We start from the raw sequence: 130921 nt of genomic DNA, 5'->3' as shown, positions 1-130921 counted from the left end.
GCGCACTTGCATGAGAGACGCACTTGATGCGACCTGCACGCGATACCCCGGTCCAAGGCGCTAAAGATGAGACGCAGAATTTTTTTCGGTTCGTCTCCGCGCACCGTCGGCAAGGACCAGAATACCCCCAATTTTCTACCCATAGCTGACGGCGCGATTGTACGTGGCGGTATAGGGAGTCCCGGTTCTCCTCTAATTCTGTGGGTTTTATCCAAAGATGTTTTACTTTATGTTTTACTTTAGTAAAACCTAGATAAGCTGATGCCTATACTGATGCACGGCAGTGAACGTAACCATTCCGGCTGAAATCCAGAAATGACGTCATTTCTTCTGGTGCTGCCACTTCCGGGTTATTAATATTTTCCTATGCATATTGGACTAACACGTCAGCTGCATGGTATTTCACGATATAACAGTAATAAAAAGAAAACTGCAAACGTTCGTTCGTCGGATTTTGACGAAGTGACCAGCTCTAATGACGTCATGATGTAAACAACGTCTGGGTCGTTAATAATTAATTACGTAAACCCAAATATGGAAACCTCCAAACCTATGCAAATTAGGTGTTCGACGAATCAAAATACGATCAGGCCACCTCCAAACCTATGCAAATGAGTTCAGGCGGTTACGTGAACATGTATTAAGAGTCCTAAAGATGACCTGTCGGGTCTATCATGTGATGACCTGTCGGGTCTATCAAATGCAAATTTTCCTTTTCAAATGCAAATTTCCGTTTGGAAATTTTACCCCCCCCGGGGGCTCATAATTATTGCACAGCCCCTAACGAGTCCTAAAGATGACCTGTCGGGTCTATCATGTGATGACCTGTCGGGTCTATCAAATGCAAATTTTCCTGCTCGCTGCGCTCGCAACAGGTATATAGACCATTTAAGGTTTGTAAATTGGGATCCCAAAAATTTGGCATGCGCAAGGGGGGGGGGGGCAAAGAATATTTGACGGGCCGTGGCAGGCCGAGAGGGGGGCAAGCGATTTTTGGCGAGCCGTTTGGAAATTTTACCCCCCCGGGGGGGCTCATAATTATTGCACAGCCCCTAAACTAATGCGACTCTTGTGTATACCGACCTCTGTGGTTTTATCCAAACATGTCTTTTTAAAAGACAGTTCTTGTCCATTCTCAATGTCAGCCTTATGTTCATTTGTAGTGATTCAGGTTGTCAACCCTGAGGCATTTTAAGCTTATTGAAAGTCATGGAGAAGTTTTTGGGCGAATGTAAGTGTCAGTTAAATATTCAATGAAATAGTCTTGAGATAATACTAAATTCCTTTATACACCACACACATGATACAGTCACGCTAATCAGGGCTGTCAACTTTTTGGAATTGCTTGGCGTGAGACAGAGACGTACCGGGATTTGCCGACTCCGTCTCCAATGTTCATTTTGTACCATGATTATTTGAGCCACGGCGCTCGAATGTGAAAAGGGGGGGGGTAGGAGCAACAAATTATTCATGACGATCGTGAAATTTTACTCATTTTCCAGCTTTGTGCGTGAGCTTTACTACCTTGGCGTGAGATTATACTACCTTGGCGTGAGACCGTGAGAAAGTGACCCAATGCGTGAGACTCACGGCCAATGCGTGAGAGTTGACAGCCCTGCGCTAATTATGTTTACACAACATGAACTCGCGACTCGCGTGTTTCAACTTCAAGCAAATTCGCCGATAATAGGTGATCAAAAGCAATCGGAATGTTACAAAAGTACAAATCGCATTCAGCTTACTTCATAGGGTATATTGCTGATCCATTAATTATCCTTTTCTGGTGCATTGTGGGATTGAAAAGGGGGCAAATCGATCGCTAATTTGCTCCCTTTTCTATCCCACAATGCACCAGAAAAGGATAATTAATGGATCAGCAATATACCCTATTATGAGATGATCTTTGGAAAAATACAGCATAATTTGTCACGGTGCTTGCGGAATGCCATGCAGTAAAAAAATACTAAAACGTTAAGTTGCAGCAAGCCATGATTGACAACTAAAAATCGGTGTGTCGTCCTATCCTCAGCTGTCAGTTTCTTATCCACTCACTATGTCCTCACAAAAGCTTTCATGTTGATTACGTAATGTGTTATGGCAAATTGCAATTGGTACAATGAAATAATGAGTAGGGCGGGTTCCGAGGTTATGAGAAAAAAAACCCGGTTTCTCTACATATGCTATGGATGGCGCTCTAGCTGAAATACAGCAAGATAATGTAAGATTTTAAAGATAGTACCGGGTAAATGTAAATCTGTATTTTAGCTAGAGTATCTCGAGCTATTAAATGATGGGTAGCATATCTAAAATGCACATGGTGGTCAGAAGTGCATAATTTGAGATGGGTTTTGGAGGCTTAAACATTCTTTAATTTCTTACCATCCTGCACATTTTGTCTTCAAAAATAGTTACATTTTATGAGTATGTAAGTTTGCTTGTCTGAATCAATCCAAATTCGGATATAATTGCATTTCAAGACCTGATGCACAGACAGGGTTCAAATTCGTTAAAAAATTTTGCATAGCAGTTTTTGGCCAATTCATCATAAATCAGGATACATATACTAAAGAGTGCTATACAAATGCAAAATTGGGTAGCAGTTACTTCAAAATAAGGAGCAAACTGCTATGCGATACAGCCAAATTCGAACCCTGCGCACAGAATAGACTGAATAGTGTCACTTCAACCTGTTGTAGTTCTCATCTCATTAATTTTTTCTTTAAAAAAAGATGATCCTTTGATAAAGGAAGGTCTTCTCTATTTACTGACCAATCAGGAAAGAGTTTGGTTAATGTTTTCTGGTGGAATCAGGAATTTCTTGAAACAACCTATTTTAGGTCTAAATCGGGCAAATGCAAGTACCGTACTGCATGTGACATACATACATGCATACATACATACATACAACAAGGCTTTTATAACCCGCCATTTCATAAAGACCACAGCGGGTGTGATGATACAGCAAAACAATATAAAATCAACAAGCATAAAAAATAATGACAGAGCAAACAAATATATGCTACATCATAACATGTACAATTACAAACTCATTTTGGAAAGAGATATGATTTTAAATTTTTCTTGAAGATATTAAGCGATATGGCAGTGCGCAGAGCAATTGGGATTTTGTTCCATAATCTTGGTGCATAGTAATAAAAAGATCTATCAGCAGCAGATTGGAGATTCCGTGGATGAATTTTGTGTTCCATAAGCCGGGTAGTATCTGTAGACGAGTGCAAGCCACTACTAGATGATGCGTAAGCAGTCAAGTTTGAAGCAAGATATGGCGGAGCAATGATATATAGGCCCTACACTTAAAAACAAGAACCAGAATTTTAAATTGGATACGTTCCTGTACAGGCAACCAATGTAACTGTCTCAGGTGTGGTGTGGCATGATCACGTTTGTTGGCACAGTGAATGAGTTTAACAGCCCAGTTTTGTAAACGTTGAAGTTTGGCAAGGTCCACCTGGTTTGATCCCAAAATGAGTGCATTTCCGTAATCTAAACGAGAGAGTACAGGAGCACTAATGATGTGATGACAAGAATCTGTGTCTAGAAACCGACGTATGCGTGAGATGTTGCGGAGTTGAAAAGTGATTGATTTGCAGAGTCCGTAAATATGAGGAGACATAGACATGTGAGTGTCAAACAAGATGCCCAGATTGCGAACAGTATCTGAAGGGTGGACACTTTCAGAACCAAGTTGGAGATGAACTGGCAGCATCTTGCGTTTGTTAATTATTATGTGACACTGCTACAAAGAACTCAGTCTTGACGGATTGAAGTCAAGATAGAGTTGAATATCATCTGCATACATGTGGTAAGAGATGTGATGTTTTCTGATGATGCGACCGATAGGAATAGTGTAAATCTTGAATGACGCAGGTCCAACAATTGAGCCCTGTGGGAGACCGTAATCCATGTGGCGAGGTTCTGAAAAAGCACTATTGATAACAACTTTGGTTTTCCTTCCAGTAAAATAAGACTTAATTATACCACATAAGTGCAGTTCCTGACAGACCGATCTCATTTGCTATTCTGCTCACAAGTATAGTATGCTCAACCGTGTCAAACGCGGCAGAAAGGTCCAACAGGGCCAGGAACACACCTTGTTGGTTATGGATGTAATTCATTATGTCAGATTTTACTTGGAGGAGAGCCGTTTCAGTACTATGAGCTGACCGATAGGCGGACTGCAGCTCCTCACCTAACCTGTGCTCTTCCATATGGACCTTTATGCAATTAAAAACATGTTTTTCAATCAGTTTAGACAAGAAAGGTATATTAGCAACTGGCCGGTAGTTTTTCAGATTATTTGGATCAAGAGACTGGTTTTTGATGATTGGATTTATTATGGCTTGTTTGAGAATGTCAGGAAAAATACAGGTGGATAATGACATATTCATCATATGTGTTAGGGGCTGTGCAATAATTATCAGCCCCCGAAAAATTTCGAACGGCTCGCCAAAAATCGCTGCCCCCCTCTCGGCCCGCCAAAATTCTTTGCCCCCCTTGGACATGCCAAATTTTGGGATCCCAAATTCAAACTTTATATGGTCTAGATGTATGTTGCGAGGGCAGCGAGCAGGAAAATTTGCATATTTAAGCGTTTCCGTACTTTTTAAGCGTTTTCCCTAAGCCTTTTAAAGCATTTTATTAAAAGGTGCCCGTGAATCGTGCCAAAATCGCTTCCCCCCTCTCGGCTTGCCAAAAATTGCTTCCCCCCCCCCCTTTTGGCTCACCAAAAATTTCTTGCCCCCCCCCAATTTTACCCTCCCCCAGGGCTCATAATTATTGCACAGCCCTTATAACAGGAGCAAAAATAGAAATGTTTTCTTTCAAGTACCATGTGGGTACAGGGTCAAGCCAACAACTTTTGGCATTAGAATTATTTACAAGATCAACAACATCTTTTTCACTCAGAACATTGAATTCAGAGAGTTTACATACATGTAACAGATTCTTCTTCTTAGCGTGTCCAAGCGCAGGGTCAAATGCACCCGAGCCAATAGCTGACGCAGTGACGAGCAGAATCGATGAATTCAGCTAGGTCCTCATGTGTACAGTGTTGCCCCATCTGTGGACACACCAACAGGTGTTCCATAGTCTGTGGAACCGTTCCACACTCACAGGTAGTGTTTTGCCCTTCTGGTAGGTAGCCCCATTTCTGCAAAACGACCTTGCACCTTCCGACCCCTGATCTTAGTCTGTTGAGACACCGCCACTCAGGCCATGTGGAATCAGCTCCAGGTGGTAGCTGCTCACTGGGTTGCAGTCCCATAGCTGGTGAATTGGGAAATCTCTATTTCCACTGGGTGAGTCTTTCCACTTCCTTGGAGACTGTCCCAAGAGGATGAACTTTGCTTAGGAAGCTTCCCCTGGATGTAACAGATTGATCATATGAGACACTGCATACCTCTTCTACTTCTACTTCGTTGATTCTCGTCAGAGCCTGTTCAGCATCTGGACGAGGGTGCTGCAGACGACCGATGGTGTGGTGCAAGTGTAAACTATGTACATGTTCTTGTGCTGGTGACTATGTACATGGAGATGCTGGACTGCTTTAGAGCGTTGCGATGGCATCCTTGAACTGCTCCACTGAGGGCAGCTCAATGATATTTTGAGGAAGACCATCCCATTCCTTCAACGTTCTGGGGAAGAAGCTATGTTTGTAGGAGTCACTGCTTGTGCTTAGTCTGGTGAAACGGTGCTGTTGTTGACTTCTGGTAGTGCGAGCCCTGGGTTGAATGTAATCCGGCAGGGGGATGGCCACATGTCCATGAATGATCTTATGCATCATGACCCATCTACTGTGTTGTCTTCTTTTTTGAAGAGGTGGTAGACCAAGCTCCTCTCTCATGGCTGTGACACTATCTTCACGATTGTAGTTGCCAGAGATGAATCTCACTGCTCTTCGTTGTACTCTTTCAAGCTGATCTACCTGATTCTGTCTGTAGGGGTCCCATATGGCTCCAGCATATTCAAGTTGGGATCTCACGAGGGTGGTGTTTAGCTGTTTTGTTGCTGTTGAACACTGCGCAAGATTCCTTCTGATAAATCCCAGGGATTGCGATGCTTTAGATGTTACATTTGCGATGTGTGGTTTCCAACTCAGCTTCCCATGAATCTCAACACCCAAATACGCTTGACTGGATATTGCTGACAGCCTATCTCCCTTCATGTTGTAGCTATGGATGATAGGGTTCTTCTTTCTATGGATCCGCATGGTGTAGCACTTTTTCGAGTTGAAACCTGGGTTTTTTCTGAGAACAATACGAACACATAATCTTTTCATGACTTTAGTGAAGCGACCTCGATGGCTATCATTTCTATACACCATCCATGTCCAGTGAAGTAAGAGAGAATTGAATAGATGCGTGTTCGTCACAATAGAAAAACACAATAGAAATTAGCATCTCATGAATGCCCAACCGATATTTAGAAATAAGAAAACCCACTTTTGGACAGGATTGGCTTTTGTCTGGTCTTCCATGATCATGAATGATGATAGTCGCATGGTCGTCATTTTAGACATTTATGATCTAATTGGTCTTTACTTATAATTATATGACCATGAGTATGACTTGACTTAACATTTTGTACATCATGATATTTGATGGGTCTGCACACCCCTACCCAAACCAAACTTGATTTATTATAAAGTTCTTGATCTGCATCTTTATCATTGCAAATCAGGAGAAAATTACAAATTGAGTGGATTTTCAAGATTCTCGCGCAAGCACAGCCTATAAACTTAAAAGCCGAGAATACCCACAGTTTTGTTTAAAAGACAACGTACAGTAAATGCAGTAAATGGCCTCAGAGCACATCCAGAAACCAACCACCTACATTGCACTCCTCGGGTAATGGTTGTTTTCATGCTGAAATGCATGATTGGATGACGCACTGTGCGGGTCACACAGAGTTGGTTGTGAAAGATGGTACGACCATAGTCGGGTGTGGTCACTTGGTAAAAACATGCACGTCTGACCGGGGTCTAACAAATGCCAGTCCTGCGTGCCTTCTTGTAAATGTGATTGAGCTTTGCATGTTTTTGCATACATTGTAGACCATAAAAATATGTGGGTACTGGGTATTTTTCATCCCTCTCACTTCTGGAATGATTGGCCCTCATTAAGGGCTCTGGTATGAGCGTTTGGACAGTATTTTTTGTGGACAATGAGATGTCCTTCTGATATCAAATAATGTTGATTATTTGAAATTTGCGATATAATACAAATTTTATGACAAATTACTAAAATTTGATATTTTAAAAACTTTTGATATAACCTTGATTCCTTGAAGTAAACTTAAGGTGTATGGAATATGTAGCTGGGATAAAAGCCGATGATCAGTTGAAAATTTTGACCTTTCATATTATTGAAGATATACATTTTTGGTGTTTTTGGGAAAAAAATCCATCTTCAATGTTAGACCGAATATTCAGTCGATTATACATACTACAATGTGAAAGGTCAAAATTTTCAATTGATTGTCGGCTTTTCATCCCAGCTACATACACTTTAAGTACATATAATTAGATTTATAAAGTTTACTTTGAGGATTGTTAAATATCAAAAATATTGATTTTGAATAATTTGCCATAAAATGTGTATTATATTGCGAATTTAAAAAAAAAAAAAATTATTTGATATCATCAGGACATTCTTCATATTTAGAATGCAATTCGATATGTCTGATGTGCTCTCATGTCCCACAAAAAATATTGTCCAAACGCTCATACCCCACCCATTAAAGGAGCTTATGGGTGATGCTTGGACTTTATACCTGTGGGGGTTGGTCTGTATATTTAACTCCAATTTGACCTTCTTAGAAACTAATGTCAACCATACTGTACATATTTGGTTCCATTGATAACATTAAACGCCCATGACATGCCCCTATATAAAGCGTCCACCCAGTTGACAACAAGCAAACTGATAATATTAACTGTCCATGCAAATCTGGATCATGGTTTGAAACATATGGCATGCACACTCACTGATGATGATGGATGAATATCACTGTCATGTCCAGGATCTTTTCCTGCGGGAGGCTCAAAGGGGCTTTCAGAGTTATGCGGGGGGGCTTAATGGCTAAAATCACCAAAAAACGGCTGATTTTACACGGTTTTTAACAAAGTGCTGGGGGCTTGCACCCAAAGCCCCCCCAGGACACGCCACTGAATATTTTGGATTATTTTTTAAGTATGCAATTATGTAAACAATGTAAAAAATAAGTGCCCACCCAAAATGACTTTGTTAAGCGCACTGGGCGGTTATTGGAACAAATACAGTATTTGTTTTTAAAGAAATAATAAACAGTGATGTGATCCTTAAATTTTTGATACCAGGAACTATTTGTATTGAACTTTGAACATGTACTTTTTAAACTTTGTATACCCGGTATGTAGAATTGACATTACCACATCATGGGGTCAGCAGCAGATTGGAATTGCATCCGAGAGAAGGTGATTGCCAGAGTAGACAGCAGTGCAGAAGATCTAAACAAGATTAGCCAGGAAATATGGTCCAACCCAGAACTCAAATTTGAAGAACACCATGCACATAAAGTATGTTTGCTACAGCCCTATGTGGAAAGTTCTAAAGGTTTGCCAAGTCAAAATTCAGGTTAACTATGTAAATCTATGTTGATTATGAATTAAGGTTTGCTATAACCCACACTGCCAGATCAAGTTGAATCCGCCGCGAGGCATACTGTTTTTGAAATGTTGATATGAGATGCGTTATCATAGGTCTGTTTCCAATGCTCAAGGAATTGGCATTCAACAAAGCTATACTGACTTTTTCTTACGTCTTCTGACGAGATGTTAAGCATTAGTGAGAGATAGTGTTTTATTTCTTAAGATCACGCCAAAGATTAGAGTGTTGCAGCTATGATGAATAAATATTCATATGAGATCACTAAAATTACATTGTGACTTGACTTGCATGTCTTTGTGTCTTATTTCCTCCCATATTTACTCAGATGAACCCACTTTGTGTTAAGCCTTTTATAAGGAACATTTGTGTTGTTATTGTTTAAGGATCATAAGGGATGGCTGTGACATCAAAACAGACAATCCTTACAAAAGCTTTAAAAATCTGGGGTTTCATTTAGCTTGCTACACTCGCAAAGTGGACTTTTTGGCCTTTGGTAATTTTGGGGCGGGGTGAAAGTGTCTTACCTACACCCCTGATCTTATCTTGTTTACTGTAAATCTGTAACTAAATACACATAGTTTTTTTTTTATTTCAGATTATGTTTGAGAGACCCTGGTTTATGGGCTTTTTGACCTGTTTGAGGTTTCCATTTTGCACCACATGTCGGTTTTTATGTATTTTGTGCAACAGCTATTAACTAAACTAATTTGCATATTGTTACATCAACATGGTAACTTTTTTGGCCCCCACACATATGTGGGGCTTATGTTATCATCCAGATGGTTGTTTGCTTCTCTGTTTGTTTGTATCTTTGTTTGTTTGGCTGTCCGGGCGGAAGCAAATTCATTAATCCACTCTGCAGCTCCAACGCAGTAACCAGTCAACTTCAAACTTGGTATGAGGATAGGATGTGGTAGCCTGATGTGCTGTATCGTTTTGTGTCATGTTATTTGCATATTTATGAATATTAATGAGCTTATTTGCATATTTTGCCTAAATTTTCATTAATCCACTCTGCAGCTTAAACGCAGTAACCGATCAACTTCAAACTTGGTTTGGTGATTGGATATGGTGGCCTGGTGTGCTAGTATAGGTTTGTGTCATGTTATTTATATATTTATGAATATTAATGAGTTTATTTGCATATATTGCCTACATTTTCATTAATCCACTCTGCAGCTTAAATGCAATAATAGATCAACTTCTAACTTGGTATTATGATAGTATATAGAGACCCAATATATTGTATAGTTTTGTGGCATGTTATTTGCATATTTATGAATATTAATATTAGCTTATTTGCATATTATTTTTATTAACAAACCTTTATTATTTACACACCTTTGTGTGTGTGTGGGGGGGGCACCTTAATTACGAACTGCGTAATTCTAGTTTTCAAAATTTGTATTTAAAAGTATTTAAAAATATCAATTTTACAAAAATGCATGTCAGTGTGGAGGCATTCTGGTCAATGCCTGCGTCAAGAACCATGCAAGACCTGGACCACAAAATTCTAGTTATTTTATCACTCTCGATGTTGTTGCTTCCACAGCATGAAACTATTCTAAATCATGATTTCACAAGCCACACCTATAATTAGAAACACCAAAACTTTTGTCCTCAATACAGTGTATTTAGTGCTGATCTGTTCATGCATGTAGTTTAGAAAGAATTTTCTCTTTCTGCAACGTCCATGTCCCATGAAATCACCATGTCAACGCTTGAATACAATATAGACAATTTATGCATTTATTGCCTTCAAGCAATGAATTTTGTTACATGATATCCTCATAAGAAGATCTAGATAGTAACAGAAATTGTACCTTATGCATCAAATAAATGAAAGACAACTATTTCAAGGGTTAGTTTCTTCAAAGGAAAACCAAAAAAATGGGTAGATTTCCACTAGCAAAGATCATTGAATTTTTGAAAAGTCATTGTTACAGTTAAAATTAAACATTTCTTAAAAATAATGTCTCATTTTTGTATATATGTAAACCATCTACGCTTTTTTCATGCATTTCAGATTTTGACAGAGTATTTGGTAAAAGAAGGCTTCAAAGTTGAGGGAAACTTCATCTTAGATACAGGGTTCCGTGCAACATGCGGATCAGATGGTGGTGTGAATGTGTGTGTGATCTGTGAGTATGACGCCCTCCCTAATATCGGTCATGCATGTGGACACAATCTCATTGCAGAGTGTGGAATAGGTGCAGGGATTGCAATTAAGACTGGGCTTGAAATTCTAGGAGAAAAAGCAGGAAAGGTGAGAATGTACTTGAGTCACTGGCGATGTAGTGTAGAATTTTGACCAAACAAAATAATAATAATGTTACTCTCTGGGCTACAATGATGCATTAAGTTGGTCACTTTACTTGACCCTTACACTTGTTTTGAGATGAAGGCCCCCCCCCCCCCTCCAAAAATGACCAAAATAGATCTTGAGACAGTATTGATACTGAGACCTGGTCAGGTTTTAAGATCTACACCAGGAAGGATTTTCAGAAGTAGACTCTGAAGTAACTGATTCAGATTGAGAATTTGAGATCATTGTGCTTAAGGGGTACACAGGGTCACTAGAAGTGGAACATATTGTTTTGTATTGTATTTTTAAAGAAATGATGACTTGATACAATTTCGGGAAGGAAATGATGCAAGGAATTCTTCAATTAGCGCAGTAGATTTATGACAAAATGAGCAGTTTTTGAGAAAGTGCCAAATTTGATTTTCTATGCCAATGTTGTTTTCGTCCACCATAACTACTTACCTTAAATTTCCAAATCAAATGTTCTAAAGATACAAAACTAGTTACTATTATCTCATATTTTTCATACTACTTTTATACCATAAAATATGTTTTTGTCAAAATTGAAGAGGTCACATTTTTATCCCTTTTTCACCTTTATTTGTTTAAAACTTCACCAAAGGAAGATGAAATATCTTAACAAACATACTTTTGTGTGTTTTATGACCTAGGTCACAGTACTGGGCACCCCCGCAGAGGAGGGTGGTTGTGGGAAAAAGATGATGATTGATGGCAAAGCTTTTGAGGGAGTTGATGTGGCCATGATGGCACACGGATGTTCATTTTATGTCCCTCGGCCAAAGTATTTGGCTCTTCAGCAGTGAGTGATTCCAAATTAAATAATTTTGCTTCATTCTCATCACAAGTACCTATATTTTATTATTTTCATTTCTGTTGCATGATCAGCGAGTGGGCTATATTATGCCAGAGTCAAGCAAGATGTAAACTATGTACTGACTGAACACAGTTTCACTGATTATTCACTTTTTTTCCACTGTTTTATTTTTATTTTTTTCAAATACACCACACAAAAATCTCACGTTTGACATTACCAGACGTCAAAATAGCTGCTATTGTAAATCTCAATAAAATTCTTCAAACCTCTTGAGAGATGAAAAGGTGGTAATATTCTTGTCAGAAAGCTCATCCCACAGATAAAAATAATAGTACATCTAATAGTTTTATACACTAAGCCAAAAAAGAAACTTATAATTTTTCACAAGGTCATATCTTAAAATCCTGTCTATCAAAATTAACTAAAATTACACACAGGATTGCCTCAGTACTCTACTCAAAACACATGTCAGCAACCAATCAGTTGGCCAACTGACACAACTGCAAAATGCACTGATATGGAACAACTTCCTGGACCACATTCACAGCCCTATTGGCACCCAGCAAAAGAAATCTGTGAGAATGATCTTGAATCACAGGTCACAGCCAACAATTTTAACAACATTAAGTTAAAAACATTAAGGGATCCAAAATGAAGCGTTTATTATGCGTTTACAGTATTTTTTGTGGGACATGAGAGCACCTCAGACCTATCGAATTGCATTCTGAATCTGAAGCATGTCTTTCTGATATCAAATAATTTTCATTTTTTAAAATCACAATATAATACAAATTTTATGACAAATTATAAAAATTAGATATTTTTCAAATTTTTGATATATAACAGTCCTCGAGTAAATTATATAAATCTAATGATATATTCTTAAAGTGTATGTAGCAGGAGGAAAAGCCGACGGTCAATTGAAAATTTTGACCTTTCATATTGAAGATATGGATTTTTTCCCAAAAGACCTAATTTTTTTGGTGTTTTGGGAAAAAAATCCATATCTTCAATACTGAAAGGTCAAAATTTTCAATTGATCGTCGACTTTTCATCCCACCTACATACACTTTAAGTATAAATCATCAGATTTATAAAGTTTACTTCAAGTACTGTTAAATATCAAAAATATCAATTTTAATGATTTGCCATAAAATGTGTATTAAATTGCAATTTCAAAAATCAGAATCAGAATTTGATATCAGAATGACATTCTTCATATTCAGAATGTAATTCGATATGTCTGATGTGCTCTAATGTCCCAAAATAAATACTGTCCAAACGTTCATACCCCAGCCCTTAAAGAGAGTCAAAACAAACTTACCAGGATCATCATGTCACATGTCCAAAGAAATAATGAAGTCCTTTAGTAACGGGAAGCATGGGGCAATCTTCCCCAGGATATCATCAGGAACTTGGTTGGAAGCATGAGAAGCAGGTGCACAGCATGCGTGCAAGCGCATGGTGGACATACCCGTTACTAAAGGACTTCATTATTTGCTTGGACATGTGACATGATGATCCTGGTAAGTTTGTGACCTGTGATTCAAAATGCCGTTCTCACAGATTTCGTTTGCTGAGTGCCAATAGGGCTGTGAATGTGGTCCAGGAAGCTGTTCCATATCACTGCATTTTGCTATTGTGTCAGTTGGACAACTGCTTGGTTATTGACATGTGTTTAGAGTGGAGTATTGAGGCAATCATGTGTGTCATTTTGGTTAATTTTGATGGACAGGATTTTAAGATACGACCTTGTGAAAAATTATAAGTTTCTTTTTGGCTTAGTGTAGTTATAGGAAAAATCATAAAATGTGGGTCCCTATTTTCAGGGTTACCTATATCTCCAATGCAATAAAATATACGTCACTTATACGTTGAACACGGATCGATTGGCGCAAGGTACATATTGGTGCGTATGCACCAAATAAGTAACTTGTAAACATTGGATTTACCATCATTAAATAGGTGGATATTGGGACTACAGTACCGTATTCATTCTAATAAGCGCCCAGGGCGCTTAACAATGTCATTTTGGGTGGGCGCTTATTTTTTACCTGTTTTACCTAATTTTTATTAGAGACAAATTTATGTATGTTATAAATGGGTCCTGAGACGTTCTAGTAGCTTTTCTGATACGTAGAAAATGTATTGGAAGTTTACACAGGACTTCTATACATTGTAGTCCTCCAGCTATTTCACTGTATGTGTATTGACGTCTATCCGTCACTTCAACATTGATGATACCCTTTAGCAAATTGAAAATACCCTGGGTGGGTGCTTATTGGGGCATGGGCGCTTATTGGAATGAATACGGTACTTTATATCTAAAACTAATCAGGGCTCCCCCAAGATTATTGCAGATTATAAAGGAATTGAAAGGATGCTCACCATATACATAAATTGCATGGTAGCCTTACTAGATTTAGTACAATATGTCTCTTGGTAGAAGCATATGAGTGAATTAAAAATTACGAGCCCAAGCTGGTAGGGTGTTAAAAGAGAGTTCAATGCCAATGTTAGCTTAATGATTTAGAATAAGATTTTGTGTGTTCAAACAAGTATTGGGGGTAATGGCATTGTATAAACTTTCAATTGCCATGATGTGCAAGAAGTAAAAAAACCAAAACCAGTTCATAGACTCACTCAGCATGCTTTAAAAAAAACTAATTAGTTATTCACATGATACATAATGGTTACTAATTATTTGTCCTCTCATTCTTTCAGAATAGAAATAAAGTTTATAGGTAAACCAGCTCATGCAGCGGCATTCCCATGGGAAGGAAGGAATGCATTGGATGCAGCAGTGATGTGTTATCAGGCCATTAGTGTCCTCAGACAACAGATGAAACCAGATTGGAGAGTCCATGGTAGGTATTGCAAAGTGTTAAAAGGGGAGAAATTGTTGAACAAATTCATTAGCTGGTCAAGACCTGCACCAAGGTTTAATACATGTTGCAAAAAGTATATTTTCCTGCACAATTCAGTAATCTAAAAGTGACAATTCAGTTATCATTAGGACACTGCATTTGTCACAGGACACCTGAATATACTACCCAAATGACATGTGAGAAAAGTGAAACAGCAAAGTACTATGCACACAGCAAGAAAACGGACACAAGACACAAACTATTATTTAATCACAACATTTAAATTATTATTTCAGTCTGTAATCTTCTCTCTTCTTTTACAAAGACATTAATATTTTACTCCTTACAAAACAGTTTTATACATCATTTATTTAGATCAAGTCATTTTATGACTATATAAATATTTCCAAAGTTCAATTCCAATTGATCTGAAAGTTATGATTTCTGCTCAAAGTATGACTCAAATATCATTAAATGATTATACTTTCAAATATCCACACAATAAATAATATTGCAATTTTGTGAATACAAAATGTACGAGCATTAAGTGTACCTATCCAACTACACATTTTGTAATTGCACACCAATAATGTATTCTGTCGGTCGGACATCCGGGCTATCTCTAGTCTCGGGCCCAAACTGCATGTGGCTCACGGTTTGTTATGAACAACAAAAACCGGCTGTGAAGGAGGCTACATAGCGATGTTGCTGGAGTGGCATTCAATTTCGGAAAAAACAACACTCGACCATGGAATTTAATTTTAAATTTGTCAGTATATAAACGGTAAATCAAGTAAGTTTCTTCCACTCTGAAGACTTAGAAACGGTTGTGTGATTCCACTGACTATTTGCGGTCGAAATTTACATAACACCAATGATAGAAATCATCAACAAAAATCGAATCACGGACTTGTTTTCACTTGAACATCATCAACCGGAAGTGACGTGACACGGACCGACAGAATAGGGATAAAATTGAAGAATTTAGATTCAATCCTAAAAAACTCTGGGAGCAACTGAAAACCCTGGGTTACAGTAATAAAAGCAAGGATCAATCTCGTGTTACTCTTAAAATTGATGGTGACCTTTGTTTTGATCCTAACACAGTTGCCAATCATATCAACCAGTTCTATACTACTGTTGCAAGCACATTAGTCAACAAATTGCCTGCCTCTCTCGGAAAGTTCAGCGTGAACTCCACAATTTTTTCGAGCCATTACGAAAAACTGGGCGTGTCAGCTAATGCCTTTATAGTGCTCAGCACTATGTCGAGTCGTGCGATTTCGGTGTTAAAAGCAAACTTTCACTTGATTTTGTCTCTTGTGGGGGTAAATAATGGGAAAAAAGATGTTTCCATTTTTTATTTTTGTGGAAGTGGTAAAATCCAAGATGGCCGCCAAAATCCTATAAAACTGACTGACACATGCAAAAAAAAAGCTATATATCACTCTTAAAATATGCCAAAATGTAAATTTCAAATACTGGAACTATGTAGCCTTGTGTCAGATACTCAAAGAAAGATTTAATATTTCGGAGTAACTGGTAAAATCCAAGATGGCCGCCAAAATCCTATAAAACTGACTGACACATGCTAAAAAGCTACATATCGCTCTCAAAATATGCTAAAATGTAAATTTCAAACACTGGAACTATGTAGCCTTGTGTCAGACACTCAAAGAAACATGTAATATTTCATGGTAAGTGGTATAAAATCCAAGATGGCCGCCAAAATCTTGTAAAACTGGCTGACACATGCAAAAAAGCCACATATCTCTCTGAAAGTATGCTCAAAATCTAAATTTCAAACACTGGAACTAGCATTGTGTCAGGCACTTGAAGATATATTTAATATTCTAGCCGTCCCGGTTTCCTCTTCCCATGTGGTGGAATATAAAGGGCATATTCTTTCACAGGCTCGTCATCTTCAAGACGCAGTATATGGCCGAGACATTTGAGTTGATGAATCTTGACTCTGGCAACCAGTGGAGTGGTGTTGGTCAGATTGTAGATGGTTTCATTTGGGATCCGATCCACACGCTTGATGTTTAACATGACTCTGTAGCAAGATGTTGCAAAGGCATTGATCTTGTTTTCCATGTCCTTGGTGATTACCCATGACTCGCACCCGTACAGAAGGATAGTGACACAAGTTGTCTCAAACAGCTTGATTTTTGTTCCGATTGGCAGGGATGGGCTTCTCCAAAGGCGTTCCCAGTTTCCAGAAAGCGGCCCAGGCTAGTGCTTTTCTTCTTTTTAGGTCTCCAACACGAGAGCCCATCTTGGAACCCATGTACTTGAAGTCTGTGACATGGTTGATGGTACTACCATAGACTTCAAGTGCTGGCTGGCGCGTTACAGTTTGCAGTCATATATTCTGTCTTAGGTGCGCTGATGACAAGGCCTAGATCTGCTGCTGCTGTTGCAGTCCTACTGGGCCCGGGCTATAGAAGATTCCAACAGGGCAATATTGTCAGCAAAATCCAGGTCATTCAGCATCTTAGCAGGATACCTGCTTGGGTAGGTAACAATTCCAGCATCAATTCCAGAAGTTGATTTTTTCAGGAGGTAGTCTACCAGGATAATGAACAGGAATGGTGCCAACACATCACCCTGAAGCACTCCAGTTGTTACTTGGAAAGGCTCTGAGATACTTCCATCTATCATAACGGCACTATTGGAGTCCTTGTAGAGCACCTGGATGGCATTGACCACAACCTTTGGTATTCCATAATGCCGCAGCACTGAGAACATGACGGACCTGTTGATGGAGTCAAAGGCTTTTTTGAAGTCCACAAAAGTGACTGTCAAGGGAAGTTGGTACTCCTTGAAGCCTTCCACGATCCTCCTCAAAATGTGTATTTGCTGAGCACAGCTTCGACCTGATCTAAAGCCAGACTGGTTGCTTCTCAGTAAAGGATCAATGTGAGGCTGCTTATATACTGCTTAAATGTATATGAGTTTGTTTTTATGATCATGTTTCCAAGTGTATAATTATGTCTTTGAACCAAAAGCACAATGTTTTACATAACCAGACCCCTTGCCAGGTCCAAGATGGACGGCATATCAGATACAGTACCTACTCATGGCACTAGTACATGGTTATACACCACTAATAGGCCTGGGCGATGCATGGAAATGATGAACTATTTGTTTGCGTGGCATCTGAAAAGACTGTTTAAAATCACTGTAATTGACCAAGTGATATAGCCAAAAAAGTACATTTTGGGTTTTGATGCTTCGAAATGGTATATTTTTCTCATTATATGACACTTTTTAGCATTATATTAGCCCTATCTAATTAATTGTAACTTTCAGCTTCAAGGGCACAATGCCAATTTGTTTGCGAAAAGTCTCATTTCAACCTATGTTGAGTTTTTGATCATTTGGGATCTAAATCATCTAGTTTCACCTGAAATTGGTGGCGTTTAACTTTATTTAACTGTGAGAGTTCTGAATTTGAGAACATTCCACCCGAAATCAGCCATTTTCCCATTGACAACAATGTAATGGGTTTAGGGGTTTAGACAGCGTTATCCTAGATTCACGTCCCTTATCTGGGGTTAGGGCGCCTTATCTGGGGTTTAGACTGCATTATCCTAGATTCAGGTCCCTTATCTGGGGTTAGAGCGCATCATCTTGGTTTAGATGCCTTATCCAGGATTTAGACTACCTTTATATCGGGTGATTCGGATAAGAATGGACCACCTATATCATAAAGTATGTTTAAATGAATAAAACACAATATATTTACATGAATTATGGTAAAACTGTACTTTTATATAAAGTTAATGAACTGAAGAACTGAATGTTTACAAACTTTCCCTTCCCTGGTTCTCTATCACTTTGCGGCAGCGGCGATTCTTCCACCCGTGATATCCCTCGAGAAGATTAGGAAGAATCGTATGGCCTCCCAATTTCACATAATCCCATGCATCCTTGATTATTTTGACCAGCATGTTCTTGTTTGTGGCAAATGGGGGAGAGTAAACTTTCTCTTCCATTATAGACCACACATTTTCAACTGGATTGAGATCAGGGCTGTTTCTTGGCCAAAAATCTCGTCCCAGTATGAGGGAAATATATGACTATTTTGCCTTTAAATCAAAGATGCAACCAGAAGTTATTTGTTCACCCTACATAAAATGGTCTGAAAATGAAAAATATTGCCCCAATTTCATGGAGAAAGTTTCTAAATGGAGGCTGATATGTTGTCTTGAAAATTCATTGACACCCAGATGTTTAGTGCTAACGATAACTACCTGAGGGCAGCATAACTGATCATCTGCCTAGTCCATACTTGTCCGAATCAACCATAGGGTTTGTGTTCCTTATCTAGGGTTTAAGGTGCCTTAGTGGGGTTTTTTAACTGCCTTATCGGGGTTTATGTCTCTTATCTGGGGTTAAGGCGCCTATCTGGGGTTTAGATGCCTTATCTGGGGTTTACGACCCTTATCTGGGGTTAACGATCCTTATCTGAAGTTAAGGCGCCTTATCTGGGATTAAGATGCCTTATCTGTTGTTTACGTTCCTTATCTGGTGTTAAGGCGCCTTATCTGGGGTTTAAACTGCCTTATCTGGGGTTTATGTCTCTTATCTGGGGTTAAGGTGCCCTATCTGGGGTTTAGATGCCTTATCTAGGGTTTACGACCCTTATCTGGGGTTAACGATCCTTATCTAGAGTTAAGGCACCTTACGTGGGGTTTAGATGCCTTATCTGTGGTTTATATATATGTTCCTTATTTAGGGTTAAGGCACCTTATTTGGGGTTTGGACTGCTTTATCTGGAGTCTACGTCTTTTTGCACCCGAGATATAGCCAAATTAATTTTCACTGGCGGCCATTTTGAAATTTTGGCAGCCATCTTGGAATGATAGGCTCTAGGCTGTTGTAAATTACTCTATTGGATTCCTTGACCCTGAAAACATGGGTATAGACATCAGAATCGTGCTGCTGGGTGCTTCTCTGACCAAGTTATGGTGATTTTAAGGGATTTTAAGGCCATCTTGAAAAAACGCCTCTACCAAGAATTCCCACACTTTTCGATGGTGCAGACTTCTCTCATTTTATTCAGCGTCCTCAAATCTATAAAGAGACACCTTCAAAACGTCTTGTACTCAACCCGAGAAGGGGACTTCCATTCTGTACCCTACTAAAGCGCAATTTATGAGTAAAATATGGCAAATTTTCAATCACGGCGGCCATCTTGGATTTTAGGGACTAAACGGTCTTTAAAAAAAAGGAAACATGTTTTATTTCAATCTTTGCCTTCCAATGCAATGAAATCAATTGAGAAATTGCTTTTAACAAAGAAAGCGCACGACTTCTCCTTTGTTCAACATAGTGCTGGGCACTATTAAATTATGCCCTGTGTCAAGTGATTTTATCTTGAAAGAGCTTCGCTCTCTTAATCCCAACAAAAGCACAGGCCTTGATGGAGTTCCTGCCAAATTTCTGAGAGATGGGGCAGCATTATTAAAAATCAGTTGACCCATATAATTAATGTGTCAATAGCTACTAGCACTGTACCAACTGAATTTAAGCTTGCTCGTGTAAAACCCTTGTACAAAAAAAATAGTCGCTCTGAGGTTGGAAACTACAGGCCAGTGAGCATTTTATGTGTTACATCAAAATTATTGGAAAAAGCTGTGTATTCTCAGTTAGAGACCTATTTGAGAGAAAATAATATTTTGTATGGGTACCAATCGGGATTTCGGAGTTCATTTTCTACTGATACCTGCTTAATTCATCTCAACGACTATATCAGGAGTCAAATGTCCGTGAGGTAATTACACGGTTTAGTCTTAATTGATCTACAGAAGGCATTCGACACTGTTGACCATGTCATTCTCTGCCAAAAACTTAGAGCCATGGGTGTATCTTCTGTTGACTGGTTTTCATCATACCTTAGTGACAGGAAGCAGATTGTCAATGTAAACGATGTTGACTCTAATCCCCTTGGTGTCTCGTGCGGTGTGCCGCAAGGCAGCATTCTTGGGCCCCTTTTGTTTCTTTGCTACGTGAATGACATGGCCAGCAGTGTCGACTGCAAGCTTCTGCTCTACGCTGATGACAGCGCTCTTTTAGTGTCTGACAAAAATCCAGGGCACATTGCAGAGAGACTTGGTAAAGAGCTTGACTCATGTAGACAGTGGCTTATAGACAATAAACTTTCTTTACACCTTGGAAAGACGGAGTGCATGCTATTTGGTACAAAAAAAAGACTTGGGAAAGTTAATTCATTTCTGTTTCTTGTGGTGGTCAGAAAATAACATCCTCCAAGGTTGCAAAATATTTGGGGTGACCCTTGATGAAACACTGAATGGGGAGTCAATTGCTCAAGATATTATTAAAAAGGCTAGCGCACGGTTGAGGTTCTTGTATAGACAAGCTGGTAATTTAAATTTAACCACACGCAAGATAATTTGCAATGCCCTTATTATGTGTTATTATGATTATACATGCTCTTCATGGTATTCCTCTCTCTCACAACATTTTAAGAACAGGCTGCAAACCATGCAAAATAAAGTTGTGCGGTTCATTTTGGACTTGGGTCCTCGTGCACACATTGGTCAAGCAGAGCGGAACAAAATTGGTTTGTTGTCTGTTCATGATAGGGTGATTCAGTTGAAACTGAATCAAGCTTTTAAAATCTTCCATGAAAAAGCCCCAGTCTATCTAAGTGCCAATTTTACCCGTACAAAATCTTTGCATAACTACGGTACCAGGGATAGCCCATACAATTTTGTTGTTCCAAGAAACCACGGTAATGTTAGTCACACCTTTTTTTATAGTGGCATCAAACATTGGAACTCTTTACCAAATTCCATCAAACAGATCACCAATTTGACCCAATTTAAAAAAACCGTCAAAAAACATCTGATGGATCAAGCCATAAGAACTGAGCAGAGATCTTTCATCAGGTATTGATGGGGTTTGATCTTTTTCCTTTTGGTCGTATTTATGTGCAATATATGGGGTTTGGGTGTTATTTAGTTATTTTATGTGCAATATTTTGGGTTTGGGAGTTATTTATTTATTGGGAGTTATTTATTTATTTATTTATTTGGTTCTGTTGCCTGATCTGCTTGTTTCCCCCATTTCTTTTTTCTTTAAGGACCCCAATGGAAATAAGCCTCAATTTTTATTGAGGCTTTTTGGGCTATCCTTGGTACTCGCCTGGTGTTTACTCCATAATCCATACATTTCGTTGTTATATCTGGTTTTTCATGCAATTGACCACATCTTGTATGTATTTATAATGTATCTTTTTATCATATGTGCTGTAATATTTTTTATGTGAGTACTGAATAAATATGAATGAATGAATGAATGAATGATGCTTACAAATGCAATAATATGTAATTACTTATCCAAGTACAATTAGATCAATAGGATCAATCAAATTCCAAAAAGTTATATTTCTACATTTTAGCTATATGTCAAGCACAAGCAATGATCAAGATTTAACTCATGATGATCTTTCCATAAAGAAGTCCTTTTCAGAAGGCTATCAGTGATCATCAAACAAAACTTTGAATCACCAATCAAAAACTTTACTCAAAACAAAGAATCACAACCTCTGCTGTGTTTTAGTTGCCACAAGAATGTATGTCAGAATGTGTTTCACAATGCTTGGCACAATTGACTTTTTAACAAAAGCTGCACTAATTTGAATCTTATTTAATAAAGTTAATGTTCACATTAGATGACAAACATAATACATATCTATCAAGGCATCCACAACATTTTTAAGTGTTTCAATCAATTCATGAAACAGTTTAATAATTTAATATCAAGTATTTTTAAATTGAATATCAACAAATCAACAAATGTAGCATATCAACTTGTGTTCATCCAAAAATACAAGTTGCGTCTTTCATGTCTTTCCAACAATAATTAAAGTCACATGAAAGTTCTGTTTAATAATCTAAACTTCCAAAATATATTAGATTATTACAATTGAATTTGTTGATATAAAAAAAAATATACAAATTCAAATAATTTACAAATACTTTGCAATCCAGTTCAATACTGACAGTATATCTTTTTATGTAATTGCCCCAATGGGTTGGAGGAGTCACACCTTTTGGTGACAGTGTCTCGATGCTTCTGACTCTTCCTGGCTAGCCCATTGGGTCTATTTTTACTTTTGTTTCCTTTTGTATGTATTGCGTAATTTTACTTTGCTTTTTGATGTATTTTTAGCCGAATTTGTAAAATAAAATAAATAAAAGACAATTTTCAGTCTTCCTAAAGTGGCAGAGCTGGCCAAGTACCCTGGAGTTTCAGATGTTACAAATGCGGTCACTTCACCAACATTACAGCTGTTAACAAATCATCAACCTCACACAGATTGGTATTCATAATGAAGCGGCTAGCATGCATCATAATGGTACAGCTTGAATACTCATGGTTACGTTAAAACTCGGACCATTTCTGATGACACTTTTAAAGTTTGGTCATGTCGGTCGAAAACTGGAAAATGATTCAAGATAAAAACCCAAACAAAAATAACATGCTGGAAAATTATGAACAAAACCAAGCTATTCCCCTTTAATTTGGTTTAACTTCTTTTGAACACTCATCACATAAAATAATCCAGTTTCTCAAAACATTTCATATAAACACATTTTAACTCATGACCATTTTTGCCATTAATACAATCTTTAAATATTGCACATTAAATTCAATAAATGAAAAACATATAAAAATATGAAGTTAATCCATGCAAGATTTCATCAGTTTCTAAAAAATGCATCACATCTCTATTTACCAAATTTCATTATCTTCTTGCAATGGCAGAGACAACAATAAGCAATATTAAACATCCATTATTTTACCAATGTCCATAACATAATAGAGAATGGTATACTCACTTCATTCCTTCAAAGAGTTGACTTCCAACCAATGGACTGCAATTGATGTTCAACACAAGTGGAAGGTGCGACGACTGAAATACATCTATTATTTCAGCTCCCATTTTAAAAAACAAACTCTTTTGGTTATCACTACTGTCCTCCGCGGTGTAGATATTTCAATGCCTCTAAAATTTCAGGTCTTACACCAGAACTAACTGTCCTCACAGGTGTAGATATTTCAATCTACAATGCCTCTAAAATTTGTAGGTCTTACACCAGTACCAAAAAGTTATTTTGATGATGCGATCATCTTTACTAGCAACTACAGACCCATGTCTGCTCTCAAACCATAGCTATGTGGAAGTGCCTTGATTTAAAAAAAATTCCACTGAAGAGATGTTGTACTTGAATCTCTTTGTTGAACTCACAAATATTTAATAGCGTTCTATTGTTATCCTCCCAAAACACAATACACACACAAAACAATCAATATAGGCCTTCCCTGCTAAAAACTGCAAGTGTTGCCAGTTGGCAAAATTACAATTCCCAAGAATGAACTTCATAAAAATCCAGGATGAAAATTTAATTTTCACTATCTGTCCTGACAGCATTATCTTGCTAACCTCTTATAGTAATAATGAATTATAATAAACAAGTTTTGCATATCATGGTTAAGTTGATTTCATCAACTAAAAACTGGCACCCCTATAGTCCATATATCTACCTTGAGTCACCGGCACTAGCTTTGAAGTTCAGCATGTGCTGCGTTGGCTTACTGTGGTTTCTTGCGTGTACATATGTGACATGTTGATCACGCGCATAAAAGTATGTACACACACCAAGTAACGCTAAGCTAATGCAGAACACGCTGAACTTCAAAGCTAGTGCCGGTGACTCGAGGTACATGGACTATAGGTGTCTCACATAGTTCAACTGCTGTTTATTGTGTACATCCATGACCCCCAAGCCATCATTTTGAGATGATTGAATGTCAGTTATATGCAGATGATCTATTCATCCTGAAAACACACAGGAGAGTGGAATAATGTAGAATGCTTGCTCAACTAGGATATAAAGTCACCAGCAAAGAGCCTGAGACAGTGGTGCATGATTGAAAAAAAGACGGTTTTAACAGCCTCCCCACTTTTAGGGAAGTCAACATTAAGCAAGATGCATGTTATAAACAACATATGGCATGATATTCAACTTACTATACTGCATATGAGTTAGACTTGATAGGCCACTCTCTGGACATGATACCACCATTATAGTTTTGCTTATGCCCCAGCTTATAGACCACTTGAGACAAATTGTTTTATGCAGTTTTAAAAACTTGAATTTCTTCTGTCAGGAGTACCAGGACAATTTTATCATAGAAAAGGTCAAATCATCTTAAAACTTTGCATATAACGCAGTAAGTTTATCATTTTCCTTCCATTTTTATATGTATTTAAATAGGTATATTTACTAATGGAGGTGTAAAACCCAGCATCATCCCAGAAGAGGCTGAACTATTTTACTACATGAGAGCACCCACCAAGGTTGAGTTAGATGTTTTGATACAGAGGGTGTTAGGATGCATTGATGGAGCAGCCAAGGTGACAGGTTGTGAGGTAAGTTGGTGAAAGAGTCATCAGATTTAATGCATAGGGTGTTAGGATGCATTGATGGAGCAGCTAATGTGATGGCTGATGGGTTGCGAGCTATTCACCCATTGCATGATTCCGCCATATGCAAGGAATGCATTGATGCCTGCCAGTCATATAACATTGTGTAAAGTTACATAATATATACTTTCATGTCTATTGGCAGTTTCAGGCTCTCCTTGCACATAGTGGAACCGTGCATGCAATGGCCGGATTTGGTACAAAATGTCCTTTGGTTTGATACAGAGGGTGTTAGGGTGTATTTTGTTTTTGTTTTCTGATGAATTTGTAATTAATGCAGCTCTAGATTTTGCCAACAGGTTAAAAGAAAAAGGCATTAATTGCTTCTTAAATTCAGAAACCATCAAAAGCTGCATTTTCTTCAAAAATACCACGAAGTTCTTGCATTCCACCAATCAATTGCAGACTATCACATTTCATCATATTACTTCTTTTTCCACAGGCAAATTACAAGTTGGGACTTAACGATCTTGATGTTGTCACCAACAAAGGGCTCATCTCAATATATGAAAAGCATGCACAAAACATGGGGGTAACATTTGAAACCAATCCAAGCATAAGAGATGCTGCTGTTGGATCTACTGATATGGGCAATGTATCTTATGTGGTACCCAGCATTCATCCTCTGTTTGATATCAACACAGATGCACCCATCCACTCACGAGAGTTTACTGCTTATGCTGGTATGTGTGATATGAATTCTGTTTTGGACTGGTTAGCTAAAGTCATTGCTTTGTTAAAACAGAACACTCTAAATTTATCATATTCAGATTTTTAAACTTCGTTGAACATATTTTTGATCTCTCAAAATCAAATGTGGCATAGTCTTGTGTGTTCAGCATTTATCAGCATTCGTTAAGCGAATATGATTACACTCTAGTGGTTATACATTTTATCATTGTTTATCTCTTTTTGTAGGAGCACCAACAGCTCAGGAACCAACCCTTACTCAAGCTAAAGCTCTTGCTCTTACTGGCCTAGAATTACTCATGCCTGGCAACAAACAGCTACTAGAAGATATTCGCAAGGAATTTGATGAGACATTTGGCAAATCCAAGTAATTCTAACCATGAAGCTGTGATGTTTATATATTTGTTGGAATTTAAAAGGGTGAAATCAAGTTGTCTTCATTCAATTCTCATGTATGGTTGACTTTCTGTTATTAGTTGTTACACACTATGTGACCCCAGTACTAATAAGCCAAATCGGCATTGGAAGTTTGCAATGCATTGTAGGACAGTTTTTACAGTTTTAGGACACTTTTTCCTTTGACCTTTCAAAAAATTCAGAAATATTGGGGTTTTGTACGTAACAAATATGATCTAAAATGTTTTACAATAATTAAAACAAGTATAAAAAATATTAGTATTGTATAAATAAATTATTTAGTATTTTTAATGATCAACATTATGACAATAATAAGAAAATTAATAATAATTACGTCAATTTTCCCGATATGTCAGAGGTCAAAGTGTCCCAAAACTGCTCTCAAAAAACGGAAGTTAGAATGGCGATTGGGCTTATTGTCTGTGAGTGTGATGGATGAAATATAGGCCTAATCACATGGTGAAAGATGGATTGTTTCCCAGAGTGATTCTATTTCAACCAATACACAAATTTAATATTGTTTTTTTTTTATCACTCATACATAAATTCATTAACATAATACCAAGTTGAAGTTCTTCCATGGCTTAATTCAATATACTGAAATTTATTTACCCATAACTTCATTGGCGAGTCCATGTTTACTAGGCTTGGAGATTTGTTACCAATGTGTGGAAGTTTTTTTATATATTGCATGGCATAAGCATCATTCGCCCTATGCACAGATCCACCATCTTGCTACCAAATGAGGTTCTCCCTGCAAGCGCATGCGCAATAAGTGTATGTTTGTTTCTCACACTTTTCTAGCAACGCACCAGAAGGCTTTCGCAAAGCGTACATAGTAATTAAAGCATTCATTTGACTGGCATACGCACATGCACTTTGCGGGTAGAACCTTGTTTTAAGATGACCGTGCAATCAGGGAATAAGGATGGTAAACTTGTTAAACGGTGGTAGATGATCGTATATAAATCTCTGGTTGCATCACATACTGATCCAAACGAAATCATTTCCAAGCCTTTGCATTAGGGCTTGAGATTGGAATTCCAGTTTCCTTTCTCACAAAGTAAGGGCTAAGAGTAAAATTGTACAGTTGTGTTTGGGAGTGGCCTTCTCTCCTTTCTCCTTTTCCTTGCTATTTTCTTCAATTTCTTGCTTTGTTTATCAAAGCTCTCTAGGCCAGCATGCATTTTATTAACCTACACTGGCTATCCAGGCTTGTGCTTTTTTAGTATGAGCTTGGAACAGTCCATGGATTTCCCATGGATTAGCATGTGTCCCTCACGGACCAACCTGGGTAAACAAACAAACAAATTTCAAATACAGAGCTATAAGTTTAATACTTGACTTCAAACTTACTTATTGCTCAATTAATTTTCCTCTACATGGTATTTTATATGAAGAAGACACTTGAAAGTTTTAATTTTGGTGAAATTTACATGTTATAATCTTTGGAGTAACATTGTTAAACACTGTAATAAATTGATAGCTCTGTATGTGAAATGATTATGATTGAAATGGAACAGTTTTCTCTATGATGCCAAAGTCACTGTAATCATGATATAATATGTATTATATACTTCATTAATATATTCTTGTTCATTGATTGGTTAAAAGTGGATCACATGCCCAAAAATAGTTCTACCATCAGTACTCCTATCCCTAAATAGTACCTCTAAGCCGTAAATAGTATTTTCAATGTCCCAGATGAGTCTTAAATAGTACCTCCCAAGCCGTAAATAGTACTTTTGACCATGCCATGCAATTAATACTATTTTCCTTCGGGAATATTAATATTACTAACTGATCTCATGTCGGGCCCATAGTTTTAACCAGAACCTCTCATGGTAGTATATATTTGTATACTATATGATGCACCGTATTCGTTCCAATAACCGCCCATGCCCCAATAAGCGCCCACCCAGCAACTTTGCAACAAACACAATATGAAATTATTAACCGCCCATCCAATGTTGTCAAAATACTTCCGGTAAGCTTACCTGTCGAGTGACATTTACATGCATCATGTGGGAAATTGAGCATCAAACGTATCCAAAATGTGCACCAAAATTAAATTATGACGCTATTTCATAGTGGAAAGATGTATATATATTATAAATACTTCACAATAACCACTAGCAAATGCCTTTAAAGGCCAAGTTTGACGTGATTGTAACTCAAAATCGTATTTTTGATGGTTAGTGCGCCCTCAAAAAAGTGGTGTCAAAATAAATGGACTCATTTTATGAGGGCGCACTAACTAAATACTTTCAGACGGTGATTGATGACTAAAACTAATGTAAAAAATAAGCGCCCACCCAAAATGACTTTGTTAAGTGCCCTGGGCGCTTATTGGAATGAATACGGTACCTTCATTGTGAGTATACTTACTCTGAGTTGGGTCTATCTGGTCTCCTATATCAAGCTGAACCCATAATGATATTCAGTGGTGTTTTTAAAAAAAGCGCAATGCCTAGACATTGATCCACAAGCCCTGGTACTCTTTGGAGGTTGTTGCTGAACACTATGGCCCCCACATCAGGCCATAAACTATTTAACAACAACTCAGGGACTTTGCTGCTTAGAAGTGCACACCCAAGCACTTTGACAATTGCAGCCAAGATCAGGCTGCGTAGGTGAATTGATTTGATAGAATTAATTGCTTATATGATTTGATTCGATAGAATTAATGCCTATATTGCATAATACATTTTGACTGTATTATACTGAATAAATAGGAAACTAGGTTGCATCAGAAAACGTATGTTGTTCAGCTGTTGCCATAATGAACGTAGACATAGGCCCTATGACTGACAAACCAATATGGAGAAAATACCATGGCATTATTACCTCTACAAACAAGTACTTTTGTAAGACCAATCTATTGTATTGGCATATTTATGGCTGTTTCATTATAATAATTTAGCTTTCATCAAAAACGCTATATATGCTTGTAGACAAGGTTTTACGGTAGTTGATTATCAATTATTTTTGATATAATGAATTGTAAGTGAGTTTTTATATACCCGTAACCACCCGGGTATAAGCCCACCTTCAGGTATAAGCCCTCCCCCTATTTTTCAAAACATTTTGGGAACAAGGGTGCACTCGGCTATAAGCCCAGTACTAAATTTTGGCTAAGTTCTCAAATCAAATCAATGCTTTTCTCTCACATTCAAGAACAAATATAAAACAATATCAGTTGATAATTTACATTCCACCCTTAGAATTTTAAGAAATTGACATAGATGATAGAAATTATTGGTACATTTGGGCACATACAAATGGGGATGATTTTTCTTATTTCTAAAATTCAAGTACTAGCCCCTCCCCGGTTATAAGCCCACCCCAATTTTTGAAGTGAAATCTGCCATCTAGGGGGGTGGGCTTATACCCGAGTGGTTACGGTAGTATGATACTGAACCATTTTTCTGTTGCAACCTGCTTTCACACAGTAACCAAATTGTAGATGGGGAAGACTATGTTCCAAGAAGTAACATTTAGAGGCTGTTAATATTTCGTGCCAGACCTGCAATATTTGAGATGTGCAAACCTATATACAATCTGAAATAGATGGACAGAATTGTTAATACATATTTTTATACACTAAAATGAACATGGAATAAATTTGTTTCTTTTAATGTTATTTTTATACACTATGTATCTTATGAATTGTGAAGTAGAAAACTAGAAACACTACATCAAGTGCAGTCCTGCAGAAGGTAGAACTTAGCCCATGGGGATTGACGATAAGTGCAAAAGTTTGTTAGCGAACTGAAAGTAGCATGAGCGTACATGTAGAGAAGCTAGCGCACAGTGCATAAATGCTGACAAGTTAAGTTGCTCTGAATTCAAACATGCTCAAAGATTACAGGCGTGGGACATTCCAGTCTATGTACTATTACTATGAGTACAATAAGTAAATCATAATCATATTTGAGGGGAACATAATGCATTGCCTTCATGTAAGCATCTCAAGAGTTAGCCTAGTATGAAGACAGGGTTATACAGCTTGTGGAATAAAGCTGTATAAATCCCTCAATTTGGTCTTGACAATAGGCTAATTTTGTGTATGCTTGTGTGAAGATAGACTGTAGGCTTTAGTCAGTGTTATTAAGTATTGTGAACTTCACTTGTATATGAGTAACCAGACGATGGTGGCCGACAGTCATTTAATGCGGCAACAGCCAATAGCGTAAACAAAACAGACAATATGACGGCAACAATGCCTGGACGTTGGACGCCCCGAGTCGAGGTGCGTTTTTGGCCCCATTACAGAAAAAATATGCACAAAATATATTATCCAGTGCAATGTATAAATTTTCACTTGAAAATAAATAATTTTGGATTCAAAATGAATGTGAAGAAAAAAATTTTAATTGCTGGGAGTGGGAATTGATCTTGGGACCCTTTGCGTGGCAGACTAAGATACTAACCGCTACACCACGTATACATTGAGTTACATGGGGGAAATTTTTAGTATATATCTTAACATATCGTGCGTTACTCATACAAAAAATTAAAAAAACAGTACTTAAAATGAGGTTCACTGTCGAATCTCAATGGATTTAGACTGATAAAATAGTACTTGATAATATGCATACACTTTTGGAATTATTTGAGACATTTTCGTGTTTATGTGTTAAACCAATGACGACATCAAAATTCAGTCAATCTTTGCCCAGTGAGCAACCATATGCTTTGTATCAGAAATTTTAGATTACTTGTAGCTCATTGGGTTTATTTACTATAATTGCACATGTGACCATCTCATCCACAAAGTGTCTGAAACAAGGATGTCATTTAGGGAACAACCCAAAAGTTCGATGAAACGCTATAAACGAAAGTCCTTTCGTTAGAAGGCTAACCCTCCCCCCCCTCTAACGTAAGTGTCAAATATAGAACATTCCAACCCGTATTCATTGGGCACAGGGCCGTCGATGGGGTTGTGGAGGTGTGTGACATTGCTAGGATAATGACCACGTTTAAGAAACAATGATTCTATTTTATTTTGAAATATTTTTCTTCATAAAAAATTAGAACTTGCTGGATTTTCAAATAAAAAAGAATCAAAGTGCAGTACAGCTGCTTTAAAAAATGAACTTACAAGTTGCAGGTTGCGAGTATACTGCACTCTATATTTATTTGAAATCATTTTTAAGCAACCACTGTAAAATGTCAATTTCGTACTTCAGAAAATACTAAAATTTAACAATTATATATTAAATCCTTAAAAAAAGATCAACTTTGACCGATGTTTTAACTACTTGTTTACAAACGTAATCAGACTTTTTGACCCCCCTCCCTCCCTAACGAAAGGACTTTCGTTTATAGGGCTTCATCGAACTTTTGGGTTGTTCCCTTAGGTAGGCAGATTTATTTTATGTTGAATATATTACATGTTTTTATATGAAAAGAACAGTGCAGGTACAAGCCACATTGTTGATGTATTATTATATTATCAGGGCTGGAAAAAATGTAAATTTCTTGGGAAGCCAAGTCTGACCATGTCAGATTTCCCGCAAGTGCATTTGTTTAACTTTTATCTTGCCACTAAAAGCATGTATATTAAATATATTGTATTATTGACACATTGTTAAGCATTTACCATACTTCCATTATCAGTAATCTTGTACTAAAGAAATTGGGAAAATAAATTAAATAATATGTATGAATTCATGATCTTGTATATGTGTAGTGGTAAAAACAAAATTTAATATATTATACAACTCTGCTTATTATAATAAGAATAATTAGACTGTCAAAAATTTGCTGCAATTTTTGTTGATGTAGGGTGAGGGTAATGGTATGCAGATACAAAAGTGAAGATCTGATTAGCCAATGGATAAGGTGATGAATGTTTGGCATGAAATAAATGGGCAAAATCACAACACATGATACTCCATCTCAAGCTTTGGTCAGATCATTGAGAGATTCCTTACAGAGATTACTGAAAAGCCCATGAAGGTAGAGATAGATTTCATGACAGACAAAGTCCTACCTTGATATCGATATCAAGTTACTGTGTTCCATGAAGTTAACTTATTAACTTGCTGCTTCACTGCAGGGGCATGTTACTCATTGAGTATAATTGCTATAATGTATAGTAATTGTATAACTAAAGTGTCTGATGAGAAAGAGTCGGAAGAACACTATATGCTACTGGACAAGTCCATCAAACAAGTTCCAGCTCACAACTTCCTTATGGTAATGGGCGACTTCAATGCAAGAGTTGGCAAAGAGCACTACAAATTCCCCTACCATGATTCCACCAACAGAAATGGAGAATTGTTGCACACACTGGCAATAGAGAATGAACTGGAAATAGCAAATGTGAGCTTCTGCAAGCAAAAATCAAGATCATGGACATGTACATTACCATCTGGTTTTAAGGCACAACTTGACTACATCCTTGTACGCAGGAAGTGGAGGAATAGCATTCTCAATTGTTGCACCTACAACTCCTTCGCAAGCATCGTTCGGATCACTGTGTTGTTACAGCAAAAGTACGTCTCAGCTTGAGATCGAATGGCAAGACACCACCACGGAAGATCAGGTACAACTGGAAGGTTTTGGCACAAGACACGCAACTACAAGACCTGTATGCTGTTAAAGTACGGAATAGATTCAGTGCTCTGCAACATGAAAGTGAGGGTGATGAAGATGCTACATCCACATATCAATGTTTCATACAGGCAAACCGGGAGGTTACGGAAGAACTGATACCAAAGGCCCCCAAACGCCATAAGGGGACAATCTGGACTGATTCCAGAACAGAGAGTGCCCGGAATGAAGTGCATGAAGCATATGTGAAGGATACCCACGAATGCACTAGTGTAAAGATCCGAAATACAAGCAAGGAAGAATCACCTAAAAGAGACATATGACAAAATTAATCAAGAATCCTGGAGCAAAAGATCAGCCAGGTAGAGAAAGCAGATCAAAATTGCCAGCACAAAGCTGCATGGGATCTGATAAATCAGGTCAGTGGAAGGAGAACTGCCAATAAAGGTTAGATCAAAGGGATCACAGAGAGTGAGAGACTGCATTCTTGGTTTTCCCATTTCCAGCAGCTACTTGGGAATCCACCAGTCATCACCAATGAGGATGAGCCGATAGAGCAGGTGCATCGGGAATTTGACATGCAAACAGATGCTTTCGATCAGGAAGAGTACGAGGCAGCAAAGAAGGTCATCAATGAAGGAAAAAGTGCAGGTGATGATGAAATCACACCAGAAGTTTTAAAGAGATGCAACCTTGATGACATCATACTCTATTTCTGTAATGAGGCATTACTGCATGGTAGGAAACTTGAGCAGTGGTCAATTCTCAATCTCATCCCAATTCCAAAAAGCGGTGATCTCAGAGAGGAAGGAATTACAGAGGCATCTGTTTATCATCCATAGTGGCAAAGACCTACAACAGACTACTACTCAACAGAATTCGTCCCTTCCTGGATCCTGTACTACGAATGAAGTCACAAAATGGCTTCCGCCCTGAAAGGTCGACAGTGTCACAAATACTGGCCTTGAGAAGAATTATTGAAGAGATAAAGAACAACAATCTGCAAGCAGCACTGGTCTTCATCGATTTTAAAAAGGCATTTGACACCATCCATCGAAGGAAAATGCTAGACATTTTAAGAGCATATGGAGTACCAGAGAAACTTGTGGCGGCGGCTATTGGAAACACCTATGAGAACACTGTTGCCCATGTTACCACACCAGATGGAATCACATACGACTTCATAATTCAGGCTGGAGTACTGCAGGGGGACACACTTGCACCATTTTCTATTTGTAACAGTCCTCGACTATGCTCTCAGGAAAGCACTACTAGGGCTCACACTAAAAACAAGGAAAAGTCGGAGGATAGGCCCGCAAACAATTACAGACCTCGACTTCGCTGACGACATAGCACTATTGGCCGACAGTCTCAGTGATGCTGAAGAGCTACTCCATCTTGTTGAGACTGCAGCACTAACAGTCGGTTTCAGCATGAACGCCAAGAAAACCAAGGCAATGGTTTGCAATATGGCTGCATCCCCAATCCGAACACTTGATGGAAGCGACCTTGAAGTACTTGACGATTTCAAATACCTTGGGGCTTGGATTGGCAGCAGTGAAAAGGATTTTAACACCAGGAAAGCTTAGGCATGGAGGGCCTGCAACAGCATGAACAAGATATGGAAGAGCAGCCTGCCTAGAAATCTTAAAACCAAGCTTTTCACCACCACAGTCGAATCAGTTCTGAGGTATGGGGCAGAAATCTGGACAATTACATCAAAGTTTAGGAAGGCGCTTGATGGTTGTTACACAAGACTACTGAGAAAAGCACTTAATGTTACATAGCAGTCGCACACCACCAATAAGGAGATGTACGACAATCTCTCCCCAATCTCCGAAAGGCTGAAAACAAAAAGGCCGAGATTTGCTGGACACTGTGCCAGAAGTGAAACAGAGGCAGCTTCCAGAGTTTTGCTGTGGCAGCCTACGCATGGTAACAGATCAAGAGGACAACCACGGAGGGACTACATTAAGCAACTAATCGAGAATACTGGACTAGAGAGACAAGACATTAGGAACTGCATGCAGAACAGAGTTGTGTGGAGAGCCATCAGCGAAGTCCGACTAGACAAGTCGACATAAGCAAGTAAGTAAGCAATAATATTATTGTATTTATTTTATTTTACAATATTTCTTAAGTATTAAAAAATGTACTACATGTAATGTATATCTCATTGTTTTTATCAATAATTAATCAAATTAATGAGCTAAAATGACTGGTGAAGCTCATGATTAATATGTAATTTTTGCCAATATGTTGCTAAAAATCCATGCATGCAATCCCTGCATGTTCAGGGTAGGCCTACTTTTATTTTGCATAATTATTGTTGCATTAAAATAGACAATAGGCAGCAGGGGCCTGGCAGGGGCAGGGATAGTTATAGCGCCATCATCCCGGGCATCGCGCATTGGTGAATTTAGATTTAGATTTAGACTAGATGGGGGGGTCAGGCTACAAGGCAGTCGCTGTTTCTATTTAGCAACATTCCGGGGCAATGTTAACATGTTAGCAACCATTGTGACCACAGTGCATTGTGACAGGATATTTGCGGGATAATTTGCCAGTGACATATAATTTTTAATGGAACTTGAAAAGCAAAGGGGGAAATAGACCTGACCAGAACATAAGGCCAAATAAAAAAATAAACATGTTTCACGTCCCCTCCCGCTTCCTTTTTGAGGTTTCTTCAATTAATTTTTTATTTTTTGAAATTCAGTTATAACTTTTCAAAAAATATGTCTAGGAAGTAGAGATGCTTTCTATAGTCTTGCTAATATATACAAGAAACACTTTTAGAAGGTTTTGTGATAGTTAGAGGGGGCCTATCTCTCAGAACAAGAAATAAAAAGAGGCCTCCTTTTTCCAGGCATTATTCATGATTATTGTATACGCTAAAACAGCTCTAATTTATGGGTATTCACACCGATTTTGCGATAAAAAATAAAAAGTCCCCTCTTCCTCCTTTTTTTCAAAAACCCGGACGTGAAACATTTTATTTTACTTTGCCTAATATGTTCATGAATTTAACATGTTCATGATTAACGTGTCATCAATGATGATGTCCGCTGCTCTTTTTTATTTTCTTGATTCGTTTCTTTCTTTCCCGCATTTGCATGGCAGGAGCAAGGAAAACAATGAAGTCAACCTCAATGTCAATAAGAAACACATTTTTATCCACTTTTAAGTCCTGAAGCATTTCAGAATATTACTACCAGAAATGCTATACTGTTTGGATAACGTGCTAAATGCGCCGCAACCGAGATACATAGCTACAAAGGCTAATTGAAAGGACCTGTTAGAATTTCGATTTAATTTGAACAATTTCAAATGGGCATGATGGACAGAATTAGATCTAAGGAAATAACACGAAGTCAAATTGCGCTTTTATTGATCAAGATCTTGAGGGAAAGTAGTTATTCAGAACACAGTGTGACTTTGATTGTTGATTGATCCCAGTAAAACCGGAACAAAAAATGTTCGACCCCTAAATTTTAATGTTTCTACCGTCACTGTATCAAGCAATCCAATAAACAAACACTTATCGCTCCATAATTAATCGAATTTGGAACAAGTTTTGCCAGTCTTTTTGACGGTTTACTTCCATTTTTCATGGTATCATCGGCCTACAGATCATGTTCAATCCAATATCTGACTTGATATAGGATGATTCTTTCAGTTGACATAGATCCATTCAGGGATCCATTTATATCAATGTTTTGACATGTATTGTAATTCATAAAATCTGGTACCTCCCCGGATCAGGTTTCGGTTTCCGACATAGCGACATGGAAGAAGAGTTTCTTCATCATGTTCAAAACGGAAAATATAGAATATCATCCCGGAGAATATCATATGACTATTTATCTCGTAATGACATGTATAATATCCTTGACATAGATTGCCGATTTCAGATTGACGAATTTTAATTAGCTCAGTGACATTTTCGGTGAGAGTTTATGGATTCGATGAGATCATGGTTCAATGTTCACTATATTACATACATTTAGGTATCTGTTGCGATTAGGTAGTTCACAGCATCTTGCTAATGGTAGACAGTGTCATCGCCCCGATATCTTCATGGCAGAAATCGCCATGGTAGGTTGAATCCACAGCCACGCATGGCCATTTTGTTCCGACCTTTGAGACGCATAATGAGCCGAGGGACTACTAGCTATATGATTTGTATGGGGTGAACTTCTGCAAAACATCACGGTGTTATTTTTCAATAATATATTGATTTAGATAATGAAAATCGATCTTTTAGGCTGCTTCGACCAACAATAGGCCAATACTTGAAGTCCGAATGAAGACCTATAATAATATGTTTCACCTTTCACCTTAGTATGCTGCCCGCCATGATAGTTAACGTTTTTAGGCTTTTTGTGTAGGCCTATATTTCTATCCCATAAAAACGTCTTCAACGCCACTGTCCCCGCCCCCCCAAAAAAAATAATGGCGCGCACCTAAAATCTATGATTTATATAGAGAGCTGTATTCGAGAATTATTATTACACATTATTTGTTTTATTGAAATTCAGAGAGATTGGGAATATGACGCCCAGAAACATATGTTACACGGAGATGATTATATTAATATATAGCTTTGATAATTTAAAAATAAAACCTAATCTGCATTATCCACCTAACATCACGTGTTTGAACAGCTGTTGTATATGCCTCTTATAACGTTTGCATATAATTTTGCATTACCTTTGATGTCGCCATGACAACGTCTGCATTTTAAATATTTTGACATAAATATCGTGAATATGTATTTTTTGGTAATTGTAATTTTGAGTGTGGACCATCAACATTTTGACTTGGATGTCGTAGGCCCTATATTAAAATAATGAAAGATAATAGGCGGGCCCGCCATAAAAACACAATTTTTTTATGTATAATTCAATTAAATTCACAATTTGTCATCATTTTTTTTCTTCAAATTAGCCCCTTTTTTTCTGTTACCCTGGGTTAAAAATAGTCGATTGTTAACCCAATTTTTTTTCAACAACGCCTTCCGTCTACCGACGGCCTTACATGAACCGACGGCCAAGTCAAGGCGGGGGGGGGGCACCGGCCCCCTGGCCCCCCCACTGGCTACGCCACTGGATCGTTGTACGGCATTAGATAAATATGTTGGCGAATAATATCTAATCATGCTATATAATTATTTTAGTGTTTTTTATAGGCCGCCTCATTCTTCCTTTTTTTACAACTATACAAGTAGGCCTACGGCAAAGCGGTCACTCCCCCCGCTATTTAAATAGTTATTGAAATGAAAACGATAATATACGACTTTTAAATGACGCAAGTCTATATAGTGTGGTTTTTCTTGATATAATCATTTCTTTCAATTTTCCCATGCAAAAATTGCATTTAACTTCAAACCGCATCATAAAACATGATAATATGTTCAGTTGTCGAACTTTTCCCCAACCCGGTTCGCATGATTCTGAATTGCGATACATTTGTGGTTCTGAAGTAGGCTAAAGCTAGAATGACTCGGACAAAATGTTGTGAGATTTTCTAGGATACCCTAAAGGAAAGCAAGCAAAAAATACTAAACACTGATATTGTTAACGGAACAATCAGTATTTACCCGGGAATGAAAATAAATCGCGTCCGATAAAAAAAATCGCGGATTTTCCCAATTTTCTCCAATATAGAGACGTAAACCCCAAAAGTGTTCAGATTCATGGTTCACCCCTGACGTATATTGAACGGTTCCTAGGATATAAAGTGCTTTGGATCACCCTAAATCATGGCGGGCATTGAAGCTGAAAAATCATAAAGGTGTAATAGTTCAAGACCCATTCCATGTCAACTCCAGGGATGTGCACCGCAGCACCTCTTCAATTTGTTTCTTTTTTCTGTGTGGTGGTAGATATTGATGAGAAAGTAAAATCCCGAAAATTTGAGCTTCATACTCCATTTCATTTTCCCGTGGCATCAATTTGAAATTTAGGGGGGTCAGCGTAAAAACTGTGTCGCAACGCGAGACAACGTTGGAGGTCCATAAATGTATAAAGGAACCTTTACAACTTTGAAAAGTATGTATCCTGGGGTACTTATTTATGTAAAATTCAAATCTGGCATCAGAAAACTTGTAACTCCTTTACTTTAAAAGATATAGGGCCCTCAAAATGCAACTTCGTCATCAGGACCAACTTTGGGGGGTCAGAACTCCAAAAGTAAAAATAATTTTTTGTCATTTTTTCTCAGCCAAAAGTCAGAGCCCAATATTGGTAGAGACATGTCTCTTATCCAATAGGGCTTGACTGGCTAAAAGAAATAAAATTATTTTTACTTTTGAGTTCTGACCTATACAAAGTTGGTCCTGATTGACAAGTTGTACATTTTGAGGGCCCCTTTTAAAAGTAAAGGAGTCAGACAGTTTTCTGATGCCATCATTTGAATTTGACAAATAAGTACCCCAGGATACATACTTTTTAAAGTTGTAAAGGGTTCCTTTATACATTTATGGACTTCCAATGTTGTATTTCGCATTGCGACACATTTTTACGCTGACCCCTAAATTTCAAATTGATGCCACGGGAAAACGAAATGGAGTATGAAGCTCAAATTTTCGGGATTTTACTTTCTCACAATCAATATCTACCACCACACAGAAAAAAGAAAAAATTGAAGAGGTGCTGCGGTGCACATCCCTGGAGTTGACATGGAATGGGTCTCAAGTATTATTTTGTTTGGCTGGGTCTGAGAAAGTACGAAGTATTTGATTCTGAACACATCACATCAAATGGTGCATGCAATAACTAAATACTTCTTTATTTTATCTGATCTGCCATGGGAACTATTTCAAATATATTATACCCACAATTCATTGCATTTTCTATATTTCCAATATTTTTCATGAGTTGTATTAAGTTGCAGGTTGATGAGGTTCATGTTGTTGTGCTGCCAATCTACTGATATGAGTTTGTAAAACACGCGACAAGCCTTGTTGCAGGTCGAGAAGCTTGATTGATTTATATTGGGGGAAGGGGGAATGTGTGCCCAAACGAATGAAATTTGCCAGTGGCGTATATCCAGGGGAGGTCGAGGCAGTGGGCATCACCACTTTATTCCACCGCCCCCAGCCCAATGGCAATTTCATACATCCTTCAATCGAGGATCGTTATTTGGACCCCATCTGTCCCCTCCCCCTTTATAAATTGGCAGATTTTCCCTCGAGAACCTTCGAGAAAGCAAGGAACATGATGCAGTCATGTCTACAGTAGAATTCATCTCGACCTTTGCAGGACTTAACCCCATTAAAAGCTATTAAACCAAGATAACACTCATTGAAACAGCTCAACTGATTAAATCGGATCTTCTCTGGTTGTGCACAAGTGACTGTTTTCATGTGCGATATCGCAATAAAGCTGGTATTCATAGCTTCAGTTGGGTAACCGATTATAAAGGAAACGAAAGGAAACAATGTTATGTGTGGCTTTGTTCACGAAATCAGACAATGGCGTGCTTTTTGTAAACCAGCATTCTTGAAAATGAGCAACATAATGATTTTTGACTTAACACGGTTTGGAAATAATTTCTTCATATTTTTGGTGTTATCTGTCGTTTACATGTCCTTCCTAAAACACAAAAGTACGACCTTCTCCAAACACCTAAATTAGCTAAAAATTTAGGACATGTTACAAAACTATATTGTCTAGAATTTTAGAAGAGTACTTTTAATATTGGCCGGTTATTTTTCACACAGCGACGTTAACTAGGCAATGTACTATTACCTATAACATTAACTAAAACACCAAAGTACGAATATTTCCAAACATCTAAATTAGCTAAAAATTTAGGACATGTTAAAAACTATATTTTCTAGAACTTTAGAAGAGTACTTTTAATATTGGCCGGTTATTTTTCACACAGCGACGTTAACTAGTCATATCCCCATACTGTTAACGTAGGGCTATTTGTAAAGGTCACGCGTCAATGGGAAAGAGCACTGTGTATTGTGTATAGGAAAACGGACAGTAACTGCAGTATGATGATAATTGCATTTTGAGGTATGGTTCATTTGAGACGGTCGAATGCATTTTTTGTTCATGGCGGTGGGTCGAACCCTCATTAGCTCCTGATACGACCATTTTTTCGGCACACAAATCCCGGGATTTCGGCAATCCCGTGATTTCGGCGCAGCACCACAAGCTACCACACTGCATGTGTACTTCCTCACGTCTTGGAATCCATTGCTGCACAATTTCCTGCACAAAGCATTGTGGGAATGATATAAAATATATTTTTTTCTTGCGGTGAGAAAACCTGGAATCAGTAGGATCGTTGGTTTACATATATTGATGGAAGCCGTTGACCCAAAGTATATATATTTTCAATAATCAAAAATTCGGAAGTCAGAAGTTGAACTTCACACTTGAAACTCTCAGGCTATGCATGACTTACTCCCAGGACTTACTACGTACACAGACCTTTATCTGTACTGGCTTGCATACATGATGTGCTCAATGAATTATATAACCAAATGATCAATCCCATGGGATCTGACTTTTACACGAATTCCATATTAATTACTCTTTCGACATTAATGATCATATGTAATGAAATGTGGCAATCGGAACCTACAGATGAAATATTGCTTTGAATGGACATACCATGTTATAAACATGCATGTAATAAAATCGTCGACAAAACTTGACGATATTAAATGATCATGGGTTCGAACCTTGCAAAGTCATGTAGGCTATTCGCCGTAGAAGTGATGTAATAATCGGATTATCTATACCATAGCAATAGGGTAAAACAATTTTAGAATATATCGCGCTGCAAAGATACTAAGGTGCGAGTGATCAACATGATATGGTTCAATGCAGAGGTACGGTACCGCGGCCGCGTGAACGTACTAATGGAGTGCGATATATTCAAAAATGGTTTTACTCGGGGGTTTACCCTATATTGCTATGGTAGTTACATCACTTCTGCGGCGAATCGTGATTCCCGGGCAGATTATTTCAATATTATACGCTATCTCATTCCATCATATCCACCTGTAACTGTAAACATCAACATTATAAAATAACACTAAAAATGAGAAATAACCATGGATTAGTAACTCTTAAATATAGGCCTATATAATGCTAAGTTAATGCATGCATATGTCACATGCACATACTTGTGCATTAGGCCTATTTGTTTGCACAACGGTCGTGCTGACATGTGGGCCGCTCAAAATGATGTAAACTTGATGTTTCCTGAACTACTGAACATTAATCACATTTATTGCCTAGAAATTGAACTTGATTTTTATGTGTAATAAATTGTATTCAAAATTCAATTTTACATGAGTTCATAGTCCCATAGAGACAATTGAAAAGACGAAATTACTGGACAAGGTCGTTTGGCGAACAACTGTTGAAATATGCCCACAAAATGTCAAAAACTTAAAAGGCTGTTTTTGATATACCATTGTTACACCTCAAGTAGAAAATTGACTTTGAAAGAACGAATTGTGTAAAAACAAGACTAACATAACAAAAAGGTTTACTTAACAATCACATAATACACCACAATAATGCTCATTGAACTTGAAGTTGCAACAGTTAATTTAATTAATACAACTGTAACTATAGGCCTATATACGGTAACACGGTCGTCATCTTAAACTTTTTTTTAAAGATTTTTTTTTCATTTAATACTTTTACAATACAGTTTCTGTATCGGGTATGCTTTCAATTTCTTGAGTCATGAACATGATGAATATCTTACATTAGTGCATGCGATTTATATCAAATGTTTCAAATACACTGATCATAGGGTCATGCATTCTTTATTAATTACTTGATTTTAAAAGCTTCCAACAATGACGCTCATTTTAAAAGTCGCCATAAACTAAAATGACAGGGGTCTCAAATTTTGAGCTTCTCAGCAAATAGTCCAAACATGGGAAGTCTACCTTTTTGGCCTGACTGCATGAATTAATAGTGAAGTATATGCTATATCTCCCCTATTTTTTCCCAGCTGAGATTTGATAAAATCTGTACATATAATATTATACAAAATGTGTCTAGTCCAGAGCTCTGAGCCTATAGTCCAGGTCCGGGACGCGTAATTTCTTTCTTGTCCGGGACTTAGACTAAATGACCATAGGGTCGTTTATAAATATGGTTTCTGGATTCTAGGGTTCTGGTCTCTTGTTTCTATCGATTCTGGTATAAAACCACAGATCTAGGCTACTGGTAAACCTATCCTTCTGCCCATATCCCCTGGTGTGTTGCAAGAGGTTACAGGACGACCGTAGTATGACCTGAAATGAGGTCAAGTCAGATTATATGCTAGTTGTTGGTATGACGAGTGACAGGTTCCGATCAGATTCCATGTTTTCATGACTCCCTGCAGGACGCTTCTCAAAACATTGTTTTAAGCAAATTTATATAAATCATTAGTTTTAGTCTTGTCAAAATAGCAACGCAACGACTGCAATCTTCATGGTTTTCAAATGGTTTTACATGCAGGGGATTGGTTATAGGGTCTATGGTTTGAACCCGGGGTTTGAACATGAAATGACGAACAAGAAGTAGGGACCTACATGTACATTTATAGGTTCAGGCCTGCAGAAATGTACGTAATAATATGCATGCCATTAAAATCAATGTAACATAACATCTTGCCCTTGGGATGTCTTCATCACTGCAAAAAATATGTCTAAAACTCTTGACAAATGTATAAATAATACAATATGCGTCTTGCAAAATTGGTAGCTGAAAACGCGAGACGCGAGCTAAACTAGTAAAAGACTCATATATTATATGAGACATGTCTTAGCACAAAATCAAGACGTTTTTCCAAAGCGACTTCATGTTGATGTTCTACAGTCTATGGCGCATATCATGGTGCCTTTGTGTCTTACTTTTTCGAGATGAGCTGCGTATTCAGTATCGAAGTTACGTAATGTTACTATGTCAACGGGATCACGCGCTTGAGTTATGAACCACGATCGAAACAATCACCACACAAAGTATATGGCACTTGAAGTCATATCAAAATAGCGTGATCCGGTAACCAAGAGAATTACGTAACCACTTCGATGCTGAATAGGACATGATAGAGTTGGGACATGACAGGACCACTGGTCCGGGTGTCATCGTCGAAGGCCGTGTCTTGGATTGTGTTTTCAGGCAAGACATAGATTCTACTGTCATGTCTTGCTATGACACGATTTCAGAGTGATCAAGGTGAAGTTATAACTTAATCCTGATGCAGGTTCTGAAAATATACCGCTCAATTGTACGAAGGTTTAGAAACAAAAGCTAACAAAAATGATAAATTTTCAACAAATAGGCTCAATGTAATATGTATACTTGTCCTAAATCACAAGGCGGCTCGTTGTAGGCCACGGCTCGTTAAAAAACAATATCCCTGAAAATAATGAATGCGTGCTTCTACATGTAGGCCTGGCTATATAAATGACAATTCCAAAAACCTCAAAATTGCATTTTGACGCAAAGAAAGTTATATTTAGCATTTTTCACGTCGTGTTTTCACCCTATGCCCGTAAGGTGCTCCGCTGGTTGCTCGACGGCATGATCTACAATTTAGTTGTTTTCAAACGTGAAAAAAGACTCTTATTAATAACATATTTGGGTAATCTTACTTCTTTGACATGTCTGGTAGATGGGGTTTACCAAGAATAGAGGTCATGGTTGGCTTAAAATAATTCAGTTTTTCAGAGTTTGCCCATCAATCATTTGAAAATGAACATGACATAATAAAAATAACAATAGACCTATAGATTATTAATAATGCATATACAGGGGTGAGGCAATATCTGCCCAAAGTTATTGTGGGCTGTGAGGGCCCTGAGGTACTTGCTACCAAAGAAATTGGAGAGGGAGGAGCGGGCCCGGAGCCACTGCTAAGGGCCATACAGACTCCGAGTTTTCGATGCAGAATATTCGATGTAACATGTCTTCGTTAGTTAATAATAATTATTCCCATTTTATTTCTAGTAATGTTTACTTCCAACGCATGTTTGATGTCGTAAAATCAATAATATGTTATGTAGAATGTCTGATGGAAATAATTATTTTATCGATTTTAGTCATCAAACATTCGTTAGAAGTTCAACATTACTGGAAATATAGAATTAAATAATTATGGTTATGCGACTTTGTGACAAATTGTCAAAGAAAAGAAATGCCAGTGTCGCGGTCACGGTGCATTGATCTCCCAGGAACGTCATCTTTTCATCAAAATTCCTGAATTCTGGTAGTCTATAACTTCTACCTTGACACAAACAATCTGTCAAAACCACCAAGGCCTCGATTCCGTCATCCATGTCAGCTATAATAATAAATTGGAAGACTTTTTAAAATCAAGTTGACTGTTTACGATGAATTCACACTTTTCACGACAAAAAGGTGTTCATAAAATGACCAATTTATTACGTGGACCATAAATCAACAGCAACTTGATTGTCACTTGAACCTGCCTAGCGGTAAAATCAGATTTATGCCCAGATTTAGGGAGATTATGGGGTTTAATGCATCGAAACCAGACCAAGGGCTGTGCATTTTGTATTTTGCGGGTTTTTTTCTGCGCTAGCAATTTTATTGAACTGATCCACTGCTACGTTATTTTAAAAAGGATCGATGCCCCATATCTTAACTGACGAATGACCGTGCATGACAAATAATTCTTGACTATAAAAATAATAATATTAAGCCCCCAAAATCACAGCAAAAATACAGCAGATAGGTTTAGGCCTATGATGTACAATGTACAGGAGAATAAGCTAAAATAATAGGGCCCGGGCCTTCATTTTTAATAGCATTTAATATCAGACGACATATTTTTGAGACACAACAGAGGTATCATTTCCAGTTTTAATTGTCTTTTTGGGGCGCCCTCTACGGAGGCGTCCCACAATATAGGCATGTACTTGTGAGTAGCTTCTAATTTCAGTCTTACTAGATTTACTCCGCAATTGTTGTGCTATTTTGCTAAAATTATGCCCTTGCTCAGAAATAAATCCACAATATGCTTGGATTTTATTTTATTATTGTTTTCTGTTATGCACAGGATAAAATGGTGTGCGTATATTCTTTGTTTAAAAGACAAAATTAATGGATTTGTAAAAACACCAAATAAATCGAGACCTTTGACCTTTGTAACCACTTTGACCTTTGTAACCAGTTTACCGCCTCTTAGAACCCGATAGACGGTGACCAACACTATGGATTACAATAGCCTAATCTGAATGGCATAGTCCAATAAGCTCAAATAAACAATCATAGTGCAAAATTTGACCTAACTTGCAGAGTATGAGTTTTTGTACCCAAAGTTTCAAAGTCAGGCATCTTATCAAGATCAAGATAGTGATAGTGACATAACAATTAACACGCTTATCTTACCAAGGTCTTATCTATCTGCATGGGGTAATTGGAAATTATAGTGTAGCCTATTTGTTTTAAGGATGAAACAACTGGCTCCTTTTGCATGGAAATTAGAACAAATTACTATACAAGCTGTATCAAAAAGTTTGGTACCCAGCAGTTTTGATAGTAATTGAAAAGCCTGGTTCTTCCAAATGCAATATCGGGTCCCCCTTAAAAAGATAAAATGATCAGACCATAAATCTTTTGTGACTGTTTATGACATTAATCAACAAATTATGCGGATCCTAGATGTGTCGAGGATGTTATGTTTATGAACAAAACGTTACGTTTGTATTTTCAACATTGTTAATCATTGCTACGTGTATGTTAACAAATGAAAGTTCTGTAATTATTTTAATTCTTCAATGCTAAGTTAGTAAGTATTCTTTTGGATATCATCAAATTGTAAATCTCTAGTCAGATTTTCAGTGTGTTAACAACTATGTATCAAAGATGTTACGTTCATGTACAAAACATTAACGTTCTTATCTTGTAAACATTGTATACCCATATATATAGCTACTTTTGAAGAATGAATGTTCTGTAATTGTCTTTTATCCTTCATCTCTATTAGATTTTCAGTGTATTAGCAAGTAGATGATGTATATGTATCACAGACGTTATGATGTATATGTATCACAGACGTTATACATTCATAAAAACTTTTCTTTTGGTCAACATAGGGGTAGATCCTCTTCTATACTATCCATCATATACCCCCTGCATAACGAAATTCAACAATATTCAATATCCAAAGCAATATCATCACTACAATATGCCCCAAAATTGAACTCCCCCACCCCACCCCACATAATCGCAAATTGACACGACAGCTTCATTCCAATTCAATTTATTTCATCCAAAACGGTCCTGTGATACACCTTCCCCAATCAAACACATTTGTCTTGCATTTGATCATCTTCTACTCTTCCCTAGAAAAAATCATTATGATACCCAATCCCGGGACCAAATCTAAACACCATGCCATGGAATTCACCATATCACGTCCAAGCTCACATAATTTGGGCGCCCCATTCCTTTTTTAAAGGAATTTTTATTAACCTCACGTTGGACCCCGTGACAGGATTTTCACATAAATCAGATTATATTTTCCTAAACATAAAACCGAATATGCCTAATCCTGTCTGATTTGATGTACGGCCTTCCAGAATAATTGTTTATGACTCTTGTGTCCCTGGAAGCTGCAATTTTATATAGTGTGAAATGAGGCAGTTGGCCTATTTGAGAATCTGGACTGCAAAAATATTCCCGTTGTATATTGTAGTAGGCCCTCTCCTTGGAACATTGGTCCATTATAAATCCGTCCTAAATAAAAATAAAAATAAAATAAAAAATAAAAAAAGAAGAAGAAGAAGAAAAAAGAGCATAACTATTTATACGCCTCAAACAAAGTAAAAATCGCATAGAACATGGCTTCTTTGCCCAATGTTTTCTGAGACACTCTTTGCCTACAAAATGATCCTCAATTCATAGGCTATCAGGGCATGAAATAAAGAGCCTATATCAGCCTATATCTAGTATTGTAAATGATGACCTCAATTTCAAATGAATTATGAAACCTTTCGAGTTTCGTTAATTTTAAGTAAAACCCAAAATATATGGATTCCAGAGAAAAATAACAGCTTTCCATGCTTCTAAGAAAAAAATGCTAAAATGTATTTTTTTTCGTTGCACACTTGCACACAACAATGTACATGTATATAGATGCAGTTTACGTTTTATTTGTTTGTGTCATCTGTCAATCGAAATCAAGCTGTATATTATGCACTTTCTGTGCAATGCCCTAGATAGTTAACTGTTTTCGTGCATCTTCCAGCGAGCATCAACATCTCGACTTGACCTCTTGACGTTAGAAAAACAAAAACAAGACTTTGGTTAGTTCGAATCAATCCCTCCGGGTTTTCTCCTGTCAATTTTCAGGTCTGATATTTTGTCAGGATTCAACCATGATTCAACTTATAGTTTCTTTAGGTCTACATTATCTTCATATTAGAATTTAGGTCCGTATTCCATGCGATGTGGGATAAAAAGGTCTCGTGGTTCGCTGTACTTAAACGTGATCTTTAAACGTGCTCAGAATAATTCAGAACCCACAAAATTGGGTAAATACCAGGCTATCTTCATATCAGCGAATAGATAGATCAGGTTTATCATTTTACTTTCCATACATGGGCAAACATACCGGTACATATTTTCCATAATTGATTACCCCACCCCCCCAAAAAAAAAACCCAAAAAAACAAAAACAAAACAACAACAATATGTCAGATTTAAACCGCCTATAAGAACATTTCAATTCACAAAATGTCTGATAAAACAATTTTGAAAAATAAAAAAAGTCTCACTTTTTAATCCAGAAAAAAGTAATGAAGTGACCCAAGCATCATCATCATCAGTATGCGGTACTCATCGACAAGAAGCTGCAAGAATAATTTGTTTATCGCTTAAAATTATATTCGTCGTACCGTGGGCAATTAGGGACGCACCATTAGATTCTCAGGGTGGGGGTAGGAAGTTTTTCAAAAAAAAACTTCACCCACTACATGAGCAAAAAAAAAACTTTCCCCACGAACACTAAAAAAAAAAAAAAAACCTTCCCCCATCTAACTGTGAAAAAAATGCATGAAATTAAAAAAAAAAAACTTCGCCGCCTTTGGCGGCGAAAAAAATGTCTGCCCCCGACCCCCACTTCCTACCCCCTGAGTATCAAATGGTGCGTCCCTTAGACAACACGATAACAGTTTCTTGTATACAACAAAATATACATGTTTTTAAACAACTTGAGTTGGTGACGTCTAGGCTGCTTTAGGAGACACGAAGCTTGTACAACAATGACCCGAGAGAACGCCTCAAGACATCTGCATTTCCAGGGATATTTTCCTCATCAACTGATTACTGAGAAGATGAATATGGTAACAGGGAAGTGAGGGCACTCTCAATTATCTTGGTATGAATACATAGACAGTCTGGGAGAAATAATTAGGGGCCTGGTCTTGCACTTTCGTTTTTTCCACTCTAGAAATATTTACTACTGAACCAATGAATTTAGCTTGAATAAAATTAATACTTTAAACGCATACATGATCACATAGGCATATATATATCCATTTATTTATGATATATACAAGTAAATTACTTGAAGTAATATTGATCTTAAAAAAAGTGCATCTTCAATCCATTGCATTTCATCTCACCTCCCTCTTTAATACAATCGCATTTTCCTTTTAAATGACACTTCTTGTTTATGTTGCTTTGTGGTTGCATGCAGATCAACAACCAGGCCTACTCAAGTTCTACCCTGACTAAAGATAGTCACTTGTGCTGAGCATCAAATTGGTCACTTATCGCTCACTGTTCAAAATGTGACATCTACACCAATTACAGTCCCCGAAACTGTCTACTTTTTAGCCGACCGCAATTCCGAAACATTTAGTGATAGTTAAAAATGCGATCCCCAACCCTTTGGTTACCTTTGGACGAATTTGTCGAAATCTCCGCGGAGTCTCTGTGTCTGAAATTCCCCGGTACAAACATCGAAAATGTCGCAATTCTCAGTTCTCGGTGATGATACTATATCCGCATCGCTGTTTTCATACATGAATATGCATATCTCTGACCCCTGTAAGGTCAAAAACGTGGCGTTGATTTCAACCAATCCGATCCACCGTTTAATAAGCAGCTTGATACTGACGTCATATCTGAGGTGACCAGGAGGCAGGAGCTACCATTTTGGTAAACTGAACTCGACTCCTGCGTTCTTTTGGTTCACATAAATCGAACAAAATTTTCAATAACGGGTTAATAGTATGATTTCAATTTTTATTAATGAAGTTACTTGTAGTTTTGAGGAATGACAAAGTTGTTTTTGGAAACTTAGATGTTTGTTTCAACTGATGATGTAGGATGAGTGAATTCGTGAAGAGATTTGCTTGTTTGAGTGATAGTAGGATACGGGATGTAGGCTAGTCCCCTGTGTTTGACCGGCTCCGACGTCTCAATTCACGACGTCTCAATTCGTACCTGCTTACCAGACAGCAATACTGCGTATTGCTGTATGGAACCAGATATACTCAAGTTCCTACTTAGTATATTATAATGCGAATCTGCATGTTGCTCCTTCTTTTTGCTTGCTCTGCTCTTGAGTATATTATAGATGTATTTTGTTGAATTTATTATATTTAATTTGTAGGGTTGAAGGTATGTTTTTAAAAACCGGTACACATGAAGCAGCGTAAGTGCAACGTACTTGAGCAAAAAGCCTTCACTTTCTTTACGGTCTGCGGCTAAATAGTAGGCTAAATAGGTATTGTACTTTATGCATGGGAAATTGCGGCTGGTTTTAATTATCAGTAAGAAATTGAGTTAAAATATTGCACTTTTCGGATATTGCACTTTTCGGGTGCACTATAACGTCTATAAGTTATAAGGAAAAGCAGCAAGTGCCTCGGCCTCTGTACCGCGACTGTACTGCAGGTGCGTACATTATATGCCTACATACAGGTGCATAGAAATATATTATACATTGTAAGCAAAAATGAATAGGGTATTCATGACTAATAAACAGACAATTAGACGATGGCATTGTAATTAATCATAGTTTTATTATAAATATAAGGGGCCTTTTCCAGGCCTACATGTACACACATTTAATTAAATTCATCATCACCTCGTTACCATGGATACAATTACAAAGGCATATAGGTTCAAGTACATTGATATTATAATTTCAAAATGGAAAGGTAATTAGTGATTGATTTAATTTATCAAGTATTGTTCACTATATTACTTTCAGTAATTAATTCAGGTACTGTAATTTAGGTGTAGGCTACATAGCTTCACAGGCAGGCACAAAAGCCATAAAAATGCATACATTTAGTACATTTTAGACCAACACACACAAATTTTGTTGTTGAATTTTGGTCAGGATTTTGTGTCTCATTAAATAGGCCCAATCGAAGTCGAACAAGTGGACAGAATAACATGGTCATTAAAACCATTTGTGGCGGCACAATTTCGACTTGAGTAATTGAGTATAGGTCTTCTCCAACCAAAATTCTAGTACAAGTACAGGGTTTACAAAATGTATATTTACTTTGTTAAACACACTTCAACATTGATACACACATTCATTTTGATATAGAATCGACACATTAAGCCTAATAATATCTCATTTCGTATATTAATTGTGTAATATATATATTTTGAAACAGAATGACGGTATTTTTTTGTATTGACGAAAGATGCTTGCAATTGCAGGTCAACCGAAAATAACAGTATAGATAGCTAACAGTGAAAGCAGCAAGTTAAAGTATACATTGGGTCAACGTTTGGATGCAATTGTTTTGCCAATATATATGTACCTACTTTCAACCTATGACCTCTTTAAATTTCGTGGCATGCCAAACCTGACCTTTACATTATAAACAATTGACTTTTTCAAACAAATAAATGCAGGACGGTAAATACGACAATGTACATTGAATACAAACTTTGCAGAGATATTATATGCGTATATTGACGTATTTGACATGTTTCCTGGGATACATTTAAATTACAAACCATTTCAGATTGTTTTATATTACAAAATTTGGTGGAATGTATACATATATTTCATAAACCAAACTGTATAACAATTACACATTTATAGAATTGATACCATTGACATAATATCATGTTCTGTGACAATTCACGAATATGAATGCATTTTAGGCCTACACACTTTTGGATAATAGCGTATTTTGAAATTTGAATACTCATGTCAAGTTATGGACAAACACAATTATTATCCAGATGAGGCCTAATTAAGCACAAACATGACTGTATAATTATAATTTTCATATAGCATACTGGCCTGCAATGATCGATACTAAGTGACTTTCCTGTTAGTGTTCACCCATGCAGGTTCAAGAGTAACCATGCATGCATGTACGGTGAAGATGTGATACCAACATAATTAATTAGAACCATCTGAGGACCAAATGCAACAGCTATTGCTAACAACTATGCCGAATGAAAATTCTAATTAATAGTCCAGATCTAAAATGATAAAACACACATAACATGTCGATTATTAGTTTGATAAAGTACATTGTGGCAATATATTTCATAGACTCGTCCTAGGCAGATATCATATTGGAATGTATAGCACAATACATTCTATACATGTACTATGTAGTACATTTATTCTCTTTAAACCAGCGTAAAAATGTTTTTTTAACCAACGTAGGTGTATATGATATCCTGGTAAAATGAGTGGAAAGGTATTCAAGTTGAAATGGCAGCTTTAAAATGTAAATAAAATAAACCGAATTCCACATCATGCATGTCGCGTGTATTTCAGAATAATTAGGCCTTTACAAACCACATCTGTTATTGAACGCCCCATTTAGCAATTACAAACATAATTAGCACGGGTATATATTTAATTACCATTTAATTATACATGAACAGGCGACAATATTGGATATTGATTGGTGTAATTTATACAGCAGTCCAATTGGCACACAGATATTAAATTGGCATGGGAGATACAACTGATGCATCTGAAACCACAAAATATATATTTGCAATCTGATTAATTATCACTTTTAATATGTTAGAAATAGGTCACAGATATTTGAATAATGAATATTTTAATAGCTTATAAGTTATATTATGATCTTCCATAAGGATCAATCACGCTCGTGATCATCATGATAAATATATCCAGGCCAATTTATTCTGAAGCAAAATTATCATGTAGTAGGCCTACCAACGGGAATGTGCAAAATATGTTTGATACAAACAAACAGTGGGGTAAGGAACAAAATGTGCATGGTGATCGACCATTTTCAATGTCTGGAAAAGCATTCACGTCAGATCACATCCAATATCTGTGGTCAGATCAAGTTGTTTTCCAGAGATTTTGCAGGTTCGATCCCTTCGGCAGTGACGGCAAATTGAAAATGGCAATCCCTCAACTTGACTCTGGTGACTGATCGCTGGATGATGATGATGTCATCACAGATCCCAATGTCATGCAGGTCGTATGCAGATGCTGCCCTTCTGGGGTGACACAATATGTTGTACATGTAGATCATATTGAAACTAATTTGTTTTCATCATGGTTTTTACTTTTTAGTATCAATTAGGCCCCTACACATTGATAATTATTTAGAAGTGTGATATGGCAGCAGGGAGATCCGGCTTAATGCACTAGGTTGTTTTTTTATTTCAAGAACCTAAGAGCTCATCGGTGAAGTTGTTTCCATGGTAACTCAATCTCAATTTTATGTATACAGAATATGAGCATTTTAATAAATTGCACATTACAGAAATTATGTTGAAAACAATATATAGTTAATACAGTAGGTATATAGAATACACAAAATAGTTAACAATGAATACTTGGTGCACATGGTTCTATGAATGGAAGATACAAAAGCCTTATGTACGTCAAATATAATTTAGACTATAAATTGAATTTCTAAGATTCCCATTTGTTTGAAACAATTCATATTGATGAGGAGGACAAACAAAGTTGAAATGATGCAAGGTCACAGAAAAAGTGAATTTTAAGAATCGGTTTCTGAAAAACAAAGGTCTCAACAAAAACATTTTTGAAACAAATTTCCTGAGGCGAAATTTAAAAGTAACCTTTTTAAGTTTCAGCATGTCCTGTGTATAAAGTAATTAACAGGTAACCATTTCATCTCAGATTCCAGATGACCGTTATTTCTCAGAAACCAATTCTTAATCGTCAAAAACAAAGTGAATATAGTGCTGTGAATGTGATATTTATAGTTTACTTGTTGTCCAAACCTGTGGTTTTACATTATAGTTTATACGTCATCATATTTTGAGGCAAATATTAATTGAACAGAAAAGTCATATATCTTTGTCATGTCATCCCAGCAGGTGTTGTCCACTTTACGTCAAAAATCTTATGTTCTTTTTTGTTTGGTTATATTACTCTTAAAAATACAGACGTCCTAAGCAGAACAACAATACAACGATATCGATTACGATCAAACTGTAATAACAACATTATTGATCTGCTGAGCACTGTAGCCCACATAATATTAATATTTAAATTATAGTCTCAGACTCTAAATACATTGCAGACTATATTTATTATAGCTTAATATTTATTTAGGCAGAGACTGTTTCACAGTGTGCAAATTTTCAACAATTCAAATTGGAAAATTTAATTTCATTTATAATTATAAGTATTTTTGGCCAAATCTAAACAGTATTAATTAAGCCTGCTAAGAAAACGCGATTTTGGAGGCCAAAAAACGCACCCCGATTTTCCAAAAAACGCAGAAATCCGCGATTTCCCGCCAAAAACGCAAAATCTAAAAAATAAAAAAAAATTTTGTTGTTGTTGTTGTTGCTATTTTCATTTTTTTTTTTTTTTTTTTTTGATAGTCCCTGGACCAAACATCAAGGGCTACCATCATTAAAAAAAAATGGAAAAAAGTTACCAAAAAATTACAAGTTTGTATCCAAATGGGACCGATTTGTAACTTGTGTTCACTGCATAGTCTATTGAAGATATAAAATGCATTGGTTTTGTACACAAGTCTATATCTTAGATAGATTTTGAAGTGAACACAAGTTACAAATTGGTCCCATTTGGATACAAACTTGTAATTTTTTGGTAACTTTTTTCCATTTTTAAAAAAAATGATGGTAGCACTTGCATGGTGTTAGGTCCAGGGACTCTCCAAATTTTTAGATTTTTTTCAAAAATGTCAAAAACGCAATTGGAGCCAAAATACGCAAATAACGCAATTGCGTATTCTTAGCAGCCCTTTAAAAAAATCTAAAATACTGTGTATTTCACTTGATCAAAGATTATTTGAACGATATCCAGGTGTGATGTAAAGCGTTTTAAGTTGAAACAGGCACCGACGTTGTATCTTGACATTTTACGGATATTGAGCGCATAATGTTGTAATGGGGTGAAAAACAGGTCAAAAATAGTAAGAAAGCGAAAGCGAAAGGCCCCTGCAGCGTGTTAGTTAATTCAAACAATACCCTACAAAAGTAACACAATACACAGAAGGCCAATTTAAGGCTGCAAAGAGAGGCCCCAGGGTAATACATTTTGTGTTATTCCAAAGAAAATACTGCTGAAAAGATTTTATACCCTGAGTAAACATGATTGACTTGTAAGAGAAACATTAAACGTTACGTAAGTGTAAAATAACAGTCCAGGCTAAGGAGTTTGTCTGATTAACATATAAAATTTGGCATACGCTTGTGAAAGGTTTGATACTTGTTTTCTGAACAAAATCGAATTTTAACATTTTAGACAGTTGCATGTACACATACTCGAAAAAGGTGTAAAAGGTTATCCGATTATCCATGCGTGATTGACATACAAAAAGGATTTCATAAATAAGGTTAGCAATTTAGACCCTTCACTAATGATAATAATCTGATTAGTTTGTGTAGGTTTCCAAGGTGTTGAACAAGATCATAAGTATGCTTTTTATCATGGAGCCGGTGTCAAGGTGTGAAATATCTATTTAGGACCTATCCGCCTATCATAAACAGAATTTTCATATCACACGACTACATTAGAAACTAAACAGATTTTTCGAGGTTACTTAACAAATACCAAGGAGCTTTAACAGGTTTTAGGAATACATTTAGTTGATATAAAATATTTGACAGTTTTCTGTAGACTTCACTGTTCTTGCCCTCGAGCTTTCGGTGGTTACACACAAATTCTGAAAAGGTGGGAACATCGAACATTAATTGTGGAAATATTGAAGTGTTCTGACAATTTTCATTGACAGCCGTCGCTACCTGCCCCTCTTTTTCTGGAATTTATCAGCTCTTTTTCTTGTTTCTATCATATCATAAAGTGAATCTACGGCTTCAATCAGCCCTTCTCCTGTAATAGCACACACGGGGTGGATTTGATATGGATGTTGCGACCTCAATTCTTTTAGTCCCAAGGTCTCGACAAGTTCATCTGTATTTACCGCCTCTCTCAAGTCTTGTTTGTTGGCAATAATAAGCACAGGAATCCCGTGATTTTCGGGATATCTTGCTACCCGTAATAATTCACTTTTTGCTTCTTCAAATCGTTCTGAATCGCAACTGTCAACAACAAAAACAATCCCTTCAGCCGCCCTGGTATATGACTTCCATAATGGCCTGAGTTTCTCACTCCCTCCGGCATCCCAAATCTTCATGCGTATTCCTTTCGCTTTTCCATACCTTAGAGTCACTTTTTCGGCATTGAAGCCGATGGTAGGGACGGCGTTGATAAATTCGTCTAATTTCAAACGGTACAAGACCGTGGTTTTCCGGATTCGTCCAATCCAAGTAGAACGATATGAAGAGGGTTTGCACCCGGAGCTGCGATATTCCTGTCCCCATTTTGGTGTCAGGAGAGGACGTTACCTGAGCCGACAATTTAAAATGGACATTGAATACCATTTGTCTGTGTGTATAAAAACCAGAGTCAAGACCCGAGTCCCACCGCGAGTGGGTCAAGAAGATATAGCAACGAAGTCTATTTGCCACAAACATGAAAGATCAGATTTCAGATATGAAAAATACCCAGTATTTTCAAGTCAATTTCAAAGTCGTTCATTATGGGTCGCGATCCAATTGCATGTAGAAAAGCCGGAATGAATCCATATACATACGTGTTTTTTCTTCTTGACTGTTTTACAGCTACTGAAATACGAAATACTGAATACAAGTAGAAAATGGAAAACATAAACACACTGCACAGCGATATCAGTTCACTTTGGTTTACCTCAAAATACTAGTTGACACGCTCTATGGCGACGACTGGTATAACAATGCTGTTTCATGGACCGAAAATAATATCTGGTGACTAGCCCTTTGAGTGATGCCGTGGTTTGTAATCCGTATTTATAGTTTCTTTGAATCATCCAATTGCTTCATCATCGGATGAAAGATGGCTGCATGTATGCCTGTCGATGATGAGTGATGTTATTTTATTTTCAGAAGCCGACCTGTTTCAGTTTCGTGCATGCATCACCGTTGCTGCATTACCGAACGTTATTTACGGCTACTGTATGTATACCGCGCATCATCTGAATCTGACCTGCATCTCGCCATATCGCTAGCTAAATCGATACGATCATCATGTTCAAGCCGTTCCTTCCACGATATCGTTAATTATTCCGATTGTTTCAAGTATTGTCTTCCTCTTACATACGTTTTTACTATATGACTGAGTCAAACAAACGCCATTAACTTCATAACATGCTAAATTAGAGCCTGATCACGAATCGCCCTCGGTAGATGTAGATCATTAGTGCTCCCGTATGTGTGCGATCCATTCATAACCATTCATCCTGCTAGTCTGACACGCCGGTCGTTTATTTTCAGTGGTCCAACGACCTTGCGTTGACATAATTCGCCCCTAGCAGATAACAATTGAACGACGTCACTAATTTTATCCATATAAGGACATTGGACGGTACCATTTAATTTTAACGGGGAGAAGGTATACAGATTTACAAAGGTTCGCCCCTGGGGTCATATCGTATAAACTAAAATATAAAATCGCGCGGGCAAGAAGCTATGAAACTTGAAAGGGGAAACCATGGAGTATTGTGATAAGAGACAAGGGCAGTGGCGTAGCCAGCACTTTTTCAGAGGTGGGGGGGTGGGGGGGGGCAAGACACATTTCAAGGGGGCACCTTTTGGCGACAAAATCAGTTAATGTTACAAATGCGCGCGAAGCGCACGAAAAATGTTGCCATATTGAAGCTAAACTGGTGAAATATGATACAGAAAGTGAATAAATTCGCGCTTTTTAGGTTAAAATGGCAAAATATAATGTAAATTTGGTCAGAAACACAAAAAAGTCTTAAATGTCGGGGCGGTCACCATCCCACAAGGGGGGGGGGGGCACAGTGTCTTCGACCCTATATCTTCATGGCAGGAATCGCCATGGTAGGTTAAATCCACAGCCACGATTAGCCATTTGGTTCAAACCTTTAAAGCTCTTTTAAACTAATAATTAGTCGAGGGACATAACTAAGGCTACTCACAATAGCCGGGTAATCGATCTTGGTTGTGCGTGATTAAGCTTGTATACCCCATTGAGGTCAATGGTCATCGACTTTATACTGCCTACAGTGAGTGCAGCTGTACTACACGCTGCACGCTGTAGTCCATAACAGGACCAACGCAATATAAAATGGTCAAATTTTGAGTTCAAAGCGCACGGCCAATTTTCAAAGCGCATTCTAGCGACTATCATATCTGTTCAACACGTATTTCCAAGTTTATGAGACCAAATCTGGTTTCTTGAGAAAAAAAAATCATGACGGGAGATATTCATCATTTTCTAACCCGGTATCAGAAGATTTTCGTCTGATATCAAAATCGTGCATAGCAATTCACGTGTATCGATCCCGTGTATTCATTTTAGTGTCCCTTCTGCACCAAATAATTATTAGCCAGGCGGTGTCGGTGTGGGGGGGGGGGGGCAAGAGGGGGCAAGACTTTTCCGGGGGGGGGGGCTGCCCCCTTGCCTACGCCACTGGACAAGGGAGCAAAACTATAACAAAGTCACAACGAAGCATGAAATCTTTTGAAGTAGCATGCATGCTGGGAAAATCAAAGGAAGAACTGTGCAAATGGACAAATGCGCGCGAAGGCCGAGAAATGTGCAATTTAATGCCAACAACGGGGCCAAAAATCCAAAATAAGGGTATAAAACCGGAAGGAAGATGTACATCAAAAAGTCATAATCAAGTTGAGGAATACAATGGAGTGAGATTAAAATTCAGCAATTTTGAATAGGGTATAACTTGCTAGACTTGAGTCCAGTCCTCATAGGGTTAAGGGTTCAAAAAGTTACATAGACGTACAGCATAGACTTAAGTTCACTTAACTCAGCATCAGGATAATCTAGTGATTATGAACTGTCTGTAGCTGGGAGGAAAAGTCGTCCATTATTTGAAAATTTTGACATTTCGTATTTAAGATATACATTTTTCCCAAATAGACCTAAACATTTATTAAATAGGCCGATATGATATGCCACCCTGTGATATGCTATCCTAGACAAACAGCGCCATCACAGAAAGAACTCGTCTACACAAATGTAAACGATATAGAGGGCCAGGAACTTCATAAAGCCTGGACAGACAGACTGAGACATAGGTAGGCCTACTGCTGATCCGTTTTCAGCATGCGTTTTCAGTGTCCTTTTTGCGACGGTGTGGGGATGCAAGGATATTCTTTCTTTTCAAGTACATATTACACTCAGTTAAATTCACCCCGTGTTATTGTTTGTTTGTTTGTTTACCCAGGCTGATCCGTGCGGGGACACATGCTAATCCATGGGAAATCCATGGACCGTTCCAAGCTCATACTAAAAAAGCACAAGCTTGGATAGCCAGTGTAGGCTAATATAATGCATGCTGGCCTAGATAGCTTTGATAAACAAAGCAAGAAATGGAAGAAAATAGCAAGGAAAAGGCGAAAGGAGAGAAGGCCACTCCCAAACACAATTGTACAAATTATTTTACTCTTAGTCCTTACTTCGTGAGAAAGGAAACTGGAATTCCAATCTCAAGCCCCGATGCAAAGGTACACTTTTGAAGTTAACTGGGGATGAGTTCGTACACATACATTCTCTGTTATACTAGAGGAAAATCTCAAATTTGTGCTTACATAAAAGTTGATAACCTATGTATCTTTACTGATTTTGACACGCCAAATCCAAAAAGGAGGTAGTGCCTAGCACCTAGCACTGCAAAGGAGCTGAAAGTTAACCTTACCAGCACCTCTTGGTGCTGGGTTTCTCTCGGGTGTCTTTCCAAATGGGTGCTCCGTCTCAGGTCTGGAGACCTGCTACTGGAAACCTGTATCCAGTACGACTTCAGGGTCGAGCTGTCGGCGACTGAACTGGCTCCCCCACTAGTTTTCTTTGGATACTGGTGAGAAGGGTGGCTGGGCATCCTGTGAAACGAAATACGTCGGCTCTGGAGAGCTGGATGGCCGCCGTGCCAGCAATTCCATTAATGCAGAAGGACCCGGCCACCTACTGCATTCACTTCTAGCCAAGATAGTTAATGCGAGAGGCCGTAATCAATGTAGAAACCCGGCAACCAATGGTGGGAATCGGTCAGACGATGCGCCAATTGCTACTGGGGAAGAGGAACATGTTGATCCGACTCACTAGGCACAACTGTAATGACGCAGAGTGTACTACCGACAACCCTGAGCACGAAAGGAGCAGCATGAACCTGAGAGAATATGGAAGTCATAGGAACATTTATGGAATGTTCAAGGTATGACTGCTGGAAAGCTAGAGATCATTACATCCAGAACGGAAGAGCAGCACATTTGTATTCTGGGCATATCAGAAACATTGATGGCTCAACCAAGAACGTTTTACTGCAGACAACGGATACACAGTGATATATTCAGGCAAAGATGAGGGAAAACGGGAATTCGGAGTTGGTTTTATCTTGTCGGACAGGAATACATCTAGATTCTCCCTGGGCTTCAACCCAATACAGCGACAGAATCATCTCTCTCAGACTGCATGTTCACCCTTTCAACATCTCGATCTTCCAGGTTTATGCACCAACATCCACTGCACCTGATGAAGCTATGGAAAGCTTTTATGGTCAGCTCCAAGATGTAATGGATAAGATCCCCAGCAAAGATATGCTTATCATCTTGGGAGACTGGAATGCAAAAGTTGGCAAGTCTGACAACAAATCAAGGTCAATTGGAAAGTTTGGATTGGGAGAAAGAAATGAAGGCAAACGATCTGATTGTTGGAAACACCTTCCAGCAGCACCCTCGCAGATTGTGGACTTGGAGGAGTCCTGGCGGCAATGTGAGAAACTTTTTGCTGAAAAGAAGATGGCACTCTTCATTGCTCAGTGTACGGACCAGGCACAGACAGCAGCAGTGACCACCAGCTACTTGTCGCACGGATGAAGTTGAAACTCAAAGCAAAGTAGAGAGTGACTGATGAGGACAAAATCCCAGAGCAATACACAGTTAGTATGGGGAACAGATTTGAGGCACTTCTTCGAACAGATGAGGAAGAAATCTCTGCAAATGAATTGTGGGAAGAAATGATGGTAGCGGTGTTAAGTGCAACAGAGGAAAACATCGCAAAGAAGAAGAAATGGAAGCAGCCCTGGATATCTAAGAAGTCACTAGAGTTTGCTAATAAGGGACAGGATGACAGAAAGAGAGGAGATATGTCAGAATGGAGGAAACAATAAAGGTGTTTGCTTTGGTAAAGGAACTGACTCAGAAAACTTAAGCAAGATCTGAATGATAGAAATGGCAACACACTTATTGAGACCAAAGACATCAAGACCCGATGGGCAGAATACTGAACTGAGCTTTATGAACAGAAAGCAGAAGAGGAATCCACCACCAATGATTCGGGTGAAATTGACCCTGAACCACCACCTGTATGAAGTTCGTCAAACAATGAAAGAGATTAAAAATGGGAAATCACCAGGCTGTGATGAGATTCCAGGCGAACTGTGGAAGGCATCTGGAGAGCAAGGTGTGATCATCATGTGGAAATTGTGTGATGAAATCTGGAGGGAGGTGGAATGAGGACTGGAAGAGAGCAGTATTTATCCCGATACCAAAGAAATATAAAAGAGTGCTCAAACCACCGAACCATCAGCCTGATCAGCCACGCCAGCAAGATTCTACTCAAGATCATTAATAATAGAATGAGACAGAGGCTCGAGACTAAGATAGCAGATGAACAGGCCGGTTTCAGAGCAGGAAGAGGTACCAGGAATCAAATTGTCAAAATTCGTAACATTGAAATATGCAGAGGACATTCCATTCCATTCTACCTTTGTTTCATCCATTACAGCAAGGCATTTGACTGTGACAACCATCAAGTCTTATGGGACATCATGGGGGAAATGGGATTCCCCGGTCACATGGTGAAGCTCATCAGTACGCCAGGATCAAGAAACTTCAGTCAGGACGAGTAGAGGTGAGTCAGCGTGGTTCCAAATTGGCAGAGGTGTTAGACAAGGATACATTTTGTCTCCCCAGCTCTTCAACATATAGACGAATCCAATTTCACACATTCCTACACCTCAATGGCAGCCATAGCTGGGTCACCCCTTAGGTCTATCCCACCTTAAATGTGAAATGATGTGGCCTTGGTCGGGATATTAAACTGCATTCCATCACCCGTGTTATACGCAGACAAAACAATGATGAAAGTTTACGATTTTTAAGCAGATTTAATCCATCCAATTTGGCAGTAACAACACCAATTTGGTGCAGACGGGACCCAGTAATGGCTGACTAAATTCTGACCATCACTTGGCTCGGTGGATTCGTCTATATGCTTCATGCGAGGTGTTCTGGAAGACTCCTGAGGTGTTACCATAGGTGGTCAGCGGATCATAAATCTCAGATATGCAGACGACACAACCTTGGTTTGCAGTAGCAGAGAGGAATTGATGGATCTATTGAGTATTGGAAGCAATAAAATCAGCGAGTGAACAGAGGGGACTGATCTTGAACAAAAGGTCATGGTTGTAGATGCCGGCCAAATTGATACAGATGCAAGCTTTTCCTTGGGGGGTGATCTCATTGAAGAGGTGGAAAGCTTTGAATTTCTGGGCTCCATCATTAACACCAAAAGTGCACCCAAGAGATAGAGCGAAGATTGACAATAGCTCAGAGTGAAGTTTCAAACATGACCAAATTGTGGAAAAGTAGACTTTCAGGGATCTGAATCTTGGACGATGAAACCATCTGATAGGAAGAGACTGGATTCTTCTAAGCTGTAGGTGCGATCGACGCCAAAATCCAGAGGATCCGTGGACTGGGCTGAGAGGAAAGCAAATGAGTGGGTTCTTCAAGAGCTTGGGAGCAAATGTCATTGCCAGAAAGTTATCCTACTTTGATCACATCACCAGACATCACTGCCTTAAAAAAATCATCCAAGGAATGGTCGAGGGAAAACGCAAGAGAGGCAGACCTGCAGCGAGCTGGCTTGACGACATCAAGATTATCACAGGCTTGGGCATCAAAGAGGCCACTAGGGCTGTCGCTGACCACATTCAATGGTATCCTCTACTCTAATATGAACCACATATGTGTATGCAATGTGACCTTGGAGAGAAATCCAAATAAAGGTGGTAACCAAGCATTATTTTGAGTCTATGACCTCCGAAATGACCCCATATGGTTGTAAAGGGGTCAAAAATCAAAATGCTCTGATTTCATTCATTAGCATATCAAATTATCTGTCTGGTCGTAAGGATCACAAATGAAAGGGGACAGTCGCCATTAGAACCTATAACATTGCTGCCATGTAACATATTCACTATACATTACAGATAGTGAAAACGTATCTTTTTCTCACAACCTGAATCTAGACAAACAATTTGATACAAGTTTCATGAAAATCGGAGCAACTTTTGCATAAAATTGGGTGATTTTGCACCCCTGAAATTTGATTTGCCTCCCCCCTAAAAAAATCCGTGACATCCCGCTATTTCTAAGGACCGTTATCTCTAAGGTTCGCTATCTCTAAGGTTCGCTATCACTAACGTGTAGTCTATGGAGATCAGAATCCCGCTATCTCTAACCTAAAAAAAGGTCCGCTACTTCTAAGGTTTGATATCACCAATTTGGAATAAGGTTCGCTAGTTCTAAGGTTCGATATCACTAATTTAAAATAAGGTTCGTTATCACTAATTAAAAATAAGGTTTGCTATCACTAATTTTGAATAAGGTCCGCTATCACTAATTTAATGAAGGTTCGCTATCTCTAAGGTTCGCTATCACTAATTGAAATAAAGGTCCGCTATACCTAAGGTTCGCTATCACTAATTTTGTTTAAGGTTCGCTATCCCTAATTAATTAAGGTTCGCTATCTCTAAGGTTCGCTATCACTAATTTTGATTAGGGTGCGCTATACCTAAGGTTCGTTATCACTAATCTTAAATAAGGTCTACTTTCTCTAATTTTAAATAAGGACCGCTATCTCGAATTTCAATAAGATTTGCTATCTCTAATTTCAAATAAGGTCCGCTATCTCTAATTTAAAATTGCATTCTCCTATGAGCTTCGATCAAAATGCAAAATTAGAGATAGCAAACCTTATTTGAAATTAGAGATAGCGAACCTTATTTGACATTAGAGATAGCGAATCTTATTTAAATTAGAGATACCGAACCTTATTTGAAATTAGTGATAGCGAACCTTAGAGATAGCGAACCTTCAATACATTAGTGATAGCGGACCTTATTTAAAATTAGAGATAGCGAACCTTATTTAAAATTAGTGATATCGAACCTTAGAAATACCGAACCTTATTTAAAATTAGTGATATCGAACCTTAGGTATAGTGGACCTTTCTCGTAATTAGTGATAACGAACCTTAGGGATAGCAAACCTTAGATATAGGGGTCCTTAGAGATAGCGAACCGTCGCCAAAAAATCCTGTCGCCGTCAATGATCAAAAAATTACAAAGAATGAATCATATTGACATTGGAAAAACAATCTCTACACACTTGTATTTAGTGTTGCACATTTGCATGATGTGTTTTAATTACAATGATAATTACTCTCTCATCATAGCCGTAATCAGAAGCATGTATTGTTACCAAACAAGTTGCGTCTTAAATTACTTGTAAAAAAGAAGAAAAAAATAACCACATTTATGGTAGGTAATACATGGCATTCAAACAATCACACAAAATATTAATTAATACACAATACAACATGAATAATTGCTTAATTAACATAAAAATAATTTGTACATGTGAAGTATATGTACATTTCGATAATAATTTTACAACATATCTATCTCCTTTTTAAAGTGATACTGTCATTCATTGTGCAACAAAATAAATTAATTCTTCATCTCTCCATTTTTGTTCCTTCTTTGAAAGTAACCCAAATCCTCCCATTTTAAACACAGAAAACAAATGCAGTAGTACAGAATCAAACTTTTGACTAAACTCATTTGTAAGTCAAGAGTTTGCTAGAAAATATTTGAGAATTCATGAACATACCAGTATATAGCAGAAAAGATAGCAAAATAACATCATAGCACAGAATGCAGAATCATCATAGCCATCCAATAGTTAATATTAAACATACATCTGCCAAACATGTTGTGATTTTCTCTTCTTTTCAGCATAATTGTGGTACATTAGATTTTCCAATTTTAAAATATATATTTTTGTCTACAATTCTTACAATTTCTCATGATTTTACAAGAATAAGACTAATTTCTTCTGAAGAGTTGTAAACTTTGAAAGTATGGCAAGCCGCAGTCTTTCAAGAAGAGTTGGAGAGCTATACTAGATAAGGTATATAGAATGAAAGAAAAGAAAGGCAATAGGGAGAATTGAGTGGTTTAATCTGAGAGCAGGTGTTCTCTAATTAACCACATATAAAAATACTGAGCGATTACTGAATAGGGTGCAACACTACTCATCTTATTTCAAGACTGCCCTACCCCAACCATAAACCCCAACCCTAAACTCCGTAAACGAAGACTGGACTCAAGTCTAGCAAGTTGCACCCTATTCGGTAATTGTACCAAAAATACATTGAAAACCATGTCTACTGGGCATTCAATTCGACCTGTTGGCTTTGAAGAGAAAGTACTTCAATATGTGCCTGACAAACTTCAAATTATAATGTGTACATGTTTGTGATATGCATGAGCTCATACTTTAAAACTAATTATTATTTGATTTCCAGCCTTCATCAATAAATGACAGTGTTACACTATTTTAGTCCACATGAGTAACAATCCAGCATGATCAGTTTTGTATTCCTTATTTATAAATAAGAATTTATAAATTAACCATGGGATACATGGTCATGAGCCATTACACAATATTGTATCAGCAAAAAGTACCTAGATAAGCATTCACTCCATACAAATGAATAGGAAAACAAGATGTTGGTATTCATGAATTTTCACAAAATGACTGCTGCAAAAAAATCTGAAAATTTGTAACAAAAAGAAGGATTGCAATTCTTTGTTTTGCCAAATTTCATGAATAGGACACTGCCAACTTCTGTTTGGAATAGTAGACCTTTTGAAAATGGTCTTTTCCAGCTCTATATAGAGTAGACATCAACAATTAGTACAAGAAGAAAGATTGCTCTATTTATAGTTCAATTAAATTATGTGCTATGTATTTTTACATGAAAGGTCAATCAACTACCCCACAAAAATAAGTTTACGAAGATCTAAATCTTACACAAATGTGATGCTTGTCAAATGTTTCACAGATACTGTCTAACATTAGGATATTGCAATACACAAAACGCAGTACTCAATACAGATCTAATTTACAAAGGAAAAGAACTATCCAAATGCTGTGATGGAAATGTCAAATAACTTGCAACATGCGAGCTTCTGTTTCTAGCTAGTTAACTATCAAGAATGGTAGATAGTACATCTGCATTAAACTACAGGTAATTCAAAGACAAAAATCTAAAAAATATACTTTTATATGCAATGCCATATATGAGTTTTATCTTCTATCCTTGATGAAACTGAACGTTTCAACCAGAACTCCCTGATTCGTTGTATAACAATCAAAATATTCTACAATTTAAAAGCATCAAACACCGAATTTCAGTGCTCTCACTTTGTACACATCTATATGCCTTTTGAATCCCAATTGAAAGAAATGTTTGCAATAATATAATCAAACATATTCAGTAAATTGTACATCTCTTTTTTCCAGTTTCTGTTATTCCCAAATCATCCAAACAAGATTGCCATGTTATCTACAAGTACATTTTGTTGTGTCTTTGAGTGTAGTAAACCCATAATTTCCTTTGCAAACTATAAAATAAGGTTCAATGGGCTATTCCTGTTGAAATCCACACCCCCTATGGAAGACATTGCCTTAATCTCCTACACAGGGTGTAGATCTCATATGGAGTCACCCATTCAGGTAACTCCACTTGAAATTCACACTCCCTGTGTGCAATATTCATGTCTCCCAAAGGGATATAAGGATTGCAACTGGAATAGCCCCATGTTATTATCATGATTATAGACATACATAGATTTGAAGTAAGAATAAGAATAATAAGTTATAGTATGACTACAAGTATGCCAGAAGCTATCACAGTACCATTGTCAGTTGTGTCTCTTGACTTCATCAGGACCAAAGTAAGTTGAAAAGCAGTAGTATTTAAATATATAGAGCTGTATAAAACATGTCTGTTTGATTGACAGAAGATCAAATTAATTGGCAACCACTGTTCTCAAACACATGAAGTGAAGAACAATATCCTATATAACTTACATACCTGTCTTACTTCAGCAATTTTAGGGTAGTTTCGGCCTTTCATTATATGGACCTGTAGTGAACACAAAGTGTGATGGCAAGTGTTGATGACTAGCATTCAACAGTAATTTCACATTGTATATTCCATAGATATTATTACCTTTGGGGAACAAATCTTAGAAATTGGAATAATGTTATACTCTGATAATGTAATACTTAGTGTGGTATTTAGTGATGATGATGCTCCAGATATTTGTTTATTGCAATTTAATTAAATTTAATGTTCTTATTTTAATTTTGTTGTGAAAAAGAAACTGATAATAGTGCTGAATAATAATTTGAAAAAACGACAGTCTTTGAATCGATCCAACAATAAGAATGAACATTTTGAAATCTCTTATTACATCGCCATCTTTGATTGGGTTAGCCCAGTATGATTGTGTACTAGAAGTCAACCGGTCATGGACAAATAACATAAGGAATGGACACAGTGAAATAGCGTATCAAGAAAAGGAGAACTAAAGAAATATGTGTCACATCATCATCACATGTATCTTTAACGACCACCAAGCTACAGGTATCATTTTGAAACATACACCATACAGATTACAGATGATGTAGCAGTCTGCTCAGATTATACAGATGATGTAGTAGTGTAAATGAAGCACTTGTTATTCATTCTAACATAACCCCCATGGGCCATTATACAACTTCATGTTCACATAGATTTATCAAAACCCTGGAATCCATTGCATTTTTTTTTTCTGCCAGTATCCTTTTAAAAATATTTATGCCTTGTATTTTTCAGAAAGATTATTCCATTTATTTTGTTGTGTATGTTCCTTGTTTTATTTTGGTAAGTTTGAGTTCAAGGTTGAGTTAAGTTAAGTCACTTTTTAGATTCAAGTCAATAGGCCCTACCTATTACAGTATTGTGAAGTGTGCAGTGACTGTTTGCATTGGGCGCTATCTTAAATCACTTTATATTATATAATATTATTATCATGGTCTGCTAGTAATTATTGTCTGTCATTTCAGTTGCCAAATCACATACTGTCTTATCTCAAAAGGCTGCCTTGTGTGATCTTTATGATCATTTTTGTATTTCATAATGTTATTTGATATTGCATTATGCTTCTTCTTTTATGAATGGATTGTAATATTGAGATATACCTCAAAATTAATAAATAAAGTTAGTTTTACAAGTGTATGTCAACACCATTCGATAGCAATAAAAGTCACACAAAGTAGTCATTTGAGATATTGACGCGACCAACAATTTGCTTGCCTTGCCATAACACAGTATGTCACAAGACAGTCCCAATTTATAGCTAATCAGAGGCATACTTCAAAATCATTTGGAAAAAGTAGCAATTGTTTGAATTCACTGACAACATTGCACTCTCATTGGTAAATCAATTCCCCATTATCTATACAAGCACAAACATTATATCAATGATGTGCTCACAATCCCAATGCAAAACCTTGCAAATATAAAGAATACTTTGTGAATTACTACACATATAAGCTTTGGCCTTATACATCTATTTATATATATATATATATTCTCTGCAATGATAAATGGTGTCCTTGAATGCTATTGCAACAATTGAAGAGAGAGAATAATGCACATCAATGCTAGTATATGATGTGTACAACAATTAACCAATTTATTCATGGTCTGTTCTCTACCAAATCATACAAATGTAGGCCTGGCAGCAAACATACCATCCATGATGCATAATATGCATTGCTTACTCCTCATTCAAAGTGATACTGTTCCATATTCTACCCATAATTCACTGCAAATGTACACTATTTATGCCAGCCAACTTTCAAAATGGCGGACCTGGGTGTAATTTTTTGTATTTCGCCCGTGTTATGGTAAGCATATAATCATGATTTTTTTTTATCAAAATGTTTTTTCTATAATAAATGCCCCCTTTTGAAAAATGTCATGCCCTTGGCTGTTTTAGGAACAATATGATGGCTCAATCAATTTGTGATCAGCTCCCTCCAACCCAAATCCCATACACAATGTAAAATGAATGACAAGTTGTCAACACTGAATGAACTCTCAATGATGCTCAATTCTTTGCACTATGTTGACAAGGATGTCCAACCTGGTTTGGTTTAAACCAGCCCTACTGGCCTCGACTGCCAGACTGTGGCAAAATTGCACACATACACACAGATGTAATATGTGCAATATTCTTCACATCTTCCCAGGCTGCACAGAACCCTCATTATGGGCCCCAAGTGGCCTAAGGCTGCATCTGGGTCACCCAGCATACTGTTTCTATTAGGATTTCATACCCCACAAGTAGTGTACATGCAAGTAATGTAAATAACAAGTAATGTAAATGACCACTTTTCAAGACAGCCACACATGGGTGCAAAGCTCTTATCCATAGCATTCAAGGACACACCGACTTTATCAGTAACCACTAATATGTTCTGTTACATTCTTATATTGAAGACACATACTAAGTGTGTGCTGCAGGTTAATTTGTGTCCTAATTGAAATCATGAAGTTATTTTGTTATTATATGTGTAATATACTTCATATTAAGATGTGCATTTTGCTATTATAGCATTATAGATTAATATAGAAATCCACATTGAGTGTCTTTACTGATATATTGCACACACAAGCACGCATACAGACAATAATGTGATCATTGTGATTTGTGTCTTTTTATAGTGATCCATACAGAATGTCACAGTACATATAGCCCCTCCTCTCTATTCATTTCTATAAGGCAAACATGGTATTCTCTGTTTCTTCCATCTGCATTTGTCTTGCCGGTCTGTTTGTTGGCGCTGGTCCACCTTGATTACCAGGGGAGTGAATCGCCAGCTTGCGCTCTTTCGCTAAGGAATTTGTCGAATTCTGAAGAAACAAAAAAGAAAGCATAAGAAAAAATTATGAAAAGGATGGCTTCAGAACCCAATCGCCGGTGACATAGCAGAATCTGGGGTTTAAAGGTCTAGCATCGTTGGCCTGGTCAACTAAATACCAACAATTACTAAATGTTTATACTAGGAATTGGGCAGGTAGCCTTGTCCTTACATATCACAATGTTCTTTTAGATGGTCTGCCAGTGGTTAAGTATTGAAGCCATCCCTAATGCAAATCATCTAGCCTTATTATGTAACTCCATTGGAAAACAAACATTTAAACTCTGGTCCTGTAAGGCAGTTTTCAAATACTAAGCTTTAACAGTGACCAAAATTTTGCCGCACATAGAGGGTAAGATAATTTGAAGAAAATTATGAATGAACACCTAAAACAACCATGATTATGTAATAACATTGGCTTTTGTTAACAATATGGAAAAACACTACTTTGTCCCCAAGCATGAAAACCAGATATGGTGGTTCCTGTAATCTTTAAGGGACTTTCAGAGATCCAAGGACCCAAAAAAATCTGTAAAATTGTCTGAAGTTGCTTAAAAATGGTTGATAGAACAGGAAATACCCTTAAACAACTTTTGTTTCAGAAATGCAAACAAAATGTGAAGAAAACTGAAAGGTTATGTCCATCTTTTAAGATTACATCTCCTATTGGATATGCACAGTATTCCTGACACCCCAGTATAGAGAACTCTCTTGACATAAAAATGCAGTGTCTCTACCATTTTTCACCCTGATGTGCCAGTGACATCAATGCACATTTTATCAGGCGCAGCTTCAAGTTTGCTAGCGGATGCTCAAAGTGCTGGTGTATGCATGAATATGCTTAAAGACTCCACATAGATGCGCACATGAAACAGCTGCCTCAACGTGTCGATGCCACTGCCACATCAGCGTGAAAAATGGTATAGCTTATTCATTGTAGGGGTTATTTAGTCACTACATGAGTAAATATTCTAAAAGTGCATTTAAAACAACATGTGGGGAATAATGTAGTTTGGGCCTGACGGATCCCTGATTTAGGTATGACACTGACCTGAGCTTGTGATACCTCCCTCTGGTTCCTCAGGTTGGTGAGTATTAGCTGCTGCAAACCCGTCTTCTGCCTTTGACTGGAAAATGCAAATAGTTACAGGATGAGTTATTGCTATGAAGGAAGATGGTGTTACTTTACATCAGAAAATTAAAAGTCCCATGTGTGTATGGACAACAAAATGACACCTTGGGATTGAGGACAAATAATGCTGGATATGGTCCAGGGGGGGTCACTCCCATTGTAGCCTGTACACCATCCGCGATAATGAAAACGCGTAAAAGGGTCGATTTTTAGTGGGTAGGCACGATACTGCGTGTCGCGTTTAGGGTGTCAAAACATGAAAAATTGGAAAAAAGGGTAGCAAAATTGCAATTGCTAAATCACGCTGAAATGAAATTTAGGGTATGAAATTTGATGTTAGGAATGAAATCCCTGTTTAGGGTGTCGTTTTAGCCAAGGGTTAAATCCTTGTTTAGGGTGCTTTTCAAAAGTTGATTATCGCGGATGGTGTACAGGCCACAATGGGAGTGACCCCCGGGGATATGGTAGGTTATTTAGCAGGTGGTATAAACATGCAATTTAGTGACACAGTAAGGGGTTCCCAATCCAAGTGTACATGTAGCTACCCCTATACATTAGATGTTAAAAAGAGCGATTACAACATAAACCTACCCTGAAAATTATTTGAATTTCACACAATATTCACAATATCTGGAAGCCAACATTTAGCACTATCAATCTATTTCCCACTCCAAGGAGAGAGAGTTACACAAAGGAATGATGATACCAAAAGTGAAATAGTTCTCATAATCATGCATGAACCCTAGAGACGTTACATTGATTGACTGGAATGTTTTTTGGTAAAACATCAGAATTACCCACATTTCACTAACCCTTAACCTCAAATCAAACCTTAAAATTGGTGTACATGAACAAATAAATGCAAACTAAGCAAAGTCATTGTCCTTTATCTTGAAATTAATAATATATCAGTTGTGCCCTTATGGTACATCATTTCTCAGCAAGACCCCTCCACACTTGCCAACTCACATGCTCTGTTTATATGTGACCGTACAGCTCGAATGAGCCGTAAATTCCCTAAATTGTATTCTGAGTTAGAGTGTAAAATGTGTATGCAGGTCGTATTCATCTGCATCTCCAGCTGGCGCAACATCTATCTCATTTTGATAGTCAAGCACCAATCAATAATCCTATTATTGAAGAGGATAATAAGCTTCTACCTTAGATGGCTCTGGTCTTTGTTTGCTTTGGCTAAATCCTGTTCAAGTGGTGGGTTACCAGGCATTGTATTTTGTATAGGTATGTATAACCAACAATTAACAATGAGAGAACTTTCTTGAACCTTGTTGACTTGGGGATGATTTGATATGACCGCCAATTATGACTGTTTGATATTTATTGCCAGCAATGTGGAAAAAGAGACACACGTAGAAACGAAAAAAAGCTACCATTTTGTTGAAGGAGCAAAGTTTAACAAACCATAACCCCGCTTCTGGATATCTTTTGAAGTCAAATAATATACCATTTTAAAGCTTATGATGTTTATTTTCTAAACGCAAAATAAAACAATTTTGACAGGGGGAGGAATTTACGGCTCATTCGCCGTGACAGGTCACATATTGCATGAAAAGAACCAGGCCAAGTGATGCTACATGCCTTGTTCAACTAAGTGCTAATATTTCCTGACATCATTCAATTAGCCAATCAGGACCACATCTATTCCTTATTTATGTGGTACACATGGTACATGCTAAAGGAATTATGAGAGAGGTTGTAGAAAGGTAACTTACCAAATCACTTGCTTGTAACCATTTCTCCATCTCATCTACATCTTCTGGACCACCAGGGAGCCCCTGAAATAGACGAGACAAACCAATAACTACAAGAGAATCTACAAGTCTGTGTGAGCATGGTAAACAGGTTATAAAAGGATAGCTAACTCACTATTACTATACCATTTTCACCCTGATATGGCGGCGACGTCAACATGTTGAAGCAACTGTTTTGCATGCACATCTATGCGGCGTCTTTAAGCATGTGCACACCAGCACTTTGAATGAATGCTAGCGGTTTGAAGCTACACCCAATGTAATGCGCACTGACGTCACTGCCACATCACGGTGAAATATGGTATAGGTTGGTATGTTTATAAGAGGTAAGGGCTACTTTTGGTCAACTGTCATTTGAAACTGAAGTAGAATATTGCCACTTGAAGTTCTCCCATAAGAGATTTCATACATCAATGTTGATCAGCATTTATGCCTGATCATGAGCACCAACGTTCAATACCATCAAGTCATCAAATAACAGTGTTTGATTCAGTACACTACACCTTCATGCATAATAGGGAAGGCAGGTAGAGATAATGAAATGTTTTCAACAAATCGGACGTTTTCACCTGAAACCATTAACAAGGAGTTCAAAGAAGCAATGAATATCATTGACAATTTCATGCCAAAAATCAGCATGACAGCTTGTAGCAAAGGATTCAGCTGTGTGCACCTGAATCATTTGTTTAAAATGTTCTTACAGTCAATGGTTACCTATAAGACATACATCATTCCATGCATTATATATATATTCAGAGAGCACAGTAGTATGTGGCTATCTGTCTGTACGTGTCACATTGTTCTTATTTTCTGCATGATTACATTACAATTGGTAACCTGGAAAACTTAAAGCTCATGCTTTTAGGGATGAATCAGGATTTGGCCAATGATTGGAACTAGAGTGGAATGTATTGGTTATTTCATTTTTAGGTCAGCTGATTTATGAACAATATGAATAGCTATGATATATTGATAAATACAGATAACTGATTAACGAGCATGGTACAAATAAATTCTTGCATTTTACTAAACAAAAACATGAAACAGAATGTTTATGTGGGAATAAATAACAAATGAATCTACTGAAAGAATATCCTACACCAAGTACAGTTAAGATCTGTAAATTATAGTAGCTTATTGCTTTCCAAGATAAAGTAAATTAAAACAATTCCTTTTCGCTTTCCAAGATAAAGGTTAACTAAAACTACACTTTTTTGCCTTCCAAGATAAAAGTAAAGTAAAACTATACTTTTTTATTTTCAAGATAAAAGTAAACTAATACTACACCTTTTTTCTTCCAAGATAAAAGTAAACTAATACTACACCTTTTTTCTTCCATGATAAAAGCAAACTAAAACTACACTTTTCCCCTTCAAAGTTAAAAGTAAACTTAAACTACCCCATTTCTGAAATGATAAAAAACTGGCAAACACATCATGCACAACTTCAACTGGTAGTGCAACAAAAGTAACATGCAACACAAGAAAATAAGGGAGATAAACTGAGATAATATGGACTAAGAAGTAGCCTTCTTACAAACATTACTGCATCACTGTCCTCCTATGGTGGTGAAATATTTAGACAATTGTATTAGTTGAAATAAATTATCTACAGTTACATAACAAAGACAAGATTGGCTCTACATTCAATAAGTTTAACTTGCTTGTCCAAGTATTACGCATAAATAACATCTCAAATGTTGTCCCAAAACAGGTAGGCCTATAACATACTTTAAGTAGTTATCTAACTGGGGGGGGGGGGCATTAACGATTGGTTTTAATACCTTTAAACATACAAACACTTTTGACATTTTACTGCTCTTTGGATATTTGAATATACGACCTAATATCATGACAGTAGTACATTTAGAGTAGTTCAGAAAGGTGTTGTATAAAGAGTATTAATGTTATATACTGCTTTTGACCTATAGCACCCCTCACATGATCAACACCACTGCAATTTTCTGTAATTTGCCAAACTAATTACACCATTCCATTATAAGGTAGGTATTGATCTGATAGACAGATTAGCTATCTATAAACTAGCAAATGATTTTCCAGAAATATTGATGCATAGCTAGGATCTGGGAAATACCAGAGAGTAGGTCAGATTTTGTTTTATTTATTTATTTTAATTGAGTAAAAGACTACTAAATCTTACCTTTTTTCAAATTAGAGTGATACAAGCAGGATATCATGAGATGGTTTAAATGCACATTTTCTTTACTTTTGACTAAAGCAAACAGTCACAAACTACTTTGTTTCATTTTTAGAGCATATCTTATCATAATATATGTACCGTTTTCATTCCAATAAGCGCCCAGGGCGCTTAACAAAGTCATTCTGGGTGGGCGCTTATTTTTTACATGGTTTGCCTAATTTTTTCCTAACAGGCGTTTATTAGAAACAAATTTACATACATTATAAAAGGGTCTTGAGACGTTCTAGTAGCTTTTCTGATGCAGAAAATGTATTGCAAGTTTACACAGGACTTCTAATCCCAGCTATTTCACTGTATCGACGTCTATCTGTCACTTCCACATTAATGGTACCCTTTAGCAAATTGAAAATACCCCAGGTGGGCGCTTATTGGGGCATGGGCGCTTATTTGAATGAATACGGTACATCAAATTAAATTACCTTCCTTTTTCTTTTCCTCAAAATAAATACAAATATAAAGGGTCGGGCAGGTTGGGTAAGGTCAATCAAACATTTTTTTTTGCCTATAGCTGTATATGTTTTGGTAAGTATGGGCTTTTTCATAATCTAATGTATCATGTAAATTAAAATGCAGTGGCGGATTTAGAGGGGGGCGCACCCGGCGCGCCCCCTCTATTTTTTGCAGATCGGCGCCTGACTTTGTATGGGCGCCGAGCCGCAGCAGCGGCGGTGGTGGCTTGGCGCCCCCTCTATTGAAAATTCCTGGATCCACCCCCTGAAATGTGCACTCAAATATTGTCATAAAACAATTGGGCTATTCCAGTTGCAATCCATACACACCTATGAAAGACATAATCTTAATCTTCCAAACAGGGAGTGTGAATTTAAAATGGGGTTACCTGAATGGGTGACTCCATTTGAAATCTACAAACCTGTGCAGGAGATTAAGGTCATGTCTTCCATATGGAGTGTATGGTTTTCAACTGGAATAGCCCATTGCTGGCAATGCTCATTGAGAGAATCCATCATGCAAAACTTGACCAAAAATCAGTCCCAAATTTGGGCAAATTATAAACTTAACAACGATAATTCTCTAGATCTAATCTTAGCCCATATAAATTCATCAACAGTTGGATGAATAAGAAGCTATAATAAATCCTCTATTAATTATCAGATTTCAATAAAAGCTAAATACATTCATGGATGAGTGCAGAGCATGTTGTATGGTTTTTTTTCATCAACATGATTGCTGCTCATATCCTATGAACAAAAGGAGAAAGTAAGCACTGCAATCCAAGCAAGAAAAGAGCGCACTCCACAATACTAAACTTGCCCAAAAGTTAGTCTCAAGAAAATATTTCTTAAAGTAAAAGCACCATTGGCCTGTTCCAGTTGAAACCATGCACCCCTATTCCAGATGAAATCTATGGATTTAAATGGGGTTACCTAAATAATGGGTGACATTTTGAAATCTACACCCCCTGTGTGAGGGATTAAGATCATATCTTCCCTAAGGGGTGTACAGATTTAAACTGGAAGAGCTCATTCCACATTCTTACTATTAACCCTTACCATCCTGCATACTACAATATACTACAGCACCAAGCCACTGCACATGCATGCATCCCATGTAATACGATGACGCAATTACCGTATGTCATATACATCCAAATTCATTGGCAAGGCCAGTGAGAATGCTGTGGCTACAGGTCACCGACCTAGTGCTTGACATGCGAGAGGTCTGTGGTTAAAATCCTGACCAAAACAAACAGCTTTTTTCTCATCTTCTCTCTTTCTTCCTTCTTTCTTTCCCTTCCATTAACCCAAAAAGCGCTTTGAGAATTTGGGTTAAGTAACCTCAATTTCCCTTCATGTTGGGCTGATTTGATGAATCATCCATAAAAATGTCTTACTGTATTAGTGGTTATTTTTGTGATAAATTGTGCAATATCCAATGATGGAGATCTTTGTGTGTGTGTGTTAGTTCATGACATGCCTTAATGTTATTATATGACCAAAGTTCAAATTTGTGTGTGTTAAACTCATGAACCAAACTCTACTTGACAAATTTGTAAAAATCAAAGCAACGTGAAAATGACCATTTATACAGTCAGATTTCAATGTAATGTAACCACAGTCATGGATGAGTTTTTTTCTTTCATCTGCATGATTGCTGATTTATGCCCAAGAGATCAAGCCTAGAAAAGAACATTTGTTTCCCAGGAGGATCAGTCAAATTTCCCTCCAAATATAAAAATATTTCCCAGGAAAGTAGCTGCCTGATTTCCATATTAAAGTAAGCACTGCAAGCACTGCAATCCAAGCAAAAAAATTGCACTCCATAATGCAAAACTTTACTAAAAGTCAGTCCTAATTTGGAAAAGATTTTTAAAGTAAAAGCAACATTCCACATGCTTACCTCTATTGTTTCAGCAACATTCTGATGTTGTGGTTGATAGGTTTTGGTGGTATAGTAGTGTAAATGGGAGGTTGATTGATCATGGGATGAATAGATGAGTGTGGACAAAAATAAAACATGGTGCAAAACAAAGAGTGAATACAAACAGTTAGAAGTTAAATCTGTGAATAAAATGCTGTTAACAACTACTTGAACATAAAACATGTACAATATGCTAAATGATCATGATAACTTATACATACTTGTTGATCTACTAATCAATTATTTTATTATTTTATATTATTATATGTGGCGTCTTTATGTATATGTGTATAAATATGCCAGCACCTTGAGCAAATGCCTGCGATTTGAAACTGTCCAATGAAATGTACACTGACGTCACATCCACATCAGGGTGAAAAATATAGATTATACAATAACTGACTTATGATGGCCTACAACACTATTACTAACTATTTAGGTTTTATAGTTTCTACTCAAACTGTAATCTGATTTGATGTATGTGCACAAAAATAAACAAATGTGTATATCTATAACATAACAAATAGCATTGATACTATATGAGTGACTAATACTACGACACTTATTTTGACACTGTAAAACATGACCTGAAAATTAAAACAACAAAAGCTACATGTATGAACTTCATGGGCTGCCCTTATTGCTTGTGTGACTATTTGAATTCACTCTACAGTCAACAGCACAGAGAGGAGTCAACTGCACTGAATGTTTAACAACAAGGATGCTGAGATGTTGTCTCTCTTGTCAGAGTTGTATGCAATACTAAGAGAGCAAACCTGTGTACGCGGCATGTCACATGACGTATACATGAAGACTTGCTGCTTCAAACATTTGAATTCACAGTTTCTGGGTGACCCGAGTCACAAATAGTACTGCTATATTGTCCCTTTGCATACAATGTAGTCATCTCAAAATGAGGTTCCACTTGAAAGTGTATGTTGTGTTCCCTACACCTTTTGCACACATACTTTAGTAAGGCATTCTGGCGTATTGTGTTAATGCGTACAAGAAATGTACGAAAAACAAAATACACTTTTAGCAGCAATATGTAAGATCTATGCAAAGGGTCAAGAATGCCTTTCATCTAGTGCAGTCAGTGTAGACAATGAACATTTCATTGGGCATAGCTTCTCATCTTGAAGGTTCACTCAAAGAGCTGGCATACCCACACATTTATAGACACCCATAGCAGTGTGCACAAGACAGCTGCCTAACACATTTGATGTCATTGACTCTACTAGATTAAGTACTAAGAGTTGACAATAATGTTGATTACAAAGGGAGGCTTACCTGGGTAGGTTGAGTAGCTTGGAATGGGTTAGGGTTCGCTTTGCCTTGTACAAAATTACCCAAAGTTCCACCTGCCTGATCTACATTTGTATTATCTTGATATGTTGAACCACTGAAAGAAAGACACAGAAAAATATCACAAGTTAGAACCTAATATGGATTATTTAATTGATAAGAAAGGTTTAGGAAAATCATTCAAAAGAATCCTTGAGAAGTACATAACAGTGAGAATCTGTTTGTTGTTTGACAAACGTTTCAGAAAATCATTCTATTATTCCAAACATGTTGCTAGGTTAATTTTTAAAAATTTGACAAGAAATAACTTTGATTCTCTGTTTACAAGAATGTGAGAATTGATTTGCACTCATGACGAAGTTCAAACCCCAAATCCGCACATTTGCATGATGTAAAGAATCACACACATACAACATACAATGATGGTACAATTCCATAATACCATCACATGGGAGAGGAACTTCCATATCTATTTCATACACAGATCTTCAACAAGACTTTACCACACACTGTGGCATCACTCCTAGCTTCCAAGCCTCTAAGATAGTACTGGATGTAGTTAAATGGACTTTTAGAGATCTGTCATGGACCAACAACAATTTTATGAAGTCATTTAAAATTGGTTGATAAATCAGAAAAAAAAGCCCTAAAACCTTTTTTCTGTTCAGAAATATCTGCAAAATATGAAGAAAACTAAATGTTTATGCCCATCTTTGAGATTACAACCCCTATTGGATTTGCACAAAATTCTTTATGTGCATGCATGAAGAAGTAAGAATAGTCTCTCTTGACATGAGAAACGCAGTATCTAACTTCTTCTTCGTAGGGGTTACTTATTAGTAAATATTCTAACAAATGACATATGGGGAATAGTGTAGATTGGGACTGATGGATCTCTAATTTGTACACCATACAATGATACAGAAACACATTCTTATGTCAGCTGTACAGGGTGTATCAAAATGATTGGTACCCATCAATTTCAATGCTTATCGAAAAAGTCTGCCTCTTCCAAATACAACATTGGATACTCTGGAAATGTCCAGAATGTATAGTTTATGACTTGTTTTACAATTCATCTACAAATTATTTGGATCTTATGTTGAATTTTGATGTGTCAGACTCATCGATTATCAATGAAAACTGATGGGTACCAAACATTTTGATACAGCTTGTATTACCTGTTTCTGCTATCCTGGAATGTTATCTGCCGGCTCTGTGCAAACATATCAAATTCATCGGCTGCTGGCTCATTTGTCTGATTCGTTGCTGTGCTGCCTCCCACCAATTCTGTTGAGATCATCAAGTGATCAACAAAACACCATTAACTAGGAACTATTGCTTTACATGAACGTTTTTTTAAGACCTATGCTGAAAAACTATTCAAAAGGTATGAGTAGCACCAAGGAGACGTTCTCATAGGAAAGATCCTCCTAAGTCCGTAAAACAAATTGAATAATATCTTAATGGATTTTGTTCTAAAACAGCGAAAAGGTCATCAAATTTTATTTCTGATGTCTACCATCTACTGTGCAAAAGTTGCTATCCGATCCCGAAAACATTTGTTCAATCTCCAATCATCCCTGTATCCCTTAATATCACTGTTGGTCATCAATTATCAAAGTAAAATATACAGAGGTGTATTTTATAGTGCTTCATAATGCTAATAACAGGTTACTATTGGGTATTATTATCATGTTCAGAAACTACTTAATTTGAATTTTTCAATATGTTACAGCTCTCGTAAATATCACTGAACTCCTCCTCCCTATTTATTGTAATCAATCTCCATCAGATTCTACACTTAGTGAACAAGACATACTGTGCTACAAACATACATACAACCTTTGGTGAGCTCAAAATCTATTTGCAGTCCTTATACTAAACAGGAACATTCATAAATACTGTCAGTCATCCAGGTAAAAAATGTAATGAAATAAATATTAATTCTGTTCAACTAAACACACTTGTTTGCACTTGCTACAGTCACACATCCTATTAATGGCCAGCTCAACTCTCATCTGTGAAAATCATTGAGTTACACCCACCGATATCAATTTAAAACCGAAAATTCCAGACAAAGTGTAAGTGCCAATTCAGACAAGCAGCTCATTGGAATAATTTCAGGTACTGTGGGTACCTCAAATTATGTCAATGATAAAGTACGATATAGGCTCTATGGGCATCAGTGGGCTGGGTGCAACATCTACATGTACACCAAGTGTGCTTGCGTATTATTGAGAGACACATGCTATTGTGAATTCATGTGAGCGTAACTTGTTGATGCATGCATTCCAAATAATTTGGCCGAACACAGTTAGAGTTGAGGACTATTCTTCAACACCCTTGTGCGTATCCAGCTTTGACTTATTCCTGAGAACTAACACCTGGTTTTTGCTCATAAAGGGATGAAAGTTGTACCTTCATCAAACTTTGATTTCAGATTTACTGTTTTTAACATAATACATCCAGCACTATATATGCAACTTGTAATGTTTGTACGTTAAGATACCAGAAAATGCCAGAGGTACATTTCCTTTGATCCCTGTGAGTGATATTCCAATTGGCGGATTCCATTGATCCCAGACGGCAGATTTTCAATAGTGTTGTACATGAGGCTATATGGTGTCTGAGTTTACTCAGTATAATTTTTATTTAATTACAACTGTATTGGAATCATTAACCAATTGCTGCCTTGACTTCATCTCGGATAGGATGCCAAATTGATGTAGCTACTCCAAACAAGTGAATCTAATCAAACAAAATTGATTATTTATTTCAGGTAACTGACAGGACACAGTTGCTAAACACACAGGTAGGTATTCAGGCAACATGCTGTAGGTTTATAAGTGTCATGGTAATGTTGAACTAACGCCACAACAGTGTCAACAGCTTTACAAACAATAAACAATCAAAAATATCAAAATCAAAATAATCATAAAATCAAAAAATCAAACCGAAATACTAAATTAAACTAAAACAGAACAAAAAGCCCAATAAAGAAACTAAAATTACACGAAATAAACATAAGGAAAGGGACTATAACCAGTTTTAGAATAAATAATGTTGACATTGGTACATTTGTAAAGTCTCTACCTCCTCTGGTATACATGTGGTATAAGGCAGTCAGGCACACACATCTTGTGGCACTTGTTTTGTCTAAAATCTTATTACAGTTCGCCAGAGAAGTTAAAGGCACAATCAGTAATTTGCTAAATTGAGAAAATCACCAAAAATCAGATGTGTGTATTTTTGTACAGAGAATAGCTATGCTATTATACCTGGCAAGTGATAAGACCGAAAACAACCAAATAAGGGTAATTGATCACTGACAGTGCCTTTAAAGGAAAAAACATTCAGATATAAAAAGTAGTCAAAATGAAAAATTCAAAGAAATCTTGTAAGATTGTCCATTTCCCCATTGCTACCCTCCTAAGGTATAGTTCATTTATAAAATGAAAATAATAGACCTTCAAGCAATTTATGTTTTGCATTGATCACCCCTTGCTCACCAAGGCCAGCAAGTTGTTGCGTAAGACTTGCAGTAGCGGCGGGAGAGGGTTGGTAGGCAGGTGGCGGGCCGGGTGCGGCAGTGGCGGGGGAGGTGTCACCAAAGTCTATAAGGGCACCACCGGTCTCCTGGGGCTGTGATGGTGGGCCCAAGCTAGCCTGCAGTTTAATAGAGGGAGATATACATATTGATACTAGAGATCAAAATACAACCAACTACTAGTACATAAAAAGCAAATGCATTGTTTACAACACAGGTTTGTTTCACACATCACATACAGTATCATGTCCTACTTCAGCCAAAAAGTCTGTTTGTTTAATTTGGTATTTGCTTCCAACAAATCATTAACTTGCAATGTACATTGTTCATTGTAAGTTGATTTATTACTTGTACATGTAGCAGTACAAGCATCACTGATTTAAACTGGGAGATCGATGGCTACTTATTCTTGAATGTATTGGGGCATTGTCGGTTACATTAAAACAGTTTGGGTGCATTCTGCTACCCAACTAGGAGATCAACAGCTCCTTATTCTTCAATGTCTCTCAGTTACAAAGGATAAGCACTAGAAAAGCAGTTTATGACAAATATGTGTAGTGTACATTATATGTGAAACAAATCTGCGTTTTCTCTACATGCATTGTATACTGAACAAAATAAAGATTAAAGCTTAAATGTTGACAGGTTACAGAGGCTAACCATGAAAGTATACCTATGTGCCCAAAATCATTTTTGTCATTTGTGGCATTCAGGGCATTGGGTTTGAAAATCTAAATGCCCTCATCAATTTTGAGAGTCTTTTGGCCACATGGTCTCCTTTATTTCTAACACTGCCAATATTGATTTTCTGTTCTGTTTTTCTGGCTAGGTTGTACAATAATGGATGCCACATATGAGTTGCACTTTATTATTGTCTTAACCCCATGAGAACTACCTGCTGATTGGCCAAAAAGAAGTTTTCATTATAAATTGGACCAATCAGCAACATTGTTAGAATAATTTCACCACACAAAAAAATTGGGGTGAATTATTTGCAAAGCTCCATTCTGATTGGTGGTTAAAGTGAAGATATCATGTAATTGACCAATCAGTGGCAATCTTATATCGGCAGGTAATGCTCAGGGGGTTAAATGAATCAATGGATGTCTGACAGGAGTGACGTACTGTATGTACAAGAGCGTCATTCTTTCTTTATCATTTCTTGGTTGCCTCCTCTTAACCTGTCAAGTCCACCATGTTAAATACAATACAAAAATAATTCATTAAAACAGTTCAAACTTGTGCATCACAATATCATATTGAGCACAAAAGAGGTCTGTTCAAAACCCATGCTGACATCTATGGCTGGTGGTATAATGACATTCAATAGTAACTAATATATATATTATAGCTTAAAGCAGGGCTCTCAGTTTGTGCACTGTTGTTGTAACAATGTTAGGACAAGATTCTCATAAAAAGATTGGTGTGAATCAAAGTTTTGTTCTCCTAAGTTTACATAACATAGGTAGCTTACTAGGGTCAAAATGATTCCTACAAATATTATATTGCAACTTGCAAGAACCAAAGAGGTTAGACCCAAGGAGTACCAGCCCAAAATTGCCTGTGTGTAACAGTATGGTAAATTCACCATATTGGATTATTGCTCATGGAGGCCAAAAAGTTTACCGCCATTGTTTATCTGCTAAAGCTTCAAATGGACCGATAATCGGCATATTTAAGCTTGAGCACCACAAAGGTTTGTGCATGTAGTGTGTATCAAGCATGTTTTACACATAGAATGCAAACAACCACATATTATGAATCAAAGATTTCGGCCGTCCGGGTGCAATCAGGAGGTGCACTATTCTGTCCTCCACTAGCAACACACACGTATGATGCAGTTGGTACTCTTTGGTTCAACCTCATTGGCAAGATAGAACCAACAAATTTCTATTCCCTGATTATCTACTTGACAGCCAAGTATAATAACACTTCCAATTACTGCACATCATTATGAATAAAAGGAGATCTTGCCAACTCAACCACCAGCCATTTCTGTCGGCATAGATTTGACAGCTTCCCTCTTTGTTAATATAATATCTATACAAGTATCCTCCCTCCATTCATTATCATCTTCCTACCTGCGACAGGTGCAGATGGTTTGGTATCCTGACCCTTATCACCCTCCTTACCATCCATACAGGTGTCATATGAGGGTGGGGCATTATCAGGCTTAATAGCAAAGTTAGGTTGGATTGAAAGCAGTTAATACATATGAAATACAAAATGTAATTTTTGCTAGTTTGTTGAATGTTTACCCTCTTTTTCAGCTCAAATCATCTCATTTGATTCATCCAATGTGTATATCAAAGGATACGTACATACACTAATGAAAGATGTAAACTGTATTCAATATCAGTATAATGTCAACTTATGCCTGATATCTCTTATCCAACTAGTGTGTGAACAAGTGAGTGCATGTATTCTTTGGTTACCTTATGTTTGTTAAAAAACATTAATGCTTTTTTGCGCATGAGCCACAAGCCAGTGGCGTAGCTAGGGGTTGTGACGCCCAGGGCTAAGGATACATAATAGCAGTCCTCCCCATTCTTTGAAACAACCGTGTGCACAAATAGGGCCTATCACTCATTAATTTTGGTTATAATGAAGTTGCATATCAGCCTTAAATTGATAAATGATTTTGTGCTGAAATGCGCCTGAAGCGCGTGCAAATTTTGACTTTCATCGCTAGTAGCTTGTTAGTATGCGCTTGAAGCGTGTGAAAATTTTGACTTTCATCGCTAGGAGGCGCAGAATCGATGCTGAATTGGTCAATTGGCGCCCCTAAGGGTGGCACCCAGGCACGTGCCCCCCTTTGCCCCCCCTGTCGCTACGCCACTGCCAGAAGCTTATATCGAACCGCCCTTTTATGTGTACATGTATGCACTTTGCAATTAACTTTATGTGCCTGATTCAATACAGCAGAATATGCACCTATATCACTACTCAACTTGAGGTAAACCAAAGGTCTGTAGGCATATGCTTCTCTGTGTGTTTTGAATAAAATTTGTTAATGAAAAGTGTATCAAAAGTATGTAATGACACATTAGCTCAAACAGCTTTTCTATCCTAGATAAAGCAAAAATGTGCATGTTAACTTCATATGCGAAATAGGTACATGTTAAGCTTGCACATAAAAATCTGATTTCAAATCCAAATTCTAGATGATCTTTCTGACAACTCTGGTGGGATACACAATATAATTGGATGTAATTATTTGCAGCCAATTATATTTATTTAATGATATCTTTAAATTGAGGGTAAACCCTGCTCAGTACAAAACAATATAAAATACACATAAAACTTCCAAATATACAACTTATAGAATACAGTGACTTTCAAACATATTATTATAATTGACTTACAGGAGGTGGAATGGCTGCAGGTTGAGTGGGTTGTGGCTGCTGTGCACCAGGCTGACTCTGCCTGTAGCGTTCAAAGCGATCATATCGCACAAAAACATTATTTAAGTCATCATTTACTCTCAACAGCTCACCTGAAAACAAAGATATATAGATGTATACGGTGATGCACATACTGCATTGCAATTACTTTTGATTTAGTGTTGGTTGGAAACATTGTTGAAGTAGGTATACATTTCACGTTTGTATTTTCTAACATTTTGGGAAATAATTTGATATATTTTAAGCTCTTCACTTTGTAATAAAGAAATAATCCATTTTTGTAATATTTTTTGCTCTGCTTACTACATTCATACAAAATCTGTTCATCTTCAAGAGACATAACCATGCAACGACAACTGAAAACTTTACAACATCAATTTGCTTACAAAATCTAACTGGATTTTGCAACAACAAATTTCATATTTTCTTGTTCTTTTTACAGAATGCACAAAACTTGAACTTCAAAAGAAGAGCTACACATTGTGTTTTTTTTTTATAAAGTTGCAAGTCAGGAGCAATACATTTATATGATTATAATTCAATTATGAAATATACCAACTAAACCACATACTACCTAAACATTTGACCTTCTGGTAGCTACGTTTAAAACAAGGATTTTCTACCAACTTACCGGTAACTTCTTCATTGTCAACCCTATCAAGTAACTGTACAAGTCTAGCCTGCATTGCCCTACAAGTACGGTTCAAATCCTGAAAGTTTACAAACAAATCAGATATATCTTTGAGAATTGTCAAGAATATATGGACATATATATAGTACTGGATTAAGGAAGGGTAGAAGAATCACTTGTCTCCTTGGGCAGAAATTTGTTTAGTTTGTTTTCAAATTTTATTTTGTTATTGTGGTACATTGTTTCTCCTTTTTAATGTAAAACAATAATTATTCATAGTTCTTATGGCTGGATGAGTCTCAGGGACAGTCCACTTGAATTGTTGCAAATTCAGTTGTAAATATCAATAAGGTGATCAATAATTATAGTAAAATCAAATTTGATACTCAATTTCACATCAATAACTCATTCATAATGACCAATTGATTGGCTTAGCATTAGTTCACATTCTGTGTCAACTCCAGATTAAGCTTCAATATTACCTGCAAGAGATCCAGGTCATCTGGCGATTCTTGTCCGGGTGTCATCTCCGTCAGCATCTCAGACATCACCCTCACGTTGCCCAGCACGGTGTCCAGATCCCTCCTGAGTTTGGACAGTTGATCTGGTGTAAGAGATGTCAGAGGTTGGTCTAGTGGCTGTTGTGGTTGCTGTTGAGGGGGCATCTGCTGAGGGGGCATCTGCTGAGGGGCATCTGCTGTGGCTGATGCTGGGGTGGAGCCATCATCTGTTGCTGGGGTGGGGACTGGCCACCGTGTGTTTGAGTAGGCTGTGATGATGAAGCAAAAAACATTTTGTTGAAATGAAGATGTGATGGTCTCAGTATTGACAAAGAACATATCTGAGTCACTTGAGGTGTAAGAGTACCATAAATACCATTTACTGAAATGGTATCAAATACTGCCATAGATGATAAATGAACAGATGAAACCAATTGAAAGTAAGCAAATTCACACCTTAACATATACTGAAGGCTAATGATTTCGTGAAGTGCACAAGACATAATTGTGATACCGACTTTTCGTCTATGTCTACTAAGAACAATTGTATATTATTCAGATACATAAGGCATAGGCATGTATACATGACAGAGGCACTCAAGCAGAACAAATAGCTGAACTTGCCAAAAATAGTGGTGCTTGGAGATACCTTGTGGTCACATTCTCCGCAGCCGAAGGATGGTGATGAGGATGAGGATGTATGCAAGATACATAAAAACCACACAAGCTTTGCAAAAATGTTTATGTATACTAACTTGTGGAAACCACATAATTAACTGAATGGTGTCAGAGCCTAGATAAAATTGATTCAGATGGTGACAGATAGAGGGATTCCTTTGTACCAACGTGTGGATGCCATTGTGTTTAATATATGCTTGTCATCGACAACTAAGAAACAGAACGTTCTAAATGAGAATGTATGTGCACTACTTTTGTTGCAAACCATAGCATGACTTCCAATGTGTCTTGGCGTGTTATTGTGACAGGACTGGGCACTGAATGTCTCAAAATTATGTTTCAGATGTTGGAGGTAAATGTCATGTATTGAAAGTTCCTCAGTTCAGTGTCAGAGTTCTACATAACTTCCCCTAATCAAAAGAGAGTAATTCAACAAATTTGGAATCAAACTTGTATTGAAATCAGTTCATATCGTATTACCTGTCTTGTAGGGGCTTGTCTCACCATGTTGGCACCTGGGTCCACTTCAGGGGTCATCTGTGTCAAGATTGACATGAAAAAGATAATGACACACAATGTTACCAAATACCAAGTTTCTGGGAGTACTTATAGATGAAAACTTAACATGATTGAAAGTGTTATATCAATTGTATAACAAAAAAAGTTTCAAGGAATATTGGTGTAATGAACAAATTCATATTCTTTGTACCAGATTGCACTCTGTATACTCTATACTTTTTATACTTTTATTCAACCTTATTTGAGCTATGGAATATTAATATGGGGAAACCTATTTGTAAATAATAAAGAAGGAGGTGGCCTGTATGATTCAGCCTAGCAGGGTGTAAGACAATGCAAGACACAATTAATATATGTGACGATTGGAAATAAATGATGCAAGCCTGAGAAATTGTGATTTAAATGATGATTTTTGGGCTCAAGTAAACTGGCATATGAAAATTTTGACAGAGAAAAATATCATCAGGACTCAGCTGTGATTGAACCCCGGCCGCTTAGACACAGTGAGAGAGTTATCATGGGGACTTTAGTTGAGAAGAATTTTCCAACCATTTTACATGTACGCCTGTACGATTCGTAACTTACTAGTTGCCATAGCAAACTTGAAATCAATGAAATAATGGAAAATTAAAATATAATCATAATCAACATGTGTATACGGCCATCTATAAAACCTCATTTGGACTTGTTCTTCAAGTGCAATGTACATGCAGGACAATAGGTACTATCAGTGAGATATAATGCACTTAACTGAATTGAAAGGTCTGGCTATTTATATACATTTATAATAGTCAAAGCCCATTATGTTAGTTCTATCAAGGCTATGGCCTGTGATAATATAGTACTCACTCAATACAAAGGTGAGTAAATTAAATATGACATTGAACACTTTTTTATGCATGCAGAATTGCAGATAGTAAAGCAGTTGCCCTACTTGTTTTAGTGTCATCAGCTTGGAATGATTAGTTTTACATGTACAATTGTACATGTATAACAACAGTCATGTTAAATGGCAATGTTTAATTGCATACATATGTACATGTATGTGAAATAATTGATAATATGAAATAGCAACATTATTATGTAGCACAGCTTTTAAATCTTGAAATCCTGGGAAATGATTCAATAAGTAAAACGAACACTAAACAACAGACAAAAAACAAACAAACAAACAAACAAAACCTCTTGTTTCAACTTATTTGCACACTATTTAACTACAAATCACATTTTTGCCATCTGCATTATTGGGGCCATTTTGTATTTTGTTTAATTTGCAAATATTTTAGCATAAAAAATGTCTACCTGCTATGCATAAAAACAGGTCGATCTGTAAAAATCCTGACCCTGGGACCTCCCATTTCCTGACACATGTGCAGTAAGCGTAACATTAAAAACTAGTGATAAAGATTTTCATAGAAATGGAAAGGAAACAGAAAGTAGAGATTCCTGTTTCTAAATTTAACCAAAATGATTTTTTTTGCCAGAAGTTTTGTAGTTCAAACAAATCTGAATGTATTTAGGAGTTATACACATGGGTGTTCACCAATGACTCAAAAAGAAGAATGTACACTCTGTGTCTCTGTTGTGGAGCCAATCACCTTTATTTTAGTGCACATTTCATGCAAATAACGAATTGAAGGATTTGTAACACTTTCTGTAGTAAATTGTTGAGTGCCACACCCCAGCAGCAAACCTGTTCAAAATGACATTTGGCTAGCGAAGACACCCGATTTCTGTGCATACAAAATAAATACTTACTCTTTGTGGTGTGTGAATTTTATGCAAATAACGAATTGACGGATTTGTAAAACTTTCTGAAGTAAATTGCGGGGTGCCACACCCCAGCAGCAAACTGTTCAAAAGGACATTTGGCTAGCTAAGACACCCGATTTCTGTGCATAAAAAATAAATACTTACTCTTTGTGGTGTGTGAATTGGTGACAATGCGTCTAAGTCTGTCGCAGGGAACTCAATTCCCTTTTGTCTCATCTCCTCGTAAACTTTTACCACTCCCTGCAGATCGGGGGCGCTTCTGAATGCATCTGACCACGTCTGAATCACGCTGAGGATCTTCTCTTGGACCACCGTGGGTGGATTGATGTTGGGCTGGATGATCTTGACCAGTTCCTGAATGAAGTCCCTCTTGCAGACCAACACATGAAATCGATGACCGCAATTCTTGACACACGTCTCCAGCACCTAAATGGATTTTAAAACAATCAAACATTGACACTTAAAGGCACTATCAGTATTTCCCTATATTGTTTTTTTAATTATCAAACATACATTTTGAAAAAGTAGAGGTGTGCAAACATACTCTACAGGCTACTGAAATTTTAGTTAATGTAGGAGGTTTCTGTGTGTATGGACACAACACAGCACAAAGAATTGAACAACAAACCACACAACGGGAGATTTATTCTATGTATACATGTATCAGAACATTAATAGAATTTGGAACTGAGGTATTCTCACATTACACAATTAAAGGATAACATTTAAAATGTGCATAAAATAAATAAATTAAGATTTCTCCTAAGTTGTCTTCAAATCAGTATTTGTGCAGTGAGTATAATTAAAATGGTAATGTAATATTTTTCCACTTTAGGTGACGAGTTGCCTAAGATAAAATTAATATGTTATTCAGACATATATCTTCCAAATGGTCTGCCATGACATGGATTTGCTTGACTTTGCACTGAATAAACAATACTGATAATGGCTGAGTCATCAACACAGACACCAACTGTGCATTATGTATCAAAACTATAACAATACAATATAACAATACATGTTTAAAGTCTTTACATTTCTAAACCACTGCATAAAATGTCAAAATGAGCGAAGACATTGTTTTTTCCGAAAATTGTTACCAACTGTTATTCAGCTCCAGCGACACCTCATTAATTCTTGGATCTTTGGATGCATTGTATTTGTAGTATAGTATTAGCATTTTACTTTGAAAAATCAATATAACAGGGCTGCAGTGCCAGTTTCACTGAGTTTGCATGCTCCTCCAGTGAACATAGCTACAATCCTACCCAGTATAAATATGCATGAGGTGTCAATGGAATTGTTAAAAATAGAAATTAAGCAATCCAGAATTAAACAATTAACAAAATATACAAGCCTTATTTGACATGCAACAGAAACATCATCTTCTGTGTAAAATAAATCTTCCTTTACAAATTATACAAAATAGCCCTTTTAACAATTAATTTTCAAACCAATTTCAATTTATATTTTTCTTGCATGTTATACAAAATAATTAAAATATATTCACAATTGCACAAAGCAAGCATGTCATACTGAATAAAATCAGATGGAATTCCAAATTCAAATATATTGCATAATGTAATTTAATGCAAGTTGAAATTTACTCATATTAATTAATTATAAACAGCATACCACTGCCAACAAAAGTACAAAAGCAAGCAATGTAACACTACACTATCATATTGCAAGGATACGCTATATAAAATCATCACTGACAAGTTTAGCAAATTGGATGATGGATCATTACATCCTTTCATCACAGGACAATTTCATAGGTCATTTGCTTCAATATCAAGTCAATATAAACAAATAAATTCACTGTTGCTCAGCACTGTACCATTGTCATTTAATAGCTCATGGGTTATGCAAGGTTGAAGGTAGTGGATTGTCTCATTAATTGGGAACAATAAAATAATATTGTGGCAGTACATTCTTGCTGCACATTGATCAACATTGTTTCCAATTACATTTGGAAATACGAAAAGAAATCTATGTTGAATTTGTCAATTTTGAATCTTCATAACACAACACAAAAAGAAATCACTCATTCCAATGACCCATCATAAATCCAAATGTGGTCATGTTATGACAATATGATTGATACGGTTGTTTGATTCCATATTTGCTACCAAAAACTCTAAACCAGGCCTGAGGGTGTGTCTGTGAAAAAAAGTACATGTATTAAATTTGAATATAAATGAAGTGTAATTTAATAAAATTTTGTAATAAAACATATCCTGAAAATTGATGATTATGAAATTTGTGAGAAAGGAATGACCTTTCATATCAATTTATGCAATCCCTGTTTTGATTCAATAAATAAAAAATTCAAAATATTTTCTTCTTGAATTCTTTCTATTCTGTTCAATCATCAGAAATCACTAGTGACAGAGAGTGAGGGTGCAATATTAATACAACCGCTGGAGCAATACAGCTCTAAATTTGGAAACATAATTGTTTTAATGGTATTGGTATGTAAGATAGAAAATAGAACATGAACATGTTATAGGACCTCACCTCACCCCTTATTTATGTCTGAAAAACATCCTTCACCATGGGAGCTAGCTACATAGTTTGGTATGCATGAGCTACAGCTGAATTTTATTTTGCAAGTCAATATGAACACCGTGGAAGATAATACATTGTGTGACAAAACAAACAACGCTTCTCTAGTATACGTTGCCATTCCCTATTCGATATCAGATGATATCTTGGTATAACATAGGTATTGAATTATATTACTGTTATTTTTGTTGGTTTCAAATCATCTCTTTGGTTAACCCTTGAGAGAGGGAGGCTCATTTTGATGTGTACATGTATGTGGCTCAAAATATGCTAAGGTGTCATATTATAGCCATATATTTTGACATCTTTTTTTAAAAATAATAATTATAGAAATGGAATATTTGCTAGTTTAGTGGCAAGTTTAGGTAGTAAAGACATAGCATACACAATTTAAGTAAAATTCTTTCACTCTAAATAATAAAAAATATATAAAATAGCTGTAAAAATGCCTATTTTTACACTTTTATTTGTAACATGCCAAGAGACGCCTTTTTTCAACAGCTTTTAATTTTTTTTATGGATCCTTATAGAAATTCATGTGACCTGTTTCCCAAAATGGTGCATTAAACCAATCAAAAAAACAGAAAGAGGCATTATGAATTATAAGTTAACAGATCAAAAAAGGATTTAAAAGTTTGCCTTATGTATGTTACTATTGTCTGTCAAACTTTTGATTGATTTTGAAGTCCCTCAGTTTTTTATAAACAAAGACTTGAAGCATAAACTAAAGGGTAAATCTATTGTAAATAACTTCATTTCTCCATATTATAATCAATTTGTAAGTGACTGCCATCTTTTTTGAACATATAACAATTTTAAAATTTTTCTTGAAATGTCTGTCAAATAGTAACATACGCAAGACGGTGCTGTAATTCCTGCTAAACTAGGGTGATACAGCTAATTATGCTACATGACATAGCATTTAGCTCCACCTAGCTTTGTGGCACTATCACTTTGTGAGGAGAAGCTTTTTGATGACACAATCCATTGTTAAGTGTTGTCTGTCAAACATTTGTACGCATAAGTAACATACATAAGATTTGTATGTGTCTGTCAAAAGTAACATACATAATACGTTTAAAAAATTAAAAATCACTTGATGTTCACATTATTATGATAGTTTAGAGTTTATAAAAGTGTTTTAAAACATGTGATTTATAAACTGCATGTGATCTTTATTCAATTTCCCATCTTGAACTACTGTTTTTGCCAAATTATTATTCTGTATGTTACATTTGACAGACATCTTGCGTATGTTATGGCTTGACAGACACACATATTTTATTTATAACAATTTATCCTCCTTATTGTAATATTTGGACACATTTTTTTCCACAATCAGTTGGTGTAGGTCCTACACCTAAATAACCACAAAATACCTTATGTAATACTTTATAAATTTTTATTTGATTGCAGAAAATCATCAAAATTGTGTCTGTCACATATAACGTACGCAGGGCTAGAAAATTAAATTTGTGAAGTAAATGGTCTATAACTTATCTTTCTTTTAGTGTATTATGAACGATATATGTGCATACTATAATTTAAACCTGGTTGGAGACCAAAAGAAAAGAGCTGGAAAAATAATTGTGTGTTACACTTTTATGACACCTTAGCTTATTTTGAGCCATGTTGGCACAATTTTTGTTTACAACTTGAAATCCAAGCTTCTATACAAATATGATATTTTTTGCAGTTGCTTTCTCTGTATAAGGCAGAAAACAAAATAAAATAAAATGCCAAACACATGTAACCAAATAAATGTACATAATTCACAATGAAAGAACAAATGAAATAAATGAATAAATAATCTTGGTTTATATTAAATTGGTTATCGTAATTATTTTGATCTTGCTATATTATATTTTATTTTTTTAAACATGGAGTCGATACAATGCAAACCTTTCATTTAAACAGAAAACCTAATAATAAACAAACCCTAACACTTCAATGTCACAGCAAGCAAAGCTTCATCTTGAGTGACTAGACCTAGAAGTGAGAACTCTTTTAAAAGGTTGCATACATTGTGTGTCTGGCATTAATTGCATTGTGAAATGTCACCTATAAATAAAACAAAAGGTATAGCTGCTTTCTTGGGAGTGGAGTGTTCATATCCACATAAATGCATAGTCCTGGTCAGCTCCTCTAATAAATGCCCCGGCATAATATTGCATGCCATATTGTGTGAATATGCTTTAAACTATAGCATCAGTAGCAGGCTGGGAAATAAGAAGCGTCGGACCAGGGGCTACTTTGTAAAAACAATAGCCCCTGGTTCACAGGGTTTTACAGGTAACCAGGGGCTATTTTCAATGAACCAGGAGCAGGGTCAGAATTTCGGCGTGAATCGATTCTCGCAAAGATTCTCGTAAACAGATTTACGTAAATCAAAGTTGACTCTCGCAAACGTTTGTAGTTTACACAGAAGTTGATTTACGAGAATCAAATGATTCCATAAATTCATTCTGCAAGAATCAAGATTGATTCTCGCACTGTGAAACGAAATTCTGACCCTGCAGGAGCCAAATGGCCCCTGGTCCCACTTATTTATGACCAGGGACTATTTTCAATGAACCAGGGACTAAAGCTTGGTTATTGCCATGAAAGGCCAGAAACAAGCGCCAGATAAGGGGCTACTTTGTAAAAAAAATTGCCCCTGGTTTACAGGGTTTTACAGGGAACCAGAGGCTATTTTCAATGAACCAGGAGGAGCCAAATGGCCCCTGGTCCCACTTATTTCCCAGCCTGAAATGGTGGCTATCACAATAAATTGCATGAAACAAAATCTATTCAAACTTAAATTTCCACCTGGTTCATTGCCAAATTATGGTAAGAATCACATCCTTACTTTAAATCCACTTTGTGATGTAATTTAGTAGTATTTACTGTGAATACACTGTTATGTGAGCGCTGCCACATTGGATTTGAGCCTGCAATCAACCTGGAAGTGAGTCATACTTTGCGATTTTGCCCTTGATTTTTAAGCTTTTTTTACTGAACATTTGCTTCTGATATTGATAAATACCTCCCTTCACAAAATATTGCACACCCTAGTTAAAGGTGTTTATGGTAAGTCAGCAAAAGGAAAGTGTTCATGTAAATGTGGGTATAAAAATAAGGTTAGAGTAATAACTAATAAATAAAGTTAATAAAAATCCTATAAATCGAGCACAGCAATCATGAATTGTTTGATGCAGCCTGTATGTATTTTCATATTACATTGAAGCATTGGGAAAAGGTTATTTAGACCAAGGAAATGTGCATGAAGAACAATCCAGGAATATCTTTTCCTAGTTTATATCATTAACGGCTCACATAATCTGAAAGTGGGAAAAAAATAATTTCCTGGCTTCATCAGTTGATTTTTCTAGCTTCTAAAAGCAGTCATGATGTCACTTTTGATCATGTGATGACACCTTTGCCACCATCAGTGTTAAAAACAGTTTCCATTACATGCAATCCGTTATTTCATTGTTAAGTTTAGTCAATTATTGATTTTTTGAAATATTATCAAAATTATGTGTGGAAATTAAAAACAACAACATTTGGTTAATTATTGAACTCTGGCAAACAACATTTATAAAGAGCTCTTAAAAATATTCACCGTCAGGCTGCAAAATAACCGAAGGCACTGAAGGCAAAAAATTTTGGTGCCCCTACCAGTTGCCTTAATGCCCTATTAATTGCTGCTATTCTTTTTCATGTAATTGCCTTGTAAAATAGATGTGCCATTTCAAAATTGCTTAAGGCTTGAAATGAGCACCCTTCAGAATCCTTATTTTGCAGCATGTTCACCGCAGTGTCATTGCAAACCGCATAACCCAAGGAATCCATGAGGGTGTGACTTACCGTTAAAGTAAACATAACCTCTTTCCATTTCCTGTTGCCTATCAGCTTCTTCTTGATTGCCTTCATAGCATCCTTAGGTCTAGAGAAAATAAAGATAATGTGTGTTACATAAGAACATAAATACTTGGGCATTATGGGCAAACAAATTTGAAAACAAAAATTTCTTAAAACTGATAAATGCATGATGCTTCTGAATAAAGGCTGACCCACGATGACATTACTTCCTTCCTGGCGCACGCTGCAGGCCCGACTTCGAAAGTTTTGTCCCTTTTTTTCAAAAATATCTAAATAACTTGTATCAGATACATGCAACACATTTAATTACTGGATTATCTCAAAGTACCCCTTTTATCCAAATTTTTGGACAATGCAACTTTGCATACTCTCTATTTTGATGATTTTGCGGTCTGTACTACTGGTTAAAAAAATTTTTCTGTGATATTTGGTACAATGCATGGTTACCAGTGTGGTCTTTGTGGGGGGGAGGGAGGGAGGGAGCCCCGGAGGGAGGGTTAGAAGGATTGAACCCCTGAATGAGTTTGTTTGATAACTTAACCCCCCTAAAAAAAAAAAAACAAAAAAAAAAAAACTTTTGACTACATTGTGGTTGCAACAGGCCTGGAAAAATGTTTATTTTCCGGCACGAGAGATCAATTTCCCTCAACTTAGTAGGATTTCCCACTATTTCTAAATGTATTTCTTTATCCAGAAATCTTTTCTCCAACATGACCAAATTTCCCAGCAAGAACATTGCCAAATTGCCCTTTTTTCCAGGCCTCCCTGAAAACAACCCACGAAAAAGAAAATTTTAATCCACCAGCCAAGTCCAGCCTCCCAAATACTGTAAAAGGGGATTTTTTGTGAGCAGTTATTTTCGCGATTTAGAGTAAGAGAGACATTTTTGCAATTGCAAATGTTATTTTCGCCATTGCTAAGTCCTGTCCTCTACTTTTAGAGAATAAAAGATAGGATTTTGTCTTTTGCCTATCCAATATCGTGTCATAATGGATGGGCTGGCCAATATTTTGAGTAGTGGATGCCGGCGCATCTCATTCTTATTCAGTTTTAATGTAAATTTTGCGAGAAAAGCTGCCTTTTTTCAGAAAAAAATAAAGCTGTTTTGTTAGGACATCACTGTTGTTTTTTATGAACGAAACCATCACAAATATCTAAGCCGCCGAATCGCGTTCTTAGGTCTCGCACTTGTATTACGCGAACGCAATATCGAGCGATCATTGAGAAGCAACAAGCGTGCCGCCGTTGCGTGGAGGCACGCGCACTGACTAATATCACTATCAACTATTGTGAGATATTATACACCAGAAAACCAATCAAATTACGTCAATTCTTTACAAGACGCACCCATTGAATAAGAATGTTGCATATTCGCAAGGTGTTATTTCCGTGGTTGGAGCTCCAATCGCGAAAATTAAGCCCCCGCTCAAACATGATATTATATAAGCTCTAAAATTTCCACTATGAATGAAGATGATTCGAACCGTCCAAATACGTAAATTTGGTAAATGGCACCCAAAGTTTCACAGATCATTTTCAAATTTGCTGTGAGTTTGCTCAAAATTCAATAGATTTGTAGTTATAAAATGTTACCAAATATCTTTGGAACAAGAAAAACTTCTTAGGTCTGAAAGTCACTAACAACTTTTCTTTCATGACTTTTTTTGAAAACGTGTATTATAGCTAGATAAGTAATAAAAACCGGGTCTCTAAGTTAATTGGACAGACAATAGTGTCATAAAAATTCAACAATTTATTGGGAACCCTGCCCTACCAGTACCTCATCAAATACTTTTCGGGAAAGAATACATTTATCTAGACTTACCCTTCCTCTGTTTCATTTATGATATCACAAATTTCCATATTCAGAGCCCAATCCTCTGAAGCTAGCCCCTCTGTAGTGGCTTTGTCTGCAAGAAACAATAACTTGCTGAAATTGGCTGGATCTAAATTTTATGTTCAAGTACATTTTGACAGTTGATACATATCTTGTTGATCATGAGTTTTTACTCAAGGTACATTGTTATGGGATGTACATGTAGATATATAGCAGTGCTCACAACTAAATGGTTAACAACTTAACAACTTAACACTTAACTATGCTACATCAGCAAAATATTAAATGTTTAAGGAATTCTGATGAAAATGTAGTAAACATGACCAATTGAATAAAAACTGCATGAATGCCTTTTTAAATTGCACACTAATGTATGATCCAATGATAGTCTAGATACAGCAGATTGCTCTAAACCTTTGTGATCGTGATGTTACAATTCACAACGCATTATAATTATATGGCGGTAACACACAAACTATTATGCATCTTTTTAACATCGCGTAAGTATAATCTTGTCAAATATTCAAATGTTTACAGCAAATTAAGTTTTATTTCAAATAGTCAAAAACAAATACAAATTTTTTCATTGAAATTTGAATAAAAATATATATGCAAATTATTCTGACATGTCTGAACGAGGTCCGATGCAGGGTTATAGCTACCCCAAGTTGAGTGCCGGCTAATATCCAATTAGAGTGCTGGCTTGGGCACAATCTTTTTAGCGAACATGAGGGATCAGGGAATAGGCTAGGGTACCCCCCAAATTTTGTTTTTGTTTTTTACACTTTTTATGATGAATGAAACATTTTTGGGGAAAAAAATCAACAACAAAAATCAAAAATATATATTTTTTTAGTGCCGGTCCGTTGCGGTTGCCCCCAACCGGCGTGGCTATAACCCTGCATGCTTGACATGTGTGCACGTACTTCAGCAGGTACTATTCTAAAAATTATTTGGCATTTTAATTTACTGGGTACCGGTACCGGTACTTCTAGTTGCAATGAATGTGCAGCATATCTTGAGGTCATTGTGGGAAATTGGAGGGTTTTGTTTTGGGCCGAGGTATTTCAAAATACATTCATTACCGGTACCGTCATATTTGATATTTTAAACATTAAAACAAAACTGCATTTTATGCCATAAAACTAAATAACTGTTAAATATAAAACAGTTTAAATTAAATTGTAAATAACCTACCCTACCAAAAAATCAACCAGGCGAACTTGACATTAGAGGCGACAACAAGAGCTACCAATCACAGAAGTGCGTCGGCAACATGTGGGCGTGTGTTGCAATACCGCTTACGCACACGAGCGCAGAAGACATTGTAGCGCGTATTACAGTCAAGACTGTTCTCATTGTCATTGACATTGTGAGTTCATGACCGGGCAATGAATTAGTGCACGACACGGGCATGCCATAGTCAGGCAATAAATTTTTTTGATTGGATCACAGGCTTGAGGTTATGAAAGCTAAATAAATCTGTGCAGCTGATTGTGATGAAAACATTATCACAGACACTGACATGACTTCTTCTTCTTCTTCTTCTTTGTGATACTGCACAACGTCCCTTATGGAACTAGACGAGCAGGACTTGAATGACTGTGGCAAGTACATTTTTTATTTTGATTGGGCATGCCAAACAACATAGCTAAAATATAGCTAAAACAATAGTTTCTTGATCATAACAGTATCTGTGTGACTGCGCTGTGCGTAATGTCGCAAGTTGAGTGGAATGACACGATAGCGCGATCGATTGTGCACGCACAGGAAATGCAGTGCTACCCAAAGCGTGTGTTGTAGGCGTTGTACACCGGCGCCGATTATCATTATGCGTGCCTATTGAACTCTCATGATCGAGAAACTATTATTTTATAGCATGCATGCATGCATTTCAATTTTCATGCTAAGGCAAGGGGGGTTGGGCACTCAATCAAAACATTGATTGATTTGTACGTCATCTAGAGCAAATCTAGAGAAAGATCCACGAATCATACAACTAACTCATTCACTGAAGTAACTTCTTATAAAAAAGAGAGACGTTTTACTTACCTATTCTTTGCCCTACGGGCGAAACAAGTGGATTAGAACCGAAGAACGACATCTTTGGTAAGCTTTCTTGGCCTTCCCATATACGCCCTCGATCGCGTAAATTGCAAATGACAGTACACGAGTGTTATCCAGAAAATTCTGATTCACGCTAATTTACCTCAGCAAAACGTTATTAGTTACAGTTAATGTATCAAATACACAAACAAGACCCGAATTTGGTATTGTGACAAGGAAATATTTGGTTTATTATTTGTTCATGTGATTACTAATTAACCTCTGATGTCATTTCCTATTTTTAACCTCATTTGCATATTAGGGGTCACAGAGCAAGGAATTGTGGGTAGTGTTCCTTGACAACAAATTTGAGAGGTGAAGAAGCCACAGTCAGTGATAAAACTGCAGTTATTTTGACGTTCTACCTCCAAAACTCTTAACCGAAGCAGGTATTCAATGCGTTTAAAGTCTTTAAAGCAATGTGGGACCGGCACATGTGAGAGTAATTTGTCATTGAAACTGACTCACGATTGTTTTTTCACGGGCTGTATGACAAGCCTTCCAAATTCTGCTCCAACACGTCAGTCTTCACATGAACAAGTTAAGACAACATGACAAATGTCCGTGCATAATTATACTTCTTCAACCTAGAAGTACAATCCAAATATGTGGCATCGGGGTTCGATGCTTTGCGTAACGTAATATGCAGTGCTTAAAGAAACGTGACGCATGATTAAAGTGTGTGGTGGCAGTTGTGCTGTGCGCTGCGCTCGGCAAGTACAAAAATCGCGCAGCGCCATCAGTAGAGACGAGCGCCAAATTTAAGCAAAGAAGCATTTACACAGGCGATCTTTTATTTTAGACCACCCTCGCTATATAAGGTTAAAATGGTGATCTTTACCTTTAGACCATCCTCGCTATATTAGGGACTAAAATTACTTTCGCATCAAGGACACGGTTTACTTTTGCATCAAGGTTAAACAGTTGCCAAACACTTTGAAGTCAAGGTTTAATAGTTTAAAACAACTTTTTGCAAACAAGTGAAAACGCCTATTATGCTCGGAAGTTTTTGTCTTAAAAAACAATTTAAAAATTATCGGAAAAACAAGAAACGTACCTTCATAAAAGCAGCATCACTTCCGTTACATGAAAAGATGATCAGATGAGTGGAAAGTGGCAAAGAATTTGTGAAATGAGGGAATTATTTAAAGAAAAATACATTGCGTTTTTCGAGAAATTCGCCATCTTGAATAAATTCAGAATTGCGTCACGCAGTAAAAAACTGTCAAACGCGTCAAACGCTATTAATGATTTCAAAATGCATTGAATTTGAATGCATTTTGAAATCATTAATAGAGTATGACATGAATACAAAATATCAATTTTCATATTAAAAATACAAAACATCTTGAAATTTTTTTTTTTTTTTTTTTTTTTAGGTCAACCATGAATGATCCTAGCGTTTAGGTCTAGGTCCGGGACACTACAAAACCTGCCGGGTAATGTAATCTCGGCGGCACCAATACCTTGCCGAAAATGCCAGCCTTAGTATAAGGCATATGTATACAGTGCATCCAATCTTCTGGACTGCTTTATATGTGTGTTTATTGCAGAGCTACAAGTGTGCTAACTTATTCCCCGGGCTTATTCCTTCTTGGCCAAGATTAGAATTACATATTATTCACATAATACAATGTTATGTAGTAGTTGTGTATAACTGGAATATTTGTTTCACAGGAAAGTAGAATAAAGAGCCATGAGTCGGCTTTATGACACGGTTGAGCCGTCTGTTATAGACGAAGACATGCTACAAAAGGCTGTTGAAGACCAAGGTCCAAAAGATGAAGCAGGACGCATTGCCAAAACAGAGGGGATTGATTTTGCAGATGTGACTCAACTCAGGCTAGATTTTAAGAGTAAGTCATAAGAACACCAGGTATAATTTGCCCTTTGCACCTGTAGATCTGTCATCTTGCTACCAAAATGAGGTTTGCCCTGCAAAAGGCATGTGCAAAAAAACTGCAAAAAGTCAAAGTTAGAAAGCTTTTGCAAAGCGTATGCGGTAATAATGATGCGTTTGACGGGCGTACGCAACACACACTTTGCAGGTAGAACCTTTTTAATGAGATGACCGTGCACAGGGTGAATTAAAATCAGATACCGGTATTTAATTTTTGAATAAACAAACACTGTTTTGGATGTAAGGTATTGTGGCTGCATGTGTTTCACTTTTAATTTGAGGATATTCTATTTGAGGATATGCACAAAAAACACATTTTTCAAAACTTTTTGTTCATTCATCCTGCGGATTAACAAAACATTGAAAATGTGTTCTTTTAATTAATATTGTGAACTATTCATTCAACCTGCCAGTACTTCCAAAACAAATAAAATCTCATCTTTTATACGGTGTAGAAAATTGATATTCTCTTCTCTTGATGATCTCTTTCAGATATTTTGAAGATAGACAACCTTTGGCAGTTTAAGAGTTTAGTCAAACTTCAATTAGACAACAACATCATAGAGAAAATTGAAGGCTTAGATACACTGGTGAATCTAGTCTGGTTAGGTAAGTGTAAGAGTAAGTTACAAGTACTGTACTTCCATAATTAATACAGTTGGAAGACCATAAATCAATTTGATTTCAGTTTTAGTAGAATCTTATTGGAGATGTTATTTTCCAGAAAATTGCACAATCAGTACATTCCAACGATCCCATAGCATTGATATTAGCTATCCTGATAAAGGGAAAAAAGTGGTTGCATAACCCTAACTCCACCAAGGCGTTTTTGCCATTTTGTTGCCATAATGAATTTCCTTTTCATTTTTTCCCCGACAGCTGAACAGAAAATCAACCAGTTGCATAAGCAGCAAATCAAATTCCATATAAAATGTAGATAAAAAATGTAGATATTTATATAGCGCTTTATGCCGTAAACAGCCTCAAAGCGCTTTACATTTATTCCGCCGTTATTAGAATATGTCGGAACCACATTTGCTGCCTACAAATGGCGCAGGGTTTATCAGTACAACGACTGTGACTACCCCTAACAGCTTCCCATTGCACCTGGGTGGGGTGAGGCAAGCGAGACAAAGCGCCTTGCCCAAGGGCGCAACACGGTGGCGGGACGGGGACTTGAACCCACGCACGTCAAGCAAGCTCTCAGTTTATGAGTCCAAGGCCGTAACCACTGAGCCACCGTGCCCTCATATAGCAACAGGTGTAGGGTTCTAAGAGAAATCTTTCGCTTGGCATTATTTGGTTTAAAAGATGTTGATTGATGAATTACATTGCAGAGATATCACACTACATAACATTCTTCTTGTCATTGTCAGTGCTTGAATTGATTCATTGCTATTCAAATGTGAATGACTTTGTTTTTATAGATCTATCGTTCAACAATATTGAAGTCATAGATGGTCTTAGTCAGCTGAGCAAGCTGGAAGATTTAACCTTGTACAACAACAGAATTAGTTCCTTGGAAAACATGGACAGTCTCACAGGGTTACATGTGGTGTCCATTGGCAACAATAATCTCAGCTCACTAGAAAATGTAAGTGTATTTGGAATTGACATATAGCCCAGTTGATAAGTTACACCTGTAGTTAATCTGGTGCTATTTATTTATTATCCTACAGTGATACACCAAATCTTGTGCATATTGGTTCCCTTATTTGAATCATAAATCCACCGTTGTTTGATGGGATCATTTATAAACAAAACATCATGTTATCCTTAAACAGCTAAAAGTGATATCTTGCTATTAATGTATACAGATGCTTTTGAGTCGTTCTCAACTTTAATTTCCCCCTCTTTTACAAAATTATTCACTTTTATAGTATTTTTTAAAGCTTTTTTCGGATATAAAATGTATCTATTAATGCCAAAATTGGTGGCGCTATTTAGTTACTGGAAATTACCCTTTCAAGCTTTTAATACAAATAATTCCTTTTATTGTTTGATAAAATATGTTTATAAAATTTCCTTGTTGCTTGTTTCACCTATTCCAGCTGTTTTAATGGCAGTATTAATCACCTAACCCTTGCAAATAAAGAAATATGATTGAGGATCAATAGCACCATCGATAGTTTACATTTAGTTAATAATGAAGCCAATTCTATATACATCAAACAGCCGTGAATCCTCTCTATATCAAATCATACTTTAAAATATGCTTGACTTTATTATTCCGATCTGGTCCTGCAATCTGCCTATAATCTGCTACAGCATTAAGCTCCACTCATTTGCCAAACATTGCCAGTGCTTGCATACTGCTTGTAAAACTAAAAAAGGATGGTGGGCCAAGTTATAGGGTTTGATACTTAATGTTCACATCTAGATGCAATAGTCTCAAGTGCCATTGCACTGAAACCATTTATAAAATGAATGTAGCACAGCAGTTTTTATAATATTCTTTATGAAGCTGACATTGTGCAGCTTCTTTGTTCTCACATCAAGTTATGTTTGCATGCTGTATCTTAATAATTGTACACTGAGTGGAAGAAAAGTAAATTTGTTTATGCCCCTGCCTGCCTCACACATTTCAAGCTATCTTAAAGCCATTTGTTTCTCCAGTTAAATGAAAGAGGCAAAGAATTTAATTCCAACTTCAATCTTGATCCATCAATGTTAACTGTTTTGATGAAGACAGATAACATTAATCCATAAGGAAACTTCATAAACTTATCACTTTAATGTCTCCTATACAGCTAATATACTTGAGGCGATTCAAGAGTCTCCAGACCATCAACCTAGCTGGCAATCCATTCTGTGAGGATCCCAATTATAAACCATTTGTAGTGGCACATGTTCCATCATTAGTGTATTTAGACTTCAGGTTAATTGATGGAAACACGGTAAGTACATGATCTTATTTGGAGATGGCGAGGATGGTGCATAAATTGAGCATGGGTTAAATTTGTAATGACTAATATCAAGAGCAAGTGTGTACATGTATTCTTAAGGGCTGTGCAATAATTATGTGTCCTGGGTGGAGATAAAAATGAGGAGCAATAAATTGTTGTCAGACTAGAATGGGAGAGATGTGACAGGGAAAGGGACTTTTAGGCAACTAAGTGGGTGGGAATAATTTTTGTCTCACTATTTTTAGGGTACAGTGTTAGTTTGATGTACTACAAGGGTGTAGAAATTAAAGCACAATGAAAATGTTCAGCAAAGTTTACGTACATCATATATAAGTAGCTGTATGTATCAGGATTTATAAGCCTCTAACAAGCAAGTAATTCCCAATTGTGAATCTCCTGATCATTCCAATGTGATTGTTTCTCCAACAGAGAGCTGCAGCAATGGAGCAATACAGATATGCCATTGAGGAACTTGTGGCAGATGAAACATCAGCTGAAAATAAAAGATTGGAACAAGAGGCTAAGGATACGGAGTTTTCAACACAAAAGGTTTGTGAATGGGGGTATACAGGGGGTGTTGGTGGGGTGTGTGTGTGTGTGGGGGGTGTGTGTGTGCAGGGTGGGGTATGTATGTGTAAACACCAGCAAACACACACAAGAAATCTCTGTGCAACAGTGGACCCATAGGAACTATGCACAGCTCCTAGATGGTGTTTCTACATATTAAATGCCATAAGAAAGTATTATAGTTAATGACCACAGTTTCTGGTATGGGGTGGGTCTGCACTTGGATAGTTAAACTTTAACCACACTCAAGGTAAGGCAAAGAAAAAATCAAAATGTGTGTCTCCACGTTGGATAGAAACACTCTATTATTTGAATCACATCCTCATTTGCCAGTGGTTACATGTAGGTGTGGGTTGCATGTAGAACAACATCACATGAGAGCATACCAAAATATTGAGAGGTTTTAATGTCAGACAGGTTTTCTTGGGAAATTGTTTATGTAAGATCGACCAAACAAATCCAACAAAGTGTTGCAAACTCATTGATTCAGTAGTAAATGATTACCTGCTAGAGCTGCTATTTCTGTTTGTCATTTCTTTCTTTATTCCTTTGCAGGAAGCATATGTAGAAAACTTGAATGGTCCCTACTTATTTGATACCATGTTTGAGGAAGATCCAGATGCATCTAAGCTAGCAGCACTGCCTGGTGTGGATGAACTACTACTCATATATCCTTTACAATCAATTACCCAACAAAAATAAGGGAGATAATAAGATACATTGAATTTTTTAAAGTAGGGTGTCAATTTAATTTAATATTGGCTTTTGCATCTGAACAACTCTTCATATCCTCCTTGACTGCACCTTCCCCCTTGTCAGCAAGTAAGTTTGCTCCTTTAATTCCAACCTTGGTAACATATATATCATATATTCCAGAATATATATACTGTAAAAGTGGACCATTTTGCAGAATATTAATTTTTGTGCATTTCGCGCTCAACCTATCGCAAAAATAAAAATGCGCCAATATGTTCTTGTAGGTATAGGTCTATGTAAAAAAACTAATCCTGAATTTAAAAACGAGCAAATTAGTCAAAAATCGGCAAAGTGCAAAAACTTTACACTCGCGGAAATGGCCACTTTTACAGTAATTTTGGATGCACAATACAATGACTTTTGCCAGTAACGCTTAAATGTAGAAACAAAACATAACTTTGCAAATCATTCACTGTCTTAAGTTTATGAACTTTGAATGCAATTAAATTTATAAAGTATTTCCTTAATTCAAGCCACACTTACAAAGATAAGATGGTGGGTATATGCAAGCAAGTGTTTGAGGTGGGTCTCAAGGAACACGCTAGGAGGAAGAAAGAGGTAGATGAGTTCTACTCCTGTGTACATGATGCCAAGAGGGAGAACAAGGCAATGGCAATCAAGAAGATTGATGAATTCAAGAAATACAAGAAGAAGGTGAGTTTATCAGTTGAAACCACAGAAATAATAAATAGGGAGATGATCCGGACTCCTGATACTTTACTGTATATTTGCACCGTTAGCTATGGGGAAATATTTGGGGGTGTTCAGTTCCTTGCCAACAGCAAGCAGAAATACATTCTGTGTTAAATCTTTTGATAAATATGCACAGTCACAATTTGTCAGCACAGTACATCTTCTTTTCAGTATGCCATGTACAATTCTTTTAAACCAAAGATACAAAATTAAAAGTTTTCAAATCAAAATTGGTACAAATCATTTTTAATTCGCATGTAGCTGTTAGTACTGTCTAAATTGAAAATTGATACAACTTATCAAAAGAAACTTTATCATGCAATATATAGTATTCCAGATTTGCCATAAATTTACTATTTTACTCTGGTTCCAGGTGTTTGAAGAGATCCACATGATCACAGATCCAAAAATGCTGGACACTCTACTTAGTGAATACACAGAGGAAACCACCAAACTATGGGATACCCTGATGGGACTTGAGCTGCAATTAGTAGACCAACTTGAGGTGAGTACATGCCACTGAAAATTTTTGTTCATGTTGATTTTGTTCAGATTTGTTTGTTTCAAAGGGCATAACAGCATTGTAATTCAAATAGGTGAAGTCAAAAAAGTGCTTTCTCCTCTGGTAGAATCCTCAAGAAACGTAGGGCCTGATTGTAGTAGCAGCAGCATGCATGATGCAAAGTCCCACAAGAGTTAGTCTATTGAGACAAACCCTTAATCCTGCAGCAGACAAACCAGTATGTCAATGATTTGCCACATTTTCAAACCAAATGCCTGTCAATTAATACAAGATGCAACCAAGTCAAGCTGCCACTATATTTTCCATCCATGCAGTGTGAAAATATGTGTGATGCGATCAAGCAAAATCAGTCGGAACTCGGAAATATTGATTTTGATATATAGCCAAACAAAGGTACTATTTCCTTTTGTTTCCTCTTGTTTTGGAAACACTTTAATTGCCTATATGTTTGGAACTGGTTGTTCAATTACAATGGGGTTTTCTGAAAATCTAGCTTTGTAAATGCTTTTTACTATCCTATAAGAAACTGAAAATTTAATATTTCCGAGTTCGACTGATTTTGCTTGATCGCATCACATATAGACACTGTAATAGTTTCTAGCAAGGTTCTTCAGCAGTTTGCTGATTTGGTGCTGTTTATCATGTCATCACATCTGTACTTCATTAGACGATCAAGCTGCGTAGCAGCGTGTGACCTAAGTCTTTTTACATGATCATCAGGAAGAGCAGTTGGATTTATATATGTGAAAGTTTCCATGATTATCAATACAATGATAATATATATAGTAATCACCATTTGATTTTTCCCCACTATTCACAGGATACAATCAAAGAGTTTGAGAGAAACCTGGCTGATATGGTCGCTGGATTTGTGGAGAGTGTGCAAGGATTATATCCTTTATGATGTCAAAATACATAGCATTCCAAGTTTATTGGAGGTTTTTACATTCAAAATTTGTGTCTAAGATGGCAAATGAGTTTTTGACAGGATCAGAACAATTCTTAAGGGGGTTCGAAACGATGTTTCTGGAAAACAGACACTGAATTTAGAGCCATTTGAATAGATTGAATAAGTTAAGCTAAATACACTGAGCAAAATAGTTTTTGTTTGAAGGAAATCGGACATACGGTTGTCAAGATATACATGTTTTTAGTTTCTTTGTATTCTATTGTTTTTGCCAATATATTGATGAAGTTAATGAGGAAAATTGGCATAATGTGCTCATGAATATTCATGTTTGCCAATATTATACCAATATCTTATGAATAAACCTTCATACTACTTTTATTTTATATGATTTTGACATGAAACTTTGCCAATGTGTTTCTATGGCCTAAAACATTAACATGTGATTTTCCGCCCATCTAATTTGCATATTTGCATAATTAATTAGCATTATACTTAAGGCTAATTAATTATGCAAATATGCAAATTAGATGGGCGGAAAATCACATGTTAAAGGTTTAGGTCATAGAGACACATTGGCAAAGTTTCAGGTCAAAATTTTAAAGGTAAAAGTAGTATGAAGGTTTATTCATAAAATATTGGCAAAATATTGGCAAAAATTAATATTAATGAGCACATTTTGCCAATTTTCCTCATTAACTTCATCAATATATTGGCAAAAACAATAGAATACAAAGAATCTTTCAACAGCAATATCTCAAAACCGTTTGTCCGATTTGGCTCAAATTTTGGAATTAAGATTATTTTGCATATCTCTCTGCAACAAGTCTATTTTAATCTCAATCAGAGCAACTTGATTTTGCCTTTCGTACCACCTTAAATCTGCTGATGTTGCATGTTAAAATCTATACAATAAGGTAGTGAAGATAGGCAAAAATAATCAAAAGTAGTTTCATTTGTGCTCACAATAGCCTGAGTAAGCATCTTCAAACCACTCCATGTGTATACCATTCTCAAATTATGTATTTACACAGTGCCTCTGATTGGATGGTTACAAGACCTGCTTATTAGTTGGCAACAATATAAAGCCACATACAGTTGGCAAATGTTGACTGCGAATGGGTATGCCTACAGTTTATTTTATAAAAAACAAAGAGAAAACAGAAATCACTTGTTGAGCACTCATTATTACTAATCTTTGATGTAATTCTCAGCACTTTTGTTTTAATAACTTACCTTAGTTTCCTTGACTAGATATTTACGATATCTCAGATCCGTGACTTTGAGAATGCTCACCATGAGAAGCAGCTGGAGATAGCAATCATCACCTTGGAGAAGTATGTCAAGAATGAATTGGATGATGAGCTACCAGAAGACCTTAGATTGGTAAGTATTGCAGATATATATTCCTTCTTTTGCCATCTTGTGGATACATATCAATTTGTGTGTACCGTATTCATTCCAATAAGCGCCCAGGGCGCTTAACAAAGTCATTTTGGGTGGGCGCTTATTTTTTACCTGGTTTTTAGTCATCAATCACTGTCTGAAAGTATTTAGTTACTCTCAGTTAGTGCGCCCTCATATGTGTCTTAATTTAATATTATATTGACAAAAATGTTTTGAGGGCGCACTATAAAGATGGCCGCTGCCGCGCCGGCAAAAAATACGAATTTGAGACAGAATTAGCTCAAACTTGGCCTTTTAAAGGCATTTGCAGGTGGTTATTGTGAAGTATTTTTAATATCTATACATCTCCACACTATGAAATAGCGTCATAATTTAATTTTGGTGAACATTTTGGATACTTTTGATGCTCAATCTCCCTCATGCATGCATGTAAAATCACTCGACAGGTAAGCTTACTGGAACTTCAGTGGAAGTATTTTGACAACATTGGATGGGCGGTTAATAATTTCATATTGTGTTTGTTGCAAAGTCGCTGGATGGGCGCTTATTGGGGCATGGGCGCTTATTGGAACGAATACGGTACATACATCACGCAACTGTTGTTGTGCGTTGGCAAAGTGTTTTGCGTTGGTGCGTAAATGATTGAATGCTCAAGGCAAAGGCGGCCTGAACCTACAAGATGGCAGACAGGTGACGTCACAGGAATAACCCTTATTAGAGTTTGGACTCTTGCGTATCACTTATGAAGGGGATATACTGTACCTCTGTAATATACATATTGCCATGTACATAGGAGACTTTGAATAACACTGCACAAACCTTTGAGATGCTAAGGTTGAAAGTTTTCATTCAGTTTCAAGCATTTAACAGTATTAATGCTGGAGGTACACTATTTTGGTCCCCATGTGTGACAATCCAATGAAATGGTTTACCTATGGGGTTATTTGCAGTCTCTTTGAAGTTATGTTTTTCTGATGTACATAACTGGACATTCATGTGATATTTGATATTCGCAGATTTAAATTCCTTTGCTAGGACTTGTTATGTCTAGAATTTTCTTTCATAGCCGCATAATTGGTTTTCAAATAAACAAGTAAAACTGCACCTCTCAGTTTATTGAAAACTTGAGTAATATGATTTGTGGTAGTTAAACTCTAAATAAAAGGTCTTTTTCACCAATCACCACAATAATGAAGAAAACTTCCTGACCTAGTGACAAAGATCAATTTGTGTATGTCTAAATAAGTTACTTATTGTCTGTTTACAGTTGCTGGTTGACAAAGACACAATCACCAATGCTGTCAGTGCATCCCATGACACCCACATGCTCAAGATAGACAACAGAGAAGATGACATCATCCAGAGGGCCAACGGGTGGCTTGGAGCACTCATGGAGACAATCCATCAAGAGGAGGAGGTCACCAGGAACAGGAATAGAGTCAAAGAGATCAATAACTTTGTTGACAATATAAGGGAAGAGGTGGATAACTTGGACTTGCCGTCTGGTTTGTAAGATACCCTGCAATAACCACTGTCTTGAAGTCAGAAGCATTTTACACTCAAATTTACATGCACATTAGAGACATATTCTCACAAAATGAGTGGAAAGTCGCCAGGGAAGAAATGGGAGATATGGTTCATTGAACATGCCAGAAAACAAAAGAAATCTTTGAAATTTTGACTTCTAGATACCAAGTGAGGAAGCAGAAATGGCAAGTGATATATAAGTGATCCAGAGAGTTGAAGTTGGCCCTAACTCAAAAATTAATATTGTGCAACTTTCTGCTCATTTTGTGGGAGTAGGTCTCATTATATAAAAGTTAGCATCAATCGTGCATTAAATGATAAGAATATGTAAATACCGTGCAACAACATCAATCAAGACTTAAATTTTTGTTTTCTCTGTCAAGGTACATTATCAAAAAATGAAACCTTAATACCAACATTCAACATCAATCAATAACTGTAAACCTAAATGGGTGGTGGCAGTATTATCAATTCAGGATAGACATGCTACATATATCATGGTGGGACTATAAAACCATACAGTTTGCAAGTGACTTATAACATGACAAACAAATGCCCAATTTAGCACTTGTGTTAATCCCACAGAATTAGAGAAGGAGAACCGGGACTCCCTATACCGCCATGTACAATCGCGCCGTCAGCTATGGGGAGAAAATTGGGGGTATTCGGGTCATTGCCGACGGTGCACGGAGACGAACGAAAACAATTCTGCGTTTCATTAAGCGTCTTGGTACTCGCGTGCAGGTCGCAACAAGTGCGTCTCTCAAATGCGCCCTTCATCCATGTCGCGCTTGCATGACAACAAAGGTCTCGAGTGCATTCCGAGGGAAACCGAAAACCCCCAATTTTTGCTCCATGCCTGTATCAAGATGGCGGTCGAGTCCCGATTCTCTGTCTTTAATTCTGTGGTTAATCCATTTCTTATTTCATGTGGCAACATTCTTTGAGGACCACCATTGCCAGTGGTATGTTGAATTGACTGCAATGTGATGAAACCTACCAATATGTGAACATCCATATCAAAAGGATGCACTTGTCGGCTGCTACATGTGTCTCTTTTTACATAATTAGCTAGGAACAAATACCAGACTCATCTCAAGGAGGTGACTTTAAATCATCCCCAAGTTACATGCTTTGAGAATACAGGTAGAACATTCCTAAACCATGTGACTTGGGATGATTTGAAGTGACCTCCACTTGAGATGAGTCTGGTATTTATTCGTAGCTATTATGTAAAAAGAGACACATGTAGCAGCCGACAAGTGCATCCTTTTGATATGGATGTACACATATGTGATGAAACCTATTTGGGTTAAAACCACTTGTTTCATTTCCAGGAAGGCTGTGGATAGTCTCAATCACCCGGTTTGATTCCATTCACTCCACACAAACCCAATGTTTGCATCACAAACTCTTTGATTGGCTAAAATCTTAACCACATTGTCATGGCGATAGTCACCTAGAGTGATTATATCAAACTCAGACACTGAAGTTCCTGGATAGGACTGTTTCATGTTGGATCTTCATAGCCAACCACAAATGGTATTATACATTTAAATTGGAAGACAGGTTGTGTGGAGTGAGTGGAATTAAACCAGCTGCAGAGAAGACAAGGTTGTTTAATATTTGTAACATATTTTCCCTATTGAATTTATTGTAAATATGTATAGTTTGCTTCCATTTTTTTGTATATAGAGAAAATATTTCTGAAAATTCCGTCCATATTTGCAATACATAATTATTATCAACTGAATGTACAGTGCCTTTGTGAAACATCAATCAGGTTTAAGTAAAATTAAAAAGCTACTGTTTTTAACTGTTATGAAACTGTAAAATGGTAACAAAGGTCATCCATTGGTACAAAATGATTGTATGCTCATGATGCACTCAATTCTTTCGTAACAACACACAATATTTCAAGCCAAATTTGCACTCTAGGGCATGACAAACTGGAAGGCACATCATGGCAAGATTTTAATGTATACATTTTACATTTCATATTTGGCATTCACTCAACTGCCTGATTACTAAGATGGTTGTTCATGAACAATTAGGCAATTATTACATATAAGTACATACTCCATTTGATTGGCTGGTCAATTGGCCGCAACTCTGAGTATACTTAAATGAAAGTAATAAAACTGATATGAATTGGAGAAGAATTCAGTTAGCTGCAGTGTGATACCAAATTTGTGTAAAAACAAGTCCAAATGATTGTGAAATTATTGATTGAATGAAGTTTGACCGGATTTGTTATATGCAAAAACAGATTACACAGTGTGACGTAACATAGCCTAACATGTACCACTCACCTAAAGTCGGCAGTGATAAGCATATCCCATCCATCAGTAATTGACCAAGTTGACCGTATGTTTTTCAATATGGAGAGCATTTTGCAAGGTCATTCATTATACACATTAAAATGTATCCTCTAGCACAGTAAATCTAACTGTCATGCAAATGTTTGGAATCAGACCAAAGGTCATTCACTAATTAATTTCTTGGTCATTCTGATATCTTTAAACAGGTGTAGTATCATGTTGCTGCTTAAAAAATTCTCTACATGTTCATCTGGATTTTATTGCTTTTAATTAATTGTACTCAAAGTGATGACTTTTCAATCAAGTGAAGACTTCCTTATAGCGGTGGGAATAATTCATGTTGATGTGCAATGTACATAAATGCAGTACAGAGCATATTGTCAAAGGTAACCACTAAGAAGAGAAAAAAATCAAACCCAAATATTGTGAATTCCTATCAATAACAAGAAATATAAATCAATGACTTTCTTAACAAATATTGTTTCATTCTGTTTTATTCACCACAGTCAATGCTAATTTTACAACTCTTCTTGAGTGGCCTAAACCCATCATATGTATGAAAACCTACATACAGGATTATTAAATGTGGGTGATCCAATTTTTGTTTTTTCATATTCTACCTTTGCATGAAGGCCTATCACCAAATTAATCTGATTCCAAGTTTTAACTTAACTTGCTTCAGTGGTTTTGATGTTTGAAGCAGAAAGTGTATCACTATATAGACCTTTTCAAGTCAGCATCTGAAACATTTGGAAAAGCTGGTCACATGCACCAGGTGTGTACGCAGTGTAACAAAGCGTACGCTAGCATCTTTACATGTGTATCTCGTTAGTGACACAATGCGTCACATTGTGTTACACAAAGCACAACTATAATCATTTGCAGTAAACCTTTGACGAGTGCGTATTTTAAGCATACATCACATATTTACTGCGTTGGACGCATGCATCTCCGATTGGCTGCTGAGGCAATCTGCAGTTGCCGGGTGGAAATTTATGAATGAACTGTGCGCTGTACCAGAGAAGATGAGAAAAGAGGAGATCGCTCGAACATATAATCCGATTACCCACAGTTAACCTCTATTCACTTTTCTTTGTTTGGGGTACTTAAAACACCACTTGAAACTTCCTTTGTGGTAATCTGTTCATCCGCCACACGCTTGCCTGATTTGGTAGTTCTCTCCAGTGGAGAAAATATTCCACACACGGAAGTACATCGTTAAAGTCCCAATTTTGCAGTCAAATCATGCTTTTTTTGTTTAAAAAAAAAAATACTAACCAGGGTGACCATGATTTTTAAACGAGTGAAGAAGCATTCTATATATTGCAACTCCCATTACAAAAATCAAAAAAATTGTTAAGTTATGGAAAGTCAAGCATAATTAATTTTCCAGTCAAATTAATATAAGGTCAAAGGAAAAGAAATTTAAATGATAACTATTTGAATATTTGCGGCCGTTTACGGAAACATAAAACCAGTGTAATCAGTAATTCAAACTCGTGTCAGTTTCTCCATATACTCCCGCTTTTGTGTCCAAACGTGTCCAAAAATGCTATTTGGATCCAAAATGCGGTCTTTTTCACAGGGATCTCGGGTCAAACTTAGCAGCCAGTCATGCCAAACAATACAGAAATTATATTTCGCGGTCAACTGACGTAACAAATTGATATCCGGGCATGCGTCGTTTAGAGCTAGACAGTCGTGACTCGCAAAAGCCACTTATCGTATTAGTTGATCAATCGGATTAGATCATTGTTTCCATCAATAGGCGGATGCACACATTATTTATTTGATGTGGGCAGCGAGCGACCTCCTCTTTTATCATCTTCTCTGGCTGTACGCATTGTTAGCTCCGAATTTGCAACATCACAGTAGTCGCGCTCGTCGAAGGTTTACTGCAAAATACTATAGCATAAGTGCTGCATCCAACAGCTGCATAATGACCTGGGATACTATTATAAACTGGTCATCATAAACAAACAGCAGCCATCTTTGCACCACTTCCTATTTAAAAACGTCTATAGCTCAGAGCAATGTATGAGTGATATACCAACATGAAGATGAGGCTATCACTTGTTTGATCATACCATCTAAAAAAGACACAACTTAAATGTTACTGTGGCTGGCTTTCTTCAGATGCCAACAACTAAAGAGGGTGGAGTGAGGTTGTCAATCAGGTCACACACCTTCAACCAATCACAGGTGTTCACCCACCCAAAAAGATGGGAAGCTGGAGGCAGACTGATAGTTTCAGGTGAAATCGGTATGTTGCCCTTAACTCTAATTAGGACCAAAGTATTGGTGAGTCCTGGGCTTTTGTCCCCTTAGGTTCGTTACGAGGTAAATTTCACTGTTGAATTGTTTTCTTACTAGGAGGCTAGAGAAACTGACAGATGGTACAAGACTTAGTTTTTCACACAGATTGGCTGTAATGTTGAGTATAATTGCATTAGAAAGCAATTCTAGTTGATTCTCACAATGACTCCTTGAAGTTAACTATTCAGTTATTTCAGATACCTCAATGTCCTTCATGCACATCAGTTTGATCCACATATCCTGTGCTATAATAATGATGATTTGCTAATTTTCTTTGTTTGTTCTGTGACCAGGTGAACAAAGAGTGATGCTGCTGCAACTCTTGCCTTTGAGTCGGCATATTCAATATCATGTGACCATTCCACATTGCCCCATCTCTGGACCTGCAACAGAAATAACACAGGCAGAAAATACTAGCATAAGATAAGGCAACCCAAGTTGCAACATTCAGGGCATAATTTAGTGTCAGAATTTTGCATAGCAAAACTGTGACAAAGTTTTACTTGTATTGCAATAATTATGTGTAGCAACGACATATTGAGGGCTTAGAGCCAGATATAGTGAAATCTTCTGTTTGATGATCTCTAGTAGAGCGTAGATTTCAATAATTTGAAGCTAGCAAACTTGGAATGAGCCTACAAAATGCTGTCGAAGAACTTGAATGTGACCAAATTCAACAGCATAGTAAGCCATGATTTAACATTGTATTGAAATTTAAGGTTGGTCATAACCCTGGAAACCCTTAATTTATTATGGAAACCTTAGAGCCTTAGACATATTTAAAATGGCAAACACTACTTTACAAATCCATCTGTGAAGTTAAATTTGGGAAGAAATGCTCACATTTTGGAGAAAATCCCCAAAAAAATGTTTTTTAACCCAAATTTTTGTTTATCAATTTCCAGAAACTAGATCTATAAAATGCCAAGGAAAGTTTTTTATTCTGTAAAATTTTAACCAAGTTCACTAAAACAGGCTGTTTAGGAGTTTTTACAAAATTGGGCACTTTTCAACCAGTTTTGGTGAATATTTTACACTGTCAACATTTACCATAGTAAGCCTGATTGTCTTGCTGCACCTTTGAATAAGGTTATTGTCATAGGCACTCATGACATGCATGACGTGTATAAACCAAAGGGTTTGAATCTGTACCTTCTACTGTCTTAGTTTTATAACTTGGTTACTAGTATTTCTGCAATTTGTCGTTGCTGATATCTCAAATAAAAGAAAACATCCTTGCAGCCATTATGGTCGGATACTCATTTGAGGTCATGCTGATGCGCACGGCACATTGTGATCACCGCTACTGTGCATTGCAAGTTGGTGTGACGTCAAATGAAGACATCTCAGGTCCAATCGCAAGGAATTATGGGATTTACCAAAAAGGTCAATGAAAGGTGGAATGGCAAAATAGTTAAATTCTGGAAAAACTGTGCTGCCATTAGATCAAGTAAACTTTAGCTTTCGTATTAAGTGCATATGCGGAAGATGTGGAACACTGAAATATAGATGAATTTTAAGAATAGTCTGCAAGTTAGGTTATTCAATGAGTACAATTTGGTCATCAAAGTTATAGGACTATATCACTGTACAATGTCCAGTTAAATCTAAGGTATCACCATAATAGAGGCTTACAGTCCAGTATCTTTCACTGATATTATGCTCATTACAGATTTTTAGTGCAAAATAAATTGTGTACTCTTCTATTACACGTGCAGTATTCTATGCAGGGCTGCCTGTATGTAGTAGTACTCACCTGGTAATTCAATTCCAAATTAGACAAGTCGACTGCCCTCTCTACGGTAATTTCCCTATCTATCAAAGCAAATGCTAGCACCACAGATTTCAAACACTGCACTGTATTCTCATAACCTGGTAAGTACAAAAAAGTGTAAATCATGATCCATTTATTATATACATGTACACTAGACCTTTGAGGTTAGCAACTATTTTAAACAAGTTTGCAATTTGGTAGTTCACAGCATCGTGCAAATGGTAGTGAGCTTTGGCAAAAATTGCATAGCTCAATTCATAGCGAGCATGTAGAAGGATTCAAATATCACAGATATACTTTTGTAGGTCCTGTGGTTCTTGAGTTATGATGTAAAGAGGGCTGAAACAACAACACTTTTGTAAAATGTACATAACTCATTAACAATAAATCAAGCAAGTTTTCAAAGTATACGATTTGTAGAATGAACTTTTGCAAAACATCAAAGTGTTATTTTTCAATAATATATTGATTTAGACAATGAAAATTGATTTTTTGTTGTTGTTGCTTTGACCAACAAAAGATTGTGTCGCCTTAACACAATAATGAAATTGTCTTCCCTTGATGAAGAAATTTGTCCTCAGCACCTTAAAGCCACTGATTGCTATTTCTTTTAGCAAGACAGTAACATGGGTAGGGGTAAATTTCACCTTGAGCACACGGATAAGGGTCTGATTTCCCCTAGGCCCAATTTGCCCCTACAATAGGCTACATAGTAGGACTGAATGGCATGTTGTAGACCACAACTTTTCACATCTGGTGTTTCATTCTGAAGCTTAAAGGTGTGGTATGTGCTGTGCATCGACTGGGAGTACATATTTTTACTCATGTTCTTCTTCTACAAGCATGGCAGGCCATCAAGGGAACATAGCAAATCAGTGTTTACTTGATTGAGTGACTATGTTATGTGAAATGAATATCCTGAGGTCAAAATTGGGCCTGACAATGGTAACTTTATCACTCACCTACTAGTGCCCAATCACTCCTTGTGCTCAAATGCTTTGTGATCATCTCCTTGGTTGAATCCGGTATCTGAGGTCCAACTATTGATGTTGATGATGTTATCTCTGTGTCATATTTCTTGTTGATCCATTCTAACATTGGATCCCACTCAGCTGTTTGGAATTGCACTAGTTCAACTGGTTCATTTAACCTGTAACTGTGAAGAAGCAATGGTGGAAATAAAAGAAATGAAATACACGCAACAATAACCCTATTTAAATTAATCTTATCATATGAAGGATCAATGATCTTATCTATGTCCCAAATCCTACCCCTAGTACTTTAACCAAACACTAATACTAGACCCTGTTTACATCTAGACTCTTAAGTTGACTTCAGTCAAATTTAGACTTCATTTGTTCTAATGTTGACCGTTTCTTTTAATTCAAACTCAAATCTGCGCTTCAAAATTTTGCAATGTAAACAAAAACTCCCTTAGAGGGCGATTTCATAATGACTATTGAAGCATGAGCAAAGGCGTAAAAGTCTAATTCACCCTTTGTTTGAAGTCGACTACATTCTGGACGTGGTGTAAATACCCTGTCTAATTCATGCTAATCCAAAGTTACAATCAGAATTTGATGTCACAATTGAAGTTGACTTCAGGCTAGGGTAGCATTTATTCTGAAGTCTTGTTTCAAACAATGGAAAACTTCATAGCAATTTTCTGTTTAGAAGTCGAATTGTTTACAAAATGCCAACTTACCATATTGTGTCTGTGTCTAAAAAGTGAAGAATGCCTCTCACAACTTTGTCTTTTGCTCTCATGGAAGGATTATCTTGTGCAGTGTTACATAATGATGTCTGGAAGGAGAAAAATCAGAAGCAAAAGAATATGTAAAACCATGCCAAAAGATTACTTGCACATGTAGATAGATGTAATCATAGACTCTAAATGATACTTCTCTTTTACAAGGTTTTGTCTGATCTTTGACCATGTCTACTTTGGCTAATCAAAAGTTATAATTTGTAATTTAATTGGTTGTAACAAGATGACTACATTGATATATCAAATACCGGATTCAACATTGATATCAAATACCATATCCGTTCCATTAACTGCCCAGGGCGCTTAGCAAAGTCATTTTTGGCGGGGACTTATTTTTTTACTTTGTTTACATAATTGCATAAGACAAAAATGGCTCAAAATAGCCATCCATCTACATCAGTATGTCATATATTTCAGACCATGAACCAGATTTGCATGGGCAGTAACAATTTGCATTTTCACTTGTAAAGTCACTGGTTGGGCACTTAGGTAGGGGCATGGGCAGTTAATGGAACAAATAAGGTATAATGATCACCAATGCATTTACATGTACCGGTACTGCATATGTCCTGACTGCTTTCAGTTAATATTCTTATGCTTTTGAACAAATAATGCTGAAAATTGGGACTATCCTGACAAACTCACATCATCTGAAGAATGCAAACTGTATATTGTAAGTAACATTGAAATACAAAGGAACTTACGATATATTCTTGCATTCATGCTGATGGTTTTCCCGGAGGGCCACTCAAGTATAGGCCTAATACAGTGGAAACTCGTTAATACGAGATCGCCGGGGTCGGCATGTTTAGCTCGTATTAAGCGGAGTTTGTTTTAAAAGTCGGGTACAAAATGTGTCGGAAGACTGCATGTGTTTAAGCCTAAAGTCGGCTCAGTGGGCTGTACAAGCAAAACTTCACTGGTCGAGTCTGCATAGCCATCTTCATTATTTTATACTAGATTTGCAGCCTCCGAGCAATGTCACAGTTTGAAATTCCCTCAATCGGTATGATAGGCTAATAATTGTTTTTGTTTTTCGGTAAGAGGCATTTTTCTCACAGCTTTCTGAAGAAATTCAGATGATTTTCTCAAGCTGATTATCGTAACCAAATAAAACAATTATATGGCGATATCGGGATTTCCCCTACTTCCAGCAGTTAGTAAACATGCCTTGAAGGGTTTCCCACTTTCGATCAAAGGGCAGACTTCCGCGTTTGCGATTGGCTAGTCTGATATGTCTGATATGGATATGGATGTCGTCAGCAATAATTGGCCTTATATGGCAAATTTCGTCATGACTTGATTTTATAACATCTAAAAATAGGAAAGGGAATCCTCATCATTTGCCGCTAAAGTGATGTCTCGAGCGAGTATTTTGTCAACTTCTCACATGATTTACATCATAAATTTTCCTTGGGAAATTAGCTCGTTTTATCCATCATAAAAACAATAGAAAACAAAAGCTTTGACTGACAGCAAGTGCTCGTATTATGCGGATTTCGTATTATTTACCTCGTATTAAACAGTTTATTTTGTACAGTAAATAATAGGGGGAAATCGGGACCACGAGTGTCTGTTCGTAGTAAGCGGATTCTCGCATTAAGCGATCTCGTATTAACGAGTTTCCACTGTAGTGTGACTGGAGGCTTTGTCATGCACTTATCATAACACTGTGATGCCTTACTTACTTCAATAACCCAGGCTTTGGCCTTGTTGTTCTACCTTTATTCTCTAATTATAACATTAATTCCTCACCAGATGCATTGTATGTTGTTTAATGATTTCTTTCTGGGCATCCCACTCAGTGGCTACAGCAATGGCTAATGGTTCTGTTGGTACAGTGAATATATTCCCCAATGGTGTCCTCAACTTTCTTTTGTCCAGGTTGACTTCAAATTTATTGCTACCAATTTGGCTGATGCTCACATTTTTGTAGAATCTTTTCCTCTCTGTAATTAATAAGCATTTTGAACATAAACAACCATTTACTTCACATTATAAATGTGGTAAAATCTTAGATTATTAATACACAGATTGGAATTTTTCATGCCTGTAAAGCGTACTCAATTCAGCTGACGCCGTACAGCGTACAGACCTGGCGACATCGCTCTTCTTACGCGAAGTTTCTTTTAGTATGTACGCCGCTGTTTGCGCTTATTTTTGAGTTTGCTCACGCGGTACCTGACTTAGCGTCGATCCCCTGAGGCAACATGCCATGTTTCCGCGGTATGGGTAAAATGCCCAATTGTACCCACCATGTTTGCAGATACCCAAATAAAGTCTGTCAACTCAGAAGTACAAAGTAAATAGACCTCGGAAACTGGAGGTATGAGAATAATTATTTCAGTACAATGTATGTGTAATTTATGCTTCTCTGCGCGCACCATGCTCTTTATGCGTCATGTTTTTTAACACACAGTCAGTGCATGTGACGCAAAGCATCTACCCCCGATGCAACAAATTTGGTTTGTACTTCTGGGTTGAAGCAGTATATGTCAATTTGTATGAATATTTTCAATCATCCAGGTAGATATTAAGGGGGTACTACACCCATGTGGTAAATTTGTGACTATTTTTGCATTTTTCTCAAAAAATAATTACACACTGGTAACAAAAGTTATGTATATTATTGGGGCAAGGAATCCAATTACTACACTGAAATTTCAGTGACTCAAGACAAGCGGCTCAGTATATATGATAGGAAATGAGGTACATCCTAGCGGTACCTTATTTCTGATCATAAATAACAAACCGCTTGTCTTGGGTCACTGATATTCCAGTGTAGTAATTGATTCCTTGCCCCTATAATATACATAACTTTTGTTACCACTGTGTTATTAGTTTTTGAGAAAAATGCAAAAATAGACACAAATTTATCGAGGGGTGTAGTACCCCCTTAATTAAGCCATAGGAATGAACGTTTTAAATATGCGGCCGTCACTTTTTCAAATCACAACAGCTGTTTTTCATGATTATTCATTACGGTACCATATTACTTTTTAAGTGAATGTGCTTGAACTGTTGAACGGAGGGCTCGGAGGCATTGTTCATGAATGCCCTAGGTTCCGATTATAAATAAGCGAATTAAAAATGCGGAGACATCTACGTACAAATTTGTACACTAACAGAGCCATTATAAGCCAAACCGCAGGCCGCAAAGGGTTGGTGATCACAATTTTAACTATCACTAAATGTAGACTATTTTAGGGGTTGTACAATGTTGTATAGGTGACCCAAGAGTGACGTCACAAGCCGTTGACCTCCGTTGACAACAAATCCGATTCAAAAGTCAAATTTTGTAGTTTTCTGTGGTTTGTCCCTTTTCAAATCGGCCAAAATACTACCATTTCTATAACTTCTTGACATGGCATGGGGGCCTCCAGCCAACAACAAAAATAAAGTGGGGTAAAGACTCTCCTCTACATGTTCATGTGTTCAGTTTCACATAAAATGCAATTTTCGCCAAGTATTTAACCTTTTTTTTACCGAAATCGGCCGAGAAATTTGCTCGATTCGAGATCAAAACAGAATATAAACAACTGAATGCAAAGAGCTCTGCTAAGTGAAGTCTTCAACTAGTCGCTCAGCTGCACGGTCTATTGTGGGTTGAAAAGCGTAAGTGTAGCTGACTGTAGCGTCATATAAGTAACCGGATGACCGGGGTGACCTATATATGCTCATGGAGTCATACACCATGTACACTGCATGTTTATATTAATTTCTATTTTTTAAGCCAGTTGTAGTAACTACAAATTTCGAACGTTTGAGGACTTGTTCTCAAGTTGTAGAAGGTGCCATAGGGTGGGTAGAGTGTTAATTATTTTCATTATAAATGTCGCAAAATATTAATATTGACAATAATTAATAACCTGTTTCACCTCTCCATGGAATTCCTCTCCATATATTCATACATTGCTCACCTGTGTTTTCATATCATATTTTGTGGTGAAAAATGATTACAAATGTGTAATTTGCAATCAGTTTTCGAGCAACGATTTCTTCGAACCGACGGCTAAGTGTGTATGTGAATGCACATTAAATATATACAAACACATACACAGCACCTGTTGGAACTCCCGGTCGGAGTAGTCACGATTATCGCACTTTCAGTTTCCCACGCGTTTGAACGGGAATTGGATTGCATACTTTTTCGATGTCTAGTGAGCAAATTTTTCAATATTTTGAGAAAATGATGTCAAATTTTCTATTCTGTATTGTTTGGTAATAATGTCTTTTGCCAATAGTATGTTTAAAGTTGTAATTTTGTGTTTTTGATCGCAAAGATCGGATATTTTCGTTCCCGATTCGAATTCTGAACCCTTCTCAAGGGTGCCGATTTCGCAGAACTTTGACGATAATTTTGCCTTTTGGACACTAAAATGCTTTCGATCCTTAATTTTGTTTCAACCGAGTCTTAAATTAGCAAGCACAATACGGTTGGTACCACTTTTATATACGGTCGCATGTCATAAGTTGGGTACAATTTCAATTACATGGTCAAAAATGACAAAAACTATATTTTTTGATATGTTGTATATATTGACAACCTCTAATAATTACCACCATTTTTAACCATAACACATGCTTAATTTATGAGATAATGCTTAATTACTAATTAATTAATACACAGGCGTCTATGTAAATCTCAATTTTCAAATCCATTTTTCTCAAATCGGACCTCAATTACAAAAATGACTGTAAATTTTTTATTTTATGCAAGAATGGCATCAGATTTAGAGGATATGTTCTCAATACATTAATGCTTCAAATGAACTATTTAAAATAATTGTATGTATGTTAATTACATTGTGAAGGTCAATGACCTTTTAACAAGTAATTAGCGAGACGGTTATTCTATTATTGAGGAAATGAATATCAAGAAGAGAAATGTACATTAACATGTTGCTAAAAATACTGAAATTCAACTAGGATTTCATCAAAAATGAAAAAAATGGAACATATAACCTGTTAAGGTGGCGCTACACCTGTTGATAAATTTGTGACAATTTTTGCATTTTTCTCAAAAAATAATAACACACTGGTAACAAAATTTATGTATATTATAGGGGTAAGGAATCCAGTTACTACACTTGAATTCCAGTGACTCAAGACAAGCGGTATGTTATATTTATGATAAGAAAGGAGGTACCGCTAGAATGTACCTCATTTCTTAACATATATAATGAACCCCTTGTCTTGAATCACTGAAATTTCAGTGAAGTAATTGGAGTCCTTATCCCTATAATATACATAACTTTTGTTACCAGTGTGTAGTTACTTTTTGAGAAAAATGCAAAATTAGTCAAAATATTTATCAGGGGGTGTAGTACCACCTTAAGTAGTCAGTAATTGTTTTAGTTGTACAAATTCAACATTCAAAGCTGTCAGTACATCATAGCCTCACTAGATTTGAAAAAGTAAGCAGTAGTTTTGACATGCTGACATGTGAATTTTCACATAGGCCCTATTGCACACTCCCGCATCCGCCTGCTCCACATCCGCCTGCTCCTCCACCCCTGGCATTTTTCGTTTCAACTGATGTGATTTTTTTACTGAATAATGTATAATTATATGCTTCAGTAGACTGAAAGAGTATAATATTAGGCTTAAAATAAGGTATCAACCACTGCTGTAGGATATGGGGTTACGGAAAGCCAATCAAATTTGTAACGCAATTTTCCGAAAAATGTAATCCCTCCACCCTTTTTGCATACCCAACTTATGACATGCGACCATACATTGATGAAATTTTAAAGATTTTTTTTCAAGTTTCTAACCGGCGCAAATCGTTAAGCAGTTGTTAAGTGTGTATTTCCCATTGACATCCAAAATGGCGTAAGCCAGTCCTTAATATACATAGGTACGGCGTATATAGGACTGGCAAGCAAGTCTAGGTCGGAGCCGGGAGTTTCGATTATTGGAACTGTTTTTAAGCTTACCTCTCTAATTTTTAAGCTTACCTCGAAACGAGTGCCACCTTTGTTGGGTGAAGAACGGCAACCCTCTCTGCAGTCGTAAACACTTTGCTCCAAGCATTGTTCCAAGCATCGTATTCATTCAGACATTAAATACTAAAGTTGTTTTCTTTAAACTTCCGTGGTCCGGGTACGCGCTGGTGAATTGTGATCGCGTAGAAGTGACAAGGTCGCCTACTACGCGCCGCGCCGAAGACCAATGGGTCAGCCGGCTTGTTGTCAAGTGCATTGATCAGCCAATCAGCGTGATTGTTTATTGCTTTTGTGTTTACGCTCGTGTACGCGATACGCACAGGCACGACCACGGAAGTTTAAAGAAAACAACTTTAAACACGAACATTGAAATAAACAGAGCTTTATTTATCAGGTCCCTGGAAATGTAAACAGATGACACATGGCCAATAAGCCAAATCGGCATTAGAAGTTTGCAATGCATTGTGGGACAGTTTTTGCATTTTTAGGACACTTTGTCCTTTGACCTATCAGAAATATTGGTTTTTGTGCATACAAAAATAATTTAAAAAGTTTTACTAGAATAAAACAAATCAAAAAATATATTTGTTGTATAAATTAATTATTTAAATATTTTTAATGATAACATTTTTACAATAATAGATAAATAAATAATAATTAGAGAAATTTTCCCGATATGTCAGAGGTCAAAGTGTCCTAAAAGTGCTCTCAAAAACCGGAAGTCACAATGGCGATTGGGCTTATTGACCTTTGCACCTTTGGCTGAGGAAGTCATACTTCATCGCTCTACCTACAGCGACGAATGATTGGAATTTAACAATGAGATAAAGAGCTTTTTGTTGCGTTGGCTAAAGCGCGCTATCTCATTGGTCAAATACCAATCGCTCGTCGCTCAGCGATGGAGCTCGATGGATTATTTTGTGTTTTCTCACAGAAAATTAATGTAATAAATAAAATCCGTTATTTTGTATTTTACAATATGTTGTAACATGTATTTACCCATTTATGTCATTAAGAACTTATTTCTACGGTATACACATGCTAAAGTAACACTTGATTGATTCAGAAAGATATTATTTGTGGAAAATTACAAAATAATTTCTGGAAGTTTACAGCATGAGCAACTATTCCGGGCGAAGATCTTTCCAAGAGCTACCACGCAATTTTCTCTGTTAAATGTAATAACAAGATGACCGAGTCATTTTCTACAAAAGTGGGTGTTAAGCAAGGATGTGTTCTCAGTCCTTTGTTTTTTAGCATTTTTTTATATGATCTTCCTTTAATATTTGATAATAGTTGTGATCCAATTTCTTTTGGTACAAGAAATCTGAATTGTTTAATGTATGCTGATGATTTAGTTATCATGTCAAGTAGTTCTTCTGGATTACAAAATTCCATAAATAGATTGAATACCTATTGTCAAAAATGGAAACTTACTGTTAATATTGCTAAAACAAAAATCATGATTTTCAATAAAAGTGGTCGCCTTCTGACTAATTACTCCTTTAATTATGGAGATCAAAATATTCAATTATGTCGTGAATACTGTTACTTGGGTATCATATTTACACCATCAGGATCTTTTACAACAGCTATTAATCTTTTGTATGATAAATCATGCAAAGCATTTTATAAGATTAGAGATAATTTATACTGTTCTAGTTCTAATAGTTTTAAATTGTTTTTAGTCTCGTTAGACCTATTCTAAGTTATGGTTGTGAAGTTTGGTCTCCTTATTTACTTAAAGGATTGAAAGATGGTAATTTTATTAACATATGTGATAAACTTAAGAGCGAAATGCTTCATGTAAAACTTTGTAAGCTGATTCTGGGAGTCCATAAAAAAGCATCCAATCACGCAGTAAGAGGGGAATTAGGAAGTTATCCACTATTATTATTTATGTTATGTTTAGCAATCAAGTATTGGTGGAAATTAAATAATGAATGTATGACCGGTAACCATTCCTTGGTAATTCAGGCTCTTTTAGAAGATCGTAAATTAGATGTAAATAATTATTTTACTTGGTCAAAAGGTATCAAAAATATTTGTAATTTAATTGGTCATCATAGTGATATATGGAATAAACCAAATATTCTTTGCAAATCATCAATAACCGATGTCGTTTTATCAGGATTACAGGCTGAATACAACAAGGAATGGTTCTCATGTGTTAATAATAGCCCTAAGCTTAGAACTTATTGTAAATTTAAAACAAAATTTGAACATGAAAATTATGTTCTTTTTTTAAATAGATCCTCTACTTCTGTTATGTGTAAGTTACGTATTAGTGCCCATAAACTTTTAATTGAGACGGGGCGTTATTCAAAACCACGTTTGCCACCTGAAGAAAGACTTTGTCAAGTTTGTAATTTGAATGAAATAGATGATGAATTTCATTTTATTATGCGTTGTAATCTTGTTAAACAATATCGTTTGAAATTGTTTTCTGATCTATCTGAAACCTTTGATTTCACAACTTTATCCGAGCAGGATTTATTTATAATGATAATTGGTACGACAGATTATGATATTGTGAAATCTGTTAGTATATTTATAAATGAAGCAAGTAAACTCCGCTTTCAATAATTGATGCCTTGTAAATATTTGGTTGTGAGGGCGATAGTCACTGATGAGTGAAGACACAGGTCAGTGGAACAGTCTGAGTCTTTGTATAGCGCTGAATTAGACTTGATCTAAATCTTTCACCATACAATTTTTTACTGGTCGGCTGAGACGTGACAGTATTATAGTGACATTCTAGACTAATTCCAATCAGCCGTCTACACTTCGCATGTACTGTGTATGCTTCGTAGTGACGACTGAGGGCAGCAGTCTAGTGACATTCTAGCGCTGGGTTAAATATTACTGGTTAATTTTTGTACAAGTTTTACATCATATAAATTAGATATGTGTGCTAATGATTATGATATCATATATTTTAAACTTTGTTTCTTATTTTTAGTAGTTTATGTAGTTTCATATGTAATTATAGTTGTATTGTGTATTAACCATACTGTATGTTCGGTAATTGTTAATAAAACATTCTGATTCTGATTCTGTAATGACAAAGTATCTTCACCCATTGTAAAATCAACCGGCACAGCGCGAATACAGGTAATCGCTGATTTCCAACCGCCGGACCGACTTCATGAATAATTAATCTGATGACGTACATAACAGGTTTTTGAGTATCATTCACAGATTAGGGATGTGGTGCTCGGTGCAGTGTTTCAATTTAATATTGCAATCATGCCGAGAGTCTTTTGTATTGCATGTCTAAATCAATGATGGTCTGTTCGAGTAAACTCTTATCTAATTATTTGATTAATTCTAGGGCCTAGACCTACATTCATTCATTCATTCATTCATTCATTCATTCATTAATTAAACTCTTATCTAATTGTTTTATTAATTCTAGGGCCTAGACCTACATTAATTAATTAATTAATTAATTAATTAGTTTATTTATTTATTTATTTATTTATTTATTTATTTATTTATTTATTTATTTATTTATTTATTTATTTATTTATTTATTTTTTTTATTAATTAATTAATTTATTAATTTATTTATTTATTAATCTATTAATCTATTAATTAATTAATTTATTTATTATTTTATTAAGTTATTAATTAATTTATTAATTTATTAATTTATTTAATTTATAGGGCCTAGGCCTATACTTATGGTACTTATGTATCTACATTTTGTATTTATTTGTTTGTGCGTGTATTTATTTATTTAATTATTTTTGTTTAATCACCTATCACATCTCGAACTATATGAATCAATCACTCATCCGTCACTCTTACTCACCCTTCTCATCACTCACACCTCTTACTCACCCCTCTCATTACTCACTCACTCGACTCACCCACTCACTCACTCCTTCACTCACTCACTCACTCACTCACTCACTCACTCACTCACTCAACTTTCACACACTCACTAACCCCCACACTCACTCACTCTCTCACTCACTCACTCACTCACTCACTCACTCACTCACTCACTCACTCACTCAACTTTCACACACTCACTCACCCCCACACTCACTCACTCACTCACTCACTCACTCACTCACTCACTCAATAAACCAATCAATCACTCCACTATCATTCACTCACTCACCCACTCACTCAATCAATCAATCAATCACTCAATCAACCACTCCACTATCATTCACTCACTCACTCAATCAATCACTCGGTCACTCAATCAATCTATCACTACTATTGCACATAAAAGATAGTCCTCACTCACTCACTCACACCGTCCCCACTCACCCCCACACTCACTCACTCAATCAATCAATCACTCCACTGTCATTTTGATTGGGTGAGTTAATGAGTATGTGAGCGATTGTTGAAGTAATGATTGATTGATTATTGATATATTGATGGATAGGTTGGTCGTGTTTGATCGCGTTAGTATTTGAACACACGCCTGCTTGATTGTTTATTGCTTGCTTGCTAAGTTATTTAATTATTTATTTATTTAGATGCGAGCGATGAACAAATAAATAATAGATCAAATAAATAAACAAGCAAATATATAATCACAAATAAATAAATAAATAAATAAATAAATAAATAAATAAATAAATAAATGAATGAATGAATGAATGAATGAATGAATGAATGAATAAATGAATGAATGAATGAATAAATAAATAAATAAATAAATAAATAAATAAATAAATAAATAAATAAATAAATAAATAAATAAATAAATAAATAAATAAATAAATAAATAAAAAAATAAAAAATAAAAAAAATAAAAAAAACAAATGTGTGATAATTATGAGCCCTGGGGAAGGGTAAAATTGGGGGGGGCAAGAAATTTTGGCGAGCCAAAAGGGGCAAGCAATTTTTGGCAAGCCGAGATGGGGGC

General features: G+C 36.7%; 6 protein-coding genes across 7 annotated transcripts; 3 read left to right on the top strand and 3 right to left on the bottom strand.

Annotated features, from left to right (window-relative positions):
- The first annotated feature begins 1170 nt into the window (after positions 1-1170).
- Positions 1171-26856, top strand: LOC140159591 (xaa-Arg dipeptidase-like). The gene is made up of 8 exons (XM_072183086.1): positions 1171-1231; positions 8417-8575; positions 10693-10932; positions 11643-11791; positions 14531-14673; positions 24990-25144; positions 25641-25881; positions 26117-26856. Exons 2-8 carry the CDS (start codon positions 8435-8437, stop codon positions 26257-26259), a joined length of 1212 nt encoding a protein of 403 aa, XP_072039187.1. The 5' UTR covers positions 1171-1231; positions 8417-8434; the 3' UTR covers positions 26260-26856.
- Positions 26857-55758: 28902 nt separating this feature from the next.
- Positions 55759-60251, bottom strand: LOC140164907 (ADP-ribosylation factor-like protein 4C). The gene is given in 3 exon segments (XM_072188294.1): positions 55759-56602; positions 56605-56666; positions 60067-60251. Coding segments are annotated over 3 exon segments (756 nt in total). The 3' UTR covers positions 55759-56093.
- Positions 60252-61880: 1629 nt separating this feature from the next.
- On the top strand, positions 61881-62279 carry LOC140164898 (uncharacterized). The gene has a single exon (XM_072188282.1). The coding sequence runs from the start codon at positions 61881-61883 to the stop codon at positions 62277-62279; it is 399 nt and encodes a 132-aa protein (XP_072044383.1).
- A 4809-nt stretch (positions 62280-67088) lies between these two features.
- On the bottom strand, positions 67089-100919 carry LOC140159662 (TOM1-like protein 2). Its single transcript, XM_072183161.1, has 17 exons — positions 100661-100919; positions 98597-98681; positions 96757-96835; positions 90484-90765; positions 88528-88584; positions 87623-87638; positions 87352-87563; positions 86870-86948; positions 86200-86330; positions 82797-82953; positions 80466-80574; positions 79270-79381; positions 77959-77979; positions 74917-74940; positions 73342-73404; positions 71531-71606; positions 67089-70471 (listed from the first exon to the last, which is right to left on the bottom strand). The coding sequence occupies exons 1-17, from the start codon at positions 100710-100712 to the stop codon at positions 70416-70418; spliced, it is 1611 nt and encodes a 536-aa protein (XP_072039262.1). The 5' UTR covers positions 100713-100919; the 3' UTR covers positions 67089-70415.
- A 70-nt stretch (positions 100920-100989) lies between these two features.
- LOC140159653 (dynein regulatory complex subunit 3-like) lies at positions 100990-112815 on the top strand. The gene is made up of 12 exons (XM_072183150.1): positions 100990-101103; positions 102392-102570; positions 103107-103223; positions 104042-104208; positions 105365-105511; positions 105950-106069; positions 106643-106753; positions 107321-107497; positions 107910-108041; positions 108880-108950; positions 110229-110352; positions 111641-112815. Exons 2-12 carry the CDS (start codon positions 102411-102413, stop codon positions 111884-111886), a joined length of 1572 nt encoding a protein of 523 aa, XP_072039251.1. The 5' UTR covers positions 100990-101103; positions 102392-102410; the 3' UTR covers positions 111887-112815.
- Positions 112816-116198: 3383 nt separating this feature from the next.
- On the bottom strand, positions 116199-127050 carry LOC140159613 (ATP synthase mitochondrial F1 complex assembly factor 2-like). 2 transcript variants are annotated; one of them, XM_072183115.1, is made up of 7 exons: positions 127027-127050; positions 126040-126150; positions 121835-122028; positions 120017-120114; positions 119274-119467; positions 118294-118409; positions 116199-116920 (listed from the first exon to the last, which is right to left on the bottom strand). In XM_072183115.1, the coding sequence occupies exons 2-7, from the start codon at positions 126134-126136 to the stop codon at positions 116783-116785; spliced, it is 837 nt and encodes a 278-aa protein (XP_072039216.1). In that variant the 5' UTR covers positions 126137-126150; positions 127027-127050; the 3' UTR covers positions 116199-116782. The 2 variants fall into 2 exon arrangements, with proteins under 2 accessions (XP_072039216.1, XP_072039211.1); XM_072183110.1 differs by lacking the exon at positions 127027-127050 and adding an exon at positions 126386-126569 and having other exon boundaries at positions 126040-126155.
- Positions 127051-130921: the final 3871 nt, after the last annotated feature.

This window comes from Amphiura filiformis, chromosome 1 (assembly GCF_039555335.1).
Source record: "Amphiura filiformis chromosome 1, Afil_fr2py, whole genome shotgun sequence".
NCBI classification, from domain to species: domain Eukaryota; kingdom Metazoa; phylum Echinodermata; class Ophiuroidea; order Amphilepidida; family Amphiuridae; genus Amphiura; species Amphiura filiformis.
The sequence above is the reverse complement of the archived record's forward strand: the minus strand, read 5'-3'. Positions and strand labels throughout refer to the sequence as shown.

What these genes read in the sequence shown, in the direction of transcription:
- LOC140159591 (XM_072183086.1), top strand. Translation starts at nt 8,435, where the DNA reads ATGGGGTCAGCAGCAGATTGGAATTGCATCCGAGAGAAGGTGATTGCC. An exon ending in AAGAACACCATGCACATAAA is followed by an intron (nt 8,576 to 10,692) that starts GTATGTTTGCTA and finishes CATGCATTTCAG; the next exon opens with ATTTTGACAGAGTATTTGGT. An exon ending in CCAAGGTGACAGGTTGTGAG is followed by an intron (nt 25,145 to 25,640) that starts GTAAGTTGGTGA and finishes CTTTTTCCACAG; the next exon opens with GCAAATTACAAGTTGGGACT.
- LOC140164898 (XM_072188282.1), top strand. Translation starts at nt 61,881, where the DNA reads ATGAGGACTGGAAGAGAGCAGTATTTATCCCGATACCAAAGAAATATA.
- LOC140159662 (XM_072183161.1), bottom strand. Translation starts at nt 100,712, where the DNA reads ATGTCGTTCTTCGGTTCTAATCCACTTGTTTCGCCCGTAGGGCAAAGA. An exon ending in CAATTCACACACCACAAAGA is followed by an intron (nt 88,585 to 90,483) that starts GTAAGTATTTAT and finishes ATCTTGACACAG; the next exon opens with ATGACCCCTGAAGTGGACCC. An exon ending in ATGTTGCTGAAACAATAGAG is followed by an intron (nt 74,941 to 77,958) that starts GTAAGCATGTGG and finishes TCACCACCATAG; the next exon opens with GAGGACAGTGATGCAGTAAT.
- LOC140159653 (XM_072183150.1), top strand. Translation starts at nt 102,411, where the DNA reads ATGAGTCGGCTTTATGACACGGTTGAGCCGTCTGTTATAGACGAAGAC. An exon ending in ATCTCAGCTCACTAGAAAAT is followed by an intron (nt 104,209 to 105,364) that starts GTAAGTGTATTT and finishes TCTCCTATACAG; the next exon opens with CTAATATACTTGAGGCGATT. An exon ending in AATTAGTAGACCAACTTGAG is followed by an intron (nt 108,042 to 108,879) that starts GTGAGTACATGC and finishes CACTATTCACAG; the next exon opens with GATACAATCAAAGAGTTTGA.
- LOC140159613 (XM_072183115.1), bottom strand. Translation starts at nt 126,136, where the DNA reads ATGAATACGATGCTTGGAACAATGCTTGGAGCAAAGTGTTTACGACTG. An exon ending in AACAACATACAATGCATCTG is followed by an intron (nt 120,115 to 121,834) that starts GTGAGGAATTAA and finishes TTCTCCTTCCAG; the next exon opens with ACATCATTATGTAACACTGC. An exon ending in TTAGACACAGACACAATATG is followed by an intron (nt 119,468 to 120,016) that starts GTAAGTTGGCAT and finishes GCTTCTTCACAG; the next exon opens with TTACAGGTTAAATGAACCAG.